A 140,998-nucleotide genomic window follows, 5' to 3' on the forward strand; every position below is an offset into this window, starting at 1 on the left:
TCAACTTTTCCATCATGCCCAAATTCTTCTTCCTCCCCATTGACTTCATCTTTGTCTTCTTCTTCTTCTAGATTTTTGTCTTCATCTTCTTCTTCATCAAACTCTTCCTCTTCACCATCCTCTTCTTCATCTTCTCCTTCTTCCTCCTCCTCTTTATCCACACCAGCCACCTCAGCATCTGAGTCAGGGGCTTCCCAGTCCTCTCTATCATAGTCATCAAGGTAGGTCACTTGGGGCAGGAGCTTGAAGACACTCTCTCAGTAGTCATTCAGGTTAGTAACCTCACACTTAAAGAGGTCCAGGCTTTTTAGACACTCAAACTTTTTCATAGTTTCCAAGGTGCTGTTATCTTTCAGTTTATTTCTAGCCAAGGTTAGATGTGTGATATTGGGGAGTTTTTCTGCTAACATGTTCAGACCTCCAAAGATTCTATTGTCACTGAGCTCAAGCTTTTTCAATTTAGATAGCTTGGGGAGATTTGAAACTGAAATTAAGCTTACATTTATTAAACTGAGGAACTCTATGTTCACAAATTCAGCTGTTAAACCCTCAATTTTTCCATCATTTGACTTGCAATTGTCCAAGATAAGTTCTCGAACCATGGTGGAGGTCCGGTAGCCTCGTGGACGGGGCAGGGGGCGAGAGGCAGAGGGAAGCCACCCTAACTCTAGGGGAGATCGTGCCTTACACTTAAACCCCCTCTGTTTTTATAACTAGGAACTATGGAGGATACAAAGATAAACAAAAGATAATAGTCAATATCTACTGTTTATATATATGAAATGATTGTCCTAAGAAATGTACTGGCTTTCATATGGCCTTTGCCATAGATGTTTTATATTTTAATGTCTTTTTCCTCCTGATTTTGAAGGATGTGTTCATGGTAGAAAAATATAAGAAAGCATAAAATTAAAATATTAACTAAAATCCTATTGCTAAGAGATAACCACTCTTAATATCACAGCAGATTCCTCTTCAACATTTTGCTCCCTATGGATTTCAATCTTTAATAGCTTCCAAGCAAACTTAAAACTTCTGAAAAGATCAAATGGGTTTAACTAGTCTCCACTTTGAAGACATTAAAAACATGTGTGTATTGAAATAAAAACCAACTGCCTGATGTGCCATTTAATTTTTGTTAAGCGCACTAGGAATGATGACTGAGGGATTGCCAGGAGATAGAAAAGCATTCACTTGCTTGTTTGGCAGCAAATAAGAAGTCATAGCCATAAAACTCACAATTACCAACAAGTAATGAATATGTCTTTTTTAAAAAAACCCTTCATATAGTCAAAAGTGTTTCCTTCACTTAACTCATTGCAAGGGCCTTTATCAAGAGTACCTCCTCCATGCAAGAGTGAAAAGCACATGCTCGAGTGTCTCTACCTGTTTGAAGAGGTTTTGTTTTTTTTGCACAGACTATATCCTGTTCTTTCAGCAGTTTCTGATTTTTCATGTGCTCCTTATTAAGCTTTGAGCTGCCCTGATCAATTTCGAAATGACTTTCTGGTAGGACTTTTAGCAAGTGTATTGGTTTGTCCTTGGAGGCCTTTCCCATCAAAATTGTCACAAATATACACAAGCTGCATAAATGCAGTTTAAATTGTCTCAATTTACCACATTTCTACTTCATTACTGAGACTTTACACATGGTGAAAAAAGTAATATGGGCCAGGTGCAGTGGCTCATGCCTGTAATCCCAGCACTCTGGGAGGTCCAGGCAGGAGGATTGCTTGTGCTCAGGAGTTTGAGACCAGCCTGAGCTAGAGTGAGACCCCGTCTTTACTAAAAATAGAAAAAAAAAATTATCCAGGCATCATGGTACATGCCTGTAGTCCCAGCTACTTGGGAGGCTGAGGCAGGAGGATCGCTTGAGCTCAGGAGTTTTAGGTTGCTGTGAGCTAAGCTGACACTACAGCACTCTAGCCCCAGCAACAGAGCAAGACTCTGTCTCGGAAAAAAAAAATGTCCAAATGGAAAACTTTATCCTAATTACAAATCCACCATTAACTTAGTGGCCTGCTACTAATCTAACACAATGATTTCAGAAGCATTAAATTTCTCACTAACTGATTGGAAGAAAAGAAGGAAGGAGGGATGAGAGAAGGAGGAAGGAGCAGTGAGTTCTAACTTCACTGTAGTGAAGATTTAGGTCATCTTTCTATAATGTCAAAGTAGATGTATATCTTCTTGGAATGAATTTTTTGAAGCTAACCCATCAGCTATCACAGTCATGTTGAAATGGGTTCAAGGAGTCCTACTAGCCTAAGGGGTAGAATCATGGACCAGGACTGATTTTAGGAGGGATGAAAAACATTTTTTGGCCAACCATATGGATTATTCAGCTGGTGTGAGGTTAGTCATATACTTTCATAATAAAAAGTATATCTACAGAAGAGTCACCAAATCTCTACTTCAAGTTAATCAATTTCCCCCATCAAGCAATCTGAATTAAGTGAAGAGCATTGCTGGAAGGCTTTGTACATTTAGTTTTTTTTGAGACAGTCTCATTCTGTCACCCAGGCTAGAGTGCCGTGGCATCAGCCTAGCTCACTGCAACCTCAAACTCCTGGGCTCAAGCAATCTTCCTGCCTCAGCCTCCCAAGTAGCTAGGACTACAGGCATGCGCCACCACGCTGGGCTAATTTTTCTGTTTTGTTTTGTTTTGTTTTAGTAGAGGCGGGGTCTCGCTCTTTTTTTTTTTTTGGAGACAGAGTGTCGCTTTGTTGCCCTGGCTAGAGTGAGTGCCGTGGCGTCAGCCTAGCTCACAGCAACCTCAGACTCCTGGGCTTAAGCGATCATACTGCCTCAGCCTCCCGAGTAGCTGGGACTACAGGCATGCGCGACCATGCCCGGCTAATTTTTTCTATATATATTTTAGTTGGCCATAATTTCTTTCTATTTTTAGTAGAGACGGGGTCTCGCTCTTGCTCAGGCTGGTCTCGAACTCCTGACCTTGAGCGATCCACCCGCCTCGGCCTCCCAGAGTGCTAGGATTACAGGCGTGAGCCACCGCGCCCGGCCTGGGTCTCGCTCTTGCTCAGGCTGGTCTTGAACTCCTGAGCTCAAGTGATCCTTCCACCTTGGCCTCCCAGAATGGTAGGATTACAGGCAGGAGCCACCATGCCCGGCCCCTAGTTTTTTAAAAGTTAGTTTATAGCAAAAGACCATAAAAATGGCAAGTCACCCTGGACTAATTCCTACCAAGTTTACTCCCATTCAAAATATACCTGGTTGGTTCATTCTCTGAAGACATTAGGTAGTTGCTTTTTGTATTTTTTTTTTTTTTTGAGACAGAGTCTCGCTCTGTCACCTGGGCTAGAGTGCAGTAGCATCATCATAACTCACTGCAACCTCAAACTCCTGGGCTCAAGCAATCCTCCTGCCTCAGCCTCCCAAGTAGCTGGGACTACAGGTACATGCCTCTATGCCTGGCTAATTTTTCTATTTTTTGTAGAGATGGGGTCTCACTGTTGCTCAGGCTAGGCTCGAACTCCTGACCTCAAGCAATATTCCTGCCTCGGCCTCCCAGAGTGCTAGGATTACAGGTGTGAGCCACCATGCCCAGCCTGCTTTTTGTATTTTTGTCCAGAGTTTTTAGTTTTCTATTTCAGGGTCACTAAATTTGGAGCCTACTTGGCCACACTGGAAGTAGAACTCCTGCTGAACTACACATGCTCAGAGAACATGATCTGTATACTACTGATTCATTGAAATACGTTGATATTTTGTAGACCAATTTTTATAAATTGTATCATATGTTTGAGAAGAATATGTAGTTTTCCATTCTTGGCTGCAGTATTTCTATTAGATCAAATGTGATTAGTTCCTTGGTTTGAGCCTGAGCTCCTGAGGTAATCATTTTGAGCAGATGTCAGAAATAAACATTTGTGTGTGTGTTTGGCCACTGAGATTTGGAAGTTGTTACCATAGCATAACTTAGCCTATTCTAGTTAACAGAATATTCTTGATGTTCAGGGACTTTGTGAATTTTCTCCTTATCCTTCCATGGCAGAAACAAATGGAAAATTTTTGGAAAAGAAACTTATGCTGAAGAAATATTGGTATTAAAATACTCTTCTAGTTTAATATATCAAGAAGGTAAGAATCATTGAGGATATAGATCACATGGACACCAGAAAGCTTTTGTTCCTTGTGCCATGTAAGGACACAGAAGATGGACATCAATGAGGAAGCTGGCCCTTACCAAACACCAAAGCTGCTGGCACTTTGATCTGAGACTTCCCAGCCTTTAGAACTGTGAAAAATTCTTGTTTATAAGCCACCTAGTCTAAGGTATTTTGTTATAGCACCCCAACTGTTATTTCACTTCTCTTATTTAAGAGTTGATTCCAGTTTATTCAGCTTTTTACTTTTTAGCACAGAACGCTAACCTCCAAGCTCCCTAGGTATAGAACCAGAAAACAAGCTTCCTTTGTTAATGCCCTAATGAGAGCAGTAGCTAGAATTTGGATATTTACTGTGTTTTAGGCATTGTGCTAAGAATAATACAATACCCAGGTAGAGCAAGCCAACTAGAGCCAACCAGAATGCAGCAATCTCACTTAGGTAAAGAAAATGTGGGCCAGGTGTAGTGGCTCACGCCTGTAATCCTAGCATCCTGGGAGGCCAAGGCTGGAAGATCATTTGAGGTCAGGAGTTCAAGATCAGCCTGAGCAAGAGTGAGACCCCTGTCTCTACTAAAAATAGAAAAAATTAGCCAGACGACTAAAAATAGAAAAACATAGCCGGATGTGGTGGCACATGCCTATAGTCCCAGCTACTCGGGAGGCTGAGGCAGGAGGATCACTTGAGCCCAGGGGCTTGAGGTTGCTGTGAGCTAGGCTGACAGCATAGCACTTTAGCCCCAGCAACAGAGCCAGACTCTGTCTCAAAAAAAAGAAAAAAAAAAAGATAAAATATGTATACATACATACACACACAATGAAATACTATTTAGCCTTAAAAAAGGAATAAATTCTGTCATTGGACAACATAGCATGTTTTCCAGTTCCATGGAAATGAAATAAGGCAAACACAGAAAAATAGATATTGCATGTTTTCACTTATGTGGAATCTAAAACAATAGAATTTATAAAAGCAGAGAGAAGAATAGTGGTTACCAGAGGCTTGGGGAATGGGGAGATGATAATCAAAGGGTACAAAGTCTCCATTAGATAGAAATAAGTTTGATTGAGATCTATGGCACAGCACAGTGAATATAGCTAATATTCATTACTGTACATTCCCATATCATTAAGGGAGTATGTCTCAAATGTTCTCATCACAAAAAGAGTCAAATATTTGAGGTGATGGATAGGTTAATCAGCTTGACTATTCTGCATTGTGTTAAATTATATTACTCTGTTCCTGATAAGTATATTCAACTATAATTTGTCAATATAAAATAAAAAGAAAATGTACCTCAACATAATAAAGGTCATATATGATAAGCCCATCGCTAACATCATACTGAATGGGGAAAGGTCGAAAGATTTTTCTCTAAAATCAGGATCTTGTCATTTCTGTTCAACACAGTACTAGAAGTCCTAGCCAAGAAAAAGAAAAGGCATCCATATCAGAGAGAAAGTTGAATTGTCCATGTTTGCAGGCAACATCATTTATATAAAGAAAGGACTAAAGACTCCACCAAGAACTATTAGAACTGATAAGCAAATTCAGTAAAGTTGCAGGATATTAAAAAAAAACAGAAAAAAATCAGTGTTTCTACATACTAACAATGAACTATCCAAAAGAAAAACAAACCTATTTAAAATAGCATAAAAATACTTAGAAATAAATTAAACCAAAGAGGTAAGACATATATACACAGAAAACTATTAAACATTGAAAGAAATTGATGGCACAAATACAAAGATATCCCATGTCTATGGATTGAAAGAATACTGTTAAAAATGTCTATATTATCCAAAACGATCTATAGATTCAGAGCAATTTGCATTGAATTAGCTAGGAGGAGCCTCAATTAGATAAGAGGAATTAAGTTTTTAATTTGCATTCCTATCGAAGTTCCAATGACATTTTTCACAAAAATAGGAAATACAATCCTAAAATGTATACAAAACCACAAGAGACCCCAAATAGCCTAAGCAATCTTGAGCAAAAAAAACAAAGCTGGAGGTATTATGCAACCTGATCACAAAATCTACCAATCTATAGTAAAACAGTATAGCACTGGCATAAAAACAGACATAGACCAATGGAACAGAATAAAAAGCTCAGAAATAAACCCAAGCATATGTGGTCAACCAAGTTTTGACAAGGGCACCAAGAAGACACCATGGGGAAATGATAATCTTGTTCAATATAAGTGATGTTGGAAAACTGGATATCCACATACAAAAGAATGAAATTGGACCCTTATATCATACACAAAAAAATCAACTCAAAATATATTAACATTTAAAAACCTAAACATAAAACCTGGAACCATAAAATTCTTAGAAGAAAACATAGGGAAAAAGCTCCTTGACATTGATTTTGGCAATGATTTTTTGGTTATGACATGAAAATCACAGGCAACAAAAGCAAAAATAAATAAATGAGATTATGTCAAACTTAAAAGCTTCTATACAGCAAAGTAAACTTTTAACATAATGAAAAAGCAACCTACAGATTGAGAGAAAACATTTGTGAGCCATATATCTGATGAGGGGTTAATATCCAAAATATAAGGAACTCATCTAACAGTAAAAAAAGGAACAACCTGATTAAAAATAAAAAAAGGGTGAAGAACCCGAATAGACATTTCTCCAAAGACACAAAAATGGCCAGCAGGTATATGAAAAGGTGCTCAACATCACAAGTTATCAGGGAAATACAGATTAAAACCACAATGAGATATCTCATACCCGTTAAGATAGTTTTCATCAAAAAGACAAGAAATCTGACTGGGGGGAACAAGGGCAATATACATAACCTAAACATTTGTACCCCCATAATATGCTGAAATAAAAAGAAAGCAAAAAAAAAAAAAGACAAGAAATAAACGTTGGCAAGGGTGTGGAGAAAAGGGAACACTTGTATCCTGTTGGTAGGAACGTAGATTGGTGTAGCCACTGTGGAAAACAATATGGAGGTTCCAAATTAAAAATAGAACTACCATATAACCCAGCAGTCCCTCTTGCAGGTATATACCCAGTGGAGATGAAATCACCACCTCAAAGATATCTGCACTCCCATGTTCATTGCAGCATTAATCATAATAGCCAAGATATGAAAACAACTGAACGAATGGATAACAAAGTTGTGGTATAATGGAATATCTTAGTGCAATATCGTTCAGCCTTAAAAAGGCAATTCTGCCATTTGTGACAACATGGATGAATCTGGAGGACATTATGCTAAGTGAAATAAGCCAGACATAGAAAAAAAGATACCAAAAAATTTCACTTATGTGTGGAATCTTAAAAATAATAAAGTTGAGTGCACAGAAACAGAGGATAAAACAATGGTGGAGCAGGCAGAGAAAAATGGAACGATATAGGCCAAAGGGTAGAGAAGAAAGTGGATTTGAAGTCTTATTTGACTCAATATTTGAATTTTTATTGCTTACCAGTTATATGAGCCTTTAAGATATCTTCACTTAAGATGATGGTGAGTTTTATTTGGTGCTGATTTCATAGCCTTAGTTCTGGTCGTTTCTGAGGCTGAAGTATATCTATCTCATCCTTTCTTCTACTTGTTTTGGCCTCAGAACATACAAAAGTCTTCTAACAAATTTTCTTTCTGGCTTAAGCTGAAAAGAAGCTAAGAAGTTAGCTTTTATGACATATCTACCCCCAAAACTCAGTGCTGTAAAACCAGCATTTATTGAGCTCTTAATAACGTTGATTAGCTGGATGATTCCGGGCTGGGCTGCCTCGATTAACTAACCTCACCTGGGTTCACTCATGTATCTATAGTTAGCTGGTAGCTGGGTAATCTAGTGATGACCACGCTTACAGGCTGACAGGCAGATGGCTGTGGTGCTGTGGAGATGACGAGGCCATGTGATTTTTTAAATTATTTATTTTTTTTTTTGAGACAGAGTCTCACTCTGTTGCCCAGGCTAGAGTGCCGTGGCGTCAGCCTAGCTCACAGCAACCTCAAACTTCTGGGCTCAAGGGATCCTCCTGCCTCAGCCTCCCGAGTAGCTGGGGGGCTACAGGCATGCACCACCATGCCAGGATAATTTTTTTCTATATGTATTTTTAGCTGTCCAAATCATTTCTTTGTATTTTTAGTAGAGATGGGGGGGGGTCTCACTCTTGCTCAGGCTGGTCTCGAACTTCTGAGCTCAAACGATCAGCTCGGCCTCCCAGAGTGCTAGGATTACAGGTGTGAGCCACTGCACCTGGCCCATGTGATTTTTTTTGTCCTCAGCAAGCCAGTTCAGCTTCTCCACACGGCAATTACAGAGTTCCATTAGCTGCAAGAGAGGACGAGCCTCAATGTGTAAACACTTTTCCAGCTTCTGATTGCATCACGTTTTTTAGTGTCCTGTTGGCCAAAGTAAGTCACGTGGTCAACACAGCTTTAAGGGATGGAAAAAGATTACACCTTGGGATGGGAAGAAAAGATTTTTGGCCACATTTACAATCTACCACAGCTGGTTCAAATTCGGTTTCTGTCATTTGTGGTAACTACTGATAGAAATTATTTTAATTTTTTAAAAAGTGTTAGTGTGGAGTGTTTACAATTATATCTCATTGGCACAGCAATCGCTTATAACTAATCAGGCAAACATTACAAGAAATATATTTCAAGTTTTTAAACCAACAGTGACTTCAAAGCAATCTCCTACTGGCATCTTAATAGGGTAATCCTATTTTCAATGACTTCAACAGGATATTTAATCAATGATCTCAGAGATGCACACTGTATATATTTATTTTTTTGTCCTGAAACTACTTCCTTTGCAAATCTGGTTAGTAATATTCCAAAGTGCTTTTCTGCTAGTAAGCAGAGGGACAGTTCTGGAAATTGCTGGGTGTGGAAAAGACAATAGCAGCTCACTCATTCTGTTTCAATAGAGAGCAGTTTTGATTACTTTGTCACACTTCATGTGAGTTTTACCAGAAATGCTGTAGGCTTTAACTTAAAACCCCTCCCAAAGTGGTAGAAGTGGCTCAGCACACATTTAATCTTCCAGCTCAATAAAACATTTCTATTTCCTCAAGCACTGATGAAGCCATCTGGAGCCCAGAATGACCAGACAAATGGGCAACATTGGTTACTATTGCTTCTCCTCAAGGACCATTAACTAAAATGTCCTTTTAAAGTAAAACATCTGGACCTATTTATCACTGTTTAACAATGTGAAGTGGGTTGCATCCTAACCAGAGTATTGCACTAAGATGCTGAGTATACATCTAGAAAAAAAAAATTCAACAAGGAGAGAACGGCTGCCAACATTTTTCCTTCCCTAAGACTTAGAACAATCAGTCAGTGTCATGTATGGCAAAAAAATCCCCAATCCCTGCTTCCATATTTTAAAGTCTCTTTGAGTTTCTAAACTAAGGTTAGAACTTGCCATTAGATTAGACTCTACTGAAGCATACGTAGTTTCATGGACACTAAGGCTCTTCCTGCCCCACTCTCTCACACACGTACACACACAGTTCTGACCAAATTCCTGAAGGAATCTTGACTTTTCTTCTGAGAGAGACTGCCTCATCTAGTCCCTGACCTGTCAGAGTTGATGGTTCCTTCCTCAGGGACACTGCTGAATCTTTTCCAAAAACTTTGTATAAATTTATAGGGTACAAGTTTGATTTTGTTATATGCACAGAGTGTATAGTGGTGAAGTCAGGGCTTTTAGGGTATCCATCACCTGAATAGTGTACATTGTACTCATTAAGTAATTTCTCATAATCCACCCTCTCCCACCCCCACCCTTATGAGCCTCCATTTTCTATATTTCCATACTCTATGTCCATGTGTACACATTACTTAGCTCCCATTTGTAAGTGAGAACGTGGTATTTGTCTTTCTGTGTCTGAGTTGTTTCACTTAAGATAATGGCCTCCATTTCCATCCATGTTGCTGCAAAAGACATGATCTCATTCTTTTTTGTGGCTAAATAGTATTCCATTGTGTATATATACCACATTTTCTTTATCCAATTGTACATTGATGGACACTTAGGTTGATTCCATATTTTTGTGATTGTGAATTATTCTGTGATAAACATACAAGTGAAGGTATATTTTTGATATAATAATTTCTTTTCCTTTGGGTAGATACCCAGTAATGAATTGCTGGATCAAATGGTAGACCTATTTTTAGTTCTTTGAAACCACCATACTTTTCCATAGAGGTTGTACTAATTTATATTCTTACCAACAGTGTATAAATGTTCCCTTTTCTCCACATCTTTGCCAACATTAACAACCTAACATTACACCTTAGGGAACTGAAAAAACAAGAACAAAACAAACCCAAAGTTAGCAGAAGAAGAGAAAGAACAACAATAAGAGCAGAACTAAATGAAATAGAGATAAAAAAAAAAACAACGCAAACAAAACCAAAGCATAGAGATGCTTGCTGCTCACCCATCTCATGGCTTTGATGCATTGATTCCCTAGCAGGCTCTTTAGCCCCTGAACTATCACTTTATGTGGTTTTTATGCTTCTATTGAGGAAACTTTGAATTATATTTTGGTCTGTCCAATATCTTGTATTGACTCAAAGTATTTAATGGAGCACTATACATTTGCTTATGTAAGCTTTCCGTTTTAAAACATGTCCTTTTTAAGAACAGATACAATGATTTTATCAGTCAGCTATTGGCAAATAATGACAAAAGAACATTTCTATGGCATACAGCAATAAATGTTGATTTTGCTCACCTGTCTGTGGGTCAGCTGGGTAGTCTGCTTATCTAAGCTGGATCTGGGTCAGCTCCATGTGTCTCTCATCATCCTTGATCCAGAGGGTTAGCCAAGCCACATTCTTCTCATGATGATGGCAGAGGCATAAGAAGACACATTCAGGATTAAAAGGAGTAAATGCACATATCCTTGACATCACTGGCTTAGCCTTCCTCTAGGTGTTGCTCAAATTACGATAGCAGCAAGAAGAATTTCTTTGAGGAGGAAAGAAATGATGATGAAAGTGTGATTTTGACATTGGTTCCAGTTAAAGATGAACCAAATATAGAACAACAAATAGAATCAAGTGTTGCTTCAACTTCTGATGTCAAAACAAAGAAGCCTAGGAAACACAATGAAGTTCATCTACCTCAAATGAATGAACAATTCAAAGCTTCCCCAAAAGCTGGTAGTAAAATACCAATCCTTCCCTTGTCGACCATTTTGCCTCCCATTAATAATGTGTGCCAGGATATTTTGTGGAACTGGTGCCAACAACTCAATTTGAGTACTCACGGCAAGAAAAACAGAAGCTTATCTGAGGCTTCAGAAGCATGCTTATCCTGAACAGAAACATGATATTCCCAAAACATCACAGGAGGCCAGATTATGGCCATATTTGAGGAAACAAGGCAGTGACCAAGAGAGCAAGGCTTCAGGAAAGCTGCAAGATGAATGAGGAAGCAGAAGAGACTAATACAATGAAGTGATAACCTCAGCTCAGGAATCCATGTTGGCATCATGGACAAGAATTGCCACAAGAACTGTTCAGCCTAAGGCTGTGAATTCTCATTCCATTCCTGCTTTTGTCGAGGCCTTTTTGATTCAGGCTTCTGGAGTCAGGTGGTATGTGGTCCATGGCACACTTCTCTCAGCAGATGCAAAAGATTGTGTTTGCCTGCAGTTTCATGCAGGTCAGGCCTCGGGTGCCTGCCACTCCCAGGAGAATGACTTCTCTCTCCTTGTTACCAGCCTGCACTTTCCCATCTGCAGGCCTAGAAGATAATATGTTATGTCCTGGCTGTGCTAAGAGGAATAGTAAGATAATGAAAAGATTAATGACAATGGGGAAGAAGAAATAACCTGGTTTGAATACAATGTAGGAGACCAGAATATGCCAAACTGAAGGCAGTTGAGAAGAAATAGATACAAGACAAACTCTCTGCCTTCCACTATTTGCCAAAAAGTAGGACATAAATTTACAAGTCTTTCATCCCCTCTCTACCAGAAAGGACAAATGGTGGGGAGCCCATAAATTGACTAGCATCCCAATAATTGCTGTGCTGTGTCCTAACATCTTAAGTGTCTCCTGATGCCTTGAATACAGATTTATGAAAGATTTAGCTATATGGAGTATAATTTGGTTTTGTTTTAATAGAATTTTTTTGAGCAGTTATAGGTTTACAGAAAAATTGAGCGAAAAGTAGAGTTCCTAAATATTCCCATATACACTGGTCTATGCCTACCTTCCAGTGTTCTCTCTTATTAACAACTGGCATTAGTATGGTACATTTGTTACAATTGATAAGTCAGAGCTGGGCACTGTGGTAGGCACCTGTAGTCCTAGCTACTAGCGACGCTGAAGCAGGAGGATCACTGGAGCCCAGGAGTTCTAGGTTGCAGTGTGCAATGATCATGCTATGAATAGGCACCGTACTCCAGCATGGGCAACATAGACATTGTCTCTAAAAAAAAAAAAAAATTTTTTTTTTTTGAGACAGAGTCTCACTCTGTTGCCTGGGCTAGAGTGCCGTGGCATCAGCCTAGCTCACAGCAACCTCAAACTCCTGGGCTCAAGCAATCCTTCCACCTCAGCCTCCCGAGTAGCTGGGACTACAGGCATGTGCCACCATGCCCGGTTAATTTTTTATATATATATTTTTAGTTGGCCAGATAATTTCTTTCTATTTTTATTTATTTATTTTTTTTTAGTAGAGATGGGGTCTCGCTCTTGCTCAGGCTGGTCTCGAACTCCTGAGCTCCAATGATCTGCCCACCTCGGCCTCCCAGAGAGCTAGGATTATAGGCGTGAGCTACCATGCTTGGCCAAAAAAAAAAAAAATTTGATGAATCAATACTGACACATTATTAACTAAAGTCTATACTTCATATTAGATTTCATTATTTGTATATTCTATAGGTTTTGACAAATGAAAATGACATGTATCCAACATAGTATCATATAGAATAGTTTTGCTGCCCTAAAAATCCCTTGTGCTCTACCTGTTCATCCCTCCCCCCACCATTCCTTGGAAACCATAGACCTTTTTACTGTCTTCATAGCTTTGCTTTTTCCAGAATGTCATATACTTGAACTCATACAGTATATATAGCCTTTTCAGATTGGCTTTCACATAGCAATATACATTTAACATTCCTCCATGTCTTTTCCTGTCTTGATATTTCATTTCTTTTTGGTGCTGAGTAATATTCCATTGTCTGGGTATACCACAATTTATTTATTCATCCACCTACTGAAGGACATCTTAGTTGCTTCCAAGTTTTGGTAATTATGAATAAAAATGCTGTAAATATTTAAAAAAAGGAAGACACACTCAACTACATGAGCACTTTTTAAGCCTCTGCTTTTGCCATATTTGTTAACATTCCATTGGCCAAAATAAAGATGTGGTCAAGTTCAAAGTGAAGACATGGCAAAATAGATTCCTCCCACAGAAGTAGAAGGGAGAGAGGCAGCATTTTTGAACATAATTTATCCTATTGACTTTGACAGTGAGATAACAAGGGCTTTTCAATAATGACTTATTTTTTAAATCCACTGGTCACATTCAGTTCCTAGGTTGGTTAGTTTGCTGTTTTTTAATTAGCTTCTGTCTCCCTCATCTCCCTTTCTTCATCTCCCCATGATTAAAATGTGGTTTAAAGAAGTTTTAAGACACAGAAGTTTATTTCTTTGACCTTTTATTTCTAATTTCTTACCTAAATGACAGGTTAAATTTATCTGAGATGCCTTTTCTTTTATCAATTTTATTTATTAAACCTATAGAGACTTTTTCATTTGTCTATTTCTATATTTGCCTATTGCCAAAACAGGTGGGTAAGAAATCTGTTCACTAAACTAAGTTATCAAGTGTATCACTCTCTGTACCCTTTTTACCCGAAGTATACCAAAAGGTTTTTTTTTTTTTCCTTGTCTGGTATTATGATTCACAGAGGAAGGATCACCTTCTGTCCTTATCTTTAAATAAAAGTTCTAGACATTCATCAGACATCCAGCACTTTCAAAGGCTGCTCAGGATATTTTGCCAGTTAGCTGAGAAGTAATGGCCATGAAAAGAAGCTCCAAAATCTCCCCAGAGAATCAGTGATAAAAAAAATGAGTTACTCCTGGAACGGATAAATCTTCTGCGGATGATAGGATAGAAATTTGCTAATTTAGGATCACCTACTTAGGTACAATCATTCAGGCTTTATGGATTAATAATAAATATTAATGGCAGAAATTACTGAAGTAGAAAATAAAGGCTTGGATGTAAATATACCTGCAAATATTCATCATGGCAACTTTATTGAGTGAAAGTGGCCCACATTTCTAGGAAGAAAATCTGTGTCATAGACAAGAATGTGGAATCAAAGTTAATCTAGTAGGATTAAGGCCAGTGGCTGAATTACACATGACCACATACCGTCCCACTACCATTTCTTGGTAACATTTCTAAATGTGTACATCCACCAACTCTTGACCCCAGAAATGCATATGGCAGGACAATAGTTAATCATGTTCAGAAGAAAATCAATGATGCTAAGAAGTTCAGTAGAGTGGTTAAGAGCTTTGGCTTTGGAGTTGGACACACTTGAGGCTGATTCTTAGTTCTGTCACTCATTTGCTCTTGGACCTTGGGAAAAACACTCAACTTCTCTGAGCCGCCTCGAAGGATTCATGAAGCTTCTCTATTCCTGGGAAAATTCTGTTCCTAGGGGCAGCCTCCTTGTGCAACATTCCACCATCTGATCTTCAACACTTCTGCCCACCCCTGAGGGCTGTAAAGTTTCCTGCCCGAGTCTTTGTTGGGGGTGGAACCAGAGCCTCCCTTCTCTCTATACCTTCTTCCCCCACTCACTGCTTTTAGAAGCATTAATCTCTTTCCCTCCCTCCCCCAAGCATAAAACCCTCAAAGTAGTAAAAGGAAAAAAACATATAGCAGGCCGGGCGCGGTGGCTCACGCCTGTAATCCTAGCACTCTGGGAGGCCGAGGTGGGCGGATCGTTTGAGCTCAGGAGTTCGAGACCAGCCTGAGCAAGAGCGAGACCCCATCTCTACTAAAAATAGAAAGAAATGATATGGACAGCTAAAAATATATATATAAAAAAAATTAGCCGGGCATGGTGGTGCATGCCTGTAGTCCCAGCTACTCGGGAGGCTGAGACAGGAGGATCGCTTGAGCTCAGGAGTTTGAGGTTGCTGTGAGCTAGGCTGACGCCATGGCACTCACTCCAGCCTGGGCAACAGAGTGAGACTCTGTCTCAAAAAAAAAAAAAAATATAGCAGGAATAAAATACATTCTAGTAGCTCACTAAATTATCTAGTCAGAGTGGAAATATTATTAACTAATTTAAAGGGTATGTATGAAAATTAGATGTGATAATGTATGCTAGAGTATGTAAAAGCACTTAAGCTGAATATAGTAACAAGTCAATAGATATTATTGCTTGTCTGTCACCTCACCTGAGCAACAGTTCATAAACCAGAGGGCCAATACTTTAAAAAAAACCTCCTAGGTATTTTGCATTAAAGTCAGAGATCTAGACTCAAATTCCGGCTCCTCCTTTGTAAGGACATGCCATGCAGTATTTTTCAGGCATTGGTAACCTCTTCTATCTCCTGAGAGATCACCAAATTAATGTAGTCTATTCCTGTTTCCCAAATGTCTACTTTGTATGTGTAACATTATGCTAATTAAGATCTTGCAACAGAGGCCTACATTTCCTCATGGCAACAATTCCCATTCATGCATATGGTCTTGGTTTCTTCAGAGTTCTGCCTCTCTCTGTCTCCTTTGAATTCCTTCCCACATTTCTCATCTGACCTCTGTGGGCATTTGACAGTTTGACACAGGCATAGGGCCTAAAGGGACCAGAAGGATGCAAAAGGAGGAGAAAAAACACAGTAGCCTCTTTCTTTTGTAACACGTTGTCTCATCATTACTTTATTTCCTACCTACTAAATGATAATAATAGTTAATACTTATTGAGTAGTTGCTTGTTGACACCCCTGTTCTAAGCAATTTATGTGTAGTATTATTTCACTTCGTTCTCACAACTCTACGTGGTAGGGATTGTTATTATCTTTATTTTCTAGATGAGGGAATGATGCAAACAAGTTAAAAAAAAACCTAAACAGAGGCCACACAATGAATTATTGTATGTCAAACCCAGGCAGAGAGTCCAAGGTTTCAATTAAAATGTTCTTTTCCCCATTGTTTTCCTCTGATGTTTTCAAAATGTTCTCTTTTCCTTCAGGATTCTTGTGAATTGTGATTTGTTTTCAATTTTATACTGTTCTCTATAGAGTTGCAATACTTTACTAAACCTTTTAAAGGGTGAAACCATACAGATGTATATACAGCTGACGTGAAAAGTTCCCTTTCCCATAATCCACTAGGAAAGCACTGTTAATGGTTTGGTGTAGACCTTTCTTATGAAACTCAATAGCATTCTCCAGTGACCTCACAAGGGCCATATTAGGAGAAAAACAGTGTCATGGAGTTTATGATAGGATGGCCATAATACGCAGGAACTATGTCCAGATTGTGTTCTGAGTTCTGATCATTTCTCTTAAGCTTCCCTCACTTTGCCTCAACTTTAAGGAGAATGGGGAAGCAGAAAAAATCACTCCAGGGACAACTCCTAGTAGATAAAATGGCTAACAGTTCTTTTCTTCAAACCAAACTCCAGTGATTGATCACTACACACACGATGAAAAATCATTATCTAAAGCTCCCAGGAGCCCCATCATTCAAAAAGTGGCATTCTAAAATGGCCATTACTAATCCACTAGAACAGTCTCTCTTGCAGCTAAAGATAAATTCTTAGGATGCTGATATAATTTGGATGTTTGTTCCCTCCAAATGTCAAGTTGAAATTTGATCCCCAGTGTTGAATGTGGGGCCTGGTGGGAGGTGTTTAGGTCATGGGGGTGGATCCCTCATGGATGGCTTGGTGCCCTCCCCACCATAATGAGTAAGTTCTTGCTTTATTAGTTCATGCAAGAGCCAAGAGCCAGTTGTTTCAAAAGAGGCTGGCACCACCTCCTCCCTCTCTTGCTCCCTCTCTCGCCATGTGACATGCCTGCATCCCCTTCACCTTCCACCTTGATTGGAAGCTCCCTGAAGCCTTCGCCAGAAGCAGATGCTTCTTCTACAGTCTGCAGAACCACAAGCCAAATAAACCTCTTCTCTTTATAAATTACCCAGCTTCAGGTATTTCCTTCATAACAATGCAAAACAGACTAACACAGATGCTATTCATTCATTCATTCATTCATTCATTTTTTCATTCATTCAACACATATATATTCAGCACTTACCATGTGCTTCCCACTCCTAGGCACTGGGGATAAAGAAATAAACCAGAAAAAAAAATTCCTATCTTCACTGAGCTTACATTCTAGAGGAGAGGAAGGAAGACAGACAGCAAACAGAGTAATGTATTGAAATACATAGTGTTTCAGATGGTGATAAGTGCTATGGAGGAAAAATATTCAGGAAGAGGGTAAAGAGTATTGGGCAAGCTTGTGATTTTGCTCTTGTTGATTTTTTTCTCCTCATTTATCTTCTTCTATAGCCTCTGTTATACATTAAGGTCTTTTTTAGCCTTTTTTATTGTAAAACAAAATTTACATACAGGAAAGAATGTAAAATATAAATATGTAGCTAAACAAATTATTTATTATTATAAGGTGAACCCTCATGTACACGTGACCCCAGTCATGAGCTAGAAGAACCATCATTCTAAAAGCTGGTCAAGTGTGGGTTACTGCCCACTTGCAACCCCTTCGCACACTCCCAGAAGTAACTACTGTCCTGACTTCTAGGTTAATCATTCCCTTGTACTTTTCATAGTTTTACTACCTATATATGCTTCCAGCTGTTAGCTCCTTCAGAGTCCATATCAAGTTTTTTTGAAACAGGGTTTCACTCTGTCACCCGGGCTAGAGTGCAGTGACATCATCATAGCTCACTGCAACCTCAAACTCCTGGGCTCAAGCGATCCTTCTGCCTCAGCCTCCCAAGTAGCTGGGACTATAGGCATGCATCACCACGCCCAGCCAATTTTTCTATGTTTTGTAGAGACAGGGTCTCACTCTTGCTCAGGCTGGTCTCAAACTCCTGGCCTCAAGCAATCCTCCCACCTTAGCCTCCCAGAGTGCTAGGATTACAGGCATGAGCCACCGTGCCCGATCTCATCTCGGTTTTTGAACCGAGGTCAGGCTTTTCTCAGGGTGGCCCTTGGCCAGGGCTGAGCAGGGTGTGTGACTCAGGTCTGGCCATTTCTTCCCAGTGTGGGACTCCTCTAACAGGCAATCATTATTCCAGAATTCACAGTTGGGCTGGCAGAGACTTTCCCCCCTTCTTTTCTTTCTGTGCTCAGTGCTGGGTAATTTGTCCTGATCTACCTTCCAGTTTACTAAATTAAACTGGAAGATTTAATAAGATGTGTCCAATCTGTTTAATATCCACTGTGTTCTTAATTTTGGTTATTTTCCACTCCCAGAAGTTCAAGTTGTTTCTTTTTCAAACCTGCCATATCTCTTTTATAGTTTTCTGCCGTGCAGATGTTTTCAAGTTTGTCATTTATTTCTTGAAACTTGTCTGGTAATATGTGAAATTGTTAAAATCTCTTTCTGCTGTTATTTCATCAGGTTTACATAGATGATGCCTTGTTTTCTAGCACTCTCTTTGACTTCATGCTGGTCATTGCCTTTGGACAATTATTTCTGGTGGCCTCCAAAGATCTAGGCTTGGAGAGGCTTTGTGATTCAATTGGGTCAGGCACCTGGGAGCACTTCCAATCCAGATTGCATCAACCAAGTTCAAGGCTTTATGGACCCTGCTCATTGGGGGTATGAGTCCCTGGAGTGCAAACTTGGACAAGGGCAGGTATGTGGCAACAACTTCTCAGGGATTCTTTTCCTTTTATTTATTCTCTAGCTCTGCTCGGAGCCAAGGCAGCCTTCTCTGTAGTCCTCATGGATAGAAAGTGAGGGAGCAGATCCAGTCCTTACCCTGGAGGTGCGATCATTTTGAAACCTTCTGTAGTGCTGGACAGACTCCTATAAGACCCCCTACATTTTGGATGCATTCTGGTCCTGGACTTCTGTATCTGGATCCCAGGTGTGAAGCCTATTCATCTTTGGTGCTCTGATAGCTCCTCTCTCTGATTACAGGGTATCATTCAAAAATTAAAACTTATGCTGGGACTTCATTACTGTCTTTTCAGGTCTTCAATACTTTTAAGGTATTATTTTGACATTTTCAATGAGGTCAATTTGAATCATCTAGTGTGATAGATAAATATAGCCACAAACTATTTGCAGATCTTCCTATCAAAAGGTAGAGTCTATCTATTTTCTCTTTCCTTGAATCTAGGCTGGCCTTATGATATGTTTTGACCAATAGAAAACAGTGGAAGTGATATTATGGAACTTCCCAGGCAAAGGTCTCAAGAGGCCTTACAACTTCCACTCTTGCCCTCTTGGTACCCAGCCACCATGGCAAGATGTCTGAGCTATCCTGCTGGATAGGCAATATGCAAAGCAACTGAGCGGCTCTGGTTGACAGCTCCAGATGTGTGAGTGAGGTCACCCAGGGCCAGCCAACCTCCAGCCAATGGGCCATCTGACTATGGGACCAGAAGTAATCCAAGCAAGACCAACAGAATGACACCCCCCCCCCCCCGCCCCGTGAGACCAGGCCAAATTGATGGTTTACAGAATTGTGACCAGTAAAATGGTGGTTGTTTTAAGCCACTAAATTTTGGGGTGATCTGTTATGCAGCAAGAGATAACTGATACACCGAGCTTGCTCTTTATCAGAAACTGCAACCACCCTAAATTGAAATTTTAATGCCCAAAACATTACTAACTTAATTATTGTAATTTATTACTTTGAGAAGATATTTATGAAAAATTTGTTAATAATCTAGGTATATTTTACTATAGTAACCAAATATTTGATGGCAGAATTGGCTCTTTTTCCTTTTGATTTCAGAAAAATCTTTAAGTATACACATTTAAAATGGTGGAGTCCATTTGGGTACACCAAAGTCAATTTTTTTTTTTTTTGAGACAGAGTCTCACTTTGTTGCACAGGCTAGAGTGAGTGCCGTGGCGTCTGCCTAGCTCACAGCAACCTCAAACTCCTGAGCTCAAGGGATCCTCCTGTCTCAGCCTCCCGAGTAGTTGGGACTACAGGCATGCACCACCATGCCCGGCTAATTTTTTCTATATATATATTTTTAGCTGTCCATATAATTTCTTTCTATTTTTAGTAGAGATGGGGTCTCGCTCTTGCTCAGGCTGGTCTCGAACTCCTGAGCTCAAACGATCCGCCCACCTCGGCCTCCCAGAGTGTTAGGATTACAGGCGTGAGCCACCGCGCCCAGCCAAAGTCAATTGATTACTAAAGCATGCTTCGAAAAACTTCCCTTTCCTTTCTTCAATCCCTTCCCCCAAGGGGACTAAAATTAGCTCTGCTAAAGCAATATTTAGAAACAAAACTCATTATTTCTTAAACTAGAAACCTGAGAGAGGAAGGAATAATACAGCCCTAAGGCCATTTACTTTACTTCAAGTTAACATCTTACTCAAATCTTTTAGATTAAAACCTTTTTGATGACTTTCTGTAAGAGAGCTCCAAAAACAGTTTTTGTGAGCAAGACAAGTCTCTTTGACTATACTTTCATGGTTGTGCATTTTTACATCTATACATCCACAACTAAGTTTCTCACTAACAGTACAATGCAAAGCAAAATATCATTACTCCTTTTAGATAATAATCAATTTGGATTACTTAATTCTAAAGTAGCTTCTGTTTATTTTATTTTCAGTTTATTTTTACAGCATTTAAAAAAAATTTTTTAAATAAAAAGTAATTCAATTTAAAACACACTTTACCCACAAGATGCCTAAGGATTTAAGGCTTTAAAATTGTTTGCTCAATAACTGTTTTATGATTAATGCAATTTAATCTTATGTGTAGTCTATTAACATTGATATGAATCTATTGTCTCATCCAACTCTATGTGGAATTTTTTTACTACAAAATATTCTATAAATTAGATTATCCATTTTCAAAATTAGTTAGGTTTAGGCCGGGCGCGGTGGCTCATGCCTGTAATCCTAGCACTCTGGGAGGCCGAGGTGGGCGGATCGTTTGAGCTCAGGAGTTCGAGACCAGCCTGAGCAAGAGCGAGACCCCATCTCTACTAAAAATAGAAAGAAATTATATGGACAGCTAAAAATATATATAGAAAAAATTAGCCGGGCATGGTGGCACATGCCTGTAGTCCCAGCTACTCGGGAGGCTGAGACAGGAGGATCGCTTGAGCCCAGGAGTTTGAGGTTGCTGTGAGCTAGGCTGACGCCACAGCACTCACTCTAGCCTGGGCAACAGAGTGAGACTCTGTCTCAAAAAAAAAAAAAAAAATTAGGTTTTATTATATTTGGATGCTATAGTGCTTATGGTGGTTAGAGCATGTGATCAAAATGCTGATTGATTGTAATAATAAAGAATACTTTCTTAAAAACTTTGTAAAGCTCAATATGTAAAAAGTTATAATAGGGCTCAAAAAGATCTGCTTGATATTGAGACAATAATGATGCTGTCAACATCAAGTACAATTAACAGTTTTGTCTTGATCATGTTGTGGATTGTTATAAAAACAAATTTTTTTCTTTATACTTTTCTAGAACCAAATAGGTGAAAGGCAAAAATGTTCAAATGAGAAAGAATGAAAAATAATTTGATTTGTATTGGGAAAATAATGGGGGTACAATTTTGTCTTGGAATTGGTTGATTCTATTATATCATCCCAAGCATCAACTATGAACAGAAGTGTTAAAAAAGAAAAACTTTTTTTTTTTTTTTTTTTTTTTTGAGACAGAGTCTCACTCTGTTGCCCAGGCTAGAGTGAGTGCCGTGGCGTCAGCCTAGCTCACAGCAACCTCAAACTCCTAGGCTCAAGCGATCCTCCTGTCTCAGCCTCCCGAGTAGCTGGGACTACAGGCATGCACCACCATGCCCGGCTAATTTTTTCTATATATATATATTTTTTTTTAGCTGTCCATATAATTTCTTTCTATTTTTAGTAGAGATGGGGTCTCACTCTTGCTCAGGCTGGTCTCGAACTCCTGAGCTCAAACGATCCGCCCACCTCGGCCTCCCAGAGTGCTAGGATTACAGGCGTGAGCCACCGCGCCCGGCCAAAAAAAAAAAAAAAGAAAAACTTTTTAAAGAAAATAAGCTGTAACTAAGAATGTATTTGTGACTGAATAAATTTAGGAGAGTATACAATGTGTAATTAGCAGAGATATTCCAATTATTAAATGTTAAATTATAAGTTACAAAGAGTAGTATCTACAAACCTGACTTTCATGATGAGCTGAAAATCTAAGGAAAATCAGAGATGCGGGAAACTGAATGGATTGATGGCTTCAGGTAAGTCTTTGGTTTTTTATCCTAGCATGTAAGCACTTGTGTATCTCCCATGGTCACTGCTATGCTTTCATTTAACTACAATTACCAAAAACCAGTACAGTAGTAACTTCTGCAGCACACCCTGACGGAAAGGATGCCTGTGAAGACAGAGAAGCCAAACTGTGGAGAGCAGCGCCACCTAGCGGTTAAATTTGTTTCTTACACGAGGCCAGCTTTTCAAAAGGCAACCTGAGTCATTGACTAGATCCTATTCTTAGGTGGCCTTTAGCAAGCTGATAAGAGTTTACAAGTGACGGATTTGGAAAAGATAAGAGGCTCTTGTGTGGTACACATTCCTTAATAAGTTGTGAGTGGATATTTGACACATTTCAGCAGAAATGGTTCAGCATCTGTTATAATCACTTGTTAATATTGGCATTATGGTGCCTAAAATATATTAATAACTCAATAAAAAAACCCCACAACCTTTGAAGTCTTGTCTACTATGATCTAAATGAATGAAACCTATGTTAACATTTGCAGCCTCACACTGTAGCTTCACCTGTTCTTTGAATTGGAGACAGAAATCCTTGGCTGGAATTGTATAGATGCTTGACTTAAGCCAAGAATGTGGGGCTGGGTATGGCATGATTTCTTTAGTTTTGAAGGGCAATCTTCTTTTTGGGAGGCCCAGGTGGTCACCAGTGAGTGGAGTTAGCCAAACACAGTCATTGTACTTAATGAGGAGACATGAAGCAGCAGGCTTCAGAGTATACTGAGCTCTGCGTGTCACAAGCCAGGCCCTGTCCAGGCCTGGCATACATGTGTGTCTCTCTCTCTGAGATGGAGGGAACGGGAACATGGTATCTCCGATGAACACCTACATATACTGAAGACCTGACAAAAATGTCCTTCCAATAATTTTTATTATTCCAGTCTGAAATCCATAGACAAAATAACTTTGGTTTTGTTTATTCTGAATGAACCTATTTAATAGAAAACATTAAGACTCTCTCATACTCACATGTGATTATACTGAACAAGAATATTACCATGCGTGTGTGTTTTTGGGGTGTGTGCATATCCTTGCAGGATATATGTACCCATATATTTAACATACAGAATTAGAGACATTAACTCAATCTGTGGGATGGAGACAAAGGTAACACTGAAAAGTCATGGAAGGATCCCATCAACTTAGTTTTAGTCATTATGTCTAACTAGCAGTAACATCTCCCTGAATGTGAGCAAAGAAAACTAAAATATGGAACTGTAATGTGGGGAAAAACCCCAGCAAAGGTGAAATTGGAGAATTGTGATGTTAATCATTTTGATTATCACCCTACCATTTTATCAATGTCTGTGGTGTTTTGAACACATTTGAAAAGCAAATTTGATTCAATTTTGTTATTTACTACTTTCTTTGTACTGTAATGAACTAAAACCTGGAATACAATAAAACAGGTCTTGTGCCTAATTTAAAACCCAGTATGATGATCACAATTATTTTTCCCTGAACATTAAACTTAAGTGTAGAGACTTTTCTGTCCAGAAATTTTCTAGCCTTAACATATAATGATAAATGTGGCGAGCTTACAGCCATGCAGTAATATATTAAAATTTGTGGAAGATACTATGTAGGAAATATTAACAAAACAAATGGATATTTCTTTGAGTCTTCTAAATTCAGTTCACACCAAGTGAATGGCTATGTACGGATGTAATTTCTAATACACATTTATTTCTCCTGTATATTGATACTTCATGAGGTGCTTGAAATAATTCTGCCAGAAGACAAGATCAATAAGATTTCAACTCTTTTAATTGAGAAGGCTGTCAGGACAAACCAAATTACACTGATGAGTGGACAGCGAGTGATGGATTTAGATCCACGCAATCATGGGGGCAATACGCCTTATTTTTTATTATGCAATATATCAAGCATACAAAAATGTAGAGAATACAGTAAATACATGTGTATCTACCTCTAAACAGTGCAAAATCGTAAGATTTTGCTATATTTATTTAACTCTTAATTTTTTTAGAAACAAAGCTTTTCAGGTTCCACCAAAGTCCCTTTCCCTGATTGCATCCCCTCCTTTTAGAGGCAACCACCACCCTAAACTTGGTATTTATCATTTTATGTATGTTTTATACTTCTATTCACCTGTATGTGTCCACACACATGACACCCTATATTATTTTGCATGGCAAAAATTTTATATTAAGCTTGTGAACATTCAAGATCTGTGAAACACTCCCTTAAAGTTTGGGGGAAAAAATCAAAATGATGACCATAGCGATTATTATGAGTGATTTTCTACTCTTCTAATTTTTTTTTATTTTCTAATTTTTGAAAGATTAGTACTACTCTCATTTCCAAGCAAACAGTTTTATCAAAATAAATAAATAAATAAATACAGTGGCCAGGAATGCTCATTTTAAAAAGAGCTCCCTTGGCATCTGAGAAACCAGATGTAGAGCGTGAACTTGCAAATATTCACTGCTATTTGATTTAGAGTTACAATTAATTGAAGAGGTAGATTACAAACCAACCTATTGTTTCCTCCCATAGGCTTTGTAGTAAAGAAAGGAGGTGTGGTGGTAACAATGAAGGCTGAGTGAAGGTTTAAATTGAAGTTGGGGAGGCGATGATGAGCAGATGAAATTAAACCTTTAAGAAAATTAAGAAACAGCACAGTTAAAGGTTCCACTTAGGGGAAAATCAAATTATTAATAATTTTGGTAATATACTTTGGTTAATACTATCAGAAGGCTCTCCTCATTTATCAAGTCTGGAGATGGGGGGAGGAAAACTCCTGGCAAGATAAATAGAAGGGCAGAACTTCTGTTTCATCATAATGTTTTAGGTATTAGGGCCTAAAGCATTTTTCTTACTTCCAATATTAAACACTTGAAAAAAAACTAGTGAAGTGGAATACAAAGGAGTTAATTTCTTAACCTCCATTTTTGAAGGAATAAATAAAAATAAAATTCATTTTCTTCAGAGGGCTCATTTCAGGCCCACAAACTCACGTGACATCAGGGACTGTGCATTTATGTTTATTTTACATAAATGAAAATTAATTTTGTTGTTGTAAAAAAAGCCTGTGGGCTGAATTTGGCCTGTGAGTCACTAATTCATGACCTTTGAAATTTTTTATGATGTTTTTCTTGAGATATAATTCTCATACCATAAAAGGCACTCCTTTAAAATGTACAAATCTTGTTTTGAGTATATTCATAAAGTTGTGCAACCATCACATCTAATTTCAGAACACTTTTATCTCCCCAAAAGCAACCCACTACCCATTAGAAGTCACTTCCCATTTTTCCTTCCCCCAGCCTCTGGCAATCACTAATTTACTTTCTGTCTCTATGGATTTGTCTACTCTAGACATTTCATATAAATGGAATCATACAATATGTGGCTTTTTGTCTGGTTTCCTTCACTTTGCATAATATTTTCAAGGTTCATTCGTGTAGCATGTAGCAGTACTTACTTTTATGGCTGAATAATATTCCATTGTATGGACACACCACTTTCGTTTATCCATTCATCAACAGATAGAAATTTGAGTTTCCCCTTTCTGGCTATTATGAATGATGCTGTATGAATATTCATGTACAATGTCCTCTGGATTTAAGTTCAAAAATTTTAAATTAGTTTTATAAATAGTTAATGCATTAACATGGTTCAATATTATACATACTATCAATTAAGATGGTTCAAATATATATGTAGTGAAGTTTTTCCCACCTGTATCTCCCAAATGCCTGATTATCACCTTTCTGTCCCAGTAGGTAAACACTATTAACAGCTTCTTAAGCGTCCTTCCAGCATAGGCAAACATTCTAGTTTCTCTCTCTCTCTAATAGAAGGGTAGTACACTTACTTGCTGCTCTGCACCTTGCTTTTTCACTTATCCTGAATATGTTTTCATACATTTCTAGACAGTATTTGCATTCTTTTCTAAAGCAACACATTTTCTATTGCATGGCTGTACCATAGTTTAAACAGTCTCCATCTGATAAATGTTTTGGTGATGATTTAAATGATGGTATTTATGAAATTTACTTGTAAACTGGTCATACAATAATAAGCAACCAAGGAGATAAATACCATCAGGTTCAATGATGAGGAATAAAAGAAGCTACTTAATTTAAATACTCAATGGGAAAATTGAAAAAGGCCTGAGGCTGCCTTTTAAAGTAAAATATTGTCATCCTCTCAACTGTTATGCTGTCAGGTAGAACCAGTTATCTGAAATAGGATGAAAACAGGCAATTAAAGATATTGGCCTAGTTGAGCAACTTGTTTTTTACCTATCTTCTGCTTCTTAAAATATTTATCTTTATAGTCCTCAAATTTAATTTAATCGGTCATTTCCATTAAATATAATGAGGAAATACTTGTAAGTTTTTTGTCTACAGTATTTGGCACATCTTATATTTAATTATAAGGCCAGAATTAAGATATGTACCTATAAATTATAGACAAAGTAGTAATCAAACTGGGTTAAATAGTCACTCAGTTTTCTAATTGTTTATTATGTGAACTTATTATAAATGTTGCTAAGTTGCAAGAGCAAAGAATCAAGTAAATTTCATTATTTAAATAGTTTAAATTAGTTAAACAAGCTATTAAGATTTATAGTTAAAAGCAATTTTTGTACTTCTATTTACTATTAGGTAAACAGTACAGGATAAATACTATTTACTCCACTGTCAATGCTAATAGCTATCATTCTTCATTCCCACATGATACAAAACCACCATAAATATCCCAAAGAATTGGGCTTTGGGTAGTTCAAAAGAAACACACTAAAAATTCTAAAATATCATTACAGAAGCAAAGATGGATTACTTATTTTACTGATTAGTTGGAGAACAAAAGATTGAGGTATTCGCTATTGAGTTGAGAGAACAATGACTCCACCAATTATCCCAGGTAGAGAGGAACAGAAGCACAGAATGAAACCAGTAGAAGATTATGGTTAGCCATGCAAGATCCTATTGATAATGGCCACTGACCTTGCCAAGGTATTTTCTGGAAATGCTTAGATGGGAGAGTGCAGTCTGTTCTAATAGAATGATTAAGGTGTTTATCATTCCAGAAACTACTTTGGCTGTTGGTTAATTCTTCAGTATGTGCCTGATCAAGTACTAACAGCTGAGTTTCACATCGCCTGAAACAGCTTTCTTAATTTAACCTTCACCTAAGTTCTAGTCTGTAAATGAGAAATGCAAGTAAGAATGAGGGGTCAATTTATTTTAAGTAAATTTATCATTAAATATCAACATGTACAATTTCAAACATTTATAAACCTTGTAATTCATAGAAAAATTAATGTAATCTTAAAATTATTTGAACAGTGAGTTTCACAATTATTTACAATGAATTCAACCTACCTTTGTAGAAACATAATTATGTTTAAAAGTACCCTGCCACAAAGTGATCATTTCACAGTACCTTTCTATAATATTTATGTCACTTATGTGGCAGCTGCATCAATAAAACCCAGCAGATTCAATAATTTAGAAATAGCACAATCAGAACAGTGATTAAAACTACCATTAATTCCAAACAAAATAAAACCTTTTATATTAACATATAAATATTTCCCCATTCAGCACTCATTGAAGAAAATAACTAGGAGGCAATCTTTTCTTAGTTATTTACTACAAAACAAATTAATTTTAAGATATGACACCAATTGGACATCAGACTGAGGTGGGGGGTGGGGGAGGGGATGGGGGTATGCCTACACAATGAGTGCATTGCGCACCGTTTGGGGAGTGGTAACACTTGAAGGTGCTGACTCGGGAAAGGGGGGGTGGGGGAAAAAAATATGAAACTATTGTTTTTAACTTGCACTGTTCACTTAATAATTTATCATGAATATTTCCCATATTATTTCATATCATTGTACAAGAAATAATGTATACATTATGAGGACATACTGTATCTAACAAGATATACTGTTAGACTCTTTGATTCTGTAAAATAAAAAAAAAAATAAATAAAAAAAAAAAAAAAAAAAGATATCTTAAAAATTGATATTAAGAAATTGGATTAGGTGACTTCTTATAACATGTGACATTAAATATTTTGAGAAATTCTTGGTTTCACTGGAAGGCATTTCTAACGGTAAGCTTTTTTCAGTTATAATATTATATTAAGTAGAGATAAATCTGTCATCCCAGATAGCAATTTCTTATTAAGAATTGATAAAATTTGGGCTGGGCGCGGTGGCTCACGCCTATAATCCTAGCACTTTGGGAGGCCGAAGTGGGAGAATCGCTCGAGGTCAGGAGTTCGAGACCAGCCTGAGCAAGAGCAAGACCCCGTCTCTAAAAAAAATAGAAAGAAATGATCTGGACAGCTAAAAATATATATATAGAAAAAATTAGCCAGGCATGGTGGCGCATGCCTGTAGTCCCAGCTACTCGGGAGGCTGAGGCAGGAGGATCGCTTAAGCCCAGGAATTTGAGGTTGCTGTGAACTAGGCTGATGCCACGGCACTCTAGCCCAGGCAACAGAGCAAGACTCTGTCACAAAAAAAAAAAAAAAAAAAAAAAAAAAGAAAGAAAGAACTGATAAAATTTGAATTGAAAGAGATTCTTAAATTCATTCCTAAATTTTTTTTCTGCTTAGGTTTTTTAACTTATTTGACATTCTCTCATTTCCTCAAAAGGATCCCAAATATGTCTAAAATTAAGGCAAAGGAAAAATAACTTTATTTGGGCTAGCACTAACTAACATAAGATGTTTGAAAAAAATATTTACTGTAGTATTCCATAGTTTTTTTCTTTTTCTTTTTTTAGCTAAGACAGTTAAATAAAATTATAAGGTATAAGAAATATAGTTGAAGTCACAATAAAGTACATTTTCTTTCATTGACATAGAATATATACTTAAATTTTAAATGTTGGCTCTTTCAGAAAAAATTTCTCCTGGTAAATAATATGCATAACCGTTGTCCAAAAATGTATACAGCTGTTTTCTACAAAATATTAATAACATAGTAGTCCACTTAAGACCAACCCTGTCGTAACCTACTGAATACAATGTGCTCTTAATTTATAAATGGGCTAACCACAGTATATAAAATATACAGGTATGTATGTTATACATACAAAGTAAAAAATATAAAAAGGAGTGATGGAAACAAAAAAGAAAGTGTCCTTTCCTATAAGATCCAGACAGAAAGTCATTATTGTGAGACCGTGTACAATGTCTGAAGAATTTCCGTTTTAGCAAACACTTTGCAGAAAAATATTCAAGCTATGAGAATACTAAAATTTCCATTTTAACAATTTAGTAGAGGTTTCTATTTAAACATTCAGTGAAGATGTGGGCTTCTAATATATAGAAAGGAAGACTTTTGGGAATCTGTTTAAAAATAAACAAAAAGTCATTCATTTTTAACAGGTTGGTAGTAACCCCTTAAGCAAGTGTGTGTAGTACAGAGAATCAAATCCTAGTCTAATAGCGTTTCAATATGTTTGATGAAAGAATCCAATGGACAGGATCTGAATTCTTCCTAGATCTTAGAGGGAATGGGGTAGGATGTTATGGTAATGGACGGGATCAGCCCCAAAAGTGGCCGGCCCAACCTTAACTGTCGATGTTAAAAAACACACCAAATGTTTCTATAGCATTCTTTCTGCTGCATTTTCTTTATTTCAAGCCACAGGTCTACTTGAAGGGTCATACAGCAAGTGGCTCATAAATAAAATAGAGTCTATGAATAGTGTCATCACATTAAGAAACAGAATTAATTGCAGGATTCTCCCGTTACATAAAAAGCTCGCATCTTGGGAATCCGTGAGTTGGTATTATTTATGGAATACCTGCAATGGGGGACAAAAACCATATACGTCAATAATACATGCATGCAATTCAGGAGTTAAAGCAATGAAGACTATTCAATTATTTATTAAGCTAGAAATTCCATATGATTTCTAAATAATGCCTCAGAGGTAAAATGCAACAAATATAAATGGGCCAGTTCCAAAACTAGCAAATACTACCACTGTTGCTAATTGTTTACCAAGGCAAACAATTCCCACTTTTCTCAAATTTCAGTGTATGTCATCAAAAAGAGAACCTAAACATGGTGACCATATGCATGCATAAAAGTCTTAGACTTTTAGAAGTCTAAGAATTTGGACACTTAAATGTATCCTTTAGCTTACAGAGATGCTACGTGTCTCCCTTTTCACAGGGACTAGACCTGTTCATACCATCATGGTACCAACGGGGAAACAGAAAAAAAAAAAAAAACGATAAAAACTTTCAGCTGCAATGTTTTTTCCTTTCCTTTTCCAGAACAGAATTATGCAGCTGAAAATATTTGGGATAATAAAAAGTAATAATTTTTTTTTCTAAAATAGTATATATGTTTGTTTATAAATTTAAATTACAGTTCTCATGGAAATGTTTAGAGTCTTCCACCAAATATTTCTGAGAAGCAGAAAGAGAACAGGTTCTATATAGATTTATGTAGATGGAGGCTTTTTGTAAGGTAATTCAAAGGAAAATTAACTTTATTTGGATTAGTGCTTGTGTTTGAAAACAATATTCATTGGAGTATTCCAGTTTTTTCTTCTGTTACTATAATACCAAAATAAGGTACTGTTAGTACAGAAGCAGATGATCTGAACAAATTTATTCTGAATATGCTTTAATATGAAGAATACAGAAAAACGTAATATAATCTAGTCTTAAATTCTCATACAAGTATACAAATTTTCTCATTAATTAAAAGATAATCTAATGCTGTGATGCCATAATTTTCATTCCATATTATAAATAACACTAAATTGAAAATGCCAAGCTGAATAAATGCTTGTCGATTTCTACAAACAGATGTTCCCCCTACATCAATAAAGTTTAATTTTTACATTTTAAACCCAGGTCATCATCATATTAATTAAGGGAGATAATTTAACTTTTTCCTTAATCATGAAGATTGCCTTAAAAAACTTCATTTTCATAAAAACATATGGATTAAGAAATAAGTCATTTCCATTTTAAGCCAATAATTTGAAAAAAATTTGAGCTATTATCAGAGCAGCCTTCCAAAAATGGCCATTACATTTAAATTAACACAGATTATGCAATGTATCTCATAACATGCTGAACCATTTTGCTTTTATAAGAATATTTAGTAGAAGTTAATGTTCAAAAATAATAATTCAGTTTTCATTTCAACCCCAATTTATTTAAGCAATAATTTTAAAAACTTCAGTTCATAAAATGTATTCTCTTTTAAGTAAAATAATAGTGACTATAAATATTTCCCAGTTTTAGAGTTTTACAGGAACTCTGCTAACATGCTCTGGCTTGAAACTCGTGCCAGAATTGAAATATTAAGACTTGTTTAGCAAATTTTCAGGAGTATGAAAAACAATTTATATATATTTGAAAGCCAATTTAGTTAATGTCAAAATTATACTTTAACTTTCATCAGTCATTCTGAAAGTCTTTTCATTTAAACATTAGTACTTTCACTTTTGCTTATTTCTATAGTTGACAGCAAAATGTAGCACCTCAAAGAAATCATCACCCATTAAAAACAAAAAAGGTTAAGCAGAGTCATAGTCCTTAATTCTAACCACCCCCAAAGTTTAACTGGTCCATCTAATTAGACCTTTAATTGATTTTCCAGGTTCCTAAACATAGAAAGAATGAAAAACACTGAACATTTTCTGCTGAGTTATACACAAATACATTAATGCTAACTAATAAAATTGTCTAATTTAAAGAGTAACTAACCTGAGATGTACCTTGCTCCGATTAACATTACCATGCTACTCACTATAAAAAAGCCCAAGGGCAGACTACAGAAGATACTAGGGTCACCTGTGGTCATCCAAGCAGAAGAGAATTCCAGTCAAGCAAACCAAAAGAGAGACACATAATTACAATATTTGTGTTAAGAATCACAAGACAGCAAAACAAATCATAAAAATAGTATATTCATAAAAGCTAGCAAAGAGTTATTACTTCAAATCAAAAATATAATCAATATTTAAGGCTCATGACAGTTAACAAACAATACAGATAGCATGCCACAAATAGCCAAGAACATAATACATACAGACCAACATTAACCTTCCATTGGCAATACCAAAGAGAGTCTGCCTATGGAGAACTTTTTTGGGAGGCTGTGGATTTTAGCTTTCTTGATTTTTCTCCAAAGATACTAAATGAGCAATTCAGTTCCCCCAAAGTTCGAATTATTGGTCCTTTGGATATCAGAGAAAAGTTCTATCAGTCTACTGAAAATCAATTTTAAACCCTATTTTTGCTAAAATATCAGTTCAGTTTTATTTTTAAAATAGAATTTGGTATGTAAGGAAATACACCTGACAATATCAGTGTAATTGAAAAACTAAATTGTATTAGTCTACATTTAAAAATTACCCGAGAACGTGATTATTTTGATACTTTCTAACCTGAATTCTCTTAGAACCCCTTACTTTAAACATCATTCCTTTTCTAAATTTAAAAATTATATATCTAGAATATTTAACATTTTTTAAAAGAGAAGTTTATTCAAAAATAATGTCCAAGATTTAAGAAAATAAACTATTAGACAAAGGGGCTTCATTGAAGTATAGCTAAAGATTCTCTGCGGGTATATTTTGTTATATAGTAAACTGATGATAGTCATTTCTTTCCTTTTTTGAAAGAGGACTTTTTCCCCTTACTATGCATTTCTTTCTCCGTAGAAGGTAGATTTTTATTAAAGAGGGACATAAACCATTTCCTCCATTTTACCACTGCTTATGTTATTTTTTCAAATTAAAAACAAGGTTTTTTGGAATGGTGGCATAAAAATAGAAGAAGAATCTTAAAAAAAACAAACAAAAAAACCCCACAGGTTTTGTTTTGTTTCCATATTTGTAGATACTATATTTTAATTTGATTTTAGAAAAGGGGAATATATTTTTTAGTTCTTTTAGAGCACCCATTGTATCTGCTAAGTTACAATGACCAATTTTTCTGATGTCCCTACAGTGAGTTCTAGTTTGAGAAGATCCTGAGGATTATCTGCATTCAGGGATCCTTATCAATCTAGGGTGGTATTTACTTAATGAAGGTATTTCCCTTTCAGTGATATATGTATATATATATATACACACACACACACACATATAACATATATAATATGCTTGTTATTTGATAACTATACAATCCATTTTAAACCAGTGTGACCTGCTTTCAAAATGTTTTGGTGGGTTTTGAGTCCAGAATCGAAAAGGCATCATTTATGATGAGCTCTCTAAAAAGCATCAAACTCCCAATCACTTCAAAACATCTTAAATACATATCAAAGTATGTTAAAAAGTGTTTATAATGCATCCAAATATAGTTAAAAACAAGAAAATAAATATAAGACTGCTTCAAAATTGGCAAAGCACTTTGGAAATTAAGCAAACCTAAATAGTCTTTCCATAAATTAAAGCAATTTAAGGAGGCTAAGAAACAAGGTAGCCATTCTAATATCCTTTCAAGTTTATTAAAATAGGATACTATCTGTATTGCTATTATCATATAACTTATTATATAGTTATATAACTTATATTGCTTAAAGGAATATAATTAGCATTTTATTAATTGAATATTATTATTCTGAGTTTATTATACAGCTTAGAGACTCCCAAAATATTATACATTAGAGTGTTTTTCATAAATCTAATTCAAAAAACATTTTCAAATTTTGGCTTAAATCCACTGCAGTCTAACTGAAACAAAACCAAAATTAAAGCAAAAAAAGAAAACTCTCAAAAAATCAAATTACTTTTATCATCAATGCTGATAAGCAGAAATTGAAGCAGTGTGATTTTTTTTTGTTTTCTTTCATCAACTTTTTCTTGACATTTTAAAGTCACTGATAGTAAGGTACATAAAGAATGATCAGTTGATTTTGTGGGAATTTTGCAATTAAAATTATATCCTCAACTGCTAGTAAGGAGAACTTTGTATGTGTATAGAAGGAATGGAAGTGGGGGGAGAGAGATAGGAGGATTGTGCCATTTAAAAAAATCCAGCTAGTAAAAGAAATTATGTAACTCAACTTCTCAATGGCCAGTAATTAAGTGCAACTAGAAAAGTCAGGGCTCACGTCTGTTATATCTCACACAGCAACTAGCACTGTGCTAGAAAAGTGCTTATGATTGCGAAGTTTAATTGCAAGGGGTCTCTCAAAATTGCAGTCATAGCAAGAAAAACTTTGCCACCATCTTGGGAAAGAAAGCTGAGTTTCAGAACAAAAAATTTAAAGAAAAAGGATATTAAACTTACTTAGGAGAAAAAACAACAGCTTCAAGTAGGAACACCCAAGATTAAAAACATAGATCACAGTGATCTGTGGTAGTGGATGGTTACAGAAGCTTCTCCTAAAAGCCAGACATATTAAAAGTGGTTCTATACTCACTTTGGGGCTGGAAGGCAAGTATTTTGTTTATAATCTCTTCTCAATTAAAGTATATGCTTCGGTCTATTATTGGCCATTGTTTCAATCATTATGCTCCAAATCTTGCATTTAGCAGAGAATTATAATATTATGCCATATTAAAGTCAGCTTAAGGTTGTTTACATCTAAATGGTTTATTTAAGCTGTACACTTTCCTATCTAAGTGATTGAATGATAAAATAGCTTGCTCTCTCTTTTTTTTTTTTTTTTTGGCCAAGAGTATTTCCTAATCTATTCTAACACTTCTAATTTACTATGTTTGGTATATTTCTTCCTATTTGATTCCAAAGGAATTCCCATTACATACATTCCCTAAGTACTTGGAATCAGCCTAGGAAGTAACAGAATATACTCTGAAATTAATATAGCTTTTAGTTGGTTTAGGTCACAAAGACAGCCCCCTAAAAAGGTAAAGTACAATGAGAGAAAGGGGAAAAAAGAAGACCCTAGTTGATTTTTTTTCATTAAGAAGAAATTAGAAATAACTTTACTTTTGGAAGATTAAGTTATCAATTGAAGTACCAGGAATAAACTAATAAGGAAAGATAAAGCAGGATAGAGTTAGAGTATGTATATCAATCTGATAATTTACATTTTCTGTTTAGAACTTTAAAGTGTCTTCAAAATGTTAGAAACTTTGGATATATGGTAATGCTTTTCTTCAGAGCAGCCTGGCTAAGTGCAAATGGCTAGATACTTAAATAATAAACTATTTAACATGCTAAGAAAAAGCAATAAACAGAAACATTTTTACCACTTTCTGGAGACTGAGTTGTAACCCAACCCATTGACTTCATCACAGCTTTCTTCCATGTAGAATAACGGATTTCACTTTCTAGAATTAGAAGGTAGGAAAAACACACCCATGAAAGGTAGTTGGCTCAGATGTTCTAAGTACCATAACTATGATCACTCAACATTCTTGACATATTGTTGCACAACATTAAACTGAAGAGGGGCTTTACCAGGACTCAGATTTGGAAGCGCGTGGTTGCTGGCAACTGCCAGTGACTGGAAGAGACACTTGCTTGGAAGTTGGAGGAGGACAGGAGAAATTCAGTAGGTTGAAGGGAGATGGGCAGATAGACCACCTGCTATGCAGACCAGGCCACTCACAAGAGGTGATGAATCAGAAAGGGAAATCCCATCTGATCTGGTTTCTCTTTTTGGGGGGGTTGGAGGGAGGCTTGGCACGAGGGAAGGGGTATGCTATAATGCAGAAAGACTAAAAGGAGACTTGTTTTTAGTACAGTCAGAGGACTCAACAAAATATTCATTTCTCACAAATTGCATTCCTGTGAGATAGCTCTCTCACATTCCCCAACGCCCCTGCCCCCGACCCCTGGAACCTAGAAACAGAATTTCTTTAAGGCGGAAATCCACAACAGGATGACTAAACAAAAATAAGCATTGACGCTGCACTTCTCCTAAGGTTGCCAAATCACGCATGGGGCTACCCTTCTCTTCCAGCCTTTCCACAGTACCTGCAGCCCACAACACCCAGGAAACAAGGCTCAAGGATCACTGGTTTCAGAAAGCTTTCCAGTGCATCGCTTCTAGCCACCCCCCACAGCACTGCACACATACCTCAAGGTGTCAGCTACCACAGTGTATTTTTATGGCGTTGCCTACCTCTCCCAATACACTTGAGTCTTCTGAAGGGCAAGGACTTGGCCTTATTCACCTCTATATCCCCATATCATAACAGTCTCTGGCCTGCACTTGTCTCTAAATAACTGTTTGCTGAAAGAATGAACTATCTATACCCAGGTGCCCATTAGTATATGTGGGGCTGGTGAGAGGGAGGACAACTGGTGTAATCGATCCACTCCAGGCTAAGGCTTTCAACAACAGCAAAGATGGCTCTCCTCAGAAAATAGTCATCCTTACTCCTTGGCATAAAACTTCCTTGCTTTAAGAGCCAGATTCATTTGGAGGCCATATACCCGCTCTGGATGTTGTTTGCTTATTAAAAAGTTGATTTTTTTTTTCAAAAATAGAAAATGTTTTTGAACTTCATATTTTATACAGTATTGTAAAAATTAAAAAATGATAGAATATCAGATTCTGAAAAACATTTCTACATCAAGGTATAAGGTAAAATATGGTATACCGCCTGACTATAAAATTACTAGCATTATAATTCATTTTCTTATATATGGAAAAGAATGAATAAAATTAAGAAATACTGGCATAGTCTTCCAGAAAACTAAACAGAAATGCATTTGAAAGCTTGTTTCCCAATAGCTCAAAATCCACTTTGATACTATTTTAGACATAGGTTTCTAAAAAGTTATAAACCAAATTCAAAATATAAAACCTTATTTTTCTAGTCACATTTATTTCAATTTAAGAGATGTATCACTATATGTCCGTAAAGGGGTTGATCAAAGTTTGTGGCTTGGCTTAACTTGATAGGAAAACGAATTAAATATTTAATGCTCATTTAGCTAAATTGTTGCTCCCCTTGTCATGCTAGTCTTGCTGTGCTTAAAAGTTACTGGACTATCTGTCAGCCCAGCTAATTATGTCCCAAACCTTGGCCATTGGCACCAAAGATGATCTGGTATAGACATTATGGGTAGGTGGCTGATATATCACCCTTCTCACTTTTAAAAAAGGCTATTCTAACCATCTATAACTGACAGTGTAGCAGTGTTATTCTCCGATACAACGGAACTGTAAACAGTAGAAGTGCATGGTTTTTAAAAAGTGGTTTTAGAAGTTTTTAAATAAGGAACTATTTCTCTTATGCACACTTAATTCAGTATAGTATAGTCCAATATGCTTAGTAGCTGAATCTGAAACAGTAACATTTGCTATTTTACTTTGTTCCTTATAAATAAATACTTTGTGGAGGCCAACCCCTTCATGCTAAGGTCCTTTTCACAGCATATCATTAAAAGTTTCATTCTTTAAATGTACCCTCCGCGTTGATCTGAGGTTCAAACCGTTCCATCGTGACAGCTGACAAATCCTCGGGTTCTAGACTCCAAACGCCGACTCCTTCTGCTGCCCCTGCTGCCATGGCAGCGCCCAGTGCAGTGGTTTCAGGCATTGAGGGCTTCACTGAGGGGAGAGAGCTACATCAACATCTTTGCAGTTACATATGCTTAAAGAACTAGTTCTTCAGAAAGAAATATTACTCTGGGAGTTTGAAGGAATGAAGGCTTACTAACCTACTGGAATATACAGAATGTCTGCTTGTAGCTGCATAAGAATTTTGTTGCTGGTCATTCCTCCATCTACCTGCAAATGACTGAGTGGAATTCCACAGTCCCGATTCATGGCATCCAAAATCTTAAATAAACCAATGCAATTAATGTTATGAGATTACTTCACAATAATATGTTTGAAAATGGTAATCCTCCACTCAAAAACTCTCAAGAGCTTCTGACAACTTGTACTCCATGAATATATACAAATAAAAAAATATATAGGGGGCAAAAAGAGCTTCTGATAGCCTACAGAATAAAATGGAAACTTCTTATTCTGGTCTTCCCAGCCCTCCTTGATCTGGTCACAGCCGACATTTTCTCTCCCTATACCTCTACATTCACAGATATTCAGCTAAGCCAAACAACTCTATTTTGCACCCCATTTTCCTGCCTTGATGCCTACGTTTGTGTGCCATCTCCTTTGTCTAATACGTATCACTCAGCCTCCCTCCAACCATAAAATGCCCAGTGCCTGGCAGAAAACAGGAACTTAGAAGCTAATGGCAGCTAAAAGGGGTGAGGGGAAGTACTTATATTTAGATTAGTGTTTAGGCAGGTATAATTTTTGACTAACTACCTTTTCAGTATTTAATAAAATCAGGCATTAATATATAATTTGTTTAAGAGTGGTAAAAGTGAGCTAAGTAAAAGAACAGGCCCATATTTATTACCTCTCGAGTTTGGAAACAAACAGCTTCTAGTGCAGCAAAAGCAATATGACATTTATTGGTGAACTGAGTGAGTCCACAGATTATGCTAAAAATAAACACAAAGATTTTCAGATTAGAGTGGTATAAACAAATCATCAATGTGAAGTGTCTCAAATATGGAAAGGTCAAACTTGGTAGACAGGAATGTCCAGAAAAAGAAAACTGGACATAATCATTAAGTAACTCAGAAAATCCTTATATTCCACAATCCTGCATCCACATACAAAAAAGTTCACGATCCATCTGAATAAATGACACTAACATAAAACCAATTGAGCATTCCAGTATTCATTTAGATGATGTCCCTTTGCTATACAACTTGCAGACACCTTAAAGATAAAAGACAATAACACTAACATGAAAATGGATATGGCAGGTTACTGTCAGCTGATTTATAACTTCTTGGAGCTTAAGGGTTCTGAAATTCTATTCTCTGAATAGAGGAAGTTTTCTCAACCCTTTAAAATCATTTGAAAATACATAGGAAACTAATTAGTTATTAACTACTTTAGTAAATAAATCAAGACCTCAAAAAAAAAAAAACACAGTATTTTCAATACTTACCCTCTTGCACTGGGATCCCAGTAAGGTGCATATAATCCTGAAAATGCTGGGACGAAGTAGCAGCCATAAGAAGTACCTACTTCTTTAGCAAGTTTTTCTAAGATTTTAAAAAAGGAAAAACAAACAAAAAAAAATCACACTAATATCCTACTTTACTAAATAAACATACCTATTTTAAAATTAGGACAGGGATTTTAGCTTCTGATTCATTGGTAAAATATGGCTAATTATAGTATGTGAGGAGCAACAAAAACAACGTTCCCCATATTAAACACCCCCACTAACATGTAACCCAGCTCAAGAAATCAAGACACTGGATTCATTTCTTTAGGTAATTTATGTCAGTTCCATTATTTTTAATGTTGCTGACTAGGAGATGAAAAAGTGGCCTCTAGTGTGTTCCAAATCGGAAATGCATTTCTGATTGTCTCACCTTCAGGCAAAGTTAAACAAGTGGATAAAAGAGTGAGTAGTTATGGTCAAACCAATTATCCATAGGCTGAAAATAGCCATATTAATACTTAAATTAAAGGTATCAGACTTTTAATGCTCACTCTAATCTAGGAGTTAAAGCTCTTTCTCATCAGATAAATTTAACTAGAGTACTTTACCTGCAGATTCTGGCAATCTCCAGTGTTCAATTTTACACTTGGGTAATTTTTATGTCCTACCTTGTCAGTTTACTAATAACTACCACTAATAATATAAATTCATTGTTTTATAAATCTTCACAAAATAGTCTTCTCTGTATAAATAAAACTCATAATAGGGATCCATATAATTTATGGATCACATTCAGGGCAAAGCATAAGTATTTACAGATGGCAAAGATAAAATATTGAAATGTTCCATTCTTCAGATTTCCTAACCCTTTCTTAGAACATACTCACCAATTTCTTCTGAGGTCTTTATAATTCCAAGGTTGTCTCTTAGCCAGCGAGTAACAGCACCAGCTATAGCTACAGAACCCTAAAGGAAAAAAGGAAACCAAGATACAATGTATGTTATCACTACAAAATGACTTTATTGAGCATATTCTGTGTATGATACAATCAGATATATAAAATTCCAATAATTTCAATTTTGGGCTTCCTACAAATATGATAAACTAATCTTCTAATATAAACATAGTTTTATCTAGGTCACTAATAAAATTTTTCATGGCATGGAGAAGTGTGCCCTCCAACACACTCTTGGACTTGTCCCCATAGGTGGACTTTGATTGGTTGAGCATTTTGTTTCTTGCATAATTTTTCTGTCTGTTGCTAAAGCTACTGAGGTATATTATTACTTCAAATACATCCCTGACTTATCTGCAAAGTTACTGGGAGAGGTCACCTTAAAAGTTTTTTCAAGTCCATATCCCATATCTAATAGTATAGTAAATCAAGCAAAGAAAAAACTAGCAACTAGCTACTAAGTAATTTTGCTTTAAAACAAAATCACCAAAGGATTGCACAGGGTCAGGGGAGAGGCGAATGTGTGGCAATAAGGATGAAAATATATGACTTAGAGTCAGATAAACTGGGTTTGAGTCTCAGTTCCAGTACTTAGTTGCTATGTGATCTCAGGAAAGTTACTTAGGCTTTCTGAGCCTCCATTTATTCACCTATAAAATGATGGTGACTATATAACAATACTTATTTAAACAAACTACTGTGAGGCTCAATATAAGAATATATGTGAGGGCTCTTACTAAATGTAAATATTAACTCCATTAATTTGTAAGTGTTAAAAATTCTATTTACTAATGAATGGATAAAATGTAGTATGTCCACAAATGGAATATTATTTGGTCATGAAAAGGAATTATGTACTAATCCATGCTACAACATGGATAAGCCTTGAAAATATAATGCAAAGAAGCCAGGCACAAAAGAACATACATTGTATGATTCCATTTATATGAAATGTCTAGAATAGGCAAATCCATAGAGAGAGAAAGTAGATTAGTGGTTGCCTAAGGCTGGCAGGAGGAGTTTATGGAGTTTCTCATTAGGGTGATGACAATATTCTAAAGTTAGATCGCAGTGATGGCTATAAAAATCTGTTAATATAGTATACTAAAAACCATTGACCTGTATATTTTAAAAGGGTAAATTGTATGGTATATGAATTATATCTCAATAAAACTATTATATTAATAAAAAGATCCTGAAGGCAAAAAAGTTATCGGCACAAACCATTAGGAATCCCCCCCCCCAAATTTTTGGTTCTGATGTTTCATTCATATATATTATTAATGTAAATTACTTCTACAGAGTCACCCCAAACCAAATGTCAGGTGATATTAAATATAGGAACCTATCTCTAATTCTATTAACTGAATTACAGATGGGCATGCCTTCTTGCTGTTAGTTGTCAGGATATAAACAGTATAGAATGAATATGCTGGATACATTCTATCATTCATAGCTTCTATGAAAAGAAGTCACTACATGTTGCTGCAAAGTTGCAGAATGCTGTAAGTGTTCTATTTATACAGTGGCTTTTTAACTATAAAAAATATTTGAGGAACGAATTTGGCATAGCTGTGCAAATATAACAAGGCTTTAAAAATGGGACAAAAACAATTCAACACGTAGTCCCTTACAATTCTAACCAATCTTGCCCTCCCCACCCCACAAAAAGAAGTTCTTAATACACTTCCCACCTTTGATATGTTTACATATTTAGGTGCTTCATGGACCATTTAGGAGAACTAAGTTAGTTTTTGGTTTAGAGAGACTGAAGAACTTTACTCTCAAATTTCCTTTGGAAACAGACAATTCAGAGAGATTAATAGTAGCTGCCAAACACTAGTCAACGTATAAGTTTCTAGACCAGTGCTTCCAATAGAAATATAATGTGAGCCTTATATGTAATTTAAATATTTGCCACATTAAAAAAGTAAAAAGAAACAGATAAAATCAATTATATTTTATTTAACCCAATATGTTAAAAACATCATTTCAACATATAATCAATATTAAAATTACTGAGATTTTTTTTGTACTAAGTTTTTGAAATCTGTATATATTTTACACTTATAGCTCACTTCAATTCAGACTAGCCACATTTCCAGTGCTTGATAGCCGCATGTGGCTAGTAGCTACCCTACTGGGTAGCACAGTTCTAGATGTAATTGAAAAAAAAACAGATGTCCCTTCTTATACTCTCAAAAGACACGTTCTCTAAATGGCATCTAACCAAGAAATGTGTATATTTTCAATAGTTTTGGGTGAGTAGAGCTAAACGATGAATTTCAAAAAGCCACTGTGCTAGAAGTCTAGTAGAATGATTTTATGGTTATCAGCTAGTGGGACTTTATACTTTGGGAAACCAAATGTTGATATACCTCATTTCCATTGAAAAGGGTGGGATGCTAGATGCTTAGATCACATATTTGAGAAGAAGCAATATGGTTTTAGCCAAAGGAAAATTAAGGTTTTGATCATAGGTAACTGGTTGAGAATTAGCATTATTTAGATTAAAACAAAAGAAAAAATACAGAGCCATTGCCAAAGCTCCAGAGAAATTATTTTAACTTTTGTCATCAGGAATGTACTAGAGTGTTTGGCTGTGACTGAAGACACAGATCCAATATAACAGAATAAAAGGAAATAAAAACACTTATCTGAAAGAAGCATATAATTTTGGCATCAGGATATAATACATGGTATGCTTTTAGCCTTTAAGGAAATTAATGAAAATGAGAGAAACCTCCAAATTCAAAAAGGACATGTGGCCTTCTGAATTCAGAGGCAGAAGATAAAATAGAAGTGGTATAATGCTTCAAAGCTGGACAGGAAAAGAATACAGGAACAGAAACCTAAAATGATAGATAGGAGGTGACTGTCTACTTGTTATCAATTAAGTTACCATAAATTACATCCTAAATATAAAGTTCCCATATTTTAATGCATCATCTACAAATATGAATCAGCCCTTGTTCTAAGTCATGACTCTCTGGGAAAGGTGCATGCAAGCCTAATAGTTGTACTCTAAGAAAGATGCAATGGAAGTGAGAGGGTATAAAGAAGAAGAAATTAAATGGTAGCAGGATAAGAGGAATAAATTATTTAAAAACTAGACATATAGCCTGGAAAGTGAAAGGCTAAGAAATAGGCCACAGGAAGATTGAATTAAAAATAATCAAGTAGGCCGGGCGTGGTGGCTCACGCCTGTAATCCTAGCACTCTGGGAGGCCGAGGTGGGCGGATCGTTTGAGCTCAGGAGTTCGAGACCAGCCTGAGCAAGAGCGAGATCCCATCTCTACTAAAAATAGAAAGAAATTATATGGACAGCTAAAAATATATATAGAAAAAATTAGCCGGGCATGGTGGTGCATGCCTGTAGTCCCAGCTACTCGGGAGGCTGAGACAGGAGGATCGCTTGAGCTCAGGAGTTTGAGGTTGCTGTGAGCTAGGCTGACGCCACGGCACTCACTCTAGCCTGGGCAACAAAGTGAGACTCTGTCTAAAAAAAAAAAAAAAAAAAAAAAAATCAAGTAGATCTGATATAATGACATAGCAGGCAAATATACTTCTCCTCAAAAGCCCTGGACATGAATGCCACTGCTACAAACAGTATAAATATAAAACAGGATAATTCATAATACAGTGGAGTTGTACCTTACAAGGCAGTTAGGGTTAATATTGGTGAGTACCCAGAAAAATCATATTTAAAATACAGAATATCCCTATATTGCTTAAAATCATCCATTAGGCATAGTAAACATAGCTTGGTGTATACTACAGTATTATGTATCTCTACATATATAATTTATACTATAGTTAATTTGTATATATTATTTAGATTACAAACACAAAGTCAAACTCTATGGCATTTTTAATTGCATAGAGAAAGGGAACACAGAGATGAGTTGGGGCAACATTATTTTTGAAATATATTTCATTAATACTCAGCAAAAAGTTAAGGAATTAAAATTAAAAGCATTTATTGCTCAGAAGGTACACTTTTCCAGAAAGTACATTATAAAAGTCCATAAACAATGTTTGTAGACTGTGGCAGACAGACTTTTAATTAGGGTGGCTCCCATGATCCCCTCCTCCTGGTGTTCATACCCTTGCATGATCTCTTCCCCTTGAGTATGGTGAAACCTTGACTTTCTTCTAACCAATAATACACGTCATAAGTGACGGGATGTGAGTGATGATGTGTATGTGATTATGTTATATAAGATTACTGCACCTTTCTTGCTGGACATTCTCCCTCCCTTGCTGACTTTGCAGAGGGCCATGTCGGGGGCCCCCATGTGGCAAGGAACTGCAGGTGGCCTTTAGGAGCTGATGGTGGTCACTGTTGGACAGGTAGTAAGAAACTGAAACCCTCAGTCCTACAACCACAAGGAACTGAATTCTGCCATAAACCTGAATGAGGCTGGAAGCAGATTAAACTTCAGATGAGACCACAGCCTCAGCCAATATTTTGACTGCAGCTTTGTGAGACTCTGAGCAGGGTACCTAGCTCAGGGCACCTAGTTCAGGGTGCCTGAACTTCGAGACCCATGGAAACAGAAATAATAAATATGTGTTATTTTAAGCCACTAAGTTGGCAATAATATTGTTATATAGCAATAGATATCTAGCACATGGGCTTATACCTAAAATGTATTATCTAACTCAAGAAGGATGAAAAACTCTAAAAAGGAAATCTTAACACTGTAATCAGAAATCATACCAAATAAGAGAGGAAGAAATATTTAAAAAAAATCAATGGGCTGGCCAGGCGCGGTGGCTCACACCTGTAATCCTAGCACTCTGGGAGGCCGAGGCGGGAGGATCACTCAAGGTCAGGAGTTCAAGACCAGCCTGAGCAAGAGTGAGACCCCTTCTCTAGTAAAAATAAAACGAAATTATATAGACAATTAAAAGTATATACAGAAAAAATTAGCTGGGCATGGTGGCACATGCCTGTAAACTCAGCTGCTCGGGAGGCTGAGGCAGAAGGATTGCTTGAGCCCAGGAGTTTGAGGTTGCTGTGAGCTAGGTTGATGCCATGGCACTCTAGCCTGGGCAACAGAGCAAGACTCTGTCTCAAAAAAAGAAAAGAAAAAAAAAAAAAACCAATGGGGCGATATAAGGAACCCTCTTTGAAGCTCATATTTAAAAAGAAAAAAAATGGCATAGCATAGGAATCAGTATTTAAACATTATTTATCGAATGTCTATTATCTGTCGCCTACTGGGATAGAATGGTAAATAAGACACGTAAGTACCCTGGCCTCAGGAAACCTGTATCCTAGTGACAGAATATATAACATGGAAGTCTCAAATGCTAATTAAGCTCAAGTTCATAATCATATTAAGGTTCTCAAAAGTATTTTTGTTTTGTGAAACAATATTTAGAAAAAGAAGAACAAAGAAAGGGAGAAGCAGAGCTTTGGGAAGATGATGGAGGGAAGGCAGAACCGTTCAACTGCTCTATTTTGCTCCAGTCTCTTCCACCATAGAGAAACATTTTCTAACTAGAAAGGCTGAGACAAATCTAAGTAGTTTAATATGAGTTGAAGTCATAGAACAACTTAAGGATCACGCGTCCCAATTCCTTTTTACAAATAATGAAATTGAGAATTCAGAGATGTTAAAATGCCAGGCCCAGTATCACCTGCCAGGGGCTTGGGAGAGAAAAAAAAAAAAGAACTCTCTTGGTGATGAAAAGGATGTAGATATCTACATCAACAGAGATAGTGAGTTTGTACTTCAAATATCTCCTTTGTTCTAAACACAGAGTATAGACAAAATATAAAAAGAGAACATTAAAATATGACTCAAATACAAAATAATATCTATGTAGAGAGAAATGGAAATGCATAACCAAGAAAGACTAAAGCCACAAGCATGATGGGTTCTGATTTATTTTTCTGTATGTGTCAGGGAGAAGGAGTGGTGGCTAGGAACTTGTTCCTCCAGAGGAAAGGGGTCCAAAATGCTTTGTGCAAGACAGGGAGTAAAATCAGGCTCAATACTTGAAGCTAGGGGCTAGGTGGTACTCTCCTACTTGTGCAGAGATGCTGGAACTACAAGCAATTGTCTACTTGCTGACTAAGGCTATGGCTTAATGGAAGATGAGGCTGGAAGTGAAAATTCTAAACTGCATGAAGAAATCTATTATTAAGAAACTTAACGGCTGGAATAAAATTCATTCCACTCTAACAAAGACTTTAAGTATGCTAAGTGTTCAAAGAGGTAAACTCAGGCATGACTGTAATTTAAAATAAACCACCATGAAACTATGAATCAACAGAAGAGAGAAATGAAACAATCAGGTGGATGTGAAAAATAACCAAATAAAAATCCTGGAAATGAAAATATTGAATGAAATAAAAAATGCATTAAATAATAGATGGGATAAACTCTAGGCTAGACAGATGAGTAAATTAGCGTTCCCATACACTGCTGGAAGGAGTATAACGCATGCTGACTGTGAAAAACAGTTTGCATTATCTACTCAAAGAGAAGACACACACTCTGTGGCCTAGAAATTCTACTCCTATAGAAAGGTGTACACATTACATCAGGAGACATACACAAAAATGTTCATAGCAGCATTTTTCATAATAGCCAAATACTGAAAACAACTTGAATGTCATGAGCAGTTGAATAAATATTAAACTGTGATTTCACATGGCAATGAGAAGGGATAAAAAACAGCTATATCTAACACCATGGATGAATCTCACAAACGAAATGTTGAGTGAAAGACAGATCAAGGAATATATAGTGTGACTCAGACATGCATGCACGTATTCTCTTTCTCTCTCTTTTATATTTTTGATAAAGCATTAAAAACATGCAAAACCAAACTCTGGTGTTTAAGGTTGCACATGTAAGTGTTAGAGCTACAAAGAAAAGCGAGGAAGTGCTTATGATAAAAGTTAGGGTGGTGTTTATCTCAGGGAAGGGGAAGGAGGCTTGATTGGCAGGGGCACATAGGGGTTCCTGGGTGTTGGCAATGTTCTATTTCCTGACAAGTTACATGGGTCTTCTCTTTATACTAATTTGTCAAGCTGTACATTGATGTTTAATGCATTTTTATATATGTATCTTATATTTCACAATACAAAAAGAAGGGTTTTTATATTTTGTTCTGTTTGTTTTAAAGAGAGAATTTGGAAATGGAAGGTAGATGCTGAGAAACTCACCAGGGATGCAGCACAGAGAAACAAAGAGATTTAAAAAAAAACTTAAAAGGGCAGTTAAAAGACATGGAGGATGGGTTGAAAGGTTCCAATATTCATCCAATAGCAATTCCAGAAGAGGATGGAGGTAATGGTAGAGGAGCAATATTTGAAGAGATAATTGCTGAGAATTTTCCAGATCTGAAGACAGACTTGGATCCAAGCACCTAACAGGATAAATAAAAATAAATCCAAACCCAGGCACATCATAGTCAAACTACAGCGCATCAGTGATAAAGAGATAATATTATATATTCCCAGACAATAAACCAGATTATCTACAAAGAAACCACATTTAGATTGATAGCAGAGGTCTCATCAGCATCAAAAATGGCCAGAAGGGATATGGGAAAAACAATTGTTAACCTGGGATTTTATATCCACCCCTGGAGTGAGGGCAAAATAAAAACAAACCTAAAAAGAATAGGCTTACCATCCCCCACTCTTACTTAAAGAACTATACAAGGATGTCCCTCAGCAAGAAAAAAATGTAGGTGGGGGTCTAAAAGGTGTGAGATCAAAGAAATGATACTAGATATAGAAATGGATAAAATAAGTCAATAAATATGATTTACTATCCACTGCAAAAAAATAGTACTAATTATGGTATGTTGAAGAAAAATGGGGAAATGAAAACTTTCAACAAAATAACATGATTGCTGGTGGATGTGGTGAGGATAAAGTATTCAAGGTCTTTGTCATGGTTGGGAGATTAAAAATACTAAACAAGTATACATACTCTTAGAAAAATACATAGTTAAATAATATCTTAAAAATTTAAAGGTACCCACAAAGGACTCAAAATCACTAAAGTAATAAAAGAGAAATACATTTTATTGCTTCCAAATCAGCAGAGGGAAAATGAAAGAAGACTAAAAGACTAAAGATGAGCAGCTATAGTTTCAGGTGTTAAAGAGAGTAGAAAGTAAAATGTTAATACCTCTGACTTCCAAGCCTAACAAGGATTTATGAAATTAAAGACAATATTAAACATATACTTTGTAAACACTTAAAAAAAGGAACTATTATGATCAAGTGGAATTAGCATGAATTTACTGAGAAAAAGTTTTACCAATCTAGCATTATTATATTCCCCACCCTCTGTTTTTGGTTTGATTTAATTTTTTAAAATGTTTTTAAAATGGTTGTTAATTGTAAAAATTTAAGAAAACATAGAAAAAAGAAAAAAACTACCTACACTGTTACTATGTTAATATATTTGTGTATATGTGTGTTGTTGTTGTTGCTGTTGCTGCTGCTGAAACTGCTAGGTTAGCAGATGAAGGAAGGGACATACTTCAGATGCAGTGAAAATAACACTGGGCTGGGGAGACTAGAGCCCTGAATTTCCAAACTTATAAGGAAAGAGATGGTACAGTGGGTGGTCTGGGCATCAAGGCTTTGATGTCTAATAACCTAGATCTGCTACTCACTGTTGTCAAAAGTTATCTTGGCCATGTGACTCCAATTTCACTTCTTTCATTTCAAATTCCTCATGTTTAAAATGAGGGGCTAGGAGAGTAATAACTAAGTATGCTGTCATATGATCTAATGTTCCTCTCTCAGCTTTAAAATCCTATGAATCTAGGCCGGGCGTGGTGGCTCACGCCTGTAATCCTAGCACTCTGGGAGGCCGAGGTGGGCGGATCGTTTGAGCTCAGGAGTTCGAGACCAGCCTGAGCAAGAGCGAGACCCCATCTCTACTAAAAATAGAAAGAAATTATATGGACAGCTAAAAACATATATAGAAAAAATTAGGCCGGGCGCGGTGGCTCACGCCTGTAATCCTAGCACTCTGGGAGGCCGAGGCGGGTGGATCGCTCAAGGTCAGGAGTTCGAGACCAGCCTGAGTGAGACCCCGTCTCTACTAAAAATAGAAAGACATTATATGGACAACTAAAAATCTATATAGAAAAAATTAGCCGGGCATGGTGGCGCATGCCTGTAGTCCCAGCTACTCGGGAGGCTGAGGCAGTAGGATCGCTTAAGCCGAGGAGTCTGAGGTTGCTGTGAGCTAAGCTGACGCCACGGCACTCACTCTAGCCTGGGCAACAAAGTGAGACTCTGTCTCAACAAAAAAAAAAAAAAAAAAAAAAAAAAAAAATTAGCCGGGCATGGTGGCACATGCCTGTAGTCCCAACTACTCGGGAGGCTGAGGCAATAGGATCGCTTGAGCTCAGGAGTTTGAGGTTGCTGTGAGCTAGGCTGACGCCACGGCACTCACTCTAGCCTGGGCAACAGAGTGAGACTCTGTCTCCAAAAAAAAAAAAAACCTATGAATCTAAAAAAAAATGCATGAATTGAAACAAAATAATAAAGCATATGCTTATTAAATCTCCAGATGAGACAAAACTGGAAGGGTTACAATAAAGAGTGAAAAAGAGGCCGGGCGCAGTGGCTCACACCTGTTAATCTTAGCACTCTGGGAGGCCGAGGCGGGTGGATTGTTTGAGGTCAGGAGTTTTAGGCCAGCCTGAGCAAGAGCAAGACTCTCGTCTCTACTAAAAAAATGGAAAGAAATTACCTGGACAACTAAAAATATATAGAGAAAATTAGCCGGGCATGGTGGCGCATGCCTGTAGTCCCAGCTACTCGGGAGGCTGAGGCAGAAGGATTGTCCAAGCCCAGGAGTTTGAGGTTGCTGTGAGCTAGGTTGATGCCATGGCACTTCTAGCCAGAGCAAAAGAGCGAGACTCTGTCTCCAAAAAAAAAAAAAAAAAAGAGTGAAAAAGAATTCAGATTCAGACTATATAGAAATAGGCTAAAATCACTATCATGAAATTAAACAAAGGAAGAAATAAAGACCTGAATTTAGATTAACAAAAAAATCTTCTACACAAATACAGAAATGGAGTAGACTTGGTTTGACAGTGATTCATTTGAAAAAGAGCTAGGTATTTTTTAGCATATGCTCCCGGGGCCAATAGTATGAAGGGGTTAGTAGTCTAAATTAATGAACTCTCAACTACAGCAGCAGAAGCAGAGCTTATGGTAGAAGAGGCACAGATCACACTTGATTGAGTACAAGCCAGATTACATGTGGAATGTTATATTCCATTCTGGAAGACAATGATGAATTGTAATGCACCTAACAAAGGGAGCTCAGAACTATAAAGTATCTAGAAACCATGTGAGATCAGGGCACTGGGCCAGTTTACTCTGGAGGAGGAAGACCCAGAATAACTTGATAATTGCTTCCCAGTGTTAGAATGTTCTTGACAGTCAACGTAGGTCCAATGCTAGAGGTATTATTAGGAAGCAGATTTGGCTGCTATCTTCAAACAGAAGTTAGGTTATCAGTAAATGAGATAAGAGAGGGCTTTTCATATTGGAAGGGAAGTTAAGACCAGGTGACCCCTCTGTCCCCGATGCCTTTTCTAGGTCTAAGGCACCTAGCATTCTAAACTACTAATTGTTTGCTGTGTAAGCAAAAAAGAAAGCATCTTATTAATATTTATTAGTATTATTATAGGTAACACTTATCAAGTACATATTGTATGTGCCCAGTGTTGTGTTAGCATTCTCCATAGGAGGAAAACAAACAGAGAGGGAGGGGCTTGTAGGATTTTAAGTTCTGAGAAGTATTAATACCTTTAATACACAGAACATGTTTTCACAAATGCTTCTGTCCATAGAAAAGGGGCTAGGGTGGGGAGAGAGATTACAATGTTTATAGGGGAAACGAAATAAACTAATATTCTTCATGCTCTAAGCATAGTGACTAATAAATGTTTTAACTATAACTAGAAGTCTCAAACTTGTGACTAAATTATTATCAGGCACTCCAGAAAATGAGCCTAAGTAAGTTTTTAGATCAATGGTATACTTGTACATTACAAAGTAGCCATTTCAAAATTAATTATAATAAATGTATCTGATTTGACAAAAAGAATACTACTTCTTCGATTTTATCAATAAATGTTTCTAATACAAACTTACCACATCCTATAAACTTAGACTAACATATTCCTACTATAATTTACAAACATGTTTGAAACAAATGTTTCCAGTGATAAATAGCATAAATCTCCTCACTTTCTTTTCCACATGAAAATGTTACACAAAATTATTTTTTATGGGGAGACAAGCAAAGAGAGTTGCTCTGCCTTTTTGCATGCCGGGGCATTTTAGTTAAAAAAAAAAAAAAACACAGAATTTTCAAGATGAAAGAAATGTTAGAGAACAAGTCAATCCCTTCATTAAACTTTAGAGATAAAAAGCTTATATTGCAGAGCAGTCAAGTAATAGACCCAAGGTGCCACAATTAATTGGCATAAGAACACGGAGGAACCAATATAATCAAGGTCTCTTGAGGTCCTGGCTCCCATCTCAGTCCTAGGTTCTTTCTACTCAAATACCAAGAACAAAATGGAATTTTTTGAGTCCTCTACATTAAGATTTACCAGAAAAGCTATTAGAAGACACTGTAATTTTCATTAGCTTTGAATGTTTGCCATATTATTCACATTGATTGAAAAGAACTTACTTCCAATGCATAAAAAACCGGCTTGTCTCTGCCGAGTTTGTAAGCCACTGTGGTGAGAAGGCCATGCTCAGAAAATACACACTGTAGGAAAGAAAAAAAGATTTCAGGAGTGGAGAAAATGAAAAGATAGCATGAGAATATTTTTTAAAACTACAATGACATAGGCACAAAATAATGCAACCAATTAATCAATTCTAAAAATAAATCTTAACAGTCAAAATGATCACAATTAAGAACCCACTTAAGCCGCACAAAAAATGTATTCCTTATTCTAAATTAAATTTGCATTAAGAATCTAACAAAGTCTCACTATAAATTTCCCACCAGCAGAATTAAAAGCATACATATAAAATTCAAAGAACGTGGTTCTTACCAGAACCATTCAAATTTTTATTGAGGTCTATATTAAACCCCAATAAAGATTAAGTAAAACCTGAAGACTCAAAAGTAACTTAATAAAAAATTATGCTCAAGCATTATTTATATGAACTTGAAGACTTTCATCAATGTTTTAATTTAAAAAAAAAACAAAAACCAACCTTACGGCCTGTATTGCATAGTAAGAAACATCCTGTTCCATACCTATAGTTGGGGAGAGAATGACAATTTTATTGAAAGCAAATGATGAAACATTAATAATACAAATGATGTAAACTGACATATAGTTTAGTACAATATAAGTCACTCAAGTTTTAGAAAAGTCCAGAAAGTTAACAAATATCATATGCTCTTTATTGGGATAACACTTTAAAGATCAATCTAGAATAAAATATACTTAAGGTAATCTTAATGGAAAAAATGCAGGTATAATATTTTGCATTTATTCAGTCATAGCCCAGGGCTATGTTTATAAAATACCACTGAATTACAACAAATGCTATGTTCGGTCACAGTTATGTTACTCCTAATCCATGTGGAGTGAAGCGTCATGACTAACAGTCTTTCACCAATGCGGTTGGCCAGTTTAGCTCTATCATTAATACAGTCATAAACTGAGATATGCAACTATCTTCTGGCAGGGTGAAGAGGCTAGGTGCAGAGTGTGGGAGAGGCTAGCTGGGAAGCTACAAGAGTGGCATAAAGGGGAAGGTTATTTAAGGCTTACCTTTCCCATTCTCTCTGCAGGATAGGGCATTACAACAGTGGTGGGATAATCAGAGCCAGGATGTAACAAGGCAGATAGGGAAGAAGTGAATTTATTTTGGGGCAGCCTTATCAGTATAAACTTTGGACTTGGCTGGGCGTGGTGCCTCACACCCATAATCCTAGCACTCTGGGAGGCCGAGGCAAGAGGATCACTTGAGCCCAGGAGTTTGAGACCAGCCTGAACAAGAGTGAGACCCCGTCTCTACTAAAAATAGAAAAAATTAGCCAGGCATGGTGGTGCATGCCTGTAGTCCCAGCTACCTGGGAGGCTGAGGCAGGAGGATTGCTTGAGCCCAAGAGTTTGAGGTTGCTGTGAGCGAGGCTGATGCCATGACACTCTAGCCCAGGCAACAGAGCAAGACTTTGTCTCAATAAAATAAAATAAAACTTTGGACACTACAACAAGTCTGGCACTTGGACATTAATGGGTAGTTTTGACTTGTGCCAGACAGACAAGCAGCCCAAACTGAGAGAGGGGTCACAGAGAAACAGTTTTAAACTGCATTGGGATAACAAGTTTGCTATGGTCACCCTTGGCTCTGCCCAGGCTTGGGATTCCCTCCTCCCGGGCCTTGCTGTTGTGCTCTGCACCACCAGGGTTCTAACTGTGCTGCTGACATTCTAGCAGGTGGGAGAAGGGAGAGTACTCAGTCCAGGGGCTGACAGAAGGATCCCAGCAGAAGCTACTAGCAGTCAGCATTAAATCAACAGATCCTATTGGCTGCATTTTTCTTGTGCAACAAACACAAACCAAGGACAATTGTTTTCTGATAAACATTTTTCCAGGCACCATTATTCTGAGTAAGGATTAGCGCAAGATATTCTATCTTTTCTCATTCAAACGTATTCTTGGCCGGCTTGATGAACAGGTGACATATTCAGGGAGTATGGGACCAATGAATATCTAAGTTTGTAAAGCCATCTGTCAAATAACACTAGGTACAGGTTACAGACTAAAACATATAAATAAATCACTACACCTTTTTACTGCCACAAGCTAAGAAAGCTATATCTTTCAAGTTAACCTTTTAATAAATATTCATAAAAATGGAAGTTTTGTGTTTTTTTTTTTTTTTTTTTTTTTTTTGAGACAGAGTCTCACTCTGTTGCCCCGGCTAGAGTGAGTGCCGTGGCGTCAGCCTAGCTCACAGCAACCTCAAACTCCTGGGCTCAAGCGATCCTCCTGTCTCAGCCTCCCGAGTAGCTGGGACTACAGGCATGCACCACCATGCCCGGCTAATTTTTTCTATATATATTTTTAGCTGTCCATATAATTTCTTTCTATTTTTTTTAGTAGAGATGGGGTCTCGCTCTTGCTCAGGCTGGTCTCGAACTCCTGAGCTCAAACGATCCGCCCACCTCGGCCTCCCAGAGTGCTAGGATTACAGGCGTGAGCCACCGCGCCCGGCCAAAAATGGAAGTTAATTATCTGTTTCATGATTTTTTAAATGAGAAATCTGTACCCATTTAGTATCTATATAAACATTCATATACTGAATGGTTATGTACAAGTCCTAAAGCACAAAATTAATGGGAAGGCTCATTGCACTTAATAAAAGTGAAATCTTAAGCTAGTATACTTAATAAGCAATTAATGAGTATTATCAATGTATGGAGAGAATTCTTTGCTATATTTACTCCATAGCTTTCAAAATAGAACACAAGCAATTATTTTCCTCTAAATCTTATTGTTCTTTCTTGCCAGTCATCAAGCATATATGGAAGCTATCAGCATGTACGTAGTCTACCCAGTCTTCCTTAACACTGCACTGTGTTCAAATATCCCAGAGAGATGTCTGACTTTTCTGACCTCTACAAAGATAAAGGTTGCTCGCTGTCCTTCATGACTATCAGATCAAGGCTGAGCAGCCTAGAGGGGTGTGTCAAAGATGACACACAAGGGCAGGGCAAGTGGCCCTAGGGGAAACTGTGTCAGGTCTAAAACTTTCTTTATTACACAGTCAGTGTCTCTGGGGAGATGAGGCAGCTAATTTAGGTGCTCTTTCAGATAAATGAAATTTAATGTTTAAATCATCCATGTTCATTCTTGAAAAATAGGAAAATATGGCTAAAGTAAAAGAAAAATTAAAATCATCCATAATTTGTTTCCCTACTCCGAATGCTTTCCATTGAATTCTGAGCTAAGTGTAATTTTCTCCCTGCTGAGATTAACTAAATTCTCAATCCCAATCTCTCTAACGTTTTAGGATCTTTTCTGCCCATCACTTATCTCCCACTTACTTTAAAACTTTCATCTGCTCCCTGCTCAGACTCCAAAGAAATATTCTGATCTTACCATAATTTAAAAACAAACTTCCCAAACCATTGTATGATTCTGTTAATCTCACAAATTATCTACTTCTCTCACCATTCCTGGAGGGTTACATTTTTGCAAAGTCTTGCTGTCTTTATTTTCTACCTACCCACATCTCTTTTGACCATTTGCAACCTGGCTTCCATCTTGAGCATTATACTAAAATTTCATTCTTAAAGGTCACCAAATGAAGACCTAATTTCTATGTACAATGGTCCGTTCTTGGTTCTCAGCCTCCATGACTTCTTTGTAGTATTTTGCCCTGATGGCCATGCCTCCCTCTTAAATATTTCTACCTGGATTTCCATACTAATGAATAACTGCATTGTGTTTTTCTGAATTCTCCATCTCAGTGTCTCCTTCTTCTAAATATTTCCTCTACCGGTATACTTTTTCTTGGTAATGTATACTGTTGCTTCAAAATCACCTCTGTTGAGGGGGAATCCAAAATCTCTACTTTATACTGAACTTATTCTGCATTTCCATGTGTGCAATAAATAGCCTGCCAGTACCACAAAGATGTTACAAACAGAAATTGTTATACTCAGACCCACTCCTTACTTTGGCTAAGCTTAACTAGGGCACTGTGTCCAGGTATGTAGACTACATACATACTTCCTCTCCCTTGCCCCTCTGCAGTGCCATGTATATCCACCCACAGCCTCCCTCTCTGTCCCCATCATTCTGAGTCCATGTCCTCATTACTGGGACCTTATAATGGCTTCTTCTGTGGCCTCTTTGCCTCTTGTCTTTCCTCCTTTTGACCCAGGACTGCCATATTATTAACTGACAACTCCAGTCATCTCTGAACACCAGCTCATAAACCTTCAGAAATTTTCTACTGCCTATCAAGAAAAAAATTCCTCAGCCTGATATGTAGGGCTTCACAACATGACCCTAGCCTTATTTGCTACCACTTCCCTACGTTAATGTTCTCTACATTCTCTATACAAACCCCTCAATTTCCCTATTTGTATCTTTGTTCAAAGTTTCCTTTACCCTCCAATATTGCTCATTCTTCAAAGCACCACTACTAACATAATCTTTTGCGATTTTTCTTCCCTCCCTTTGAAACCCAACTGTATTACTACAAAGTTTCTTAAGGCATGTAAGTTCTGATTTATATATGATTAATTATATATTGTATTCTTTCCCCTTAGGGAGAGAAATATGAGATCGAAGATCTTATAATTTGCTATTTCCCTCCTCCAAACTACAGTAGCAGCAGAGGCACTCAAGCAAGCACTCTCTAACTTAAATCCATCATTTAATGACTTGGCTGATAATGTTAAGGGGGAGGGGAGTAGAGAGAGGAGAAAAAGCAGGCTATATTATTGGGTATCTACCATGTGCTATATACAGTTGTCTCTCAGTATCTGCAGTGAATTGGTGCTAGGCATTCTCCCTCCCCACAAATACCAAAATCTAGGATAGTCAAGTCCCTTATATAAAATAGTACAGCATTTGCATGTAACCTAACACACCCTCCCATATATTTTAAATCATTTCTAGATTACATAATACCTAAAACACAACATAAATGCTACATAAATTGTTATACAGTATTTTTATGTGTATTACTTTTTATTATTGTATTGTTATTTTATTGTTTTTTTTCCTCCAAATATTTTTGATCCACAGTTGGTTGAATCTGTGGGTGTGGAACCTGTGGACAAGTACTAGGTACTTGACGTATAGAGACAGTATCTGATTTACTAGCATTGGTATTCCTGGCAGAGGAGGAAAGAAGGAGAAAAATAACCTAGTTTTCTACTTATTTCTCTTGACTCCTGATTCATCTGCCTGAAACTCAGATTCAAAGAATGTTTCCACACTCGTGCTGACTCACGTGCTCCTGGATGATAACCTCAGATTACCATTGATCTGCAAAGAATTTTTATATCCCCGTCCCCCAAAAAACTCTCACACATACAAATGTCACACTCTTGCATGAGAACTGCTGACGCTGCTACACTACAAGAAAGTTTAATCTAGAAATGTTAGACATCCCATTATTTATAGAGAAGAACTTAACCACCAAAGATAAAATTGATGAGAGAATTAGGAAATCCTGAAGAAAAGAACAATTAAATGTAGAGTCTCTTGCCAGTTCTATGGAGATCTTTCCCACCTGGGGGCCGGTGGGGAGCAGTAAAATACACAGCTTAAGAGCCCACTCCGGCTGAGGAATGAGATGGATCTCGATGCAACTATTACATCTCCCACTTATTAGCTGTGTGCCGTTGCATAAAGTAGTTACCTTCTCTGATTCTCAGTTTCCTGATCTATAAAATGGCAATAATAAGATCTGCATGTGTATGAAATGATATGTTTAAAGCACATGGAACATTAGATGTAACACAATAGCCATTGACTGAGCTTGTGTTGTAATTATTGGTATTATTAATATTTTAGCTTTTGAGGCACATTTGTTTCTGCTCATCAATACATGTAAATGGCAGGTAGTTTTGTTTTTTTTTTTTTTTTAATGTTTAAAAGAATACCTTCAAATAAGTGTAGTTAATGGTGTAACAGAAAGAAAGAGGGCCAGACTCAGAAGGCATGGGCTTGAGATCTGGCTCTGCCTTTAAGTCAAGGCTATGACCTTAGGCAAGTACTTAACCTCTTTGACATCCATTTTCTCATCCTAAAGTGTGAGTCACCTTCTTATTATTCTTAGATATGGGGCTTGTTCCAGACTCTATATCTATGAGTAGTAAGAAGATGAGATTAGGAGAAAAATACACCAAATCTCTACTTCTATCATTCTTTCTGCTTCTTGTCAAAGGAGAACCTTCGGTTAATGAGGAGAAAGCATAATGCCAGGGAAATAGCCTTGAAAATCCCACAAAAAATATGACTTTATAGTTAGTGAGAAAGACTTGGGCAGGATCAATATGCTGAAAATTATAGTTTATATTAAGGCTCTTCTTAACCTCTTCCCAGCCCTCCCCTCACCCCATCAATCTCCCCCCAAAAGGCAAGAATACTTTGAACCAAAATTTAGTTTCTGGGATGAAAAAGGTACTGAATTAAGGTCTTTATAAGCCTTATTGGTATGTTTACATCTGGAATAATATATTTTATTTGAAGAAGATGAAAAATAAATGGTAAAAAACTTACATATCCATATTGGAGCTATTAAGCTATTGATTTTCAAGCCTGGATAAACTTCTAAAGCTTTTCCTCAGTCAAAGCACCAAACAAGAAACAAACAAAACGGCATTGGTCTTTAAGTCTGGTTCTTAAACTCACGTGTTTTTGGCTTGTCCATCCTGGAAACACATTTGTCCCACCAATGCGGCAGACTGGTCTCCCAAACACTGAAAGTGTAAATGACAATAAGGAATACTAAGACAATATTATTAATTTCCTTTTTATAAGAGCTATAGGATTTACCTTTCCTTTTTTATTTATCAAGGAATGAATTATCTATGTTTCTTGCATTTCCTCCATTTGGCTATTTTTTTCCCCATTCGTTAATACCCCTATGAGATAATAGGTATAGGAAGGGAGAGTTAGAATGAATTTATTCAAACGATTCTCAGTGGCCCATACTAAGTCACATAAGAACAAGAATTGGCCAATTGTGCTACTCTTACATGTTTACCCTAGTTTATAAAAGGGCAGACTGATAAACTAAGATAGAGGAGAAAAACCATAACATGGAAGGGGGTAGGGATGGGGAGACGTTTGGTGATGAAACTTACCCCAGATATTGGCACACCTTCCAAGGCCCCAGCTTTCTAATAAGATTTTAAAAAAGGATAATGAGTAATCACAAACTTTTGGTTCTACTAATGTAACTGCAACAGGAATGAACATAAATAACAACATACTAGAGGATGTGGGGAGACAAGACAAAGCAAGTGTTTCAACTACATGAGTGATACAGAGACAGATACTAGAAGTATTCCTAGAACAACAAGAAGGGACATGGTATTGGAGAATGAACACTAAACGTTGGACTGGGAGTCAGGAAACATGGGTTATACTCCTGGTTAGTTAGTGTTAAGCCATGAACAGGCCACTGAAACCTCTCTTACACTTCAATTTATTTATCTACAAAATGGGGACTGGGCTACATAGTCACCAAAATCCGTTAGTGCTTTGCTATTATTGTCATTGTTCAGAAATGACTAACATATCCTTTAAATAGCCATCCAACCAGCATGGAACATATTTATCTTGGAAGGCTGTATTTTAGCAACTTTTCTTTCTACTCAAGCTGCTCTTGACATAAATAAGAAACACAAGAGTGTTCAGGTATTACACAGTATTTGCTTACAGCAAACATCATTCTTCAAATTTAGAAAAGCAACCTATGTCATGAATAGTGATTTTTATTTTGATTATTTGGCCAGTATTCTAGGAAGAAAAGTGAGATTTAAGTGGCAAACTGTAGGTATTAGAAACCAACTTTAAAAAAAAAAAACATACACTAACTCAAAGCAATTTTTACTGATATTAAGGAATTAGGAAAATTAATAAATATGATCCCTGAAGTAGGGGTAATGTACCAGGAAGACCACCAACTAAAGCTTTGGATTGACTCCTTGGTCTGTAGTCTTAGAGCAAGTCTCCCTTGCTCTGGGAGGTTTAGCACCCTACCTGTTAAAGTGAGGGTAAAAATAGACTCTACCTCACATGGCTATGATGATAAGGAAATAATAGCATATATGTAGAAACTCTTTACAAAATAGAAAATGCCCTCTACATAGCTGGTATTATTTTATTTCTTTCATGCTTTCTGGTTAATTCAAAACCTGCCATTTTTATTTACTGTATATAGTCTTTGAAAGCATGAACCTGGATACAAAGTAACGTATAAATTTCACAAAAGGCTTAAAGAGAATCAATAGGAAACCTTGAGGCTATATATCTTGATATATTTAAATACTAAAAGAAGTCTTTGCTTATAATTTCGAAATGAACAAACTATCAGCAGGATCTACCCTGTGTGTTCAGGCACATAAAGCGCTCCTTTTTCTTTATGGGGAGGGACGTCTGAAGGATTCCTGGGACATCCTCTGATGAAGCATGCAGAAAAAGTGACAGTGCGTTTCCAACTAACTGCTCTTAAAAGTTGGTCAAAATATCATTTAAGATAGGTGTTTACAACATCTAAAAACTATATCTAATTTCCCTATTATGCTAAAGCCCAAAGTACATCGCAACTGTACTTTGTAATAGGAGCTTCAGAATCTCTCATTCCAGGAAACTACCTTAGTCTTTTATTTTAGAAACATCACTCTCAGTCTTATAGAAAACTTATAAAACAAATAAGATTAAGCTTTTTTTAAAAAAAAATTAAAATCTGACTAGAACTTAAAATAAGTTGGAAGATCATGGAAATTCTAGATACATCTGTTTAGTAAATGGACTTTTGTTTGTCTAAAAATAAACGGAAATGCACTGTATCTTTTCCAAATGAATAGGTACATAATTGGTGGTCAACCTACTCACCAAGCTATGAGAGATTTTCTATAGTCAGCAAGGGAAGAAAGAGGGACAGAAGCATAATAGTTTAAATGCAAGAGAAAACTAGGCCAGTTAAATGTTTTTTTTCCCAACCATCCTCTGAAACTATTTCTCAAAAATAGTTTCTTTTTCCCTGACCCAAGTCAGTCTATTGAGAGCTATGAAATTTTTTTCCCTTCTTTTTCTGTCTTTCTTTTTTTACTATCTGTACCATCTTCCAGTCTGAGACAGCTATGAAATTATCGAAGCACTTTTATCATAGATAAGCAGTGACTATACCTCCTTTAAGAAATTCCGTGTTGCCTTAAAAAGCTTTATTACAAGAGAGACAGTTAAAAATTCTTGCTTAAGCTTTATCCAGAGAATTTAGGGGTCAACTCCAAAGTTTTATCATAAATTCCAGATTTTTGTGCTCAACCACCAGTTCAAATCCTCCTAGAGGTTTACATTACTGATATAACCACAGCCTCTCAATGATGCACTCTCAGTGTGCAATGTTGCATGCTTTTTGATGAAACTACTTTTTTTCTGGGTTTCAATGAAAGCAACAGTAAAAATGTCCATAGAGAAACCAGTTTAATTAGCAATCCCAAATCAGAAACAGACTGTTTGCTTTCAGTTTTTTTGTAAATTTTGCTCAGGTGGACAAAAGAATACAACATAATCTGGCTGTTAAAACAGATTCAACAGGGAAAAAAAAAAGGGGCCATTAAAATGTGAATAGTCTGTCCTCTAAATTAAAAGCAGACATCACAATTACTAAACAGTTATTTGGACTGAAAGACTAAACTGACTCAAACATTCCCATGCCATCGTCTGGCCTTAGATTATCCCATTAATACTTTAATTACTTAAAGAAATGTAATGAAAGTGTATAAGTGTAAAATCAATTGGTAAGAAGGACTTTAAGGTTTTTAAGTTAAAAAATTATTTTAAAAATACTAAATTCTTATCTTACATGCTACCAACATTCACAGAAAAAGTCTCAAATCACAAACTATAAAACATAACACCATTGACTTTTGAATTTTGAAGAGTAAAGGTTTTTTAAAGTGAAAAAACTTTTTTTTTTTTTTACCATGAGGCCATAGATCTCAGAAGAACTACGGACATTTGGAAGAATTTGCATTGGAATTCCAAAAAATCTGAAAGACAATAAGATTGGGTATTTAACACTCACTGTTTTAATTAAACATCTAGAAACATTTATATGTATTTAAATGCAAAAAATATAATTAACAATCAGAAAATAAATGTATTTGAGTATAGAGTCAGTAACAAATACATAAGCCAACAGAATAACTGTATGCTTGGACATTTAACATTCTAACTGTATGCAACCAAATCAATAAAATTAAAAAGCACATAGAACCCAAAGTACTTTTTTAAAGAAAATTAATCTTCCATGAAGAATTAACTTGGCCTGCTTATTATATATGCAATAATAGTCTCTCTTAACAAAACACACAACATAGACTTGCAATTGTAGTTGAAATATCAACAGTTAAATTTTGATGGTCTGGTGACATCTGGAAACAGTAGGATTTAGGTTATAAATAGATAACGTATTGGGAAACTATACTTAGAGTAAAACACAACTCACTCGCAGAGCTCTTTATCCCATTCCAAAGAATGAATGTTGAAAAGCATCGTTCTACTTGCATTTGTTACATCTGTACAGTGGACACCTCCATTGACTCCTCCTGTCAAACTCTAGATAGAATTTTAGAAAAAGGTTAAATTTGTACTTATTTGCAATTTAATTTACATATTGTGAAGGGCCCTAATCAGCAGCAGACCACATAAAGTAAAAGAATGGATCATTCAGGTTATCTAGTTTTCAGCAGTGCCCAATAGAAATAAAATATGAGCCACATATGTAATTTTAAATTTTCTAGTAGCTACATTGAAAGAGTACAAAGAAACAGGTGAAATTAACTTTAATACTGTATATTTTATTTAATCCAATATATGCAAACATTTCAATATGTAATCAATGTAAAAAATATTTCTGAGACATTTTATCTTCTTTTATTTGTATAATATTAAATCTTTGAATTATGGTGTATATTTCAAGCTTACAGATTTCAATTTGGACTGACCGCATTTCAAGGACTCGATAGCCACATATGGCTACTGACTACCTTGTCAGAGCAATTCTAGCTACCTAAACAAAAAATCAGTTTTGTTTTCATCTCTTATCTTTGGAAAACTCAGAGTCTTATTAAATTGGGCAAGATGAAATAAATTGAAATGTCTGCCTCTTAAGGATCGTAGAGAACCCTGTGTTGTTGCTATCTCTTTCATTTTTAAATAACAATTCTATTAAGCTATGTCTGCACTCACCCAAGCATATATCCCAAAATCAGAGTTTTAAAAGCTCTTTCTCAGGTGTACCCTCATACATGAACTGGAAGCACAGCTGCCTTCCTTTATGTGGAAGCAATTTAGAGGTAAGAAAGGAACAAAAGTGGATAAACAGTATCCCCTGGGGTACAGCCAAAATGTGTGTGTTCCCTTGAGTCTCCTGAAGCTCACAATTCCCAAATCCTGCCTTTCTCTGGTTCAAGGCAATTGTCAGAGCTACTCATTCAACTGTGACTGACACAGGTGAAAAAAGCTGGCCATGAGCACAAAACACAACCTGCCCTGGCCGAGCACAGGGAGGGGTGGAGAAGGAGCTTCTTCCTTGGTATCAGTTCTGAAAGATCTGCTCTGTGGATCCAGCAAAGTGAGAACAGGGATAATATTCTCTTAAATGTTGAAAAAGATCATCACATACTTACTGAAGCATTTACAAATGAAATTATATGTCTGGGGTTTGCTTTAAAATTATCTGTGGGGAGAAAAGTTTGTGAGTATAGTTGACACAAGATTGGCCATAGGTTGATGGCAGCTGTAGCTGGCTCACTGTTGCAGAGGTTCATTATAGTATTCCCTCTCCTTTTGGAACACTGGAAAATGGCCATAATAAAAATAACAAAGAATGAGTGAGAGTGAGGGGGGGAGAGAGAGAGAGAGAGAGAGACAGATCTCACCACCACCACCACCACCACCACCGGACATGTACTTTCAAGATATACCTTAGGAATGTTTGAAATGTTAGTTTCTACTCAGTCATGTTCAGCTTAGGCAAAAAGATTCTATAACAAAAATTTCCACTATGATTTAGTTTCATATAATGGCTTGATTATATAGGATACAGCTGTGTAATGTTGAAAGAGAATGATAAAAGTAGCGTAGGTGTTTTGTCATGTGAAATAGTTATTTCTTCTGAGAAATGGTTAGTGGGAAAGGAGTGTGATGGGCAAGAGAGAAAGGCTACCTAACTTACTTATCCTAACAATAATAGAGATGAGATATAGCTTTGGTAATTATCCTCCATTTTCCCTGAAATAAGGCAAGAAGAAATAAAAAGGAAGTAGGCAAAAATGCCTCTCAAATAGAAGCTGAAATGTTCTGTTGCTTTTTCAGTGGTTTTTCTTAATGCTGCTAACTAAAAAGTTTGAACTGTTAATAGAAAACATTAGACAAGGCAGTACAAAAACATTTCTAAAAAAAATTCTCCATATCTACATTATATTTAAACATACCCAAATAAGCCATGAATCAATGGTCCCAAAAAGAGCTCTATTTTCTTTAACAGCCTTTTGAACTTTTTTCACGTTGTCAAGGATCCAACGAAGTTTCACTGCACTGAAGTAAGTGCTAAGTGGAAGGCCTGTCTTGGACTAAAACAGTTATGGAGTTCAGTCAGCAAATTAAATTTATAACAGTTTAAAACAAAACCACAAAACCAAAGAATTCAACAAATCACAAAATATTTAATGGCCCTAAAGGCAATCCCATAGTATTATGAATGAAAATACTTTTCCTGTCTCATGGCACAGGAAAGTGTGTTCATGAACAAAGATCACGCCAATATGTTTGCAGTTCAAAGAGCATCCACGTAGCAAGGTAAAGAGAAAATTAAATGACATAATGGACTGTAATTAGATAGTGACAACACAGATGTTAACTTTTCTGGTAAATTAGTATTGTATGTCAAACATAAGCCAAAGCTCTGCTGTTTATTTTGTATTCCATGAAAGTGATATTTAAACTATTGAAAATCAGAGAGTATATCAAATCACAAACTAATGACCATAACCACAAAATTTTGTTTTCAAACATATAAGACTTAATAACAATAATATATCTTTTGTATATACATATGCATGTTCAAATAAGTAATGTAAAATTAGTGGAGGCTAAAGTAGAGCTCAAAGACATGCCAAATTAAAGCAACACAAAGTTGCTCTATGTAAGAAAGCATTTGTCTAAATTCAGCAAATACACTGAACAGAGGGAATGTGGACCTAATAATTAAAGGGTAAAAATAAAACACATACAAGCTTACCAATATTCCTTGAGAATGGGTCAGATCTAGCTCTTATTTGTGTTAATAAATTAAATATTAAATTTATTTCTAAAGGATGATTAAAGTGGTTAAGAAAGTACATACAGAAAAGTAATGCAACTCTTTCCCCTCCCTGACCTATTTTCATTTATTGCCTGACTACAGAAAATGATACCTTTTTCTCCTTCTTATCTCATATGAGTATGTTTTATAAGAAAACTCAAACCAAAAGATTTAATACTTTAATGTAACCTGTATGTTAAGAGTCTTAACTCAAGGTTTTATAGCTTTCCTAGACAAATAAAAAGGATCAATGCTCAAAAATAATGGAAGGAAATGATTTATGAAAATATATTTATTTGATTTGATAGACCAAGGATCATTTCACAGGATAACCAGAAAATATCCTAAAAAGCCAATAATGAGGTAGTACATAATATCTTATGTCATGATATAGGTAGAAAGTGTAAAAGTTGCCTGAAATGGCATCAGAGAGAAAAACATGTATCTCTTGAAGCAGAGTGCAGGTAGAGGTGGGGTGAGGGTTAGGCAGGGTAACAAAGACAACAGAATAGAAAATGGCTTATTTGGAACAAGCCTGAAGTTATTGGGGTGGGGCAGGGGGCATGGAAAGGTTTGTTAGATTGTTGCAATTAACAGGATTTAAATACTAGTTTCAGAACCAAGGACCAAGAGAAAATGCCATAAGAGTCCCACTGACAAATTAAAAGGAGATAAATAAATAAAAAAAAAACAAACAGAAAAAGGGAACTTCCTTTTGGATCCTAGAAGAACTTGGCCTTGACCTTATTAAGAAAAATGTCTCTTTCAAAAATTCTCTCTCCCTTCCTTTATGTGAAGAGAGAGCTAAACAAGGACTGAAAATTAGGCAAATTTTATGAGCCTTCTTCATATGAAGAAAGTGGAAGAGGAGTTCAATAAAGGGCTAGAGTGTCTTCTACTTTCTCTCTTTCCCTCAATTCAGATGCCTAAAAATTCAAAAGTACCTAGAGCTTTCTTCGATGGGCAGTAGAAAGCAATAGGGATGGACCTGGAAAGCATAGTTAAATTAAGGAAAGCATCCCTTGGGGAGTATGGCGTAAGCCACACATTATAATCCCCTGCATCCTGTCAATATTAGGGTATTATTGTTCTAATCCACCACAGGGCAAGAAAGACAGGAAGGTAAAGACAAGCTGACCTCAATTATCTGAGGGAAATATACTATGAATTGTATCAAATAACTATTATGCCATAGATGCAAGGCCCAGATGGTCTTTCTGGTGAAATCTGAAATTTAAAAAAAAACATTATTCTTATAGCATACTTTCGAAGAGATTTCTTACCTTGACAAAATTATTATTTCCTGGAATTCTTTTACTAAGAATCTCGACGGTAGACTGGGTTCTTAGATCAAGCCATACTATAGACCAAAATATAATGACATATGAAAAACATCATTAAAAACAAGAACTTAATGAAATTACTGCCAAGGATAGGAGACTGATTAGTTTCTATAAGCAATTCAAATGCTATAGCTTTTGAGAGAAATTAGAAAATTAGAAACGAATGAACATATTGTTAGAAGAGAATAAATTTACAAGGGAGAATTTAAGGCTTTTATGCAAAATTACAGACCAAATTAGGAGAACAATAAAAACTTTAGGGTACTTATTGGAATATGAATTTTCTAAGCACACATGAGGGCAGAGAAGATCTAAAAGCTAGGCAGGCTAGTTGGTAGTGTAAAATGCACAGCCCAGGATCACTGCTTCATGTATAAAGTATGTATCTTAAAAAACTTGGGAGCAATTTGTGACAAAGACAAAGTAGAGAACATGATCCTATTATGAAGGGAACAAAAGATTTAGTCTCTCATATATGAAATGTTTATTTATATTAAAATCTTTCAAAGTATGCTAGACCTGGGATCATTGAAAGAATTTTTTAAAGGTCACCATTCTTTCTCTATGCTGGATTGTTGAAAAAACATTTCCATTTTAACAGATCAACATTATCTTTACTAAATAGCTATTGTCTACTTTCTGATCTCCTAGTAGAAAGTATTTCTGTTTTGCTTCATGACAGCAGGCTTGAGAAAGAGAAAACATTAAATATTATAGTATATAAAGCAAGTGTGAAAGGTAACCAATAGAGTCACCTGAGCTTTGTTTGTCAGATTTACTTTTTGTACATAACTTTTGTAACTTTTAATCTATTAGTGGTCATTCGATATTTTTAGGACACTGTGCTCAGATGCCTCCAGAAAAGACTCAGCCCATAGTCTATTTAAAGGTCTCCAGGGAAGATTATACAACCTTGCCCACTACACATTTGAATGTTGGCAGTCATTGTCTAGTTTGATTCACTGTTAAATATATTATTCTGTTCTATTCATTTATAAGCCAGTTCTTTTCTGTAGTAAATTTGAGTCAATTCTTTCTAAATATTTAAACTATCATTTCCCTGGAGGGCCTTGTGCTTGATTCTGACAATGACTACCATGAGAATTAAATCAGGGACTACGGGACAAGATACTGGTTTCTGTAGGTATGAAAAGCAGCAAGAAAAGATGCATCACAACCAAGAAAATAGGAGGAAAAAGATAAAGACCACGAAAATAGATGGCCTATAGATGACGTCTACATTTGCTGCTCAGCATCCACTCCTCCTGTGTCTAGGAGCAGTATTTCAAATTCTCTTTAGGAAATCAGCCCTCCTTCATCCTCAGCCACAAGATTTGCCTGAGATTTGACCCTGCCCCTAGCTCCAGGATTGGGTCTGGACCCCAGTGATTGGTTCAGGAGAGAATATGTGGTCAAATAGGCCAATCGAGATTTGTGCTCAGTCTGCAAAGAGTCCCTCTTCTCAGCTGAGCTTGACAGTATGTGGCTTGGGCCTGCTGCCCCCATGAATACAGAGCTGAATCTGCCACATCAGGAGCCATCCCAGGAAAGACAGACTTGAGGGGGGATGGAAGTAACACTGCCTAAGTCCAGAACCAAACAGCACCTGAACTAAGCTACCCTTGGATCACTGGTTCCATGAGGAAAAGAATTCCCATTTAAAAAAAAAAAAACTTCATTTAGTTGAGATTGAATTTCCTATTATTAACACTGTGATTAATACAAGCCATTAGTGACATCATCATGGAGGTGACAATATCTCCCATGTCCAGAGAACAAGAACAGTCCACTTTTTACACAGTGGCAGTACCGTATGAATGACTATGACAAAAGTGGACCTTCCTTATAGGTAAGCAACTCTAGCAAGTGTTATTGGCTTAACAGGAGTAATTGGGAAAAGTAGAAGAATTAAAAAAGTTTTAAATCTGTGATAGGTAGAATTACCAAGCATATCTCAATCCTCAGTCTTTGAAACTACAATGAGCTATGAGTTTATAAATCAATTTAGTGAGTTTTGATTATCTACTTTAAAAAAAATGAAATAGGGTGAATTGGAATGGAAAATATCAGAGTTCACTACACTTGGTAAGATAAATATTAATCTGTGAAACTTATGTTTTAGTTATATGGATTTGCTGAGTCATGATGTAAATATATTTCTTACCAAGGAACGTGAACAAATACATTTGAAAGTCACTGCTGTAGGCTTTTTTTTAATGACTTAAAACCTTCTAGAACAGTGCTTTTTTTTCATGTTTTAATGGACATAACATTCACTAGGGAACTTAAAGGTAGGCCCCATTCCCAGAAATTCTGGGAGGTCTGGGAATGGGGACCAGAAATCTGTTTTTTAAATTCATGATCCCACTTTGAGAAACACTGCTTGACTCTACAGCAGTGGTTCTTACCTAGAAAGCATACCAGAACTACCTAGAAAACTTTGAAATCACACATCCAGGCCCTACCTTGCAGGATTCTGGTCACAGGTAGGAAAAGTATCCCACATTATTCAGTATAATACTAAAACATGAGAACATCTTTTCTAGGGCATGCATTTTCTTTAAGATATTAGGTGTATTCCAATCATTTACTTAAAAACAAAACTCAAAAAATGACAATCAGGTGGCTCCCTGAATCCCAGTGGCTCTGTGACTCTATTGCTCCTTGACAAGGACCACTTAGGTAACTGGGCACTTCATTACTTAATTGAAAGTTTGGGCCGGGCGTGGTGGCTCACACCTGTAATTCTAGCACTCTGGGAGGCTGAGGCAGGTGGATCATTTGAGCTGGGGAGTTCGAGACCAGCCTGAGCAAAAGCGAGACACCATCTCTACTAAAAAAATAGAAAGAAATTAAATGGACAACTAAAAATATATAATAGAAAAAATTAGCCAGGTATGGTGGTGCATGCCTATAATCCCAGCTACCTGGGAGGCTGAGACAGGAGGATTGTTTGAGCCCAGGAGTCTGAGGTTGCTGTGAGCTAGGCTGATGCCACGGCACTCTAGTCCAGGCAACAGAGTGAGACTTTGTCTCAAAAAACATAAAAATAATAATAAAAAAAGAAAGTTTGCAGTTATGACTGACAACAGTGGTATCTACAGAGTTAATATATTATTATTATTATTTAAAAAGACAGGGTCTCACTCTTGCTTAGGCTGGTCTCGAACTCCTGAGCTCAAACGATCCACCCACCTCGGCCTCCCAGAGTGCTAGGATTACAGGCATGAGCCACCACACCCGGCAAGTATCCACAGAGTTAAATCTTCACCACAAAGAATCAAAACACTGGATGTGAAATCAGGAGAACAAAATTCTGTTTGGCTTTGCCACCAACAGACTATGTGACTTACACAACTCTTTTATCCTTCTTGGCCTGGATTTCCTAAATATAAAATAAGGAGGCTGGACTAGATGGTCTCTAAAATCCTTCTCCTTCTATTGTTCTATGATCACAGAAGGCTGTCATGACATTTACTTTGTTTCTACAGCCAAAGACTTTAAGGCAATTAGAATACATGGAATGAATTAGTAAAACTGCCAAAGAGAAAAATGTCAGCGGTTGGTACACTACCAAGCAACTCACAAATGCTCAAAATTAATTGAATTAAGAACAAAAAGATTAGAAAACTCATTAAAGTAGCTAATATGGTGGAATTAGATTTGCAGAAGAGACCAAAGCCAAAGAGAAGATCCCAAGCTGGAGGACTAAGCCCCTTGTGTAGGTAATTTCTGAGAACAATCCAAAGAAGTGACAGATTGAGATCTAACAGCAGCAATTTCCCCCAACATATCTGAGTTGGAAGGCTGGGAAGTGAACAACAGCCAGAGCACCAATACCTGAGGAAGTACGAGCAGCCGGAACTGAAGAGCCAGAGGGAACAACGGCAACTGGAACTGAAGGGCCAGGAGAAACTGGAGCAGCTGGAGCATCAGGAGAAATAAGGGCAATTCATGCTAGAGATGGCCAGATTCAAGGTCTCTTGCTGACCACTTAGGAAATGGTAGATCACTTGGGCAAGTTCATCAGAATGAACATTTTTCTACACATTTGAGTGTAGAAAAAGAAAAGGAAGAGACATGGAGTAGAAAGGGAACAAAGGAAGTCCAGTCTGAATCTCTGGTTCAATAGTATTTCCATCTGGATGAAGAACAGGTAAATAAATACCTGCTTCTTGCTTAGGATGACTCTTGCCTACCTGGCAACATATATGCATCATAATTAGAAAAGTGGATTAGTTGGTTATTGAATGCTCACTCAACCACTAAATTGAAATGATGTGTGATGTATTGAGGGAGCACAACTGTCGGGGCTGTTAGAAAGGAGTGATAAGGAGCATGCTACAATCTGTTGTGGCCATCTGCGGTAAGATATGAAATGGCTGCTTTGGGAAGTCAGGGCCCCAAGAAAGCACTTTTCTAGTTGGGTGGCTAAAGATAAAGCCCACTTCTACAGAAAGGGACAACATGTCTAGAGGGAACAAGGAATTGCTAGCTTCCAAAGCAATTAGGAAAAAATAGAAGAAAATAGATGCTAGGGAGTCCAGAACAGTATACAACCTACTTCTAGAAGGCATGTCCCATACCTACACCAAGTATATTGAAATTAAATGGTCCAGATCATCGAATGAATAGGTTAAAAAAAAAAAAACTTGGATGATCTGAAACTCACTTGTATTAAACAAAGTCACACCCAATGTCTGGTAGATTTAGTTTGTTCTGAAAAAAAAAAAGTTTTAAGAGTAAAGAGAAATGTAGTCACTTCAATCTTTATGGACCAGGGTTAGTTTAATGATACAGTAACAGTACAGAAGAAGAAATTATTTTTAGAATATTTAGAATAAAACTTTAAAAATTTGCATAATTTTTGGTTAGTTGTAACCACAGAAGGAAAAAGCATCTAAGAAACAAAATAAAATCTAAACAAAAAACCACAGAGATCATCTAAATTATTTCTACTTGACTAGAAACAAAGGCAAATAATAAATCTCCTCTGAGATGGTTTCTTATGAGGAGCTTCTAGGGCGATGGGAAGTGAGATGAAGGTTACGTCCTCCAGGTTATGGAACACATCCTAAGCAAGGACTGCTGACAGTTATGCAAAGTGTTATTGGGTTGTTTCCCTGACAAGAGACAAAATAATAGTAAAACAGATTTAATTGCTATGTTTTACCATTTGCCAAAAGTTAAGCTATTAATTAAGCTGGGTAAGAGGTTGTTTGCAAGGAGGAAGAAACTATATTGATGACTGCTCATCACCTGATGACATTTTCAGAAACAGGTGGGGCCAAAACAAAAATGGAGAGTGGGGAAGGAAAGAGTAAGTTAAACCCATTTCCTCTCATACACACATGTGCGCGCACACACACACATACACGTATGCCAAAAGGTGGAGACTGAAACCTATTTCAGCTCTTAGGTGTATAAATGTCAATGATCAATCTGACTGTGGGTGACCCCAGATAGGCTCTGCATTTTCCCTAGGAACACCTGTCATGTATAAACCAATTATTACATCTGGCATTACTAGATTTAAAAGGCTATATAGCCAATTCAGAACAGTGGCCATGGCTAACACTGAAGCCTTATCGTCTGCCAGGCACTGTTTTAAGTACCCTATGTGTATTAACTCACTGATCTTCACCTCAAACCTATGGGGTCCATAATTTTAATCTCCCCAGTTTAACTGCCAAGGGAACAGGCACAGAAAAAAAAGAAGTGGAAAAGCCAAAATTTTAACCCAGAGTCCAAATCCAGAATTAAACTTCTATGATATAGTCTTAAATGGGATAAAAAGAAATATTAAAGATTGGAGACCTCAAAATTGAAATCTAAGTCAGTTTCTTTTTATTTAAACTAGCCAGAGTTGAAGAATTCAATCACTACAAAATACAGCAATATTTCTTTGCCCAGGATTGAAAGAGATGTAAGGCTTTCAAAGAACCTTGTAATAAAAGACTTGAAATAATGAAAAATAAGTGGATCTTGATAAAGTAAATATTCCAGATTTTATAAAACTAAAAAATCTACTCCATTCCAAAGAAACAATACTTCTGTTGTTTAAGGACAAGAGTGCTATGAGTTTTAGGTGGTTTGTCATCTACAGTTTTCTTTCATGCTGATTCTTTGAAACATAACCCATTCTGGAAAAGCTAAAAAGATTGAGTTCAAGATTCCTTCAGATCTCAACAGATGATCACATAGGTTTAATCACTGGCCCAGCATTAATCAGTATGTAAAAAAAAAGGCAAAAAGGATGACCAATGTTTGAAAGTACAACACTCTGCATAAAGAATTATGTGTCATAGGGAACTTTAAATCCAACATCTTAGAAAAAAATATTTGCAATGCCATTTAAACATTTTTTCCTTATTTAAATAAGGAAAGCCTTCCCCCACTCCACATTTGAACCACTTGGGTAGTTCTGTGCTTCTTTTTCAGTTTAGTCTGTGGTTTATTTGTAGACTCAAATCTTTTTCGATAATACCTAGAGGGCCGGGTGCGGTGGCTCACCCCTGTAATCCCAGCACAATGGGAAGCCAAGGCGGGAGGATCATTTGAGCTCAGGGGTTCGAGACCAGCCTGAGCAAGAGCAAGACCCCATCTCTACTAAAAACTAGAAAGAAATTAGCTAGACAACTAATAATATACAGAAAAAATTAGCTGGGCATGGTGGCGCATGCCTGTAGTCCCAGCTACTTGGGAGGCTAAGGCAGTAGGATTGCTTGAGCCCAGGAGTTTGAGGTTGCTGTGAGCTAGGCTGACGCCACGGCACTGTACTACCCTGGGCAACAGAGTGAGACTCTGTCTCAAAAAAAAAAATAGTAATACTTAGAGGACAGCCAGTTATGTAGACCACTAATAAAAGTTGGTTTTGGAAAGAAAAGGCTTAGAAAAATGGGTGGGTGGAGGGAACTTTTTGGAAAAAAACATTGATGAGATGATGCTAAAAGGGAAAGAAAAAGTACCAAGGGGGGGAGGATAACTGAAGAGAGGTGAGAAAAGCCAAAGGTCTGCTTCAGATCCAGGGCCACAAAGGTCTCACCAATCTACCAATGAGGTCATCACAGTACATGGCTGTGTCATGGTACAGTGGCTAGGAAGCAGTGCTACAAAGTTACACTTCCCCATTTTAGATACCACACTAATGTTTACCTTGCAAATCAGAGAATTAACACATAAATTCTAAAAATATTTGGAACTTCTAAAACAAGTCATCTGTACCTCAATGGACCCAATTTTTTCTATGTTTACAACTGTATCTGTTAGAAAAGATGTCAGTAAACAAACACAACCTCATTGCCTTTCTCAGAATAGCCTTTCTCAGTCTTCTACTTCTTCAGTAAGCTTATGCCACAGCCACCAATGGTATCCTCAAATTCTCCTATCTTGATATTTCTGTTACTTTTGTGGAGGTGAATGAACTAACTTACTGCTTGCCAAGTACTTCTGAGCCATAAACAAAGAAGGCCACGTAAAAGAAAAATTTTAAAAAAGAGAAACATATGCTGTTCCTCTCATTTGTTTGTTTGTAATAAATACTGCTCATCTGTTATATAATTTAGTTAAGGAAAGACAGAGAAAAATGAAGAAGAGAAGGACAGCCCTAGAGTGACAGAGATGTATGAGAGAAAGGGACAAGGAAGGTAGAAAACATATAAAGAGAGTGCTATGGACTGAATGTTTGTGTCCCACCAAATTCATGTCTAAATCTTAACCCCTAATATGCTGGTATTAGGAGATGGGGTATTTGGGAGGTAACTAAGTCATGAGGGTAGAGCCCTCACGAATAAGATTAATGTCCTTATAAAAAGACTGGAGAGAGCTTGCTTTCTCTCTGCTCTCTGTCATATGAGGATGAAAAGATGGTCATCTGCAAACCAGGAAGCAGGTAGACACCAAATCTACAGGCACCTTCTTCTCGAACTTCCAGCCTCCGGAACCGTGAGAAATAAATTTCTGCTGTATAAGCCACTCCACGTATGGTGTTTTTGTTACAGCAGCCCAAACTAAGACTGAGAGAGAGAAAAAAGTATAAAATCTACAGACTGTAATATACACAAAGCCAAAGAAGCTCAAAGACAAATATATATGAAAATCTGATCTGTTTCTACCCATTCTATTGGATGTTGCTTTAAGATAAAGCTGCTGAAGATTTAATAGTATGTTGATACTCTCAACTAAAGACCTATATGGAGATACGACATATTAATGTTTTTCTGGATGAAATAAATTTGAGGCAGAATCTACTCTTGTCATTACTCAGTGGCTTCTCTTCCTAACCAGTTACTCCTTCTCTTTCCTCATTTTCTAGTCCCCTTTCTCCTTCTGGCTCCCAAATTCCTATCCTTAGCTTCCGTGACACAAAGGCAGGCACCAGGTCTTGCTGGTTTGTCACTATATGCCAGGGGTCATCACAGAACCTGGAACATAGAAAGACACCTAAATTTTCACTGAATTAATTAATTTTACCTTCACTCCTATAGCGAATTCATCTATACCAAATTGAGATTATCACATCTATGTTATCAAATTTCAAGTCTACATTTTGACCAAACTAATTTCCAATTGCCTAGAAATTAGCTTCAATCACAAGTCCAATACTCATCTTGTCCAAAACAGAAAGCCATTTTTTCCCCCAGGTGGGCACCCCTTAAATATTACTTAATTAATTCCTTCTGTTCTCTCAGGCTGAAAATCTTGCAGCCTTGTTTTATTTTTCCCTCATCCTTATGCTCTATCCATTGTATAAACATGGAGGTTGTATCTTTCCTCTGAAAGGTCTTACCAATTTGCCTTCTCTTCATTCTCATTGCACTAACCTCATCAACTCACTAGCAGTTTCAATTTCTCCTTTGCTAGATTTTACTGTGGAGAGAAGAATCTTGTCCTTTTTAATATAACTACTTACATATTTAGATTTAAATGCTTTCTCTTTGTCCTTCCTCCCTGTTTCATGTTCCTTTTATTCCCCTTTCTTGTCTTTTTAAAAACTATTTCATTTTACCACCTTTTAAGCTTGTTAATTATATATTATTTTACTCTTTTACTGCTTACAACACACATCCTTGATAATACAAGGACTTCAAAATATTTTAACCACATTTACCCCAAATTCCTTTCATTTACTAATGTTACCATGTATTTTTAATTCTTCACATATTTTAAACATCACAATACATTATTGTATTATGCAGTAAAATTCATTGAGATTGGTTTACCCTTTCTCGGGCTCTGTGTTCCTTCCTATTGCCTAATTTCCATCTGAGAACATTTATTTTCCTTTTGCCTGAAAAACACTATTAAATGCTATCATCTGAATGTTGGGGTCCTCCCAAAATTCAAATGTTTGGACCTAATATTCAATGTGATAGTATTAAAAGGTGGGGACTTTGGGAAATGATTAAGTCATGAGGGCAGAGCCCTCATGAATGGCAGTACCTTTATAAAAGAGGCTCAAGGGAACTCCCTAGCCCCTTCTGCCATGTCAGGACACATAGTAGGTGCTGTCTATGAGGAATGAGCCCTCACCAGACACCAAATCTGCTGGTATCTTGATCTTGGACCTTACAGCCTCCAGAATGGTGAGCAATATTTCTGTTGTTTATATATTATCCAGTCTAAGGTATTTGGTTCTAGTAGCCAGAACAGACTAAGATAAAGGGGGTTTACTTGCAATAATTTCTCTGTTTTTGTGTCTTTGACTTTATATTTCACCTTCATTCCTTAAGAATTTTTTTTTTTTTACTGGATATAGAAATCTATGTGGAAGTCACTTTCTTTTAGCATTTTAAAGATTTCATTCCATTACATTTGGACTTACTTTGTTTCCATTGAGAAATCAACTGAAAGCCTTAGTGTTGCTCTCTTAAAGATTACACATCTTTTATCCTCTGGCTACTTTAAAACTTTCCTTTTTATCTTCAGATTTCAACATATGTTTATGGTTTTCTGTGTATTTACCTTGCCCAGGGATCATAGTACTTCTTGAATCTGCAGCTTGGTATCTTTCATCAGTTTGTTTTGTTTTGGTTTTTTTTTTTTTTTTTTTTTTGACAGAGTCTAACTCTATTGCCTGGGCTAGAGTGCCGTGGCGTCAGCCTAGCTCACAGCAACCTCAAACTCCTGGGCTCAAGCAATCCTCCTGCCTCAGCCCCCTGAGTAGCTGGGACTACAGGCATGCACCACCATGCCCGGTTAATTTTTCTATATATATATTATTAGCTGTCCATATAGTTTCTTTTTTTTAGTAGAGACAGGGTCTCGCTCTTGCTCAGGCTGGTCTCGAACTCCTGAGCTCAAACAATCTGCCCGCCTCGGCCTCCCAGAGTGCTAGGATTACAGGCATGAGTCACCGCACCCAGTCTCTTTCATCAGTTTTGAAAAACTTTCTCCCGTTGTCCGTGAAATATTTCTGCCCCATTCTCTTTCTCTCTCTCTCTCTCTCTCTCTCTCTCTCCTTTTCTTCTGGAATTCCACTTACAAATGTTAGTTTCTCACCTTACCCTATATTTCCCTTAAGATTCTTTTCCGGCTGGGCGCAGTGGCTCTGACCTGTAATCCTAGCACTCTGGGAGGCCGAGACAGAAGGATCACTTGAAGTCAGGAGTTCAAGACCAGCCGGAACAAAAGCGAGACCCTGTCTCTACCAAAATAGAAAAAATTAGCCAGGTGTAGTGGTGTGCTATACACCTGTAGTCTCAGCTACTTGGGAGGCTGGGGGAGGAGGATCGCTTGAGCTCAGGAGTTTGAGGTTGCAGTGAGCTATGATGACACCATGGCACTCTAGCCAGGGCGACAGAGCAAGACTTTGTCTCAAAAAAAAAAAAAAAAAAAAAAAAAAAACACTTTCTGTATTTTCTCAACTTTTGTTTCTCTGTGCTTCAGTCTGAATATTTACTCTCTTCCAGTTCTGGTCTCTCTTCCAGTTCATGAATTCATCTTCAGATGTATCTACTCTGATATAAAACTTGTCATTTTAAAATTAATTTCCAATCCTTTTCCAAGATTATCAATCTTGCCAATTAATTCCTTGAGCATGTTAATGATTATTTGAAAGTCTGATAACTCTAATATCTGGATTTCTTATGGATCTGTTTCTAATTGACTTGTTTCTGTTGGTTTTCAGTCATTTTGTTTTGTATACATGGTTATATTTGATAGAAAACTAGACATTGCATGTGAAAATTTCTAGAGATAATCTGAGGCTCTAGATGATGTAGTCTTCCTCTAAAAAGGGTTTACTTTTTTTTAGGAAAAGAAGTAAGGCTAGTAGCATTAGCAATCTCAGATCATCTTAATCCAATCAGGGTTAAAGATTATTTGAATCTGAGCTTCAATTCCTGTGATGGTTGGTATATTTCCACTTTACCTGACTTCCAGGATTTGGCCTTTTACAGTTCCAATCCAAAATCTGGGATTTTGCCAATATCCATTCCACCCTTAGTAGCTCCTGACTCTATCTTTTGCCTCCTTATCTTCATGAACCTGTAGATATCTCTAGGGCATAAGCAACACAAAATGTCAGGCTTAAATCTCTGGGCTTCCTTCTCTCCTGGATCTTGGGTTCCACAATTTCTCAATGCCTTTGTAGCCTTTCAGTTCTTCAGAGTCTTGTTTTATTTTGGTTCACCTTTTCTATCTGTTCTCAGCAGACCGATGTGTTTGAAATAATCCATTCTACAACTGTGGAATGCTAAACTCTCCTTTATCACCCATTTTGCACCAAGCTGCCCAGTGTATCAAGTCTACACTACTCTACATGGTTCTCAGTACTCTCTATATCCTTGCCAACCCCTATCTATCCAAATTAGAACACAGGCTTTGAGGTTGGAGAGTGGTTATGTTCAAACTATGGCTTTACTGTACTTATAGCTACGTGACATTGGACAAGGTATAGAACTCTTCTATAATTCATTTATAAAATAAGGCTAGGAAAACTTGCTTCACAGGGTCATGGAGATCAAATAATATGGATATTTAGCACAATCCCACGGTAATAGCAGTTAGTACTTACTGAGCATTATTATCATGGCTAGTTCTACTAAAAAGAGTCAACCTACACATGAATCCAATCAATTTCTTCACTCTTTGGTTAAATATGTGTATACATTTTCATTTTCACCTTCATAGCTTGTTCACATTGTTCCTCAATTCTCCCCTTTCCTAACACAATCCAGCATATGCTTCAAGGCCCCAGTAAAGTTCATCCTCTACTATGAAAGGTATGCCAAAAATTCAAAATCTATACTTACATGTACTTGCTCTAATTCCTATTCAACTTAGCAACACACAATTTATCCACTATTTCCTAATGTTGTTGTATTGATTATTCCCTAATCTAATTTTGTCTTTCTAAAACTAGATTATAAAGTACTTACAAAAACAGCCAATATAATTGTATCCTCTATAATACCTAGGATAACATTTAACATATAAGAGATTCTCAAAATATATATGTGGCTCAGTGTAGAAAAAAGTTCTTCATATCCCATAGGTACATTTGAATTAATAATGCAAAGCATATAGAATGGGAGAGAGGTGCAAACTGATGCAGTTGAAGAAAAAGAAATAAGTAAGCACATAACAGAAAGATTTTCTGGTGAAACATTTACTTAAATCCTTCACTGTCAGCATAAATTCAGCTAACCTAGTTGTATTACTTTAAAATGACAATCGAAAGTCCAAAGTTCTATTTTTACAATTCAACCTTTAGAATTTAACAGGAACTTTCTGGTTTCCTTGAGTAGGCCCTTCCTTTTGCTAGGGGAAAAAGAAAGTAAAACCCTAACTAGTTCAAGAATTTAGCTAACAGTGATCTATCAAAGAATACTCTCCTAAGTTTTTTTTTTTTTTTTGAGACAGAGTCTCGCTCTGTTGCCTGGCCTAGAGTGCTGTGGTGTCAGCCTCGCTCACAGCAACCTCAAACTCCTGGGCTCAAGCGATCCTTCTGCCTCAGCCTCCCGAGTAGCTGGGACTACAGGCATGCGCCACCATGTCTGGCTAATTTTTTCTATATATATTTTTAGTTGTCCAAATCATTTCTTTCTATTTTTTAGTAGAGATGGTGGTCTCACTCTTGCTCAGGCTGGTCTCAAACTCCTAACCTCGAGCGATCCTCCCACCTCGGCCTCCCAGAGTGCTAGGATTATAGGCGTGAGCCACCGCGCCTGGCCTCTCTCCTAAGTATTGATCATTACAATTGTAATAATTTGCCATACTTAAAAATTCAAAATGAACTGCTCATGGGAATGAAAACAAAATAAAGATTTAAAAGATGTACTTATGTGTAACAGGATCTTTGGTTGCAATTCTTTGAGATTTTTTTGAGAATTTCTTATCACAAATACAGAACACATACTAAATGCTTTCTCATAATATAATAACATTAAATACCTTATTTTTTATAAAGATTATTCCCAAAGAATTCACACTACTCTTACAATATACCTTTTTTCATATATTTTCTGCTTTAATGTTGCTTTCTTCCAATCAATACTAGAAGAACCATATTATTAAGGTAATTGGAAAGTAAAAATAGCTCACTCTATAAATCATCCTATCTCTGACACTTTCTGGTTCTATTTTCTACCCCATCCCACAAATTTAGTATTTTATTGATAAGAAGTTGTGCTTTGCTATCTGACAGAATGAAATTTTTAGTGATTATGGATTTGGAATAAAATTTTCCTTTTAGGAAGTACCAGTGTCACTTAGTGCTCAACAATTATCATGTGCTAAGAATGACGCTAAGATACACCCATGGTCATTTACATCTAATGAGATATGATACTTAAAAGTGGTATATTTGAGATTATGAGTTTTTAAAGCCCTGCTGAAATAGCCAAATTTATAGTAGAAGCGGCTAAAATTCTGATATTTTATTTTTATAACCTCAGAAGAATAACTCATATTGCTAGATGGAAAGAGCAAGTACACAAGTACTTTATAGATAGATAAGTGAACATTTGTAATTTTGATTTCTGAGGGTAGGAGGTGAGATCTCTTTTAGACGTCAGAAACAGCATGGAGTCTAAAACAATTCTGGCAACATCCACCCATTTGTTTAAGACAAATAATCGGCAAGAGAGAGCATGGGAGAGGAGTTAATTTAATATGTGAATATATCTGATCTGAAAATGATAAATAAGTAACAGCTAATTTATCGGAGTGCTCTTCTGCCTATCCCACTGGATGATAGGAAACATGACTGCATGCTTTTTTAACAAGATATTTCAGTACGACCACATTTGTAAGTGGAGAAAGGCCCTACATTTGATACCCCTGCATGACAGCTTACCCACAGCATTGTAGAGAGGTTCTCCAGTTAACTTGTCCCAGACTACAGTGGTTTCCCTCTGGTTGCTGACTCCAATAGCTTTAAAGAGAAAGTTAAACAAAAGGAAATAGAAAAGTAAACACATAGAAAACTACTTCAGGAGAATAGCTCTCATCTTTTCTTATAGGCACAACTAAACATAACAATTCAAAAAAACATTTGAAACATTGTAATGATACTTAGTTTATTTTCTTCGAGTGGCCCCAGGAAAAGTGAACAAACACCCAATGCCAAGTTTTTTTTTTTTCTTTCTATATACTCCTTCCCACTTCACTACCAGCACACAAAGACACGGACCCAGATCAAACCCCAAATAAAAGTCTCCAAGGTTGCTTTAAGGAATGCAATAACTTTCCAAACTAATAATACCCAATTTATTGTTCTGAGCAGACCAACAATCACCTCAGTGATTTATTTACTAATTGCTACAAGAAATTTCCCTCCCTATATGTGTATGTGCATGTGCATGCCTGCATTTTAAGAAAATAGCCAAGGAAAAAAATCCCTCATGCTGAATAACCTTATATTATGGTTGGTTAGAAATTCAGTTTTATTCCTATTTATATTTACAATGAGTTATTATAAGTAAAATATTAATCCATACCATCTTTTTCCATTCAGCTTTGTTCAGCTAAATCAGAGGTTCTCAGATTTAGCTGTATTTTAGAATCAACTGGGGAGCTTTTAAAAAATACTACTTTCCAAGCCCTGGTCAAAACATTTCAATTCAACTGACCTGGGGTGAGATCTGAGCATTGATATTGATTCCTAAAACTCCCCAGGTAATTCTAATGTGCATCCTTGTAGAACACAATGGGTTAAAAGGATCCAGCTCTTCCAGAAAGTAAGATTAGGACAGATCTTAAAGGCCATATAATCAACACTTCTTACGCTCAAATCTCCTCTAGAATCACCTGTCATATGACCATCCAGACACTACTTCTAGTGAAAAGATACTCACTACACCTCTCAAGGCAGACCAATCTCTACTGGACAACTTTGGTATTTAAAAAAAAATTATTTTCCTTAGAGCTTCCACCTATAGATCTTAGCCATATTCTTTGGAGATATAAGTCTAATCCTTCTCCTACATGCCAATCTTTGAGAAACTTGAAGCAGCTCTTTTGTCCCTCAAGTCTTCTCTTCTGCTGTCGAGGATAAACAATCCAATTTCTTTCAACTGATCCTGCTTCCACATGGCATGGTTTAAAGTCCCTTCACCATTGTACCTATGAACATGCAATTATTTGTCCATGTCATTCAAATTGTACATCCAGAATAAACCACAATACTCTCAGAGTGTTCTGACCAGCACTCAGAAGAGGGGCACCATCAAGTTCCTTGTTCTAATATGATTTATCAAATGCAGATTTACTTACTTTATTTAACATCTTTTCCAGAGGTACAAAGATGATTGAGATTCTATGTATGCTAAAGAAACATAGAGGCATAGGGCAAAGAGAAAAGATTCTGGGTTGTTTATTTTTGAAAAGAGAAGACAAAAATGTTTGTAGGAGTAAAGAAGAGAAAGAAAGATGTGGTGGGGCTGGAAGTCAATGGCACATGGTCCTGATAATTGTAGTGACAGAAGGGGATGGATGGGATGAACAGCACAGGTGGAGGGAAGAGTCCCAAGTAGGGCAGAAGGCTATTGCTTCCCTTGTGATGAAGGAAAGTTGGCAGAAGATCCAGATATTTAGTACAGGAATAGGAAGTTGAGGATTTAAGGTCCCAGAGCTTCAACTTTCTCCCTGAAGTAGCAGGCAAGGTTATCTGCCAAAACAAGGCCAAGCAAAAGTAAGATTGAGAGTTTGAGGCACAATTCAGTAGAGCTCAGGCTCTAAAGCCAGAAAGCTAAGGTTCAAGTTCCAATTCCTGTCCTTCCTAGCAGAATGACTCTGGGTTTAGTTTTGTCTCCTGTAAAATTGAGAGGATAATAGGTCCCACTTTATAGCATTACAGTGAGGAATCCCTGAGTCAATGTATATTAAAACAGATGCCTGGCACATAGTAAGCACTCAATAAATGTTACCTACTGCTGCTGGCATGAATATCATTATTATTAAGAGTCTGGATTAACAGCAACTAAAATCTCCTATTCCTCCTCACTATGTTAATTTTCCATAAACAAGCTGGCTGCTCCCTTAGCCACAATCCTTGAATCACTATTTTATGCCCCTCATACTACTTTTTCTTATGGGATCAGTCTAACTTGTCTTCAGAATCTAATCTAGAGCTATTTCAATCTGATTCTTTGGTCACGGGTTCCTCCCTGACCACTCCTTCTCCTTCTTAAATCTTAATTCAATTCCTTCATGCCAAGTAAAATTGCTTTGCTTACAGACAATCAAAGTCCAGTGAAATAGTGTCCCAGGATTCTCTGCCAGCCACAAACACATTTTTATTAACTGTTTCTCCCCAGGGCACACAGGTCTCATGTGATGTCTCTGAACTTTTTCAATGTTCTAACTTCTTGTCATTTTTACCCTAAATCCATCTATGCTTTTTAAAGAAAACTTTTCTGGTTGCTAATCTCAGCACACATGCCATTCCTAATGGTTCCTAAATTTTATTCCCTCTTTCTCAGAATAACACATTCAGGTTTTGTAGTTCTCCACCTAGTTCATTTGTACCATTTGGGAAAATATGAAAGTTACATGCATAAAATATATATTTCCTGGCCTCATAGTCTTTTAGTTACAGATATCATAACCATTACCATATAAAACTCACGTACTGCTCTTGTATCTAGTAGGTTCATACTCCACCTACATATTTTTGCTTAGAGGGTGTTTTTCTCTATATTGAGTGTCAGTAGTAAAATTAAACTAGTTAAAAGCTACATTCAAAGTCTCTGGTTAAATTTTGATTAAAACTGTCTGTGAAAAGTTATAATCACAGTTAAGAAAAAATACTTAGTAACAAAAAGCCTTTGGAAATACTCCAGGATGTGAATAAGTGTTGTCTTGGTAGAATTATGTGTGACATGCATCCTTTTTTAAAATTAAAATAATAATTTATCATTGGAACATATTTTTGAAAAAAATACCTAATAAAACACAGGAAAACATTAAGAGCTTCAGAAGAAGGCTTTCGGGATACTAAAAGTGCTATGTGGGAAGAGATATAAAGTTTTTCAAGACAACAATCTCTGGAAAATGTGCACCTGAAGCGAGTTAGAACAACTGCAAACGAGATGCAGCTGCTGCTGGAAAGTTGTTTCAGAGAATGAGGTGCCTTCCTGAGACCCCCGAGAAGCCCCTGAGAATATAAGAGGTGATAAAAATGTGTGTGAGTATGTTGGGTAGGGTGAGGCAGAGGAGAAATGGATGGGGGGTGGTTTCCTTTTCTCTAACAGCAAAATAATGCTTTAGATACAAGAAAATTTAATCCCTGAGAATTTTATGCTCTCAGCTTTGAAACAGTTCATGTTGTGTTTCACTTCTATCACATGAAAGAAGATGAATGAGAGTATCTGCTGTGATAATTCTTTATAATTCCTTAAGACTAGGGACAGGCAAACAGTTGCCTGATTCCCTAAGTCTCTTAAGAAGGAAAGAAGCCATCTGTTTACTTGCCTTGGGCGAGACAGTGTATTTTAATTTGGGGGACATTGTTCATAGTGACCTGAAATCAACAAATTATCTGACAGATGAGGATAACTAAAACCAATGAAATTGATATTTATGAAAGAAATACTACCAGATATAATGAACCCTTAATGACTATCAGGTAAGACTACACGTGACATTGGCTCTTCAGCTGGCAAAGGTAATTCACTTGTCACACAGGAAATAAAAACTAAAGTGGTTTGTGAGATTATCATCAGTGTGATCCAGGGAAAAGAGCACCAGTCAGGGGAGCTGTGCTTTAATGCTATACATCATTAAATAGCTCTGACTTGCAATACATCCCCTTCCCTCATTTCCAGCTAGAGGGGGCTGGTCTAGGAGACTGAAGATCCTTTACAGCACTTGTCACTTGGGCAGTTGTGTGTCATCTTCACAAACATCACAAAAATAAGAAAAAAGGAATGGCGCCCTTGTGGGTCCAGAAGGCCAACACGTTGCAGCCTACTTTACCTGTAAAGGAGGTAGACCGATGTCAAAGACCTGGTCAGTGACCCTAGATTCTACATTCTGAACAAGGCTTTAAGCTGCCTGGATTACTTATGTCTTTGGTGACAAATATTTTGATACTAGAGCATGCTACTGAATGCCTATTGTTTGTTTGCACTGTTTAGACTGTGAGAGCTGAGAGAACAGCTCAAGGGAACAATCACCAACAATCACTGGGATGCACAACTCATCTAAAATTCAGTGACTGCAACTCTAAAAGAAGTTTGAAACCCTTCCACTTAGATGCAGGGATAAAAGGGGGGTAGGATTAACATGTACATGATATTAAAAATTGTTAATAAAATGTCAATTGTACCTAGGTGCTTATTTCTTTTAAAAATCTGTAATAACAAAAATAGCTACATTATTGTCATGATTTTCCATTTATTTGTAATTATTGGATTAACATGCTTCCCCCACCTGACCCTTAGCTGTGTGACTCTATTTGTGTTCCACTGTATCCCTAGCACACCTAGCACATAGTAGGTACTCTATGGGCTTGCTGAATGAATGGTTTGATTATGTGTAGTCTTTTTTTTAAGTGAGATTTTCTTTATACAAATATGGGAAAGTCTCAGGAGTGACAATAAGTCTCAGAGCCAAGATGATGGGAATCAAGGCACCACCACCAATTGATGAATCCCTCTATTAATAGTCATACTACTTAAGGAAGAAAAAAACAGCTCTTGAATGGTGAACTTGAAAAGAAAAATTTAGGCTATATGGAGACAGTAATTTCCATGTTATGTTTATACCCTTTATACTATTATATCAATCTTGGATGACTGGGTTATTTTTTTTTCCCTGCATGAACAATCAAAAACCAAACATAGATATTCTATTAAAACTGCTAGGACTTTGCGGAGAGATCTGTAATAATCTAACACTCACAAGGAATTATTCTAGGGAAATTTTACAAGTAAAGTGTTTGGATTCCAAATACCTCTCCCCATTTCCTTCCTCCAGTCTTTCTCTCCTCAGTAAAAGGCATCCCCATCTATCCAGGAGCTCCGGCAAAATCCCAAGCATCATCTTTGACCCATCTCTTCCCCCCATCTCACTACTCTCTCTACTACCCTGACATCCAATCCATCAGCATGTTCTGGCCCTTTCTCCCCACCACCTCTACTACTACCATTTTTTTATGAAGTCACCATCCTCTCTCAGGACTTCTATAGCAGCCTCCATACTGGTCTCCTTGTGTCCACACGTATGCCTTTACCATCTACTCTTCACACAACAGTCAGGAACTTGTCTTTAAACAGCAAACCATTCCCTGCCACCTTGCTTAAAACATTATCATGGCTCTTTGTGATACTAACAATAACATCCAAACTCATACCTATGGCTGACAAGGCCCCCTACCCACTTCCTCAATTTCAGCTCCTACTGAAACCTACCCACTCACTCTCACCACTCAACCTTCTTTTATTCTGCGTTTGACACATTGGCCTTCTTTTTCACCTGGGAATGCCCCAAGCTCATTCCCACCTACGGACCTTTCTTTGCTGCTTCTTTTTCCTCACTTTCCCCCCAGATAGTTGCATGGCTGGCCCCATTTGGCCTTTGAGATCTCAGCAAAAGTGTCACCTCCTCAGAGAGGCCCTTCCCTGGCTATCCAATTTAAAGTAAGCCCTCTAGGCACACCCTACCATATCACCTGGGTTTTATTTTTTGCATGGAACTTCTTAGTATCTGAAATTAGCTTGTATTTGTCTGCTCTTATTGTTTGTCTCACCCCAACTAAAATAAAAGCTCCGTGAGAACAGGGACTTAATCTTCCTGTTTAGTATGTATCCTCAGGTTCTCACAGAAATGCTTGGCATTGAATGGGCACTCGGTTATGAGCTGGAAGAATGAATTAATAAATTTGATTGAGAAAAGCATACCATGTGTGTAAAATATTCTATTAAAATACCTTTTATATTGGAAATATCAATATTTAGCTGTCCAAGTTTCTCGCATGTTTTCTCTACACACTCATAGACAGAATTAAGAATTTCCTTAGGGTCTTGTTCCACCCATCTTTGAAAAAAAGAAAACATTGCGTTAGTCCATAAGAAAGCAATACAAATGTAACTTACTCCTATAGAAATCTTAATTTATGAGGGTGTGGCTGGTTCATAAATTAGAGAAAATCAGATAAGCGGAGCAAAGTAAAGTATATCCCACATTCTAAAGTAATGATTTAACATACTGACTGCCAAACAAAACAACCAGAAACTTTTCCTTCGGGCCGCCGTGTTTTATTATGAAAATAGAATAAAAACTTCCAGTGTAATTTAAAGGTAAACACGAATAGAAAAACAAAATTTATTGACTTCTATTCATTTAATCCACACTTTTAGAATTAAACTGTCAATATTAATTGTAACAATAAGAACATCAACAAGTAAGATTTTATTTATGCTTCACACAGCCCTGGGGTCAAAACTAGAGTGAGTTAAATATAACTCTCATGGCAGTTAATGTGTTAAAGAAAAGTCTACTTCTCTACATTTTTATTTTTCTTCATATAGTAATTAATCATATTAGAGGAGCCCACTAATAGCAGACCACAAATAGCAAATATTCTACCTATTTTAAAATTATTTTTTCAAGTCCAATAAGAAATTAGTTTCCTCAATTCTTCATATCCTGTGGGTTTGATGAATTTTGATAAATTATCTGCATGTTTCACTAGTCAGTAGTTATTGCTAAGCAGATTGAAATATATTTATTATTTTTGAGAATTATGTACGTGGGAAGCAATAGGAATTCTGAAAAATCAATTAAGTATTTGCCACCTCTTTCCCAAAATGTTTTGTTGGAATTTAGCTTTAAAAAAATTTAAACTCCTAGGCCAGTTGTGGTGGCTCAGGCCTGTAATCCTAGCACTCTGGGAGGCTGAGGCAGGAGGATCACTTGGGCTGAGGAGTTCAAGACCAGCCTGAACAAGAGCGAGACCCTGTCTCTACCAAAATAGAAAAAATTAGCCAGGTGTAGTGGTGCACACCTGTAGTCCCAGCTACTCAGGAGACTGTGATAGGAGGATCGCTTGAGCCCAGGAGTTTGAGTTTGCAGTGAGCTATGATGATGCCACTGTACTCTAGCCAGGGCGACAGAGCAAGATTCTACCTTTTTTTTTTTGTTGTTGAGACAGAGTCTCACTTTGTTGCCCAGGCTAGAGTGAGTGCCGTGGCGTCAGCTTAGCTCACAGCAACCTCAAACTCCTGGGCTCAAGCGATCCTACTGCCTCAGCCTCCCGAGTAGCTGGGACTACAGGCATGCGCCACTATGCCCGGCTAATTTTTTCTATATAGATTTTTTTAGGTGTCCATATAATGTCTTTCTATTTTTAGTAGAGACGGGGTCTCGCTCAGGCTGGTCTCGAACTCCTGACCTTGAGCAATCCACCCGCCTCGGCCTCCCAGAGTGCTAGGATTACAGGCCTGAGCCACCGCGCCCGGCCTTTTTTTTTTTTTTTTTTTTTTGAGACAGAGTCTCACTCTGTTGCCTGGGCTAGAGTGAGTGCCGTGGTGTCAGCCTAGCTCACAGCAACCTCAAACTCCTGGGCTTAAGTGATCCTACTGCCTCAGCCTCCCGAGTAGCTGGGACTACAGGCATGCGCCACCATGCCCGGCTAATTTTTTGTATATATATATTTTAGTTGTCCATATAATTTCTTTCTATTTTTAGTAGAGACGGGGTCTCGCTCTTGCTCAGGCTGGTCTCGAACTCCTGACCTCCAGCGATCCACCCGCCTCGGCCTCCCAGAGTGCTAGGATTACAGGCGTGAGCCACCGCGCCCGGCCAAGACTCTATCTTTAAAAAAATTTTTTTTAAACTCCTAATAACTCTTTTGTGTAGATAAGTGATTGGTCCTAGTTTTCAGACCCAATCCCAGTGGAATTTTGGTAAGGTACCAGGGTCTCAGAAAGATGAAAGGCTGATAATAAATGAGAATGATGACAAGAAGCCTGAGAGAAACAAATGGCAATTTGAGGAAGCCCAAAAGTAGATATGACACAAAGTAAAAGAATCCTACCCTAGGATTTGGAAGTAGCAAGGGAATTCCAACTGCCTCTCTTCTCTGCTTTCCTCAGGCCTGACTAAATGCTTCCCTTTCCTGAGCTTTGAGTTCCAACCTCTCTTTTCAAAAACTAAATTTCCTTCCACATATTTCTAATTAGACCCAGCTATCCTCTTTCCAAATTACACTGGGAACAGGCCTGTGGACAGTTATGCTGATGCTAACATATCAATGGCTTTTATTATTAAAAAAAGGAACTCTCTAAAAAATAAAACATTTTTTTTCATGGAAATAAAACAATACAATTTGGTAAGACATCATTTTTTTCCTCTTTTTCTTAAATTGTAAACTGTTTTATCTAACTAAAACCCCAGTCAAGATGTAGAATATTTCCATCGTCCCAGAAAGTTCCTTCATTTCCCTTTCAAGTCAATCACACACCCCATAGACAACCACTTTTCTGATTTCTATTATCCTAGATTTGTTTAGCCTATTATGGAATTTCAGATAAATGGGGCCATGCAGCATATCCTCTTTGGTGTCCAACTGTTTTCACATTCCCTGATATCAATGTTCCCACATGTTGTTGCATGTATCAGTTCACTTTTTAAAAATTACTGTTATATTAATCACAATTACTACATATGAATAGCATCCCCCCCAAAAAAATGATTTTAGTATGAGACAAGATATATGCTTTTTTTTTTTTTTTGCAATTGGAATCCTAGGATAAGGATGTGAGTGTTTTTTAAAAAACAGGTATCCTTATTTAAAAAAGAAAACCTGACACTCATATCAGCAAAGCAATATTTTGGCAACAATATGGACGCAAAGCTAAATGACTTCAAAGTTAATGTAGAATTTCTGATATTTAATAGTCTTTTGCTGTACTACTTTATCATCTCTTCCTTCTCTGTCACTGAATTCCTAAGCCAATTCCCCACATGTTTTTGCTGAAATACCAAGTTATTGCTTTTTTTCTTGACTAATACCAATCTCTCATGTCTTCTCAGGAGGGTGTCTGGCCAAGTTTACTTTACAAATCCACAGGGAAAGTAGGGTGAGATGGACTCACAAATATTATATGTCTTTACATATTAAATTAGGAAACCTACCCCTCTCTTGGAAACTCTTGTTTTATTTCCACTTGATGATGACTAAGTAGTTCGGCTGTTTTTGAATTGAAAACCTGAAAAACATATTGCAATATTAGTGTAAAAACGCAGGTATATATCAAAGATGTTTAAAGTTACCAAGCAACTGAATTTCTCGTTCACTAATAGAAAAAGTCTGATCAGATGAAATACTGTAGAGGATGTTTGACTTTCTCTTCAAATGGAATAATAAAAGTTATAAGGCAGCATCTGAAATAACTTCTCTTTAGATAAAAAGAAACTTATTGATGATAAATGTAAACTGTCAGGAAATTCCTTACTCCTTAAAAAACCAAAATGGCTCTCTGGTTACTGGAAAGTTAATTCATTAACCAAACAATACTACAGATTTCTTTTAAGAGAATAGGAAAACCAAGAATAATAAAAGAGAGCTGATATAATGCTAATAGTGACGGTGTAGGGTTCCACCCTTCATTTATCTTGGATGTAGAGACAAAGAGTCACAGATGCTCAGGCAGGGATGTGTACTGTGTGAATTCTTTCAAAGGAAGTACAGTGATGCATCTAGCTCTTATAAGAGGGAAATAGAACCCTGTTAGCAGGGGGAGAAGCATACATTGGCCCCATCCAGCTGAGTACTCTCTGTGTCATACTTGTCATAAATTGCTGACCTTTCATATAAAACATTAAAACCAATGGATGAAAGCTAACAAAGAAGTACTATATAATCCTGCACAATTTTAATGCTACTAAATAACGTTTTTAAAATTTAGCTACATTTTTTTCATATGTATTGTTTTCCACCATGTAGTACCTATATTTGCATAGCTAGCAAAGTAAAAGAGTAAGTAAGCTCTTTCAGGCTAAGGATGCATATTTTAATTAAAATTAATTTCCAAAATCACTGTAATTACAGCAGTAAGGTCACTTCCAATTAGTTGGGAAAGTGTTTCCATGCCTAAGTTTCCTGTGGGAGAAAATTACCTGTTCAAAGCAGACTAAGAAAAGAGAAAGTAATGAGTCTGTGACTTATTGCCTTCCTCCCTCTCCCACACACCTTTTCTGGAGGAAATAATAAACATAGTGAAAACAAGAGGGCAAATTCTAAAGTCTGCTGAATACACAATATCTTACAAGTCAAAGGTAAACCCAACACTGCATAAATAAAAAGCACTTGGAAGAACCCCACGTAATAGCCTTGTGATTTACAACTTAGCTTTAGGGTATGTCTCTACGATGTCAGCTCCATTTGTCTTGTTTCATTTGCTGAAGTATCCCTAGGATCTAGAATAGTGCCTGGCACAGAGTTGTTGCTCAATAAATATTTGTTGAGTATCTGAAAAATATGGTCTATTACAGGTACTTATCAGGAGAAATATTTTCAAACAAAATAGAAAACAGTTATGTAGCAGAAAAACTTCACTGTAATAGGAAGCTACAGTTGTATTGTTGTTATTCATATTACTGTGGCTCCCCTGCTACTACTCTCAAATCCCCAAAGGACTCTGGGTTAATAAACAAGGTGTTGCTTTTTGCTGGGTGGATTCATAAAGACCTCAATAGCAGAACTCTGGACTATGAATTGAGTGGGAGCCCTCTTCCATCACCTTCTAGTTTTAAGTAGGGTAACTTCAGGACCCTCACACTAAAAATGGATTCATAGACCTTTGGAATAGGCACAGAAAAGGGAAGAATTTTAGTAAATTCTGTTTGCCCTGTTAAAGTGTGAAGCCATCTAATCACACGGCATTTGGACATACCAGGATGAAGCCTGGACCTCACTACTCCATTAGAGTTCTGAACCTTAGGAGAAGATTGACATCACCTTTATGTGTTTAGGGTCTGACTACTCCCAAGTTTGTGGGACACTTTTTAGGTTTAATATTTTTGGAATCTGTAATTTTCTCAGTGCAGCACTAACAGAAACATAATGCAAACCAAAAATGCAAGCCACATACTAATATTAAATTTTCTCATAGAAAAACTAGTAAAAAGAAATAGGTGAAATTAATTTTAATAACACATTTAAGCCAGTCTATCTACAAAGTATCATTTTGATATGTGAAAAATATAAAACAATTATTAATGATATCTTTTTAAAATACTAAGTCTTTGAAATCTGGCATATATTTACAGTCTACCTCAATTTGGATTAGTCACATTTAAAGTGATAAGTAGCCAAATGTGGCTACTGGGTATTGTATTGGACAGTGAAGTTCAAGAGGACATTTTTCCTTATATATGTAGGTTCACATGAAGAATCATAATGATGCCTCCCAGCCATTCATTTGTCTGTAGGTGAACAAATGTACAAAGAAGGCTAATAATGTTTCCACAAGACTCTATGATGGAGGGTATCTAACCCCACATGAGAACACATTGCCCAATAGCAAGAATGCTAGTAGGCTTTTTTTTTTCAAGTAGATTTCAAAAGCCATTGTCAATTAAAGATGGCAACAGCTATATAGGTTGCTTTACAACATATCTAACATGGTCATTTGTTTAAAAATTATGTGATGGTAAAGGACAAACACCACAGAATTACAGATACTCCTCATCTTTTTCTCTCCTTTCATGTTTGACATTCACCAAAGTTAAAGTCAGTTAAAACTTCTAATGCAAAACAGACAGATGACTATCTTTAAGAAATTAAAATGAATATTTTAAGACACAATGAGTCTATGGGAGCTAGAAAACATGCTTGAGATCCTCTGGCCCAGCATCATTGAAATGTGTTCCCTGCATCTCGAGGATCCTTCGGAAGCTGGGAAAGCACAACAGGGAGCTCCAGCTGAGCCTTGGGGCTGTGCCCTACCTTAGAGTTCACATTTTGACTTCAGTTTCCAGATTTAAATGCTTCCAGAAAAAAAGGTTAACAATGGAGTTCCAAGGCATCAAATTGATATTAACTGATCAACACTTACGTGCACATATAGTAGTAACATTCATCGGGTGTCGGGCAGGTGGGAGGGGGAGGACAGGATGGGTATGTTCACACCTAATGGGTACGGTGTGCACCCTCTGGGGGATGGACATGAATGAAGCTCTGACTCGGGCAGGGCAAAGGCAATATAGGTAACCTAAACATTTGTACCCCCGTAATATGCAAAAACCAAATGGCAACACCAACTAAAACCTGCAGCCCTAATGTAATGCTATCACATTTACAAGGTGAGATCCAAGGGATTATACAATATTGACAAACAGGACTAAACCTCAGGTTTTGTGAATATCAATTCAGTGGTATTGCAGTTCAAAATCATGTATTAGTATTAATGTATTAGCATTAACTAATGATGATTTTTCTTTGAACAGTTATGAGTCCATGTGGGACAGGGAGTACAAGTGTGTACAGGGTGTGCAGGTGGGTGTGGGTGAACAGTGCTAGCTGCTGCTGAGAAAGGGTTAGAGGGAAGCAAGGCTAGGGCAGGGAGAGCAGCTGCAATGTGTTTGTCATGATCCAGGTGAAATACACAAAGGGCTTCAAAGGGCTCCACTAGGAGAGCAGCAGCAGTGGGGCTTGAGTGAAGTGAAGTACATGTGAAGAGAGATATTTAATTCAGAAAAGGAGGAATACTCAGGGATGACAGGTTAGCATGACTGAGTAGGCAGTGTTTACCAGACAAGGGGTAGGGTAGGAGCAGTAGTTGCAGGACAGGAAGCTGTAACAGGATTGCAAATTTTGGTTTAGATGATGTGTGTTTGAGGTGTTGCTTGGACATAGGAGGGGAGATACTCAGTGGTCAGCTGCTTCTATTTTAGATCATAAGCTTAACAAAAGAAATTCGTTTGCAGAATTTCACAGGGGCCAGAGAGGCAGATGAGAACTTCACGCTTGGTGTAATGTAGAGGCAAAGAACACAGGCCCCAGAGGCACACACAGATTGGGGAGGTCAAGCCCCAGCCCTGCTCACGTCAGCTGTTTGACTTTAACTTTCATGAGCCTCGACTTTTCCATCTGTAAAAGGATGAAATAAAATAATTTATGAAGAGTATTTAGCACAGGGGAGGCACAGAGTATGTATCCAACAGATGTTACCACTTTTGGTTATTGCTACTACTGCTGCTATTTTTTTATTACTATTACCACCACCAGCACCCTGATAGGTGATAGGATTAGAAATCACCAGTTCTATATTCATTTCCAAGCCCAAATCATGTTTCAATTCCAGATTTTGTTTTGGGTAAGAGCAATTTAAAAAGAAAGAAACAAGGAAAGTTAATGTAGCAAAAGAATTTAGCACAGTGCAGATACATAGTATACACTCAAAAATGTTACCATTACTGTTGCTGCTGCTGCTACTGCTACTTTATCATTATTCTTACCACTACTAATACCCATAAGTGGTAGCATTAGAATTGTAAGTCACCAGCTTTATATTCACTTCTATGCCCAAACTATGACTAAATTCCAGATTTGGAGAGGGATAGTTAAAAACTGAAGACAGAAGAAAAATTATCTTTATAAAAAATGTTTAAAATTAACCTTCTGAAATGATGTATGCATTCTCTGTTTTATAAGAAGAGTCATGGATAGATGAAATGCTCTCCTTACTAAGTAACTGTCCTGTGGGCTTGCCTCATGCATCCTATGACTAATTCAGCTGTCCCATCATAAACATGCACATTCATTTCCCTCCCCATGTGATTTCCCCACTAGCCTACTCTTTTATGGCACACTAAACTTTACTATGTGATAAGACATTATTCAGGAATGTAAACTTCCTCTTGAGAACACCATGATACTACATAAATGAGAAAGATCAAAAAATAAAAATACTAGCTACAAATACATTACATTGCAAATTTGACCAGAAAAGGCCTAATGACATCTTCCAACAAACCATAGATTATCTTCTTAGCTTTGGTCTAAATCATAAAAAAAGGATTAAAAGAAAGGAAAGTAGGAAGAAAAAAAGAAAAAGAAAAAAAACCACAGAAGAAAACACAGCAAACAGCATTATGTTTTTCCTAAAAATAAAATTGTAGTAAATGGCATATGCATACATCTAATAAAGCCACAGTTATCAATGTTAGCTTTTTCCAAGAACCTCCAGGTTTTATCTTCCTATACTTCTTATCCAAGAGTTCTAGTCAACACATCTGAGTCGTTACAGGCCCCTCACTGCTGATGTCAATTCACATAATGAGCACCTGCCACATGCCAGATGCTATGTCAGGCTTTGGGGAAGAAAAAAAAGACACTGTTATGCACCTCAAGGAGCTCAAAATTGAAAGCTCTTAACACACAGCCTTGTGAGAGACAAGAAGACTAGAGTGGGTGGCAGCTTTCTGACGAGAATGTGTTCATTCTGCTTGTGTAATGTAATGGGCAAGAAAACAAGCAGATATGGTGGGTAAAGAAATAAGCAACAATAGAATCACAACTCTAATTATCACAAGAGTGGCCTCATTCCAGCTATGAGCCAAATGAGTTTCACCAAATTTATTGTGCATTGGTCCCTGGCCCATAATGGGTGCTTAATAAATAAGTGTTGAATAAATAAATGAAAGAAGGAGGAAATCCATCTGTAAGCCTTATGAGATCTCTAAGTATGATGAGACAACTGGGGCCAGGGCAATGTTTCCTGCCAAAACAAGCACGGAACTACAATTCTAGTCATTCTTCATATACCCTGCCTGCTGGAACAAAATGATTATGCAAACATTATCCACAGTGACACACCTGAGCCCTGCCCAGGACCCACTGAATCTGAGTCACAAGATGATCATAACCTGTAATACTCATTCAAAGGCAACATTTTTTATTGATCGTGCAACCAATGTATGTTTATCTTGGTGAAGATTCATTCATTTATGACCATAATCAGAAATGACATTTGATTGATAGGTGGGGAGGTGGCCTTCCCCATTCTGCTGTCTCCCCTTTGCAGTACTCCAGGCAGCTGGGGAGCCCAAGGAAGTAGTTAGGAGGACTAGCTTCAGAGTGTAACAGACTTGGACTTGAATCCTAGTTCCACCAAGTTACTCTGTGACCTTGGGCACAATCCTCAGCCGCAGTCTAATCACCTGTGCAAAAGAGCTTACTGATACTATCTACATGACAGAGTTGCTACGAGGATTAAATGAGAAATGCTTCAATACAGTACTTGATACATTTCAAGTCACAACACATTCCAAGCCTTTTAAAAAATCATTCAACATAAGGGGGGGGGTGGAAATTAAAGTACCAAATTAAAGAAGGAAGTTGACTGTTTATGCTGAAACTTTTGTCTTATAAAGAAACGGCCTCTCCTTAAAACCTGTTACACTAATTCTCTTTCCAAGAAGTTCCTACTCTGCAATCTGAGTAACCATGTGCCAATCCTGATTCACTTTCCTTATCAGATAAGTTAGAAATTTTCCTTTAGTACAAAGCATATGCATAGGCTCCTAAGATTAATACTTTGACAATTTGACAAAGAAATTACCATGTTCCAAAATTACAGGTTTACTACTAAAATAGAAAAAATTAAGTAATTAAACATACCCAAGTCAGAAGTTTTAAGATTTTGGGGGGCAAGGTAAGAAAGAAAACCAGAATTAAAATTCAGTTGACTTATAAAGAGAAATAAAAATCTATTCAATAAAAATGTATAAAGTACTTCCTGAACAGTCTTTAAGTCTTGTTCATCTTTGTATTCCATAAAACATCTTGGGCAACATGACAAATGACTTAAAGGGAGGTCTCTGCTCCCAAGTTCAGCAGGTATACAATTATAATACAAGAGAGAAGGTGACAAGAGTTATTAATAGAGGTATAAAAAAGTGCTATAGGAAGGGGGAGAAATTCTGGCTAAGAGTCTGAGGAAGACTTATAATAAGAGATGGTAGTTGAGCCACTATTTAGAGGTATAGTAGAATTTCAAGAAGCAAATATGGGGGACAGTGGCAGAGGCATTTCCCTCAGATGAAAAATCATGAATTAAGCTTTTTCTCCTTATGGGAGAATGCTAATATTGCTAGCAGAGAAAAAGAGAAGAAAGTTTGGAGAGCTTATTGGTCTTGTGAAAGTTGAGTCACATATGCAAATTTAACGAATAATGGTCAGGAAATTATTTAAATATCTTTAACTTTATAAGCTGAATTATGACAGTTCTTATCCTCTTTATTCTTTTCTGAGAAGGTAAGCAATTATTTTTTGAGTCATAATTACAACGTGGAACAATATGACTGGAATAACTCCTGGGAATCATCTTGTGATTGAAGCACTTATTCAGCAAATCTTTTATCTGCATTTCTCAGGGAATGGTTTAGCAACCTCTTTCCTTATAACTAAAGGAAAAAAGCACCTTGCTAAACCATTCCCAAGTTTTTCTCTACTCCAGACAGGACCCCTAAGTCTTTTATCTGCCTCTAGAGCATACTTTCATAGTTATTTCTCAAGGAGCAGGCAAGTTTATGGATCAACTTTTAGATTGGAAATCTTCTGAATTTGCACCTTAGCTTACTCATTGAGATCATGTCATATAGAGCCCGGTAAACAGGACTCAATTTTTGAAGGCTCTTATTGTTCCTGTCACACACAGAACAACTAATTGTGGTAATATGAAGTTGATCAATTCCTTCTTCATCACTGTAGAAAGATATTGTTGGGGCAACAGAATCTGAGGGACCACGAACAACCTGCAGTAGATAAATAAGATTGCTGGGCTACACGGACAGAAAGAATAAAGAGTGAAAAAGAAAGTCAGGACAGGCCGGACGCGGTGGCTCACGCCCGTAATCCTAGCACTCTGGGAGGCCGAGGCAGGAGGATTGCTCGAGGTCAGGAGTTCGAAACCAGCCTGAGCAAGAGTGAGACCCTGTCTCTACTAAAAATAGAAAGAAATGAGTTGGACAGCTAAAAATATAGAAAAAAATATTAGCCGGGCATGGTGGCGCATGCCTGTAGTTGCAGCTACTCGGGAGGCTGAGGCAGAAGGATCGCTTGAGCCCAGGAGTTTGAGGTTGCTGTGAGCTAGGCTGACGCCAGGGCACTCTAGCCTGGGCAACAGAGCAAGACTCTGTCTCAAAAAAAAAAAAAAAAAAAAAAAGAAAGGACAATCAGGCTGACTCCTAAAAATGAAGCCTACAAAGTTATGAAATATTTTACGCACTTTCATATACAGCAAAAGCTATAGAAACTTGAGAACAATTGTCATACTTGGTTTAGCCTCCACAATACTTTGTGAACAAGTTGCCAACATTTAAAAATCAGAAGATTTCACAGAAAACTCTAGAATACCAGCTTTACTTAAAGAATCTGAAGATCAGGCTTTGCATTCTTCCTTGGCAACTACTGGCTGTCCCCTTGGCCTGGGTATCTCTCCAGTCTGCTTCCCCCTTTCTACCTGCCTGGCCCCTGCAGGTACTTGTGTGGGCAATTCTTGAATATGGCTTTAAAATCAACTCACAGTTAGCTGGCACACATGTCTTAATGGTCTTTCTTAAGTTGGGAAGATGGTAATGAGATTGTGTATTTTATATATTAATGAAATCCAGTTGAGCAGACTTTCTTGCTTATGATTCAGTATTACTTTATAAACATTTATATGAACATAAGACAAAGTGAAACCTGCCCTGGGTGATCAAAAGATAAACAATCCAAGAGATGATAGAACTATGTCTTGGCAACTCAAACCAGGGGTAAGTCGTTAAATAAGATTCAAACTAAAATTGGACTAAAAGCTTCTCACTTTAGAGGCGCTTTTGTCAGGATCAGAGCACAAAAGCAGTTTTTAGTCAAGTGCCCGCTAAACTGAACTTTGAAAAAATATATATGTTGTGTATATATAATATGTAAATATATATGTGTGTATCTATACATACACATTATATATGTGTATATATATACATACACATACTAAATAATGCAGGAAAAAATGATTTGAGGTAAAGAAGTGAAGAGGGAGCTAAATAATCACTAAATATTAACATCAACTTGCCAGGTTGTTCAAATATCCATTGAAAGCATGAGCTTTTACCAGCAAGCACTCATTTAAATTACTTTTAAATTATCTTACTGAATTCAGTGCTAGATCACTAAAAGCAAGTTTCTTAATTGCACAAAACAAATTAATCAGCAGAGAGTCACTTAAATAGCACTTTTTTATGGTAAAACTCTGCTGTCATACATGACAAATAAAATGAAACAGAATTTTCCTTTCGCATTATGCTGTGAAGAGCAGAGAGGACAATCATTTGTTTGTAATGGTCAAAGTATCAGAACTGAAATTTGTGAGTCTTTGAAATTAAAGATTCTGGCAAAAGCAATATACTGTGACTGTTTCCTAATTTATTCTGCCACCTCCCTCAGTATTCAACCCTCCCTTCAGTGGAAGAGGATGACAACGCATCATCACGCTAATACTTTATTCGTCTACTGCTGGAAAGGACGCTGTGTTAGACTACCACAGCCGTGACACAGCTTTCCCCCCATCCAAGGACGTCCTCCGCCTCGCAGGCCAAATGCTCCTGGGGAAGACCGCTGCAGCGGTCAATGTGGCCACCTGTCCCCTACTACAGGCGGGTCGCTCTGCGCGGATGCTGGGAGAGCCCTAGCTCCCTTTGGGGGAAGAGTCCCCCCATTAGAAAGTGACACAGCCCCACCACCAAGGCTGAGACTGCTCAACTCGACCGCGGGGGTCGCAGGAGGCCGAGGTCCCCAGGCCCGGGTGGGGCAGCCAAAGCGTGGCAGGTCCCGCTCCGGCCTCCCTCCCTTGCCCAGCGGCCGGGGGCCGCAGCCGGGAGAGGGACAGGATGGGGACGCAACACCCAGCCCCTCCGTTCCTGGGCTCTCGCCCCGGCTCAGAGCCTCTTCAGCTGTCACCCTGGGCTCACCAAAAAGCGCGTCGAGCTGGTGCCCTGGTCCACTGCCCCCACCAAGGGCCCCAAAACTGCTTTCTTCGCGGCTGCCATGAAACCAGCTTCAGGTCGACCAGCGATTGCGACCGGTTTCCCGGGTGACGGCGGCGGGCGGGGGAAGGGCCGGTGGCGAGTCGAGTCGGGAAAACGAGGCGGCGCGCGTCCACTGAAGGCTTGGACCGCGCTAAGGCGGCCCTTTTACCCGCGCGCAGCCTTCTCACCCCGCCCCTCCGGCCCAGGCCCCGCCCCCCCCGCCGCGTTCCCCACGGCTCCGGGGGCGTGGCGGGGGGGGGGCGCTGTCTGCCGGGTCGGCCAATTAACGAACGCGGAAAGAGGCTGAACGTTTGGACAATCGGAGGGCGGTGAGACGTCACGGGGGCGGGGCCTGGGCACGGTGGAGGCGGTGGCCCGCGGATTAGGTCACGTGGGAGGCCGGCGAGCCGACAGCGGAGCCAGATGTAGGCTGGGGATGGAGGCGGGTGCTGCCCACTGGCAGGGAGCGTCACTGGCCGGCGGAAAGAACTTACCTCCACCCGTACCCTGGGGCTCTCTCCTATGGATGGGTCCCAAAGTGTAGAACTGCTTGTTCCCTCCGGTGGGATTTACAGAACACAACGTGAGCCTCTGTGTGGACCCGCCCGGCCCGGCATTCCCGCGCTTCCCACGCCCCGCCCACCTTCCCGCACTTGGCTCCCGATAATAATAGTAATAATTCCTTTTACAGGGACTGATCCCTTGTACGGTCACCTCAGGGAGCAAAGCGAGTCCCTCACTTTTGTAGCGTTTTCAGGGACGGGGAACGCGAAAGTTCTTTAGGTTTAGCATTTAAGGAAAGCACTCAAAATCAAGTTCCTCAATCCACCATTCAGGCGGAAGGCTCCCGGCACCTCCCTAGCCTAACGTGCCCTTGCTCCTAGCTTGGCCTCACGCTGGTGTCCCCTCCCCGACACGCCATTTCCTCTTCTTCCATTAACTGCTCTGGATGGCAGAGGGAGAGAAAAGGGACTTTAACTTGACCTTGAACTTACCTTGCCAGGATCCTTTTGGGTCTTGTGTTCTAGGGGCTTTCAAACTTTGGACCAAGACCCACAGTCCAAAATAGTTTACAAAACAAACCGGTGCGCGTGTGTGCACATTTATTTTATACGTATTTATAAAAAATAGTTATATATATTTACATATACTGAAAAGTGTTTCCAAAACAATATTTGTCCTTCCATGGTATGCCTTCTGTATTTTTATTCTATGGCATATCATATTTTGTACAATGCTGGTTGAAAATCCCCAAATTGCCTATGTAAATTGTAACAGAGGGAAGGGCAAATCACTGTGTTCTCTGTCAATTTCACAACTCTCGCATTTCTTTTCTTTTTTCTTTTACTTTTTTTTTTTTTTTTTTTTTTTAGACAGAGTCTCATTCTGTTGCCTGGGCTAGAATGCCATGGCATCCTCGTAGCTCACAGCAACCTCAAACCCCTGGGCTCAAGCAATCCTACTGCCTCAGCCTCCCAAGTAGCTGGGACTACAGACATGTGCCACCATGCCCAGCTAATTTTTCTATATATTTTTAGTTGGCCAGATAATTTCTTTCTATTTTTAGTAGAGACGGGGTCTGGCTCCTGCTCAGGCTGGTCTCGAACTCCTGAGCTCAAACAATCCACCCGCCTCGGCCTCCGAAGTGCTAGGATTACAGGCCTGAGGCACCGTGCCCGGCCTTCCCATTTCTTTTCATCCGTTTCCCAAATCTCATTGTTTTGCAACATCATTTCTGTTTTTTTCTCTCTTGCCTTACTCTACACCACCTCACTTGTCCACCTCTGTGTTTATAGTTTTACCACACTTGTCCTAGAAACAAATTTTCCTATACTGTGTGTAGACATCAGATTCTAGTGTTCCAGATGAGGCCTGCTTATGGATATGCTGAACTTGGTAACTATTGATAAACTGGCTTACTTTAAGATAGGGGCGGACATGAGTCAGTGTTTTTCAATTTCCTGGGAAAGGAAAAGAGGCAGACAGGCATGCAGGCAAACGTTAAAGAAACTAGGTCAACTTGCCCCTAAAAACCATGAAAGGCATTAATTGAGTGAATTATATAGATAAGGATTTTCTTGGTTCTAGAAGGCAGTAAAAACAAAGCCACCAAACCTACCACATCGATCCATTAAAAAAAAAAAATCGCTGACTATGTTTGAACTTTCACATACTTTTGACTCTCAGATTCTAACAGGACAGCAAATTATTTGTTTAGCAGAACAGTGGGATCAGAATTCAGAGATTTCAGAATAAATAAGGCTAGATGTACATGAGAGATTCTTAAATTTATTGATCGTGTGGTTCCTACAACGATGTGTATTCCACATCATCATTCCTTTCACCAAAACAAAACTGAAAGGCCAAAATATTTGAGCTTTCAGGAGTCACATCTAAGCACTCTCAGAGACCCGGAAGGGTCCTAAATGGAGTCTAGCTTAGCCTATCTCAACTCCACACCCTAAATACTTACTCTGAACTCTCATAGGTCTGTTTTCTCGTATCTTTTCAGAAGTATCTTGGGTTTCTTATCCAGGGGTTCTAGCAACCGTGGATGAAAAATATTTGAAAAAAAATTAACAGTAAAAATAATACAAATAAAAATACCGTGTAACAATTATTTACATAGAATTTACATTGTATTTCAGAGATGTTTTAAAATATACGGGGTGTGGGGAGAGGGAGTTGGGACCAAGAGCTTCTAGCCACGGTTGCCAGACAAGGGCAGCTTCCCACTGGATCACTTCTGGTGAATGTAAAAGCTTTAAAGAGAAACTCATGAAGTGTCTCTATGACAATAATGTTGAAAATGCCTTGTGCTGAAATCAATCAAAACAATATTAGAATGCAGAATGAACAGGCAACTGATGGCTCAAGAACCACTAGAAAAACTGGGATTTGGAGATTTGATAGGTGGAAAATCAGAGGCAAAAAATGAATTTTGTGAGAAGAAGTCCCCTGGGCTGTGTTCAGCGGTCGCCCCAGAGGGCACTGCTGCCTCCTACGACCCCAAGGCTGTGGCCTAGAGAGGGCTTTCAGGGTGCCTTGAAATACTCCGGGTGAAGTCCAGATGGTCATTCCTCCTTTATGGATAGTCTTGTAATTAGGGAAGTGGCTTACCTTGTGAACCTCCTAGATTACTTTCAGAAATTATTGTTCCTTTTAGAACCTCGTTTTCCCATTAGGGAATGGTTTTCTCCTTAAACCCACATGTGGGAATTCCCAGGGAAGCCACAACCGATGTGAGAATGCGGAGTTAGATAGGAGTGAGATCTGTCAGTCCATGAGAACCTGGGCCTCTTGTGCAGTGGTGGTTTTGTTTGCAGCACTCTGAGTAGCTTTTCAATACCAACATACTAGATGTGCACAAACTTCAGTCTGCTCTATATACAGCACAGAGATTCAGAAAATAACCATTCCCTAGCAAAATGAGTTTCCTTTTTGTACTCATAAATATATATGCCAATTCATGTCCTTTAAAAAAAAAAAAGTAGAATACAAAAAAGGAAGTGAGAAATCGTTTGGCTTTGGGTATATTTGACTTCTTGATTTTTTTTCTGGTTATGCCTGAACACCAAGTATCTTTATAATCAAAGGGTCATTTTCCCCTGATTTGTGTCAGACCGTATTTAATAAAGCTAGATATTTAATTCAAAAAATTACAATATATGTGGGGGTGTGTGTGCATAGGTTATATGCAAATACTAGGCCATTTTACATAAGAGACTTGAGCATCCACCGATTTTGGTATCCTGGGGGCAGGAAGGTGAAGTGAGGGGGTGGGTAGTTGGAGGAGGTGGTTCTGAAATCAATCCTCAAAGATACTGAGGGACTTCTGCTTGCCTTTTCTCACCTCTTCAAGCCCCAGCTGCAGTCCAAAACCTCTATATAAATGTAAAAATCAACCAATAGATATTCTGATTCCATTTTCCATGCTATTGTTGAGACAGTTGGAAGTAACAAGGGGACATCTGAGGCCCAGAGAGCATAAGTGACACACATATCTGAGACCAATGTGAACTAAAATTAAATTTTAAGGCTTACCCCCCACCGGCTGACTGAATGGACCCCCTCGTGGCCAAAAGAATATCCTAAAACTAAATTGCCTGCCAGGAGGAGGGAGGTCAGACATGCCTCATCATGCCCCCCTCCCTTCTTGGGGACATCCTTTGTAACCCATTAACAAGCCTAAGGGTATGCAAGACAAACCTACAGGCCCACAATTTACACAACAAATCTATATCCTGTGGCTTATCTCTGATACACAGCAACTATGTTAAAACATTCCAAGCCCTTAGACAAAGCTTCACATCTTTTTTTTTTTTTTTAGACAGTGTCTCACTCTGTTGCCCAGGGCTAGAGTGCCGTGGCGTCAGCCTAGCTCACAGCAACCTCAAACTCTTGGGCTCAAGCAATCCTGCCTCAGCCTTTCGAGTAGCTGGGACTACAGGCATGCACCACCATGCCCGGCTAATTTTTGCTATATTTTTTAGTTGTCCGGTTAATTTCTTTCTATTTTTTAGTAGAGATGGGGTCTTGCTCTTGCTCAGGCTGGTCTTGAACTCCTGAGCTCAAGCAATCCTTCTGCCTCGGCCTCCCAGAGTGCTAGGATTACAGGTGTGAAAGCTTCATGTCTTTAACCAATTATACGCCAAAGAATCTTTAAACCCACCTGTAACCTGCCAGCCCCCGCTTGGAGATGGCTCACCTTTTCGGGCCAAACAAATGTATGCCTCCCACGTATTGATTTATGACTTTACCTGTAACCCCTGTCTCCCTGAAATTTATAAAACCAAACTGTAACCCAGCCACAGCGAGTCCACTTGCTCAAGGCCTCTTGGGCGTGGCTCCGGGTCATGATCCTCAAATTTGGCTCAGAATAAATCTCTTTAAAATTATTTTACAGAGTTTGGTTTCTTTTCCATTGACACCAACCAGCCTCCTTTGGCAGACTCAGGACTAGAGTTTCAGTCTCTTGCAATCAAACCTAGTGCCCTTTTGACAGCAGCCTGAGGGAAGGGAAGGAAAAGGATGAAAAAGAAGAATATAGGATGCTGGTCCACCTTCTCCACACCACCCACCCCAGATGTGAAGACAAAACAGTGGAAAAAACACTAGACTGCAAAGGCAAGGGCCTTGGGCTGATCTTGGCCCAGCCATTCCACACTTAACTTTCATGCGCTTGGGTAACTCATTTCCTTCCATTGTTACAGCAAGTGTTAAAGCGGGTGGTCCCGAAGACAAACCGAGAGGCACACAGAGAGTCAGAGAATCAAACTTTATTCGACAGCGGGCTCAAATGGGTCTTGCCACCAAATTCTGAGCCCCGTCTACCCAATTTTTTCCACTTTTATTAAGTTGGGGTGGTCTGAGGGTTGGGGTCTCAGGTAGCTAATGCCCACCAAGTAATAGGTTAGTTTATGGGCCAGGTAATAGGTTAGTATTATGGGTTTTTTTTTCTTCTTTAAATTTAATTTCTTTCTGCTTTTCTTTTCTGTTCCTGTAACAGAAGGTTAGTATTATGTTGATGCGCCGGGTAATAGATTTAGTGTTATGCTGATGCGCCAGGTAATAGGTTTAGTGTTATGCTGATGTGCCAGGTGTTAGGTTAGTATTATGCTGATGCGGGTCTTCCGTGAGGGGTGGGGGTCTCAGGTGGCTGCTGTGCCAAGTAATAGATCGGGGTTTTCCTTATCACCATGGCTTCCTTTCTGCTTGTTTGTAAAATAGGGGAAAGGTCACTAATGTGGGTGGGTTAATGTGAGACTTAAATGATGTAATGTCTGTGAAAGCACTGTGCAAGCAGCACGGATAATCATGAAAGGCAAGATGCAGCCTCACTATCAAGTCTGTTTCCACCAAAGAAACCCAGAAGAATAAGGTTCTTTATGCAAATGATTTAAGTAGTTTGAGTCATCTAAAGCTCACTGTGATGATTTCTGACTGGTAGAGCAGGAAATCAATGTTAACCTCCCTTGGAGAGTTTCTAGGTGTTTCACTTATTTCCCCTCTGGTTTTTCCTGTTCTTCATTAACTTACACAGAATTTATATAAGCAGAAAGCCTGCATTTCCCTAGAGAAGCTGTTTTTCCCCCAGTAATACTTCTTGGTCTTCTTATATTTGCCTGGGAAGTAGCACTTATTTTTTCTAGTCTAGTCTGTTTGGAAAGCTAGCCTTTCCTTAATCCCTCTTGCTATTCTAATGCTTACTTAGATATGGATTGATATGAATATGGAAAGCAAAACATAGAAAGTTAGTGCTAAAAGGGACATAATAAAGGGCAGAGGTGCTTTGTTATTTTATGGGACTGGGATGATTTAAGCAAATATACTAAGTGATTTGCCTAATGTAGAAGAGGTAGTTAAAGACAGATTAGGAATTTAAACACGCTTGATAAAAATAGCCAAACTGGTAGCCTCCCCCCTCCTTCCTGCAAACTGGAGAATCCACTCACATGGATGTTAATAATCTAAGTGTAACTATGTAAAATAATGTATCACTTTATGCAATGGTGCAGTTGTAATAGGGTTAGGATATGGCAGTGATTCTCAAACTTTGCCTACATTAGAACTACCTAGAGGACTTGTTGGGCCACAAACCCAGAATTCCTTGTTTTGTAATTGAGCCCTGAGAGTTTGCATTTCTAACAAGTTCCTAGGTGATGCTGATCCTACTGGTATAGGGACCACACTCTGAGAACCACTGGGATACACGTATGCTAGAACCTCTGATTTTCTAGAGCTTGACAAAACTGGCAAAACCATAAGGTAAGAGAACTCTGTTGTACGAGTTGTTAGTTTCCTTTTCTCCCAAATTCTAGGTCTCTGCTAATAATCAAGGAATCCACTTAGGATATTGGTAGATAAAGCTTACTCAAATAGTAGTTTATGTCAGAATCACCTAGGGCACTTGTTGAAGATGCAGATTCCTGTCACCCTCTCCCTACCCTGACCTCCTAAATGCAATAAGCCAGGCTCCTTGATGCCAGGAATTTTTTCCTGGTCATTATTATAGCCCTAATGTCTGGGTGTTCTGTAAGTGATTGTTGAGTGAATGAATATGATAGACTGCCACATAGGTGGCTCCTAAGGACTCATGCCTTCTGGTAATAATGCCCTTGTGTTGTGCCCTACCACGTTGACCCTGGGCTTGGGCCATCTGACTTGCATGGACAATGGGATGTTAGCAAACATGATGGCAAGCAGAGACTGAATAAGTGCTTGTGCAGAAGTGGGCCTATCCCTCTTAAAACCTAGTTGCAATGCTGTAAAGAAGATAATCTAACCTACTAGCAGATTAGAGGCCATGTGAAGGAGAACTAAAGCACCCCAGCTGACCAGTACCAACTTCCAGATATGTGAATGAAACCATCGTGGATATTTCAGCCCTAGCCAAGCTCCCAGCTGATTGCAGCTGCTGAGTGAGTAACCCAGTTGAATGAATGACCTTAGCAAACACCACCTAGAACAAAAAAACCCACACAGCTGAGCCCAGCTAGTCCACACAATTATGAGAAATAGTAAATGGCTGCTGTTTTTAGGCACCTGGTTTTGGAGTCATTTCGTAGGCAGCAATAAATAAATGACCCAATCAGTGCATTTTAGTATGATCTCTATTCCTCACAATTTAATTCTTGGTCAGACTTGGTTATGACCAAGGCATTGGGTCTTTTGGAAAAGTAAAAATGTGAGTATCCAGAAGTTTTCTCATTTTCCAAACATGTTTGGAAAACTTGCAACTGGTGTAAGTTGAGAAGTTTTTAATTTGAAAACCTGTTCCTTATAAGGCTCTGAGGTAAGGATGTTACCTGGAATGCCCTTGATCTGTTAAGGGCAAGGTGGAGCTTAAGGTGGGACCATTGGTAACGTTGGTCTTTTCTTACCTCAGCATCCTTTCTTTCTCTTTTGTGTGCTTGTTTGTTTTGTCTTTCATTTTTTTATGCCCACCTCCAAGCCTCCAGTGTCTAACAAAAGAGAGACGAAAATGTGTGTTCTTGTTTATTTTCTTTTTTGCCACTGTATATAGAGAAGTAAAAAATATGGATACTGAGTTTTTAAAAAGTAGCCTTAGGAACCACAATTAATTTCACATATTACATTTATAATACATTTACAATCATGGAACACTGACTTTTCAAGTGCTCCATTCACACATTTGTATCATACAAAGAAAAGAATATTTAGTGCTTCCTATGACAAGTCACATAGTAGGTACGAAGTATATGTTGAGTGGATGAAGGAATTCACTAATCTCAATGAGATTACAATCACTCAACTGCTGACTATTTAAAGAAATATGCTATTGAAAAGAAAAGGGGCCGGGCGTGGTGGCTCACGCCTGTAATCCTAGCACTCTGGGAGGCCGAGGTGGGCGGATCGTTTGAGCTCAGGAGTTCGAGACCAGCCTGAGCAAGAGCGAGACCCCACCTCTACTAAAAATAGAAAGAAATTATATGGACAGCTAAAAATATATATAGAAAAAATTAGCTGGGCATGGTGGCGCATGCCTGTAGTCCCAGCTACTCGGGAGGCTGAGGCAGTAGGATCGCTTGAGCCCAGGAGTTTGAGGTTGCTGTGAGCTAGGCTGACGCCACGGCACTCACTCTAGCCTGGGCAACAGAGTGAGACTCTGTCTCAAAAAAAAAAAAAAAAAAAAAAAAAGAAAAGGTAACTTTACATTTTATTTGTTTAGGCTCCATATTTAAACTTGATTAGGAAGAAAATGTATCATTTATCTCTCAGTAATGACGTTTAAGGAAACAGGAATGATGATCTTAATTTAAGTATATTCATTGTCTTTTAAATGGGACACTCAGCCTGGGAAATCCCATTTCTACAAAACAAAATTAAAAAAATATTAGCTATGGTGTGAGACTGTAGTCCCAGCTACTTGGGAGGCTGAGGTGGGAGAATCGCTTGAGCCCAGGAGTTTGAGGCTGCAGTGAGCTATGGTCACACCACTGCACTCTAGCCTGGGTGACAGAGTGACACCATGTCTCAAAAAAAAAAAAAGGGAAACACTACTCCTTTTTGAAACATTCCACTGAGATCACATTTGTCTTTGGGGTCATTTCTGCTTTGTGAAGGAATATATAGACTTGATTTTAATTAATTAAAGGATTGGAAAAAACTATCCAGGTTATGTGCCTCAACTGTACTTACAAGAGATGAAGAAAACAAGGGTAAGAATCAAGGTAACTTGTCCTAGTTCACTCAAGCACATGACATTGGCTGCCAGGTGGTGAGATGCACATGTGTGTCTTATGAAGTTATTATTCAAAAAAAAAACCTCAGTATAAGCCAACCTATAATCAATCAACAGTACTATTTTTCCCAAAGCTATTGTAAACATATAAACATTATATGTATAAATAATTGAGCCATCACTGAAAAAAATTGTGGCCTTTCTTCAGAGAGCTTTTCTATCATACTTTCTGTACTCCATTCTCCCAAGGCCCCATTCCTCACCACTGTATACAAAACCTACGTCTTCATCTCGGTTGTCAATCTGTCTGTGTTAGAGACTGAGAGATTAAAGACTATAGAGAGGCCAGGCACAGTGGCTCATGCCTGTAATCAATCCTAGCACTTTGGGAGGCCGAGGCGGGAGGATCACTGGAGTCCAGGAGTTCAAGATCAGCCTGAGGAAGAGTGAGACCCTGTCTCCTCACAAAAAAGGGGGAAAAATTAATGCACAGTGGCACGCACCTGCATTCCAAGCTACTCAGGGAGGCTGGGGCCAGAGGATCTCTTGAGCCCAGGAGTTCGAGGCTGCCATGAGCTATAATGCCACTGTACTCCAGCAGGGTGACAGAGTGAGACCCTGTGTAAAAAAAAAAAAAAAAGCAAGTTTCATCCATGCTGATGGGGATGCAAAATGGTATAGCCACTTTGGAAGACTGGCAGTTTCTTACAAAATGAAAAATACTCTTACCATATGATCTACAATCACGCCCCTTGGTATTTACCTAAATGAATTGAAAATGCATGTCCACACAAAAACCTACACATGATGTTTATAGCAGCTTTATTCATAATTACCAAAACTGAGAAACAACTGAGATGTCCTTCAGTGAGTGGATAAACAAACTGTGGTACATCCAGACAATAGAATGTTATTCAGTATTAAAAACAATTCATTTATTAAGCCATGAAAAGACATGAAGGAACCTTAAATGTACATTACTAAATGAAAGAAGCTAATCAGGCTATATGCTGCCTGGTGCCAACTATGTGACATTCTGGAAAAGGCAAACCTATGGAGACAGCAAAAAGATCAATGGTTGCCAAAAGTTAGAGAGGAAAGAGGGATGAATAAGCAGAACATAAAAGATTTTTAGGGCAGTGAAATTATTCTGTATGATACTGTAATGATGGATATGTGCCATTATACATTTGTCCAAACTCACATAACGTACTACACCAAGAGTGAACCCTAATATAAACTATGGACTTTGGATGATAACGATGTGTCAATGTAGATAAATCAATTGTAACAAATGTACCATGCTGGTGTGGGATGTTGATAATGGGGGAGGCTGTGCATGTGTTTTTCTTTTTTGAGACAGGGCCTTGCTCTGTTGCCCAGGCTGGAGTGCAGTGGCATCATCATAGCTCACTGCAGCCTCAAACTCCTGGGCTCAAGTGATCCTCCCACCTCAGCCTCCCAGGTAGCTGGGACTACAGGCATGTACCACCATGCCCAACTAATTTTTCTATTTTTTCTAGATACAGGATCTCACTGTGTTGCCCAGGCTGGTCTTGAACTTCTGGGCTTAAGTGATCCTTCCAGTTTGGCCTCCTAAAGTGCAGAGATTACAGGCATGAGCCACTGTGCCCAGCCAGCTAACACTATTTTAAATATGTTGTCTTGGCACAATGTAAAATCACTAACTTATGGAGAATAAATTTTTTTTTCTCCTTTTAAAAACAGTTGATCCCCAAATCTCTTCTATTCAAGACAATTTCAAGTATACTTTCTATTTACATTTTTGAATGTACCTTAACTTCTCTATTCCCCTTCATGTCCCTTCCTCTAATTTCTGGTTAACGACACTACAGTTCAAGAATAGAAATTTTCTGTTTTGTAGTTTGTGTCTGACTGCCTGGAAATACTGATGATGTCACAAATGTTGGTTTGAAGTTAGGCAACATAGCAAGAGGAACCTAGTTAAAGGGGAAATAACGTCTGTTTATAAATTAGTATTTGTACAATGTGGAAATCATAAGTTTGTATTACTCTCCTCTCGTGACTCCCTTTTCTTCTGGGCGGGGCAATACGTTATCTCTGCCTATTGATGTAGTGCCTTGATGTAGTGCCTATGTCTAGACACTTTGGGATGCCTGAGTATTCTACAGGTGACAGAGTCTAATTGATTCAACCATTGGAGATCTTCAGTCTGCCAATCTGGCATGGATATGGGCACCCAGACTGGCATATGTGTTCAGGAATAGGGAACAGAGTGACCGTTTTTAACTTATGATTCACAGCTATGTGATTCTACAGCTTAAAAGAACAAGCCCCACCTTAGTGTTAATCAATTAGTACCAGTTTGATGGCAGCAAGTACCATAATATCCTGAATTTAAAAAAAAATTTGCTGGAAAAAAAATAAAATATGTTTCAAATTAAAAAAAAAAAAAAGAACCAGCCCCATTTTAAGGAAGCCCCATTTAGTGCCTTCTCTGGCATCCCCTGGTGATGCGTTTTGCAGTAGCATAGATTTTCCCTCTGTAATTATGTTTTCTTACTTGGGAGCCTTCTCTGCTATCAAATATAAGAGAGCTTGTTATGTGAATTGTATTCAGGAGAGAATTTATTTGTATTCTCTTGATATTTCCCCATGTTAATTCTACTGAAATTATATTTTTCTGAAGGAGGAAAGGCAGATTATGTATTTCAATGAGAGTGAAAAGACTACAGCTAATTATTGCGCATTTTAGAACTGCTTAGACTAGTGTTTCTATGGCTTTAGAATAATAAGTCCCTGAGTTAAAATCTTCCAAAGGTATGGAAGGCTATCTTACAGTAAACTGGAGTTTTTTCATAGACTCACTCGCTTAAAAATACCACTCCCCTGGACTTTGGCTTTTGCTTGCAGGCACTTCTGTAGCAGTATTCCTTTTCCCTCCCTGTGCATTCTAGTCTGTTGTATACTGTTGCAGTAATGGCTTCCAATGTGTTCACTCCTCCTGATATCCAAGCCCTTGCTTAGTCCCTATCACCCTGAGTCTGTGCTTGACAAGGTGACTTGTTTTGGCTAAGGGGGCAATAGTAAATCTGACCCGAGCAGAGACTTAAAATGAGCTTCTTCAGTGGGGCTAGGCCTCCTTTGCTGCTCCTTTGGGAATCCTTAAACCATCACATGAAAGAGCTTGAGCTAGCTCAGTGGAGAATAAGAGAACCCATGGAGCAGAGACAAGTTAGTACTGAGACCCTCCTAGAAAAACCAGCTTAACCAGACATGTGAGTGAGGCCATCCTAGGCTAGTCAGGCTAGCCAGCCAAGACCAGAAGAGCCATCACAAACATCCCAAATATTCTAGCCATCACAGACAACCCACAAAATTGTGAGCTAAATAAAATATTTTGTTCTAAGCCCTCAGATTTCAAGATGATTTTTTATTCAGCAAAACCTAAGTGATATCATCCCACGTGCACAGTGAGTTCAGTTTTCCACCATGTGAGAGAACACGAATTACACACCTGGCAGCTCATCTTTCCTCTTCTTCCGTTATGGAAAGTGTCTTAGTTCTTCAATTGCAAGGAACAAAATCCATTTAAATTAGCTAAAGACTGAACTCTGTGTGTATGTGTGTACACATGTGCACACATGCATGTGCTGAGTGGGAGGTAAGAGACAATTGTGATGATAAAATAGATAACTTTTTAGACACGAGACCTGCAGCTCAGGCGGGCTTCATGTTTGCTGGTGCTGGGAAGTCTCTGAGAACTGAGTCCACTCACTCCATGTTTGTTTCTCTCTGGGACTTTTTCTGAAACTCTTTCAACATCTATTTTGTTTTCCTACTTCACTCTGAAGACTGGCTTTCTCTGTTTATTCATCAGGTTGCACGGTGCTCCAAATGACACCTCAGTATCCAAGTCTGGAAGACTCCATCACTTACTGATTACAATCTGCTTCTGAATACAAATACTTAAGATCTGACTGGCTCAACTCATTTGCATACTGCCTGTAGTTAAATGATCACACCTGATCCGGTCAGCAGTGGTGACATGGGACAGATGGGGTGGACAAGAAGACCTTGGGCATCTCATGGTTGGTTGTAGTTCTGCTGATCTAGGCTGGGCTTAGCTGGGTGTCATTGCTTCAAGCAGTGGCAGTTAGGATGGCCCTTTTTCTCACTGCAGATTGTGTATTGGGTAGGGTGGCTCTGCTCTATGTGTGTTCTCTTCCTCTTTGGACTAGTTAGATAGCTTGTTTTGGGGCATGTTCTTCCCATGTTAGTGGCAAAAGTTCAAGAGAACAAGTGGAAACATGCAAGTTTATTAAGGCCTGGGCTTAAAATTGTCACACTGACACTTCCATTCAGATATCTTCTCAAAAGCAACTTACATGGCCAAGCCAAAGTCAAAGGAGAGGGAAGTATACCTACCCTTGATGAGACCATTGAAAGTGTCTGCATGAAGGTAGAGTTGAAAATTAGGGCCAATAATGAAACCTAATATACCTTCCCCCTTTTATGTCTTGAATGCTCATATTTGGACTAGCAGAGATGATAGTGGTCATGACTAATGGTACAGAGCTGGAAGAGATAGGTCCAGGGGATAGGAGAACTAACTTGTTTATAAGAATGGCTTTTAAGATTGTTAGCAGTCACAATGGTAGAGTTTAAAGGGGCACAGTGGATATGAGCTTGCTCTGATCAATACTATTATTCTAGGAGTTCCAATGTGGTGCCATAGCTGAAATCTCCAGGCCATGACATGGCCCACAGTGGAGAGCTGACCAGTCAGGTGATTCAGGGAAAAGCTATACTCCCTAGAGTAATAAAACTGCTCTGCACATCAGGAAAGCAACACAGCTATACAGTCATATATCAGGCCAATATAGTAGAGATCACAGGCAAGGTGTCAGCACAATAGCAAGCACTGGTTGACTAAGAGGGCAAGACGACTTCAGGCTCCAGAAGGCCTGCTCTGGTCAAGGTTATTGAAGGTCCTCAGGGCCTGCCAGAAAAAAAAGGCATTGATCCTGTGACTCACAGTGCTTTTTTTTTTTTTTTTTGGTCTTGTAAACTTTCTGCCTCCCACCTGCTCTACCCCACCATACTATTGTCTAAATGATTCAGTTGGCAATTCATTCACCTTATCTGTTCCTTTAATTTGTCATGTGTGGATCATATGAAAAATCATGTGACTCTTTGTTAGAATAAAATTCAGAGTATGCTCATGCTATATAGTTGATCCTGATTATTTAAAGAGCAGAAATGAGGGTCACAAAGTCAGAAGACCCAGTAAGTGTAAACTGATGGTAGGAAGAAGAGGCAATAAAAGTAAATTATATGCAGGAGTTTACTCTGATAGTTGTAGGAAAGGCTCATGATGAAAACTACTTACTAATGAAGGAAACGAGGCCATGGCCTGTGTTAGGAGAAACAGGGGAGGAGCTTTCTCTGAGCACTTAGGAGAGGAAGTCCACATAGGCCAAGCAACAGTATGAACTCTTTAAACTTCCTCATCTCTGAATTCAGAGTAAGCTCCTGTTCACCCTTCCAGCCTCATCTCCCACAATTTCCCCATCTGCACTTTACCCACTGCCAGTAAGCATGGTCTCCATTCCCCAAAGACATCCTGCCCTTTCCCTGTCCTGTGCCTTTGACTGTGCTGTTCCCTCCAACTGGGATGCTCCCTTTCTGATTTCTGCTTACCAAATTATTCTCATTCTTTAGACCTATCTCCAATTCCACTTCTATGAAGTAGATCCCCTAAGCAAATACAACCTGTTCCTACCTTAACTCCCATAGCACATATCATAGTCTGCCTTGTATTATCATTTTATCTGAACTTGTTTTATCCATCCTTTCCCTCTTCTTCCCTCTGTATTAGTTATCTACTGGGCATCCCGTGTTTTATCTGGATTTATTAAGACACTCATCCTCATAGTTTCTGTTCTCAAAGACTTCAGTTGCTTTAGAGGGAGATGTAGGCAGGTAAACAGGAATTGCAACAAGTGGTAAAGACCAAACAGATGTGAGCATAAGTGCTATGGGAATCTCTAAGAAGGGACCTCTCACCAGTCTTTTATAGTCAAAATCCTGAGGGTAAAGGGCAGAAGTCATTCCAGCAGAACCAGCAGCATGTACAAAGGCCCTCGGGTTATTTATAAATTGCTGTAAAGAGCAATACATTAAACATTTATGCTTAGATCTTGTTAAATTAAAAACTTAAATGTATAAGTTATATACATACTTTCCTATTTGCTATATCTTTGGCAACCTTCAATTAGCCATCACTAACCCCAATTTATAAATGAGGAAACCAAGGCTCAGGGTTTAAATGATCAATCTGGAATAAATCAAATTCAGAATTGCAGAGTCAGGATGGCAGCATGGGTTTTCTGATGCCAAAGCCGTGCTCTTTCCTCTACATTCTGCCTTTCAGGTCTGGTTCTCCCTGATAGAAGAGAAGCGGGCAAAAGGTCAAGCAGAGGCTACAGGAGAAAAGTTAGGAGCTGGAGGAAAAATGATATGACCCTCACAATTTTTGCCCAAACGCTAACTCTCCTTAATAAAACATACGAAATACAATGTTTAGTAGTTAGATCAGAGTGACTCAATCCCTTCACAAGAACTCCTCTGCTTACAATGTTTGACACTGCCATTCACATAGGTAATGGGGGGGGGTGGGCAGGATGACCTCTAACCTACTTAAAGAACTAATGTGGATGCAGTGATGGTAGCCAAAAAGAATGTCATAACATGGCAAATAAGTGTAAAGAACTAGCTTGGAGTTGCATAAATCATTTGACCGAGATTCTAACCTTAGTACCAGTGACACCCCAGTGGCATGCCTTTTTTAAAAAAAAACATTAGGATAGTACCTCACTCTAACACAAAACAAAATTTAACTTCATTTCCACTTAAAAAATATACACATGCCATATAAAACATTTAAGAGGTAATAAGGGTTTTGTAAAATCTAACAAATAATACAATTGCTGTAACTCCAAAAGTTCTGGTCTCTTTAGAGACCAGCACTGCCACCCTCAGTAAGAGGTGGAAATTGCAATTATCAAGTAAAAATATTGTACCCTTTTTTTTTTTTTTTTTTGAGACAGAGTCTCGCTCTGTTGCCCGGGCTAGAATGAGTGCCGTGGCATCAGCCTAGCTCACAGCAACCTCAAACTCCTGGGTTCAAGCAATCCTCCTGCCTCAGCCTCCCGAGTAGCTGGGACTACAGGCATGCGCCACCATGCCCGGCTAATTTTTTCTATATATATTTTAGTTGGCCAGATAATTTCTTTCTATTTTTAGTAGAGATGGGGTCTCGCTCTTGCTCAGGCTGGTCTCGAACTCCTGACCTTGAGCAATCCACCTGCCTCGGCCTCCCAGAGTGCTAGGATTACAGGCGTGAGCCACCGCGCCCGGCCTGTACCCTTAAATTAAATGTAAATTGCTCCTCTAATTAGGAAACTTGAATGATAGAATATTTGTGTTGGAAGAAATCTTGGAGATAACTCCTCATTTTCTACATTAAATATAGATTAAGAGAAATTTGGTGACTTTGCTCAGTAACATTTGGGGGGATTTTCATATACATGATGTCATTTTATCTTTGAAACCTTGCAAAGTAGACGTGACAGGTAGTATTCTGATTTTACAGATTAGAAAACTAAAGCTCAAAGAGTTGAAGCCTTTCTTATTAGCACAACAGTAATAAATAACTATGCCAGGATTTTTGTGCTTTCTACTGTACCTTGTGACCCTTCATGAATTTTTATTGATCTGAAGGAAATGATCATAGGGAAAAAGAATAACAAGAAAAGACTTGGCATTTCAATGTTTTCTTATGCAATCCAGTAAAGGAGGTTGAAAGGGTTCTAGGTTGGGGACTTGAGAGTCATTTCCAGCAGTTATTGGCTGAGTGACCTTATATGTCTTCATCGCTGAAGTCACATGCCTAGAGCTTACCTTGTCTCACAGGGTTAGTGGGAGGCTCGAATGAGATAATGGATGGGAAAGTGCTGTGTAAACAACAAAACATTAAGTGATTTTATGGTCAAAACAAATTCTGGGCCCATCCATGCTTTAGAAATGTAGGGGATAATAAAAACATTAACTATTTAAGTATTAATCTAACGAGAGACATCTATAACTTATAAAGGAGGATTCAGCAACTGTAATAGCAGAAATGATAACTCCAAACACAAGAAGAAATGTATGTGCTCTTCTTTGGGAAGACAATATGATAAGGGACATTTTAAAATTAGTTTATAGATTCAATATATTACCAAGTAAATTTTCAATACAGTATTTAACAAGACTTGAATATTTGTAGTAAATGTTTTATGGAAAAATGTCTCCAAAGTATATTTTTAGGAAAAAAGATAACAGAATAAGATTTACTCTGCCAAACTTTTAAACAATTGTCACAGTTTTCTGTGACAATTAGATAAATAGAATGATGAAATAGAATAGGTACAAAAAGTAGACTAAAAACATTTTAAGATATCAACATATGGCAAATCAGGTGACATTAAGTAATAAAAATAAATCACTAATAAATGTGTTAAGGAAAATGGATACAAATATGGAGAAAACAAATTTATAGCAATATTTTTATTACATCCAGAATATATTTCAAATTAGTTGGTGTTAAATATTAAAAAGCCATCTACAAACAAACTTAGAAGAAATTGGAATCATAGATCTTAAATCAATTATAGAAACAAGATAATTTCTTGATAATTAAAGTAATAAAAATATCCATGGCAAAATGGATATTATAAGAAATAAAATATTTTTCCACAACAAAGAGTAATAAAATGAGAACAACTGAGCAAGGAAAATATTAATAATTGATATGTAAGAACAGAAATTTTAGCCCTAAAACATATGAGATACTGGTTTGTAAAGAAAATAACCACTCTCTAATGGAAGGATGGCCAAAGAGTATGGATGTACAGTTATATAAGAAGAAATATATGGAGTAAGCAAACATTATTCAAAAGTTAAGCTTCTAGGAGAAATTTAAATTTCATAAATTAGAGCGACTGTGAGGTGTCCTCTTGATATAGCTTGGTATTTGACTCCTCCAAATCTCATGTTGAAATTTGATCCCCAGTGTTGTAGGTGGGACCCCGTGGGAGGAACCTGGCTCACAGTGAACCTGGCTCACTGGATCTCTCATGAACGGCTTAATGGTGAGTTCTCGGCTCTATTATTTCCCAGAGAACTGATTGTTAAAAAGAGCCTGGCTCCTCCCTCTTTTCTCTCTTGCTCCTGTCACCATGTGATGCTGTCTCCCCTTACCCTCCCACCATGAGTGGAGGCTTCCTAAGGCCCTCATCAGAAGCAGATGCTGGCACCATGCTTCTTGTACAGCCTACAGAACTGTGAGCCAAATAAACCTCTTTTCTTTATAAATTACCCAGTCTCAGGTATTCCTTTATAGCAATGCAAAACAGACTAAGACACATCTTAACTACATTTAATTAGTAAAAATAAATCAATTTGAATGTATCATTGTTGATAGTGTTGTGGGGAAAAAGATATTTTTATATGCTGCTGATAGAATATGGGTAACATTTACCAAGGAAATACTTCAAAAGAAGAGGGAAAGGCCTAGTGCACAAAGACATTTACAGCTCTGCATTGTATGCCAGTCCAAACTAGAAAGTATCTGAAATACTGCTGTGGAGAAATTACTAGGCAAGTTGTCACACGTTTAGGCAATGGATTAATATTTCCATTAAAAGTGACGAATGTCAGGAACATGTAAATATGTAAAAATAAATATATAAAGTAATTTAAGTAAAACAAATAGTGTACATATATTGATATCAGCCTCATAAAATTTATAGTATAAACAATAAGGTTGGAAGGGATCCTGTTGCTATATAACAAATAATTTTTTTTTTTTTTTTTTTGAGACAGAGTCTCACTCTGTTGCCCCGGCTAGAGTGAGTGCCGTGGCGTTAGCCTAGCTCACAGCAACCTCAAACTCCTGAGCTCAAGGGATCCTCCTGTCTCAGCCTCCCGAGTAGCTGGGACTACAGGCATGTGCCACCATGCCCGGCTAATTTTTTCTATATATGTTTTTAGCTGTCCATATAATTTCTTTCTATTTTTAGTAGAGATGGGGTCTCGCTCTTGCTCAGGCTGGTCTCGAACTCCTGAGCTCAAACAATCCGCCCACCTCGGCCTCCCAGAGTGCTAGGATTACAGGCGTGAGCCACCGCGCCCAGCCTAACAAATAATTTTTAAGTGAAGTTTTCTCCCTTATTTTAAATACTTTGGTTTGACTTTGTTTGATACCATCTAACTAAAAAGTTAAAACATAAAAATGCAAAAATACATAAAAGAGCAGAGAGAACTAAATTCTCTCCTGTGGCTGTGCACTATTATTATCTTTTAAAATGTTTTCACATTTACACATTGTGGTGGTGTATTTACTATTTATAATTGTGATACCCTTTGTTCCTTTTTTCTTTTATCAACTAAACTCATAGACTTGGAGCTGATGTATTCTTAGAGATTATCTAGTCCAACCTTCTCATTTTCAGAATGAGGATATTGAGGCCCAGGGAGATTAAGGGACTGCTCAAAGTCACACAACTTATCAGATGCAAATTATTTTTTAGATTATACATAAGCATTACTTCTTTTCTTTCCTTTCTTTCTTTCTTTTTTTTCTTTTTTTTTTTTTTTTTTGAGACAGAGTCTCACTCTGTTGCCTGGGCTAGAGTGCCATGGCATCAGCCTAGTTCACTGCAACCTCAAACTCCTAGGCTCAAGTGATCCTCCTGCCTCAGCCTCCTGAGTAGCTGGAACTACATGTGCACACTACCACGCCCAACTAATTTTTTTCTATTTTTAGTTGCCCAGATAATTTTTTCTATTTTTTTTTTTTTTAGTAGAGACGGGGTCTCACTTTTACTAAGGCTGGTCTCGAACTACTGACCTCAAGTGATCCTCCTGCCTTGGCCTCCCAGAGTGCTAGGATTACAGGCATGAGCCACTGCGCCTGGCCTTCCTTATTTTTTTATAAAAAGATTTGTCATCCCTCCAAATGAACATGTGATTCATCAAATAAAGTAACTCAATTTCAAAAATACAATTACCTCAATGTTTCTTATAATTAAAGAAATGAAAATCTAAATAACAAAATTTTATGCATCACCTATAAGATTAGCAAAAAATTAAAAGATGTATATTATGGTATCTAGTCATGGTGAGAGTGTGGGAAATAGGCATTCCTATAGTCTATTGGAGGGATTGTCAATTGACAGTCATTTCTGGAGGGCAATTTGGCACTAGCTACCACTCATTTAAATGCACCTTTCATCCAGAAATCTCATTGCTAAGAATTTACCTTAGAGACATATTTGCAAAAGTTCTTCAGAGTATGTTCAAAAGGATGATCATTACAATATTATTGTATAGGGGAAAAAAAGGAATCACTAAGGCATTGATTAATTGGAGACTGGTTAAATAAATTATGGAATATCCTTTGGGTGGAATACTACATAACCACTGAAAGTAAAAAAGAAATTGTACATGTCAAATTGAGAAAAGTCTATAAGATAAATTATTAAGAGTAAAAAGTAAAGTACATCATGAATGAACCCTTTTGTGTGTGTGCATATATATCAATATGTGTTGTCTTAGCCTATTTTGTGCTGCCATAATTGAGTACCTGAGATTGGGAAATTTATAATGAATAGAAATTTATTGGCTCACAGTTCTGATGGCTGAGAAGCCCAATATCAAGGTTCTGGCATCTGACGAGGGCCTTCTTTCTGTATCATCACAGGCAAGGCAGAATAAAAAGGGGCCGAACTCAACCTTGTATAATGGCGTCAATCCCACCCATGAGGGTGGAGCCCTCACAGCCTCTTAAAGATCTCACCTCTTAAGATTGTTATAATGGCAATAAAATTTCAACATGAGTTTTGAAGGGGACAAATATTCAGACCAATAGCACATCTGTGTGTGTGTGTGTGTGTATATATGTGTGTGTGTGAATTCTGGAAGAGAACACAAGTCACTTTGAATAGTAGTGCTTTTGGAGAGAGGGATGTGGAGGAAGGCAAAGAGAAAAGCTTTCACTTAACATCTTGTATCAATCTGTACAGTATGGATTTTCTGCCCAATTACATGTGTTACTGATATTTTAAAATTGTCAGCAGAGTTTATGCAGGTTGTGGAGTCATGGGCCAATTATTTAGTTTTTTCCCCATTGTTTCTGGTTGTAGCTTTATACTTCTCTCTATATTTTCTTCTTTATATTTCTCTGTTAAAAATAATAAGTATTGGCCAGGCACGGTGGCTCACGCCTGTAATCCTAGCACTCTGGGAGGCTGAGGCGGGTGGATCACTCGAGGTCAGGAGTTCGAGACCAGCCTGAGCAAGAGTGAGACCCCGTCTCTACTAAAAATAGAAAGAAATTATCTGGCCAACTAAAAATATATACAGAAAAAAATTAGCCAGGCATGGTGGCACATGCCTGTAGTCCCAGCTACTCGGGAGGCTGAGGCAGTAGGATCGCTTGAGCCCAGGAGTTTGAGGTTGCTGTGAGCTAGGCTGACGCCACGGCACTCACTCTAGCCTGGGCAACAGAGCGAGACTCTGTCTCAAAAAAAAAAAAAGTATTTTAACTTTTATATCTAGTTATATTCATGTGAATTGACCTGGAAAAATGTTCATGGAATTTTAAGTGAAAAAACTAGTTACAAAGTAAAATTTTTCATTAAAAAACCTGGGGAAAATAATTATTACATTTACAACCTCAGACAAGTGGGATTTGGTGAGGAAAAACAAAAATACCCACTTTTCCTTTATAGGCATAACAAGCAATTTATAAAAATCCAATGAAGTAAAAAAACTAAATTAAAAATATCACCAAGAAGTCATATAGGGCCTGTTTAGTTTCCTACTACTGTTGTAACAAATTACCACAAATTTAGTGATTTAACACAACACACATTTATTATCTTACAGTTCTGAGGTCAGAAGTCCCAAATGGATCTCACTGGGCTAAAATCAAGGTGTTGGCAAGGCTGCGTTTCTTTTTGGAGGCTCTAGGAGAGGATTCATTTTCTTGTCTTTTCCAGTTTTAGAGGCTGCTTTGCATTCATTCCTTGACTCAGGCCAACTTCAAAGTCAGTAATGGCCAGTCCAGTCTTTGTCACATCACATCACTCTGACACTCTCCTTCTTCCACTTTTAAGGACCTTTGTAATTGTATTGGGCCCACCAGATAATCCAGGATGATTTTCTTATCATAAGGTCATCTGATTAGCCATGTTAATTCAACTTGCAGCAGCCTTAATTTCCTGTTGCCATGTAAGGATACATATTCACAGATTCCAGGGACTGGAACATGGACATTTTGGGGAGAGGATTATTTTGCTTACCACAAGACCTGGGAACAATGGCCACTTCTGGGACTATACAGGATGCTCCCATTATGAGCCAGAGGGGCTGGAATGCTAGTAATTTTTCTGGACAGGACGAATGTGGCTTTATAATCTCACCCTGACACTACTTCAGTCTAGTGTAGCCTTAATGAAAACCTGCTATGTTAGTTTCATACCTGAGCTGAACCTGGGAAGTAATAGGACTCCTAATTGCTTAATTCCTTCCTCTCTTACCCCTTCTTCTTTATTCTGAGATGTGTTTGCTGCCCTTGCTTCTGCATCAGTGCTCCTGTCCGTTTGCAGAGTTCTTTTTTTTTTTTTTTTTTTTTTTGAGACAGAGTCTTACTCTGTTGCCCAGGCTAGAGTGAGTGCCGTGGCGTCAGCCTAGCTCACAGCAACCTCAAACTCCTGAGCTTAAGCGATCCTCCTGTCTCAGCCTCCCAAGTAGCTGGGACTACAGGCATGTGCCACCATGCCCGGCTAATTTTTTCTATATATATATTTTTAGCTGTCCATATAATTTCTTTCTATTCTTAGTAGAGATGGGGTCTCGCTCTTGCTCAGGCTGGTCTCGAACTCCTGAGCTCAAACGATCCACCCACCTCGGCCTCCCAGAGTGCTAGGATTACAGGCGTGAGCCACCGCGCCCGGCCCGTTTGCAGAGTTCTTCATCCACCAATACAACTTAGTCTTTGCAGACAGAGATAGTCTTCTCCTCAGCAAGAGCAAGTACTTCGTCCTTGGTACATCTCCTGAGAAAGTTGTACCACTCCCCAGAGTCCCTGCTGTAACATTTTTCCTCGTCACTCTTTTTTTTTTATTTTTTTTTAACTGGAGACAGAGTCTCACTCTGTTGCCAGGGCTAGAGTGCCATGGTGTCAAGCTCACAGCAACCTCAAACTCCTGGGCTCAAGCAATCCTTCTGCCTCAGCCTTCCGAGTAGCTGGGACTACAGGAATGTGCCACTATGCCCGGCTAATTTTTTCTATATATATTCTAGTTGGCCAGATCATTTCTTTCTATTTTTTTTAGTAGAGACGGGGTCTCGCTCTTGCTCAGGCTGGTCTCGAACTCCTGACCTCGAGTGATCCACCCGCCTCGGGCCCCCCAGAGTGCTAGGATTACAGGTGTGAGCCACTGTGCCCGGCTCTTTATTGACAAAAAGTTTGGGCTAGCAACACTTAATTTGAGGTGCATATGTGTGATAAAGAGACAGATACACATACAAAAATTTATCCTGGTGGTTTAGGTGGAAAAAGAAAGGAGAATACAATATGACTTGAAATAAAAACCTTATGCAAAATTAAGGAGTAAAAGTTAATTTGGAGATAATAATAAGAAAAATTGCTTCTATAATTAAATAAGATCATATTGTTTAGGAATAGCAATTCTTTTCTAAGATCCCAAGTGCACATTTTCCTGGACAATTATATAATTTCGCCCTAAACTTAATCTTCCCTCCTGATTTTGCAATATTAGTAGTATCCAACCTAGAATTCGAAAACATCAGAAAAAAATACTGCTCAGCAATAAAAAAGAATGAAATAATGTCTTTTGTAGCAACTTGGATGGAACTGGAGACCATTATCCTAAGTGAAGTATCTCAGGAATGGAAAAACAAACACCATATGTTCTCACTTACAACTGGGAGCTAAATGATGAGTATATATGGTCATACAGTGCTGTAAGGGACATTGGAAACTAAGAAAAGGGGAGATGGAAGGGGGTGAGGGATCAAAAATTACTTATCAGGTATAATGTGCACCATTCTGGTGAGGGGTACACCAAAAGTCCTGACTTCACTGGTTATACAATTCATGCACATAACAATAAACATTTGTACCCCCTAAATCTATTGAAATAAAAACAAAAAAGAAAAAAATTATCATTTGAAGTGGAGCTAATATAAATCACAATGGAGGAAGATTAATCATGAACAAGAGTGACCTACCTAAAGAGATGGTATGGGTTATTAGGGAACCAAGCCAGAACTTAAGTACAGATCTTTGGACTTCCAACTTCATAAATTTTACTCTTTAAGGTAGAGACAAAATCCTGGTTTGTTGTATCTTGGAAGGATGGGCAAAACTTCAAGGTTGAGATGGCTGTCCAGATAGGAAAATCCTTCATTGCTGGCAAAGGACAGGGTTAGAGTCTCTAATTTAGGAGGGCACTTCCTGTATTTGGTCTACCTGGCATTAGGTAAAGGGGTGGGCCCACCGCAGGCTCTCAGCAAATATTTACTTACTGCTTGACAAATGTTTCTTCTTTAGTGTGATATTTTTTTAACCTGGTTTAAAGGTGAAAAATGTTAGAAACCAGGATACAGCCTCCATAATGGTTGGTTCGCAAAGAAAGGGTATCTAAAGTGTGAATGCAGGGTGGAGAGGGGGTGGGGTTGGATAAGAAACAGAAATTATGCATGGCTTTGGGCATGTTAATACAGGGAAAGGCAGCTGAGACAGACACAATTATTGTGTCATTTTCAAGGCAATATGAAGAACTTCTTTCATCTATAGGGAGCTCCTTATATAATGTGGGTGTGGGTGCTGGGTTGGGGGGATGAATAGGGAGCACATTTATGCCTTTCTCGAAGTGGACCTATAAGGATATTCCTGTCATCCCTGCCTCTCTTTCCCTTCTCCTCCCATTCTACCCACCAAGGGCAAAGACAGGAAGCAACAAAGCCCACTTCAAACCACACTAACTAAAAAGCCAAGTATCCTTGTGTACTTAGTTGCTGCTGATGACATACCCCGAAAAGGTTATGTAATCTGGTTGTGAAATGCACAAAAATGAAATGTAATATGTTCATTGGCAATTGTCTATAAGTTACACACTGTAGGGGCCAAGGGAAAATTTCCCCTTCACCTCCTGAAGGTTCACTGAAAATCACTAAGAAAAGGCAGATTAATAGGAGAAAAGGCATATGAATTTATTTGATTATAGTTTTACGTGACGTGGGAGGCTTCAAAATGAAGACCCAGAGATACAGGGGAAACTGTCTATTTCTATACCTAGGTTCAACAAACTATGGACAGCTGTGTAGAAATATGATTGGACAAAAAGGGTATGATCTAATGCTAATGGACTGAGCGGGGAAAACCCAGCAAAGCCTGTTTGTCTAGATCCTTCTTGGCCTCTCTGAGCATGTATTAGTTCCGTCTGGCTATGGGGCAGGACTCTCTTCTTGAATGGGGGTCATCAAACAAGGTAAGTCAGAGAATTTCTTTATGGCCTGTTTTTACACAGAAAGGCGAGGGGAAAGTTAGAGTAATATTTTTAGGTTTTATTACTGACTTTGGAAAAAAGGAGTTCTGGTTTCTATGACCCACCTTGGGGAAGGGGGATTCTAATTTCTATGGCTAGCCTCTGGGGAGAATGAGAGGACAGAGACAGGAGGGCAGGAGAAGGAAGGTTAGAGAGCTGCTTTTGTGGCCTTCATTTTGGGGCATCATTTTCTGAGACCCTACAACACCTAACTTTTTTTTTCCCATTACTCAAAGTTGAATATCAACTTGCCTATCCACTTTGTAGTTCACAAAAATGAGCACAACTGAAAGGAGATTTTTTATTCTGTTAAACTCCAAAGGTCAACCCCAATGACTTTTATAAAGCTATATTTCCTGAGTTAATGAAAACAACCCCTCAATATTAGAAATTTAATGGTGCCATGCTTTATCTTCTGTTTTCCAAATAAGTTTATTCCATGGCTTATCTTTCCTGTCTGTGTGTCCTTATTGTTGGAAATTTTAAGTTTGTGGTACGTTTATCCCGATTATAGATTAAAACTAGTTAAATGTCCTTCAGTGAGGAAGAACATATTGAGAAATCACAAATCATTGCTCTGTTTACATTTCTATTATAAGAGTTAAATATTTGTTTTAAGTAAAAGATTATTACTTTCAGCCGCCTCTTAATGAAGGTTGTTTAGTGAAGCCACTTCAAGGCCGTGAGCATAGGAAAAATTTGTGTCTTTCTCATTTTGCATTTTATAGCAGGAATTGAAGTTTGGTCAATGCTCTAACTTGCAGAGATTTCTAACTTAAGTTACTAAAGAACTAGTATTTTTGTGTGTGTTTTGTCTTTGTTGGGCAGTATTTAATGGACATTTTAATTGTTCTTTGGAAATTAAGAGGTAGGAATAAAAGACCATGTAAGGGACAGGGAAAACAACTACTTGGGTGAGGAAATCTGAAAACTTAGTTCTAAGGCCATAACTTATTAACTAAATGACCTTGGACAATTCACCTCTCTGAGCTGAATTATATAAATTTAACTTGAATTGAGGGAATGATAACTGAAAAACCCTAACATGGAATGATTAGTATACTGGTCCCGAGCAAGGACTCTGGTATCAGACTGCCTAAGTTCAAATCCCAGCTCAGTTGCCTACTGCACTTGGCCTGGAGCAAGTTACTTAACCTCTCCATGAATCACTTCACTATCTATAAAATGAGAGTGAAAGTAATACCTATCACATAGAGTTGTTATGATGATTAAATGAGCTAGTTTATGTAGAGCACATAGGAAGTACTATTAGTTCTAAGTAAGAGTTATTATGCTAAGAATGGTCTTAATATTGAAATTGGTTAATTATCAGTCTATTTACAGAATAATTTGCCACATATGATGCTTGAATTTTTTTGATCATCAAGAAGAAAAAACAACCTTATGGATGGCAATAAAAGCCATCTATACCTACAGAGCTTACTGTTTACATTGTTAGTGTGACTTTACTACTCCATACTCCACTGCCTTCATCAACATGATTTACTATCCTAGGAGGCTATTGCCACAGAAGATAATATTTGCAAATAAATGTATTGCTCATTCTGGGAAACTCCTGAAAGACACATTGATTTTTTTCTTTTTTTTTTTTGAGATAGAGTCTCACTCTGTCACCTGGGCTAGAGTACAGTGGTGTCATCATAGCTCACTGCAACCTCAAACTTCTGGGCTCAAGTGATCCTCCTGCCTCAGCCTCCCAAGTAGCTGGGACTACAGGTGCATGCCATCACACCTGGCTATTTTTTTCTGTTTTTAGTACAGATGGGGTCTTGCTTTTGCTCAGGCTGGTCTCAAACTTCTGAGCTCAAGTGATCCTCCTACCTCAGCCTCCCAGAGTGCTAAGATTACAGACATGAGCCACCATGCTCGGCCAACATTGAGTCTTTGATAGAAAGCATCAAACAACAATTTATGCCCTAGACATTTTGAATTCCTTGTCTTAAAATCCTCACCTTGTTCTGTCCATGAATCCTATGTTTCTTACATTATCCTTCCTTTTCTTTTTTATTTCCCCCGGAGAAGGGTAAGCTGGGGAGAGAACTATACTATTAGTCTGTTTAAGCTATCATTTTTGGGTAAGTGCCTCTTAGCCCCTAGTAACTCACCTTATAAATACAGCCAGTGCTAGCTGAAGACCCTAGAGGAAGGGGATACTTCTTCTTGCCTGAGACACCATAGTTTCCTAAAAGGAATGCACACAAAGCCACCTAGAGCAAATACTAAATTGTTCTTACCTGCAGAGAACTAGTAGTAGCTGATCCTTATGGATGGAGGGCTGAGGAGGACCAGCACTCAGTTACTTTCTATACATAAGAACCTTATGTGTATGTGGGCGGTGTCCTATGTGGACATTTCTTAGGCCTTCCAAGGGCCTCCCTGCTAGGCATCACCTTGCTCACTGACTCCTCTCCCCTTTCTTTCTCACTTCTGGTGCCAGTTATTGATTCATTGACTCTCAAGTCCGCATTCATCATTTTTGCCTGCTATGGGAAAATGGATCTGGGCCCTTTAGATATGCTTCTATTGCCAGCTGCACAATGGAAGGTGCTGGAGAGAGATTGCAGGAGGAAAGGATTTCATTTCATGGTCTGGTGTGCTGGCTCAGGCAGGTTCCTGCAAAGCTCTGGGCTTCTCCAGTGTAGGCAGCTTCTGCAGCACCCAGCTCCCCCGGTGCACAGCAGCCAGCAGCATCTAGTGTCCAGCAGCTTCACCTGGCACCCATACTGGGTGGTTTTGTAGCAGAGTGTCTCTCATGAGACACCTCCCTGTGAACAGCTTCCTGGGAAACCTTGAGGGTAGATTTTTTTTTTCCCAGCAAGTTACAGGGGGTGTGTTTCCAGTGTCAAAGAACAAAATTTCAACAAATTGAGTTTTAAAGATGTGACTGGCTTTTATTAGCAATTCATGAACCAGGCAGCATCCAGTCTACAAAATAGACAGGAGCTCCACTGGGCATGGCGAAACAGTCATTTTTAGAAGAAAGCTTGAGGAGAAATAAGGAAATACCACAGTGCACAAAGTGGATTGGTTAACAGCAGATTACTTTTCTTGTATGGGTTAAATCAGGGAGTACTTTTTTATCCTGCTGGCTTAGGTTGCCTGGGCCCCTTTTGATTGGTTGCTGTGGATCTTTTGTTTTTTAGAAAACTGGCCTGTGTGAGGGATTTGGCTATTATCTCTTTCCTAATTTCTCACAAGTTCATATCTTACAAGTAAACAGCTTATAAGAGTGTTATGAGTGACTCCATTTTGGTTTGGTCTTTTGGGGCATAGAGCTCAATCCAAATCAATGGCCTTTCAAATTTTGTTTAGCACCAGCAAATTCTGCTGGTGTGACATCACATCAATTTCTCTGTCATCCAGTGAGTCATGACCACAACTTCCCAACAAGGTCTAGATCTTAGCCCTGGGAGGAAAATAATCTTCCTAGGGCAATCTATCTTGGGCCTAGGGGTGGTGGCTGCTTCTGTGTCTGCTATTCCTATATTCTGTAGAGTTCTCCTTGCCTTTTATTAGCCAATCTCTCATTGCTCCCATCCCCTGTTGTAGTCAATAATTGTTTATAATAAACTTTCTCCATGTGGTTTTTTCCTTGATTGGATCAAGACTGATATGCTTCTCAATCCACTTCTCTCCCTTTATCCCTTTTCCTCTTTGGTGTAAAGTGGGGAGGGAGATGAGGCCTTTTCCTAAGTATTTGCCAAACACCCCATTAGAAATAAGTCACAGTACCCATCAGTCTCATCCGGAGGTTTGTAGATTTTGTAGCTTTAGGTATGCCTAAATTCAACATCTTTTCTCCTCCTTTCAGTTGCCACTCCTCCAAGGTAGACAGGCTCAGAGGCTGGTGGTCTCTATTGTGGGGTCGTAGGGAAGGGTGACATGAAAAGTAAGGGACTCTCTGGCTGATCTTATAGAGAATTTAAAACATTTTGCCTTCACAAAAATTAATTTTCTTCCAAAACTCTGTCTACAGGAGGCAAAAGACAAAGTTCTATAAGGGAAATTCATTATTCTTTTAATTAATTAATTAATTATATTGGGAATTAAAACCCTGGCTTTATTACTGTAAAAGTAACACTTTATTACTTTTGCCCTAATTTACATTGCAAAGTATGCCACATTATCTGGTAATGACTGGTAATGATGATTACAGCCTCCTTCCTCATTGAGATGTGCTGTGTGGATATTTCTGGGTTTTTTTTAAATTTTAAATTTAAAAAATCTCTAACTTCAAGAATAAGACAGGCTACTAACAAAATACATTTAGAAATAATTTATGAAATTGAGAATGATCCAGCATTTATTTCTAAAATTGCTTCCACTTTCTGTACTAACTTTTCAGTTGTGGAAGTTATTTTTACATTCTTTTAACCCACAAGGCAGCTGCTAAGTGACCATGCCCCTCATTCTGTTCATCACTTCTGAGTCTCTTGCACTGAAGCCAAAACACCAAATGTAACAATGAATATCTATCTTTTAGTATACAATAAGCCATTTACTGCAAAAATAAAAATTTATATCACCTTAAACAGCCTTATTGAAGTATAATGGTCATATGATTATAAATTAAATATAACCTAACATATTTAAATTGTACAATTTTATGAGTTCTAATATTTGTACACACTCATGAAATCATCATCACAATCAAATAGTGAACATTTCACTTCCACAAACTTCTTTGTATCCCTTTGTGATCCTCTCCTGCATCTTCCATCCCAAAGCAATCATTGATCTGTTTTCTGCTGCTATTGATTAGTTAGTATATTCTAGAATTTCATATAAATGGAATCATACAGTATGTATTCATTTTTGTTTGACTGTTTTTACGCAGAAAAAATTCTTTTGAGATTCATTTATGTTGTTGTATGCACCACTAATCCATTTCTTTTTCAGTTCAGCAAATGTATTTCTCAGTTCCAAGATTTCTTTTTTCTTTCTTTTTTTTTTTTTTTTTTTTTTTGAGACAGAGTCTTACTCTGTTGCCCAGGCTAGAGTGAGTGCCGTGGCATCAGCCTAGCTCACAGCAACCTCAAACTCCTGAGCTCAAGTGATCCTCCTGTCTCAGCCTCCCGAGTAGCTGGGACTACAGGCGTGCACCACCATGCCCGGCTAATTTTTTCTATATATATTTTTAGCTGTCCATATAATTTCTTTCTATTTTTAGTAGAGATGGGGTCTTGCTCTTGCTCAGGCTGGTCTCGAACTCCTGAGCTCAAACGATCCGCCCACCTTGACCTCCCAGAGTGCTAGGATTACAGGCGTGAGCCACCGCACCCGGGCCAGTTCCAAGATTTCTGTTTGATTTTTTTATTCAGTTTCTCTGATAGATTTTTGAATTGCTTTTCTGTGTTATCTTGGAGATCACTGAATTTCCTTAAAACTACTATGTTGAATTCTTGATCAGAGAGCTAACATATTGCCATCTTATTAGGGTCAGTTACTGGTTCCTTGCTTTGTCTGTTTGGGGAGATCATGGTTCCCTGTTTGCTGTTGTTTCTTGTGGATATATGTCTATGTCTTTGCACTGAAGTATTAGTTATTTATTTCAGTGTTCTCTGTCTGGTTTGTTTTGGTTTTCACTGGATACATTTACTTATAGGTTCTTTTTATTTTTTTACTTTTTGAGACAGGATCACTCTGTTGCCCAGGCTAGAGTGCAGAGGCATCACCATAGCTGACTGCAACCTTAACTCCTGGGCTCAAGTGATCCTCCTGCCTCAGCCTCCCAAGTAGCTAGGACTACAGGTGTGTCCCTATTTTTTTTTAAATAATTTTTGCAGAGATGAAGTGCTCAGGCTGGAGTCGAACTCCTACTGTTAAGTGATCCTCCTGCCTTGGCCTCCCAAAGAGCTGGGTTACACATGTGAGCCACTGTGCCCAGCCACATTTGTTTAGATAAGCACAGGTTTGCTTTGGTTTTTGTAAATGATTTGAGCACTGCCCTTCCTGAATGGGGGAAGTCCCAAAGGGGATATCCTGGCACTGTGGAAAGGCTGGCTAGGAGATCGAGCCCAGGGTATCTGTGGGATGAACTTCCTACAGCATGATGCTGCTGAACAGCCACTCTGATTTGACATCTCCTTTGGTGGAGTTACAGAGCAGAGTTTCCAGGCCTGCGGGTGGTAGTCCCATCTCCCCCACTTTGTCTCTGCCTGTCCTCAGGGCTATTTCTCCCTTCAGGCACTGGTGATGCTTCTAGTGGGTTAAGGCAGGGATAGTTCTCCTGCCGGGGAACTCAAGATGGTGGAGAAGCTGGTTGTCTACCTCAATCTTACTTTTTTCCAAGGCAGAAACAGTTAGTTGGAAGAAAATTGTCCATGTGCTTAATGCCGGCAGAATGGGTGGAGGGATGTTGTGGATATGGAAGTCTGGTTCTCTTACTATCCGCTCAGAGTTTTTTCACTTCTCTGTGGCCCCAGGAACGGTCTCATCTTCATATTTGAGATCTGGGGTATTTCTGGTGATAATCTTGGCACCATATATTTGTTTTTGGTATTTTCTGTGTGGGGGGGGCTGTGAAGCCAGCTTGCTTCTACACTGCCATTTTGGAACCAGAAATCCCATTTTTTTTTTTTTATTGTTTAGTAATATTCCATTGCATGATACACCACAATGATTTTTTTTTTTTTTTTTTTTGAGATGAGGTCTCTCTATATTGCTCAGGCTGGTCTTGAACTCCTGGGCTCAAGTGATCCTCCCCCCTCAGCCTCTTGAGTAGCTGGAATTATAGGTGTGTGTCACCACACCTAGCTTACAATTTTTTTTATTCATTCACTTGTTCATGGACATTTGCGATGTTTCAGTTTTTTGGCTATTGACAGGTAAAGCTGCTATGAACATTTGTATACAAGTCTTTGGGTGGATATATGCTTTGATTTCTCTTTCATTGGGCAAATGCCTAGGTGTGGAATAGCTGAATTATGTGGTAGGTATATGTTTAACTATTTAATAAACTATACAACTATTTTCTGAAGTGGCTGTGCCATTTTACATTTCCCCCAGAAATATATGAGAATTTCAGTTGTTCCACATATTTACCAACACTTGGTATGGTCAGTCATTTTAATTTTAGAAATTCTAAGCAGTGTGTGTTAGTAGCTCATTGTGATTTTAATTTGCATTTCCCGCAACTACTGATGTTGAACCTTCTGTTAATGTGTTTATTTGACATTCATGTATCTTCCTTCATGAAGTATCTATTCATTTTTTTGCCCATTTTAAAAATTAAGTTGTTTTCTTATTGAGGTTTAAGAGTTTTTATATATATTCTGGATACTAATTCTTTTTTTTTTTTTTTTTTTTGAGGCAGAGTCCCACTCTGTCACCCTGGCTAGAGTGCCGTGACATCAGCCTAGCTCACAGCAACCTCAAACTCCTGGGCTGGAGCAATCCTTCTGCCTCAGCCTCCCGAGTAGCTGGGACTACAGGCATGCGCCACCATGCCCGGCTAATTTTTTCTATATATTTTTAGTTGTCTAGCTAATTTCTTTCTGTTTTTTTTTTTTAATAGAGACAGGGTCTCACTCTTGCTCAGGCTGGTTTCGAACTCCTGACCTCAAATGATCCACCCGCCTCGGCCTCCCAGAGTGCTAGGATTACAGGCGTGAGCCACCGTGCCCGGCCATGATACTCTTAATGAAACCCTCTTCAATCAAGTATCCAGCTTTGGGAGGGATATACATGTAGTGGTGAGGGAGGAAGAGGACACCCGCCTAGCCAGCCAGATCAGCTGAATCAACCACGGTGATCAATGGGATGACAGATGTTGCAGCCAGATCACCCTCAGCCTGCAATCCATATTTAGAATTAAATATTTGACATTTCAAAAATTTCTTTTGGTTGGAATCCATTGCTAGAGCTAGTGTTATCTTTTGGTGGTGTTGAAACAGTTTGCTTTTCCATATTGCCAGAGTTCTTATGCTGGTTCCTTTTCATCTGGAACCTCTTCCTTCAGCTCAAAACAAATAGCTTTCCAGTTTACCTGTTCTCTTCTACCAGGAACTCTGCTGCTTAGTAGAGAGGGACATGTATGCTGACTTTTGGCTCATGAAGTTAGGTATCCACTGTGGTTTTGCCTGCAGTTTGGGTCTGTTGGAATTCAGACCCCTGGAAGAATGTTTAGGTGTCAGTGGTGGTGGACTGGGTTGGGAAATTTCCAGTTCCCAGGTCCCTGGATGGTATGCTTTAATCCTGGGTGGACCAGAGCAAGACTGAGCTGGCAAACTTGATTTCAAGCCTCTTTGGATTCAAGCACTCACTTTGATAGTGAGGGGTGGGTGCTCTCCTGCTCCAGTAGAATGCTCAGGCAGTAGAAAGGTGGATGCACTGTGAGCCTGTGACAGGAGAGGGGCTGGCCTCTCTTGACGAGATTGGCAGAGGTGGGCAGCTGTGAGACACATAATGTGCTCATACTTCCCTCACCAATGACAGCAGTTTCTCTCCTTTGGAGGCACAAAAGCACCCAGATTCACAGCTCTCACCCTGGCCTGGCTGAAGCAAAGCTATAGTGGAGGCAGCTCAACGGGCTGTGTGCAAGGCTACCAGGCTGGCTGTAGGCTGTGGCTAAAATGGTCCAGTGGGGGAGGTGTGGTTGCGTCAGGGACTTGCCTCCAGGGAGGGTGGGCTCCTTGCAGAAGAGACAGGCAGCTTGCAGCTCTGGGAGAGGACTGCTAGCCCTTCCCTCCCTCAGAGAAGGCAGTAGCTTTTTCCCTTAGGGCACTTGAAAGCACTCTTGTCTTCTTTTTAGAGGGAAGGGAGTGAGCCCCAAGCTCCGTGGAAGCCTGGGTATGATAGGTCCTCTTGTCAAAGGTGAGGCAGCTGCTCCCAGGTGCCCTGGCTTAATCATCTCCTGTAGAACACTTGCCAGTCCTGAGTAGACACAGCCTTTCAGCCATGGCTGCCTGAGTGGCAGCGGGCCAGGAGAGGAAGAGGAGAAGTCCCCAAATCATGGGGCGTGACTCCACTGGGAGGGGGACAGACAACTTTGGATCATAAGCCAGGGGTTCTCTGGTGCAGGAGAATGTGCACTCCATTTTCCTCTGTCCTAAAAAGTGTTTGTAGTACTTCTCAGTCCCTTTGGAGCAGCCTACTCCATGGGTCAGAACTCTGGGAACACTGCTACTCTGCTGTGTCTCCCCATTCCTTTCTGGTTGTCACAGTCCAAGTGGGTGCTGGGGAATGTTTGTGTGGGATCCAGTGACAGAGAGACCGAGGGGCTGTGACTTTCCTGGCTGGATAGAGGCAGCTGGTGTGTGCACAGGCACTATGGTTCCCACTGTCTCAGTTCAGGTCCATGGCGAGGGGAAGTGACCCTACCTGTGCCTGCAGCCTGGTATTCTGCTCCCAAGAAGCTTTAGGTTCTCTGACGGCAGCAGCACCTGGATTGGTGAGGGCAGAAGGGTTCTCAGACAGACTGGGAGCTGGCAGACTGCCACAGATGTGAGGGGAGAAAAAGTAAACACTCCCACCTACCCTTTCCATCAGGCTCCAAATCCCTTGGGGGTCAGTCTTTGCCAAATTTTTGGTCCTTCTTGTTCTGCTCTGCCACTTTTTCCCATGGAATCTCCAGTAAATGTAGGTTCTAGCACCATTCCCTCAACATTTCACCTGGGCTATGCTTTCTCATCTGAAACTTATTCTTCTATTTGGGACGATCTGGCAACTGATGCCTCTAGTCAGCCATCTTGCCCCCTCCTCTAGTGGAGTATCTCTTGTCCTTGACCCAAATGGCAGCCTAAATGACTGTTCCTATCACTTCTCTTTGTTATGAAGAAACTCCTTAAAAAACAAAACAAAATCAAAAAACCTTTTCTTATATGATATAGTTTGTGTACATAATTATCAATATTTGGAGTTTTGTCTGAATGTCTTTGTGGCATCCCTTCTTATATTCTAGGGCTTTGATTACTTCTGTGTATCTAGACTTCAATATCCCCTAACACACACAATTTTCATCTATTCTTCCGTTAGCCCCATTGCTTTCTGCCACATAAATACCTTCATCATTTCTCACTAACAAGTCTTGCTCACTATGCCATTATGCTATCCCTAACACTGATTATGCACTCATCATACTAAATCTCTTTTTTTTTTTTTTTTTTTTTTGAGACAGAGTCTCGCTTTGTTGCCCAGGCTAGAGTGAGTGCCGTGGCATCAGCCTCGCTCACAGCAACCTCAAACTCCTGGGCTCAAGCGATCCTCCTGCCTCAGCCTCCCGAGTAGCTGGGACCACAGGCAGGCGCCACCATGCCCGGCTAATTTTTTCTATATATATTTTTTAGTTGGCCAGATAATTTCTTTCTATTTTTAGTAGAGACGGGGTCTCGCTCTTGCTCAGGCTGGTCTCAAACTCCTGACCTCGAGCGATCCACCCGCCTCGGCCTCCCAGAGTGCTAGGATTACAGGCATGAGCCACTGCGCCCGGCCCTAAATCTCTTATTCTCTAGGGTATCTCACTCTTTGGCACCCCTCTTCAATCTGATTGTGTTTTTTTTCCTTGCCTATACATGTTCATAATTACTGTAATACCTCCTATGCAGGAATTTCTTTTGCAGGTCAAAGCTGGGTTTCAGCTTGCTTAATTTCAAGTGTATAATGATCGCTCTTGTTTCTTAAGCCATTTTTGCTATGGGGAAATGGTCAAAGGCCATTTCTTGAAATAAGGTATTTGGAAAAATACTGCAACAATGTTTTAAAATTAATTTTTTGAAGGGAATAAGTAATACAGATACCTTTTGTATCCTTGTATAAAAAGATAAAAAGTTCCCTAGGCAGCCAATTCCTCTCTCTGGAGATAACCAAAATTTCCAGTTTCATGTGAATTCTTCCAGAGATCCTCTAGCATTTAAAAAAAACATAGCACTCTGGGAGGCCGAGGTGGGTGGATCGTTTGAGCTCAGGAGTTCGAGACCAGCCTGAGCAAGAGCGAGACCCCATATCTACTAAAAATAGAAAGAAATTATATGGACAGCTAAAAATATATATAGAAAAAATTAGCCGGGCATGGTGGCGCATGCCTGTAGTCCCAGCTACTCGGGAGGCTGAGACAGGAGGATCGCTTGAGCTCAGGAGTTTGAGGTTGCTGTGAGCTAGGCTGACGCCACGGCACTCACTCTAGCCTGGGCAACAGAGTGAGACTCTGTCTCAAAAAAAAAAAAAACATAGACACATAATGAGAGTGAGAGAGAGAGAGAGAGAGAGAGAGAGAAAATACTGCATACACATTATGTAATATGTGTATTACATATTTTTTTCACTTAGTACATCTCGGGAAATGTTTTATATCAGTACACATAGAGCCACCTCATTCTTTTTAATAGCTGCATTATGCTCCATTATACAGATGAACCATTATTACTTTTCCAAGTCCTTATTGAGGGACACTTGAGTAATTTCCAATCTCTTGCTATAATAAAAAATGCTGCAATGGATGTCCTTATATATACATCATTTCACACACATGCAAAGATATCTCTATGATAAATAACTAAGGCTAAAAGTCCCTACTCAGAGGGTTTGTGAAATTAAAATTTTTTTTTTTTTTTTTTTTTTTTTTTTGAGACAGAGTCTCACTTTGTTGCCCAGGCTAGAGTGAGTGCCGTGGCGTCAGCCTAGCTCACAGCAACCTCAAACTCCTGGGCTCAAGTGATCCTCCTGCCTCAGCCTCCCGAGTAGCTGGGACTACAGGCATGCACCACTATGCCCGGCTAATTTTTCTATATATATATTTTTAGTTGTCCATATAATTTTTTTCTATTTTTTAGTAGAGACGGGGTCTCGCTCTTGCTCAGGCTGGTCTCGAACTCCTGACCTTGAGCGATCCACCCACCTCGGCCTCCCAGAGTGCTAGGATTACAGGCGTGAGCCACCGCGCCCGGCCTTAAAAATTTTTATATATATCTTTGACCATTTATGTAAGGGAAAAATGGAATCTCTTTGTAGCTCCAGTCTGCATTTCTTTGATCACAGTAAAGTTGAGCATCTTATCTCAGCAAATGCTTTAAGCATTCCACATTGACTGCCTCATCTAAGTCCAGCTGCAGTCTTCCCCACTCTGAACATATTCTCCAATATCCTTTCCTCTTCAATGCCTGCTTAGGGAAGTGTGTAGAGGCCAGACACCCTTAGGCTGAAGGGTCATTAGTAATGAGACTCTAGATGGTGCAGCACTCCCATTGCTCCTGTACTCCACATTTCTTCTCCTCTGATTTTCTGATGGTATCTCAGGTTTTCCCACCTGGGGGATATGGTATTTTCAGGCCCTTGTGGAAGGAGGACATTAGGAACTTCTACTGATCTTGGCTAGCCAGGTTTTTCAGGCTCTCTGTATTAATCAGGGTTCTATCAGAGAAGCAGAATATATTGCATATTATATACATAAATATAATTTATATATTACATATATTTAATTTGTATATTATACATTATACTTTCTTTATATTATATATTTCTTACAGGGACTTGACCTATCCAATTGCGGGAGCTAGTTAAAAATTCTATACATGGCTGTTGTTTCTAAGGCTGTTGGTTCTGGGGTCTGAAGGCTCAGGGCAGACAATTGGGAAGGAGACATAAACATGAAGTGGGAGAAATAACAATAAGCTGGAACCTGTGAGGCCGAACTGGAACCCTGGAAGATGGACTGGATCCTTTGTCAGTCCTTCACAACATTTAAGCCTCCAACCTTGATAATGGGGTTATCCTGAAGGACACACACTTGGCCTGGGGATCAGAGAAGCTGGAGGAGGGTCTGCTAGAAGCTGGAAGAGCTATGGACCCTGCTGCTGCCACGTGCAAACCAAGGGGATCAGCAGATGAGTGACACATGCATGAGCTGCAACATTACTTCATGTCCCCACTCCAACCATCTGAATTAAAGAGAAAATGACCACTGTTCTCTAGTTCTGCCTTCTGAATGACGTGCAGGAAGTCTCATGATCCCAGCTAACCTGGAATTATGCAGAGAAGGGAGTTCTGAAAACTGCAGTTTCAAGTTACCTAAGCCGACACAATACATCCACCACACTTTCCAAAAGTAGCCTTGCTTATTCAGGTTTATGTTCCCCTCATTTGGGGACCTTGACCAAGCTGTCATTTGTACTTAAGCAGCTTTTAACACCAATTCTTATCTTGGGGCTTTATCAATTAGTTTTCACTGTTTGTTAACAAACCATTTCAAAACTTAGTATTTTAAAACAACAAACATTTATTATTTATTATTTCTCATGATTCTGTGTGCCAATTGGCAGTTATTCTTCTCTGGTCAGTCCCTGATAAAGGCTGTGTAGTCTAGGAGGTATTCATTTACTTATAGTGACCAGGCTGTTGGTCTCAGGTGGCCTGTTGGGATAGCTTGTGTCTGTTTCACTATGCATTATCTCATTAATTCAAATTGTACTGGCTCTGCCCTTTTCTGCATAGCAAATGCCTCTAGCATCTCTCCAAACTCATAAAAGCACATCCAATTATTTATGTTTTGAGTCTTGGTTAGGGTCTCACATAAGCTCATTGCTTTACATCTCAAGTTCTTCCTCTTCAGAATTCTCGTGGATATCTGTTTTCCACAAAGCCACTGCAGTTTGGTGTCCACATCCCATCACAGCTGGTGGTATCCACACTTTATGAGAATACTGCTGTTTGTGTCAAGGGAATGCTCTTCTTAGGTTCTTTTTTTTTTTTTTTTGAAACAGAGTCTTACTCTGTTGCCTGGGCTAGAGTTCCATGGTATTAGCCTAGCTCACAGCAACCTCAAACTCCTGGGCTCAAGCGATCCTTCTGCCTCAGCCTCCCCAGTAGCTGGGACTACAGGTGTGGACCACCATGCCAGGCTAATTTTTTCTATTTTTCAGTTGCCCGGCCAATTTCTTTTTATCTTTAGTAGAGACGGGGTCTTGCTCTTGCTGAGGCTGGTCTCAAACTTCTGACCTCAAGCAATCCTCCTGTCTTGCCCCCCTAGAGTGCTAAGATTACAGGCATGAGCCACTGCACCAGGCCATCTTCTTAGGTTCTTAATGCTGCAAATATTCAAGGTATCAATATGCCACATCATTCATTAGAGTCTTTGATATACCTGCCAAAGCCATAAAAATGCTTTTTGTATGCAGATGTGGAGAGAATGTCCATCCTCCCTCACTTGGTGCTCTTTGTCTCCTGGGCATTGACCCAGACCTGCTTGGGCCTCTGTGCTAACATTTCCTTTTAAAACCAGCTCCTCAGCTTCTGCCTGCAGGGCATATGCCCACGGGCAAGTCATAAAGTTCAGAGGCAGGGAACCCATATCTGGGACAGACATCAGGCTGTCCTCTTCATTGCCTGAAGGTATCCTTATACAAATAGAGTCCTCCTGACCTTACTCACCAGTGTACCATGTAAACCTGAATCCCAACTCAGGTGAAGGCTGGGGTCACAGTGTTACAATGCATGCTAAGTCCACCCAAGTGTGGCTTCCTACCCTGATTTTCTGGCTCTTCTCTTTCTGTTCCCTTTACTCCCTGCCTTAATCCCCTGCCTCTAGGTCTTTGTGCTCTAACTATAGTGAATTATTGGCCATTCCTTCGATGTGCATCAACTTTCACATCTCATTAACTTTACCCATGCTGACCTCTCTTCTTTGAATCTTTGTTCACAATTTCTACTTGCAGATTGCTTTTTCATTCTTTATGACTTAGCTTCATTGTTGATTCACTTGCCCAAAGTTCCTAAAGGCTCTTGC

General features: G+C 38.3%; 1 protein-coding gene and 2 pseudogenes across 4 annotated transcripts; 1 reads left to right on the forward strand and 2 right to left on the reverse strand.

Moving 5' to 3' along the window:
* LOC138379039 (acidic leucine-rich nuclear phosphoprotein 32 family member B pseudogene) overlaps positions 1-1,370 on the reverse strand; it is a 1,466-nt pseudogene extending 96 nt beyond the window's left edge.
* A 128-nt stretch (positions 1,371-1,498) lies between these two features.
* LOC138379040 (developmental pluripotency-associated protein 2-like) lies at positions 1,499-11,956 on the forward strand (annotated as a pseudogene).
* A 17,980-nt stretch (positions 11,957-29,936) lies between these two features.
* GK (glycerol kinase) lies at positions 29,937-100,506 on the reverse strand. Of its 4 annotated transcripts, XM_069464111.1 has the most exons (21): positions 100,333-100,506; positions 90,511-90,584; positions 87,302-87,408; positions 81,227-81,304; positions 70,768-70,851; positions 66,868-66,944; positions 64,716-64,853; positions 62,726-62,835; positions 62,201-62,267; positions 59,352-59,387; positions 58,897-58,964; positions 52,721-52,763; positions 52,182-52,262; positions 40,405-40,483; positions 39,515-39,611; positions 38,912-38,996; positions 38,202-38,322; positions 37,948-38,091; positions 35,777-35,857; positions 32,316-32,402; positions 29,937-30,388 (listed from the first exon to the last, which is right to left on the reverse strand). In XM_069464111.1, exons 1-21 carry the CDS (start codon positions 100,408-100,410, stop codon positions 30,378-30,380), a joined length of 1,746 nt encoding a protein of 581 aa, XP_069320212.1. In that variant the 5' UTR covers positions 100,411-100,506; the 3' UTR covers positions 29,937-30,377. The 4 variants fall into 4 exon arrangements, with proteins under 4 accessions (XP_069320212.1, XP_069320213.1, XP_069320216.1 ...); XM_069464112.1 differs by lacking the exon at positions 70,768-70,851; XM_069464115.1 differs by lacking the exon at positions 32,316-32,402 and having other exon boundaries at positions 35,780-35,857.
* Positions 100,507-140,998: the final 40,492 nt, after the last annotated feature.

Source organism: Eulemur rufifrons, chromosome 30 (genome assembly GCF_041146395.1).
Source record: "Eulemur rufifrons isolate Redbay chromosome 30, OSU_ERuf_1, whole genome shotgun sequence".
Lineage (NCBI taxonomy): Eukaryota > Metazoa > Chordata > Mammalia > Primates > Lemuridae > Eulemur > Eulemur rufifrons.

Bases quoted from the DNA above. Each gene is read 5' to 3' on its own strand.
- GK (XM_069464111.1), bottom strand. From the start codon at position 100,410: ATGGCAGCCGCGAAGAAAGCAGTTTTGGGGCCCTTGGTGGGGGCAGTG. The intron at 66,945-70,767 runs GTATTGGTGCTC...TTTGGTCTATAG, and splicing joins GGCTGCTCGTACTTCCTCAG to TATGGCTTGATCTAAGAACC. The intron at 62,268-62,725 runs GTGAGTTGTGTT...ATTGTCTTTCAG, and splicing joins TGGGATAAAGAGCTCTGCGA to ATTTTTTGGAATTCCAATGC.